The sequence below is a fragment of the Telmatherina bonti genome (assembly GCF_933228915.1).
Source record: "Telmatherina bonti genome assembly, chromosome: 15".
Classification (NCBI taxonomy): Eukaryota; Metazoa; Chordata; class Actinopteri; order Atheriniformes; family Telmatherinidae; genus Telmatherina; species Telmatherina bonti.
In genome coordinates this window covers 14,066,915-14,203,227 of record NC_136613.1, presented here as the reverse complement: position 1 = coordinate 14,203,227, position 136,313 = coordinate 14,066,915, and the positions used below count along the sequence as shown (strand labels likewise).

The 136,313-nt window shown below is 39.4% G+C and overlaps 5 protein-coding genes across 11 annotated transcripts; 2 read left to right on the top strand and 3 right to left on the bottom strand.

Moving 5' to 3' along the window:
* Positions 1-16,047: 16,047 nt before the first annotated feature.
* Positions 16,048-66,488, bottom strand: lmo7a (LIM domain 7a). 4 transcript variants are annotated; one of them, XM_079253874.1, is made up of 29 exons: positions 66,455-66,485; positions 66,147-66,265; positions 58,689-58,759; positions 55,858-55,927; positions 50,012-50,118; positions 40,329-40,359; positions 39,432-39,545; positions 38,269-38,488; positions 37,329-37,578; positions 33,043-33,072; positions 32,141-32,255; positions 31,206-31,345; positions 30,061-30,733; positions 29,364-29,615; positions 29,012-29,126; positions 28,109-28,270; positions 27,050-27,234; positions 26,872-26,935; positions 26,511-26,567; positions 25,429-25,454; positions 23,740-23,844; positions 22,833-22,919; positions 21,882-22,360; positions 19,707-19,759; positions 18,755-18,938; positions 18,211-18,522; positions 17,235-17,343; positions 16,756-16,858; positions 16,048-16,673 (listed from the first exon to the last, which is right to left on the bottom strand). In XM_079253874.1, the coding sequence occupies exons 2-29, from the start codon at positions 66,216-66,218 to the stop codon at positions 16,651-16,653; spliced, it is 4,209 nt and encodes a 1,402-aa protein (XP_079110000.1). In that variant the 5' UTR covers positions 66,219-66,265; positions 66,455-66,485; the 3' UTR covers positions 16,048-16,650. The 4 variants fall into 4 exon arrangements, 2 of the variants coding, with proteins under 2 accessions (XP_079110000.1, XP_079110001.1); XR_013771588.1 differs by having other exon boundaries at positions 16,627-16,673; positions 16,756-17,343; positions 66,455-66,488; XR_013771589.1 differs by having other exon boundaries at positions 16,627-16,673; positions 16,756-17,343; positions 27,050-27,150; positions 66,455-66,487.
* Positions 33,085-36,762, bottom strand: LOC306766233 (LIM domain only protein 7-like). The gene is made up of 3 exons (XM_079253876.1): positions 36,047-36,762; positions 35,499-35,699; positions 33,085-35,106 (listed from the first exon to the last, which is right to left on the bottom strand). The coding sequence occupies exons 1-3, from the start codon at positions 36,343-36,345 to the stop codon at positions 34,296-34,298; spliced, it is 1,311 nt and encodes a 436-aa protein (XP_079110002.1). The 5' UTR covers positions 36,346-36,762; the 3' UTR covers positions 33,085-34,295.
* A 2,625-nt stretch (positions 66,489-69,113) lies between the features above and the next one.
* On the bottom strand, positions 69,114-73,452 carry uchl3 (ubiquitin carboxyl-terminal esterase L3 (ubiquitin thiolesterase)). Of its 2 annotated transcripts, none has more exons than XM_079253860.1 (8): positions 73,307-73,452; positions 72,318-72,446; positions 71,960-72,116; positions 71,461-71,546; positions 70,521-70,568; positions 70,339-70,414; positions 70,188-70,246; positions 69,114-69,826 (listed from the first exon to the last, which is right to left on the bottom strand). In XM_079253860.1, the coding sequence occupies exons 1-8, from the start codon at positions 73,358-73,360 to the stop codon at positions 69,737-69,739; spliced, it is 699 nt and encodes a 232-aa protein (XP_079109986.1). In that variant the 5' UTR covers positions 73,361-73,452; the 3' UTR covers positions 69,114-69,736. The 2 variants fall into 2 exon arrangements, with proteins under 2 accessions (XP_079109986.1, XP_079109987.1); XM_079253861.1 differs by lacking the exon at positions 73,307-73,452 and adding an exon at positions 73,139-73,144.
* A 464-nt stretch (positions 73,453-73,916) lies between these two features.
* commd6 (COMM domain containing 6) lies at positions 73,917-77,331 on the top strand. Of its 2 annotated transcripts, none has more exons than XM_079254549.1 (7): positions 73,917-74,101; positions 74,878-74,936; positions 75,302-75,367; positions 75,480-75,556; positions 75,703-75,790; positions 75,958-76,110; positions 76,217-77,331. In XM_079254549.1, the coding sequence occupies exons 1-7, from the start codon at positions 74,077-74,079 to the stop codon at positions 76,265-76,267; spliced, it is 519 nt and encodes a 172-aa protein (XP_079110675.1). In that variant the 5' UTR covers positions 73,917-74,076; the 3' UTR covers positions 76,268-77,331. The 2 variants fall into 2 exon arrangements, with proteins under 2 accessions (XP_079110675.1, XP_079110674.1); XM_079254548.1 differs by having other exon boundaries at positions 75,703-75,871.
* A 4,587-nt stretch (positions 77,332-81,918) lies between these two features.
* tbc1d4 (TBC1 domain family, member 4) lies at positions 81,919-117,736 on the top strand (the record flags this gene model as incomplete). Of its 2 annotated transcripts, XM_079254606.1 has the most annotated exons (24): positions 81,919-82,305; positions 90,550-90,678; positions 90,869-91,100; positions 92,035-92,279; positions 93,282-93,371; positions 94,408-94,512; positions 94,599-94,731; positions 94,836-94,927; positions 95,104-95,214; positions 96,609-96,731; positions 97,335-97,394; positions 99,931-100,148; positions 100,588-100,740; positions 104,043-104,200; positions 105,009-105,221; positions 106,523-106,684; positions 106,825-106,983; positions 108,853-108,953; positions 109,050-109,193; positions 111,844-112,003; positions 112,149-112,318; positions 114,449-114,625; positions 115,242-115,474; positions 115,678-117,736. In XM_079254606.1, the coding sequence occupies 23 exons, from the start codon at positions 81,919-81,921 to the stop codon at positions 115,470-115,472; spliced, it is 3,753 nt and encodes a 1,250-aa protein (XP_079110732.1). In that variant the 3' UTR covers positions 115,473-115,474; positions 115,678-117,736. The 2 variants fall into 2 exon arrangements, with proteins under 2 accessions (XP_079110732.1, XP_079110733.1); XM_079254607.1 differs by lacking the exon at positions 100,588-100,740 and having other exon boundaries at positions 115,242-117,736.
* Positions 117,737-136,313: the final 18,577 nt, after the last annotated feature.

Sequence of the window (136,313 nt, the reverse complement as noted above, 5' to 3'; positions counted from 1 at the left end):
ACGTAACTGAAGAAAGGGAACAAATGCTCTCATAAATCAAAATCTTAAATTTGCTGCAAAATATTTTTCTTTCTGTTTTTTTTTTTTAAAGAGGTGCAAAAGCAAGAGTGCAGATTTTGGTAGCTAAAATATTCCAGTCCCAACAAATATTGCCTTTAAAGGAAAAATCTACCATGATAAAAGTCTTCATTTCCCATTTTGCTAATTTATTTTCATATAATTTATTTGATGTTTTTGTCCTTGTATGATTGTATTTGTCAGTTTTGTCATCATGAATAGACACAAATTGCCTCATTCTGAACAGTCACAAGCTCCTTCAGCTCCTTTAACCCCTATTGGGAATCAAACGTGTCTGTCTGCTGTCCCTGTTTACAGGGATGTTTGATCAATAAAACAACCCTAATGGAGCAGGTTTTTATATTCAACACCAGACAATCAATTACCTCAGAGGCACCATTACCTTCCCCTCCTTATCTTTTACATCTGGCCTCTCTTCTTGCCTTTGTTGTTCTATACCCTCTCAACTGGACCTTTAGGGGGTCTGATTTCACTCTCGGATCAAAAGCACCAGTCAAACACGTTGACGCAAATGTCCACTGCCTCCAAGGAGTCCTTTTTGACAGCTTACAGAAAAAAAACCCCACCAGGTCCTGCTAAAAGGTTGCATACAAAAATAATGCAGATTCAGACTCTCTGAAACATTGGCATGCTTAAGATTAAAGGAAAAACTCGCTTTCTCCACATTTCAGGCATCATGATACATAGACAGTATCCAACTTTAATGTAAGTGAGGCAGAGAATGTGAAGAGAATTTCTAAGCTTCGGAGATGTAGACAGAGTAATGGTTTAATGCTGAATTAAAGATGTAAAGCTGGGACAAAGGTATGCTTTGGTGCAAATACTCAGTGATTTGATTAGTGTGTTACCTGTGATGGAAACTTATGTATGAGCAAAAGTTAACAGTCATCTGAATTAACTTCCTTTCATAATTTTTTGTTACACCTTAACTTCTGGTTTTAAGCAACAAAAGTTTGATGCCTGTTGATGCTGTTTAATTTTCTGTTTATATCATGCTGTGCTTAAGGTGGTGGAATGCATTGGCCATTAAGCTCCTGGAGAAATAATTGTTTACCTATGGGAGACAGTAGGTGATTCAAATTAGATTTATACCCAATAGACTGACCAATGTGATGTGCTATGCAGCCCTTACAATTAATGTTTGCTCCAATGGGTGGGGAAGTCAATTGAATTTACTGAGACCTGATTACCGGGCTCTGTTTCCGAACGCAATTCTCTTAGAGTGTTGTAGATAATCATGTTGTGTCATTTTCCTGCTTTATTTATTTATTTCTTATTGTTTTCCTTTTTCCTTTTGAGCTGATTCCAGTTTTAATTTATTTCTGTTCTTTATTTTTCAAAAGACACATTTTTTGGTGCAAAGCTGCTGCAGTTACTAATCAGTTTAGCCTCTTTTTTTCTATTCACTGAGTGGTACGGAAATCTCAAAGCAATCCTAAGAAACTCAGCAAATTTCTAGTGCAAAAGCCCTTTTATAATGAATGGGAAAAAAATCCACATTTTCCCATTTGAATACATCTCAAAGCAGATCCTTTGGTAACTACAAGGAATCATTTCAGCTGGAGAAACTCTCGAGGCATCGTATATTCAAGCATGAAATATGCATTAAGAATGGTGTGCAGTGATAAGTCCAAGATCTGACACTGAAACGCGGAGGTGGATTAAGATTCAGTGAGTCATCGAGGAGCAAATCCTGCGGTAGTGACATGATTATCAGCAATGCACAACAATATCACATGTTCTGGAGCTGATCTCATCATTGGATCATGCTGGGATATATATATTGATTCGAATTACAGGTATAATCAGTGCTAACGGATACTTGGCTATTAACTTGGCTCCTCATATGAGGGAACAAGAACAATTATATAATAAATAAATTATGTAATGACCAAATACTAATGCCAACAAATTAAGGAAGTGATTGACACTCTCATTAAGACTAAGGGCAGTTGCATTGTCTATTGATCAGCATCACCTGCTTTGAACATCATTTAACAGGGTATTGATGCAATTTCGCATGCAACAACCACTTTGCAGATTAAATAAAACATTTTTTCTGACAGAACACATGTCAGCTTCAGATGCAGTACAGTGGAAAAAAAATCCCACCAGTGGGTAAAAGAGGATCTATTCTATCCAGTATTTTGTTCCATCTTTTTTCATTTGTACCAGGGAGCAGATGTGTCTGTACTCTTACGCTCCAGCTGTGCTCTATCCAAGGGTAGCAGGTTTTCCCATCAGTCTCCCACCAAGTCCATGCGGAGCTGAGGTAAGCTACCAACTTCACTGTGGATGACTCGCTTACTTTATCTTCTACACTTAAAGCCAACTAATCTCCCTCACCTGGGCATCCATTGACCCAATGGAAGACATTCTGTTGGCAGGGTAATGCCCGATGGGGCTGCATATTAGTGGTATCGATTACTTATTATATTAGACAGGGTTTGTCAGGAAGACAGAGGGTGACATTTTGCAGGAAATGCTGCCTACAGCAGCTGTGATCCAGCTGGTGAATCAGCAGAAAGCTGCTTTGGCAAGACCAACAGTTGGAAAAAATACAATCAACCCCCCTAAAATCCGTTACAGTTAAATCTGTCTCTGTAGTAGAGGTCAACAGCTGCCTCTCTTCAGTCAGGAAATCAGGCCAGCCGGGGAAGATTACTAAAGGGCACAAGAGGATTAATGAGCACACACAAAAAAGAAAGCTGCAAAACAGAAAGTTGACATAGTTTTACCTGCTCTGATTAGAAATATTCACACAATTATTACAAAGAAAATACATTTCCTGGCTTAGAAGTATATAACGGATATCAACTGTAACAATAAATATTAAAAACAGTCGGCTCTCAACATTGATGTTGAAATGTCTTCGAATGTAAACAAAATCTTTTCATTTTTTTCTGACAGATTTGCAAAAAGTACTTGGTTTGCAAGTCTGAACAACCCTGCTGCAGTAAAGCTTTGCAGCTGCATTTTTCAAGTGAAGGAGGAGTCCCACCTCTTAATGTTAAGACTAAATAGGATGACTTATCAAACCTTACTAAGCCATTTTCAGTGACTAACCCTGACCAAAACAGTACAAAACTAACTAATCCAATGACAATATGTACATAAAATGAGAAAGTAATGTCCAAAAAACATGAAAGACATGGCTTTTTTACCCATATAATTGTATTCTGATAAGTAAAAAAAAATGCCCTAATTTAACCAAGCAGCCACTTAAGATGGAAAGATGGCAGTGAAAAATAATTATTGCTTGAGGCAAATAAAAACCACAACTGTATGTCTTTGAACTGAAATCAAACCATTAAAAATAAAAGGCTGTACCTAAAGGAGAACAGTGATCCTACCTGCACCTGTGTTCTTGGTCAACTAACTAACTAAGTAACAAAGTAACTAAGTATCTAAGTAACTAAGTAACTAAGTATCTAACTAACTAACTAACTAACTAACTAACTAACTAACTAATACTGATGAGTTTTAACACCAGTACGACAAGACACCTTATACACATTTAAGATATGTTCAGCAGCAGTAGTCACTGACACCCTGGAAATGAGAACACATTTGGACTATTTTACTGTACTTTCAGGTGCTAACTGCTCATTGAGCTTGAAAGATGATAAAATATGATTACCCTCACCAACTAAGCTAACAGTTCAGTTCATAAATTTATAATCTACACCTGATAAAAGTCAAAGGTTGTTGTGCACAAAAGCAAACCATTTATACGGATTCAAAAGGAATTGAAAGCCATAAAGTGAAGCTGCACCCTGAACGTCTTTGAAACCAAAGATATTATGTGCTATTAAATTCAATTTAAATTTTTAAGTTTTGTTTTGCCCATTTATTTGTATTTGATATTTATTTAGATTCTTGATGCTTTCAGTAAAATTAAACTCTCATAATAAAAGCTTAGTCTTTAAGCTTTTAAGCTTTTAAAAATGTCCGAATACAAGAGCATTATGCTTGGTGGAAATAAAAGTCCAATTATGCCCACTACGAGAGATGTTTGAGCTTGGAATAGCCAGTATAATTCATGTGAAGCCGTAAAGAACCAAAGCCCTTGGAAATCAATCAGCGGTTTAGAGAAACATGCTCAGTCTTAAGGCCTCGAGTGGCTTGCAGTACAATGGCAGCTGGGTGTTTATCAAAAACTGCCAAGCTTAGTGGTGTTGTTAATTAACAAAGGGGATTATTCTCCTAAATAATTTGAAAGGAGCCTTGGGAATATCTCGCCACAGAAACTAATATCACAGGAAGAGAACCCATTTGTATTTGGAGGATGTTTTATTAATGCCTGCTGACTGTCACAAAGCTAAGGTTGTGAAAACTACAGGAAGTTTTGAGGGACCTGGCATTAAAACAACAAAACAGTTTAAAACTTAATGAAGATGGAAAATTTAAAAGTTACTCAAAACTGAAACATCTATGATGACTGTGGTGACAACAATATATGCAAGGACTATAAAGGACTGCAAAGATTTTTTAAAGTTGTGGGGTTTTGTAGTCACATGAAGTAGATGCACAATGATCTGTAGAAAAAATATAACCTAAAGATTACTTACTAAACTCATCAAATGACATCACATTAAAAAATTAGAGAACAGATATTGGCTGCATAACAAACAGCTACGTGAAACAATAAAAAGATCTAAATGAGGAGATGGCAATATTTGATGTGGTCGATTGTTTAGCAAAAGACAGAATTCACATTAAATTTCTCACGCTAACCATCTATTTTTATGACCTAAATCTCATCAACCAACTAAAAAGTAAAGATAAAGAGGTAGAAGAGAAAAAAATGATGAAGCTTGGATTTAGGTTGATTTTCCAGGTATTTAATGTACATGCCTTGGATGTCGTGGATATTAAAAGTAGCTAAATAATCCTGTGATGTTTTATACAGTGCAATAGATGTTAATGGCATAATCTAAAGAAAAAACTTATTTCCTGTAGATTTCTAATATTTTATAGTTTTGACATTTGACATGGTTTTACAACCTAAAAAGATTAATAGTAAAACCTGCACATTTTGAGCAAATGACCAGCATAAAGTCACCAATAATATTATTGAATTGAACTATTGAATTGGAGTAATGATTTTAGGGATCGTATACAACATGCTTAATTCCATTGCTTGTTGGTGTTATTTCAAAATATTACAATCCTACAGACCTGCTTTCAGCCATCAACTATTTGTTGCCTGATATGATATAAAGACTATGACTGGTTATGTATTTCATACTGTATAACGATACAATATGCACTTATGTTGATGTTAACTTATTTATAGATGAAGCAAAACTGTATTTACAATGCTAATGCAAGCTTTTTTATGTCTAACACAATTATGTTAATAACTAAAGATGAAATAACTTCGCTTGCTTGGACTGTAATTCGTAAATCAGGTTGTTTAAATCAAATGCTGCATGACACAAATATAAGATTACAGGGCAAAGCATTCATAATTTTGATCACAGATGAAAGATAATATTTATTATTTCCACCTGAAGTACCATGCCAAGAGATAGCAAGTCCAGCACATCATGTGTACAAGTCTGTCATTTCTAAATATAACCTGCCGCTGGTACACTGCACTCAATTCATACTGTAAGTTGACAGGCATGAAAAATCAAATTTGTACTGCAGCAGCAATGCCCTAACAGATATAAGAGCTTTAAAACCCTTTTTGCTTTTAGGTCAGAAGTCAGAAATATTTTCTTTTTCTAAACAGTGCACATACATATAGCACAGCACATAGCACAGAGATGATTCACTTGGCTCAGACCCTTGTATATTCACCACCTAAGGACATAAAGTATCAGTTCAGGAAAGCATGAAATTGAGTTTGGAGACAAATGGACATAAGTAATGTTTTTACATGAGCAAACACCCAGGCCATTAGCAAGTTAACAAGCCAAACACTTCTAATAAGCTCAGCTTGTCTCTTTGTTTTGTGTAAAAGGAAGCACACCCAGTATTTAGTGATGAAGTGAAGCAATGATTGAGCTGCAAATAAACAGTAAAAGAGGATAATGACATAGCCAGGGAGCAACTGGTGGCCAGAGTAACATTGTTTCCCAACTCTAATGTGGTCAAGTCAATCACCAAGAAGACATACTGAACGAGTTTGACAACCATATTTTCATATTTATTAATGAGCCCACCTGTGTTTAATATAATCACAACACCTTTATTTCAGGGACATTATTTAATCAGGAAGTGTTGCCTGCATATGGAAAGTGAGACTTTAATTGAGATAAATATGAGACAGGGCATGATTAAAGCTCAGGATTTACCTTTGCCCCTGAGGTAGAAAGTTGTTCATTTGGCTTTGTATATATTAGAACAGCTAAAGCTTTTGTATTTATGCTGAATAAGTTAGGATATGAGAAGGAAAGTTATTGGAATTTCATTTCCTATCTCTAGAAGGAGCCTTCAGAATGTGAATATGAATGATGAGCAATCATCCAAAACAAACAAGTTGTCAAAGATGTGATTTAGGAACCACAGCTCTGGAGGAATCCCTAAAGGGTGTCTTGTTCCAGCTTCAGCTTCATTTCCCCAGGGCATTCAGTCGAGTGTGAGGAAGATAGCAGCTGGCATATCAATGACCCATATGCCTGGGACTTCGGGGGAAAAGCCTTAGAAAGTTGAAATCACCCATGAACTTTCAAGTCTAATATAAATCTCTGAAACTCTGAACATAAAATATTGGATAAATAAAACAAACAATATATATTTCACTGGTAGGAGGGTGCATAGTATGCTGTACCATGCTCTACTACATTTTCCTCCTACCAGTGAGCCCAGCGATCAATATGCCAGTCTCAGTACTGACATTGTATTTGATGTTTTCTCCCTTTGTATACACACAGATTATGCACCAAGTCCCCAGTCAGTGTTGCTTCATGAAAACTGTTAACATCGATATATTGACAACAGCTCAGCAATTCTGTTGCAGCCTGAACAAAACAAGAAGCTTACGGTGCAGGAAATGATTGGTTCTGGAGGGCTATTCACCATACAGTAATTACATCTCTGCAAAAGAGATAATGATGTTGAATGGACCACAAACAAAAGACTGGACCGACAGCTTCACATGCTAGTGGTGGCTTTTAGATAAAGTATCGCCTGCTTGCTGCAGGGCTAACAATAAAGTCTCATCTTGAATGGCGGCTTGTCATTTCAGGAGTCCATTCACTTCACAGTCTCATGTTCCTTCAGTAAAGACACAAAGTCAGGGCAAAAAGCAAATTCAGCATGTTAGGGGATCATTTGAAATCCTGGAACTGATCACAGGATGAGAAGAGGCCTCTGCTTTTATCTGTGCAGAAAGTTTAATAAAAACTGAAAACAGTATTTTATCTCTACTTGAGAGATCAGAAACCATTCAGTGCCGTGACCATATGGCAACCTTGTTTTTCTTTCAGAGCAAGAAAAAGCTTTGCTCCTAAAGAGCAGCAACATGTATAGCTCAGAACAACAAGAAGTGACATTAAGCATGATAAATCCCAGATGAAAATATGCTATTTGAGTGCATCAGTATATGTTGATAAAATATTTTTGATGAGGCGTAAAGGCCTCACATCAGCCAAAATCATGTACTGTTGCATGGTAACTGGGGTTTAAAAACATAGATATCTGTGGAATACACAGCTCCTTTTTTTTCAAGCAGATAAAAATATGCTTCAAACTGATGTATCATCAGTCTGGTCTCTTTACAACATCAAAGAAATATGCCACAGTAGCTGGAAGCCAAAAAAATGCTTGCTATAGATTATCTAACAGCAGTTTGTCTAGATCTTTTACTGTGACTTTAGAAGCTTTTGACTCCAGCAGAGGAAGGACTATCCTTATTTTAGTTATCCTTTTGGAAACTGCATGTATGCGCTCTAAATTGAATGTCCTTTGTCATTTAGTTCTGTGATTGGCTTTTATTTTATCCTTTTTCCAAAGTTGTTAAATCCTGAACTATGTTCACCAGTTACAGTCACAAAGTGAGTCTGCCTGTTGCTTAGTGATGATCAGGTAGTGTGCAGAGAGCTTTTAGAACTTTTCAGCTGCATGCTGAGGTCTAAAATGGTGCTGACAGCAAGTAAATCAATAAAATCAAGTTACAGGAAAGGGGGACTAACAGTGAGTAAGAAACTGCCATGAAAAACTTGCCAAGGGGAGGAGAAAGACATCTGTCAATTGCTTTTAAAACTAAAAAGCACTGCCTCAGATTGTCATTTTGTAAAATGCAGCTGTTCAGATCAAAGTGCATCTACAGTCTATTAAAATTATTCCACACCTTTTGGGTGGGAAATTCGTAACTCTGCTGGCAGCTGTGACACATGGGGAAAAACTAGACTTAGTGAAAGACTGACTTGTGTTGAGTCCCAAGAGTCGAGGTGAAAATGGGTTAAATCCTCAAAGGATGTATTTCAGCACTATCAAGAAATGGGCTTATAAGGGAAGATGTGCTCCACCTCTTTTTTTTTTTTTTTTTTTAATGATTTTCATCCCTGTTTAATTCCAGCTCTTTTCAGGCAAACAATAACATTAATAACCTCATTTCTATGTTAAAGTGATGAGTTTATTTTTCAGACCTAAAACCTTTTACAGATTCCTCACAACCCCATTCAGAGACTCCGGTAACGACGACAGAAAGAGACCTGTAAACAGTCAGAGTTCACTACGTCTTGTTGCCATGACAATTTCTTTTACCTGGCAAGCACACTGTAATTATCTACATAAATGATATACGTATACTTCTTATACAGTTGATGTTATAATATATTTCTTGATTTTCATTTTACATGTTAAAGTCATTATATTTCATTAATAAGAGTTGATGTCAATAACTTAAAGATAAATAAAACCTTTTATCTTGTACACCTCTTATACAAATGTTAAATGTTAGCATTAGCATAAAACAAAATGGCTTAAGGAAGATCTTCTTAAAGCACACAGATAGTCAAATTTAAAAAAAAAAGTCAAGCCTCCTATCATGTATTTGTGAAGAGTTGTGCCAAATTTGCAAAGTTCACTAAAATACGGGGCGACATCACTTTCATCTGATAGTGAAACAATTAGACTGAAACACCATAACACCAAAAGCAAAAGAACAGAAACACGATTAATAAACACCTGCAGGTACACACTCAAAAATAGAGGTGCCAGCTTGTACCTAAAAAGGTACAAATGCTTGTCGCTGGGGGTGTACTCTTTTGAGAGACATTTCTGTACCCTTCAGTTCTGGTCTATTTTTGTACCTTATCAAGTTCAACCTCACCTTTTCAAGTTATGTTTTTTATGTTTTTCACAACATTAGGCCTGGTCCATTCCACTTAGCAATATTATCTTATCTTTAATCTAGAAATAATCTTCAAAAACTCAAAATACTGACCAGCCATACACTTAGTTTGCAGCATCTGACCTTCATTGTCTGGTGTAGTAAATGACTGTTAAGTAGTACTACTGTCATCACTCAACTCTGCTCTAGTTTGTAACATTACAGCCATTAACATTACATTTTTCAATGCTGCAGATACCCTTATGGTCAAAATGGTACAAATTTGTACTTTATGTCACTTTGAACCCTTTTTTGTACTCTGAAGGTGTGCTTCTGGTCTCTTAAAGACCAGTATTGTACTTTTGAGAGAACATTTCTTTAAAATGTACCTATAGGTACAGAAATGTCCTTATCTTGTACCTCTATTTTTGAGAGTGTATAAACTAAACAAAATGTTTCCTTATTTTTCTATCGATGCAAGAACTGCAAAAACTACAGAGATGCCAAACATATTTTTAATTTAAAATTTTACAGCAGGCAGGTTTGGAGAATTATGTGTATTTAAATATTCTTAATGGTGTGATGTAATGATTTTTTATTCCGAAACAACCCTTCTGCTAGATCATACAACACTACTTACAGTTAAAGTTCATGGAAATAAAAACACTGTCATATTGTTTTCACATAGTTATTATAGTCTACTGATATTAATCACAGACATTTCCAGATTGGAAAGAATACCTTTCTTATTCTCTTTATTTTCTGTGTTCGTTAATCTTTTCTTAAATTTTAAATTAAAAGATCTGTGAACAATAACCTTGTCTAAGCTGTCAAAGCCTGGGAAGCAAACTGTTCCATAAGCATTTACCATTACGTAATCTAACAGACTGCTCCATCTAAAGTGGTTACAGTTGCACAAAAATATTTTAGGCCAAAAGAATTAGAACAATGCAGATGTTTTAGGACCTGTTGTTCCTCTGGTTTCTTGCTGTACAGTTTTCAATACTGAAAACATGATGAGCATCTCTGTGTTTTGTTTTTTTTTTCCTTTTCAAATACATTTTCTAGCACATGTATGTCTAGGTTGATGGTGAGGGTGTTGATGACGATTACAGTGATGACGATGATGCATGTCATGATGACATCTGTTTGAATTTATTGACTGCTTCTGTTTATTGACATTGGGCTGTTCTGTTTCTATTGAATCTGTTTCATTCTTTTTCATTTCTGCAACCCTTCTGTAATGCTTTTAATATTTTATGTGAAGCACTTTTATTTGTCTTGATCATGAAATTTGCTGTACAAATATACCTGTCTTGGCTTGCAACCTCTCTGCTAGATATTCATAATCAGGTTGTAAAATGAACACACAGCACATAACTAAAGCTACATATTATAAAATTCAGTGTATGTCAACATTCATCTTTGTGTGTTGCATTATAATGTGCAACAAACATAATAAATTCTTTCCTGTCAGTGTGTATTAAACAGGGTTTTTCAGCCTCAGGTTGGCTTCAGGCTAAACGGCGGATTACTGAGTTGCCCACATGGCTACTCTGCCACAGGAGTGGCACAAAGCTGGGCCCTGGCCAGTGGTGAATCAGCAGCATTCACATTCACAAAAACTCGATGCAGTCTTGGACACCACACTTTTGGTTTTCTGTCATTGTAGTCAAACACATCTACATGCACAGCTCCACTCCAATTTATTGTTTACACTAGAAATTAGTCCAGTGTGCTTTTATTTCCTTTACCTATAACAGTAAAATTATATGGTGTGTGTGTATATGAATGAGGCAATTTTGATTGTGTAAAAGAGAGTCAATATGAACTGTCTGATTCAGAGCACCTCAAATACAGCCAGGTACATCTTTAACAGCCGACTTTGGCAGCTCAGCTATATTTGATGGAAAGAGCAAGATCTGCTTTACCAAGAATAAAAAAAAGCTAGCATAAATACAAAACCCCCCCCCCAAACATAAAAATAAATTAATAAATAAATGGAATAAATTTCATTGAAACAACAACAATGATAATTTATTTTCTTTTTTTCCCACTAATGGTTGACATAACATTTATTAGGAAAGTAACTATGGCTAAATGGCCCAAATTTGAAAAGGTAATGGAGTAATAAACACTTACTTTGGGTATTACCGGTACATATTACATATTACAAGTGGAAGAGATAGCTGAGAGACGTTTAATTCCACAAATTCTTTCACAAGAAACATTAGTCTGTTATTGAAAAATTAGCTCCACCAAACAGTAGAAAAGGCATTTAAAGTAGCACAAAGACTTTAAAGTGGAATAAACAGAAAGTTTTTTTTACAATTTCATGTTGAGCCTTCTGATTTGCTTCTTCTCTCTGTGCCATAGTTTCCTCAGGTTTTATTTCACTGCTTTCCTTAGTTGTAAAACCTAAGTCATTGTTAGACTCAAGTTCTGAAACTGCTTGGTTTGGCACAGGTGTTGAGATGATGTTATATAGTTCACATTTGATATTGATGTTGCACCCTGATACAATGAGCCAATAGGAATAAAAGCAATTAGCTTTATAATTTCTGTGGTGATTTTTTTTTTTTTTTTGTTTTTATTGGTGAGGCAAATTTATGAAGAAAAAAAGAGGTGTTTTCACATTTTGTTTTATATTTGTGAATACTTTCTTGTCTGAATGATAAAACAGAAAGTAGCACAAGCATGAACAGTTAAGAAAAGGATAGAAGCCTGTCAGTCTGCATCCAAAAGTAATAGAAATTGGAGGAGCTTTTGTAACTTTGGTTTTTGGGAAAGGCAATAAGTTTTTGGGACTGGAGGCCTAAATTTGATGGACTCAGGTTATTATTTCCACAAGCTAATTTAAGATGGAGCTGTATGGCTTTGTTAGCAAATGACATGGAGGTCTGATTTGAGTGTCCCCATTGAGTGTTTTGCCCACAGATATATATGCCACAAACTGGAGTCTTATGATATCCTTGTTTAAATCTGAAAACATGTCACCCAAGACCTATAGCTGTAAACAATGTTTAGCAAAATAATTGCTTTGTTAAAAGTATGCAATATAAAATTAGAGAACAAAGAACCCTGAAACACAAGCTTTCCTTCAATAAAATGTCTCATTAATTGCATATGAAAACAAAGCAGAGCTCTGATTGTAAATCCTAAACCAGCCTATATCTGCTCACTAAACATGGATAAGTGAATGACTGCTGACTTTGATAATTGTACCTTTTAAACTTGTATTTGCTTAGATCCATAAATCAAAATATGCCTCTTCATTTGTGATGGGAAAAGAAGCACTGACAGGATGCAGTAACTTTTGCATTGCTGGAGTTTGTTTTGGACTAATGGATTTATGTAGTACATAAAGATGAAACATCAGGATTTTTATGCATTGAAAATATGATTCCTGGACTGTCTTTGAAATAACATAAAAACTAATGTCTCATATTTAATTTTAGAACTGAAATTTTAAAAGACTTTGTGACATTAGTTGGTGGGGAGGGAAAAACAGACAACAAAGGCACACAAAGTGACACATTTATTGGTTGTGTCATGATATTTTCAGTGCAGCTGGTATAATTGCTTAAACAAACCACAATGATGATGACCTTTAAGTAGTTAAAAAAATATTTCTGTGTCAGCTAATGTAAATGTGATGGTGCATTGGCTGGTAAAACATGACTTCTATGCCACTGTGCACAGTTCAAACATCACAATACATCTTTGGACATGAAAAAAAGGGCAGATTTAAGTGCATGCCATCTTTTCTTTAAACTCTTCTTCTGATAAAATTCTAATTAACTTCAATCCAGTTCCCATGTGAAGATAAATTGAAGCGAACTGCGGAAAGGTGATGCACTGCAGACACTTCAACAACACATTAAAACAGATGCAGCCAGGTCTAAATAGAAGCTATGAGTCGAGTGTAATGGCTTACATGTGGATTAATTCAGTCCACATGTAGCTTTTCTCTATTCTTCTTTCCTTGCTCAAAACACACAAAAACACCAGATAAAGAGTAGAAAATCCTTAACTGTGAATCAGTATTCTAGCTCATGCTCAGCTATAGGACTGAGGCAGGATGAATTAATATGAGGACAGAAAACTTGGTCCCCTGTCACCTCAGGTATAATGCAGTCTCAAGCATATCAGGATGCCCCAGCTGTGACCATGCAGTCTTATCATTTTAGAGCCTTGTAACACTTTCCACACTCCTTTTCTCTTCGCTGCCACTGGGAAAGCAACTCAAATGCATCTTATCCCTGGTAATAGCTTGCCTTCCTCATACACAATGTTGAAGACATAAAAAATAAACCAGTGTTCACTAAAGTTACAGAGAGAAATCGCAGAATGTTCTTGTTCCTGATTTTACAATGCCTGCATGGTAGCATGGTGTTATGGTGTACAGGGAGGAAAGCAAGACAAAGTAGGGCTTTTCTTGTATAATTTCTCCGCTTCTATGAATAATTCTCTTGGTCGCGTCCATGCAGCCACAGTTCACTGGAAAAACTGCCTTATTTGTTAGAAGAGTAATAGTGGAGTGGAAGGAAACAGCACTCTGGTGAATATTTCATCCTGGCTTTCTTCTTGAGACCACGTACAAAGCCCTTTACCATCAAACAGATCCAGCCTTATTAAAGAAACAAACAAACCAACCTCCATTTTAAGGTCGAGTCTCTTTTGAATGAGCTTTGCCCTTTTGTCAGTCGGGGATTAGAGGCAGCATTTTTAATGAAGACAAGTAGGGATCTAAGCTGATCCTTTCCTCATTGCACAAAAGGTCACAGATCAATAATACCAATGAAAAGTTGAAAAAAAAAAAGCGGTTCAAACTTACCTATCCAACATTTAGCCCTCATGTGTGTAATTGCTGAAATAAGCACAGCTCACACAAATGCATTACAATAACTTAAAAACTTGTATTTTTGGAACTATTGACCACCTCTGAGCTCCTTCCAGAAATATTCATCAGTTTTTCAGACCTGGAACTTCAAACTATGCTACCTTGAATGAAAAATAAGTATCTTTTGGTGTGATGGGAATTGACTGATTTACCCAAGGTGCATTTTCTTTAATCCTTTTTGTTAACTGGATGAGTGACAGCACTTTGCAATGTACACATGATGCATGTCAGCTATAGCAACAGGTCTTTAGAGACTGTCTGTGCAATTACCTCACTAATTATAGCAGCAGCACAAGCTACAGGTCAATTAAGAGCCTGAAGTGTGAAAATGATTCCTTCTGTAGCTGGAGGTGAAGCTTGTCCCACAGATTTTTTTTTACATCATAATGTCTTACTGTAGGGGGGGGGGGGGGGGTGAGTTAATATTTTCAACTGTAGCCAACCAGCTAGTCGACTGACATTGAACTAAAAAGGTGACATTGATTTAAAACAGAAAAAGTTATATTACATACGGTAAAATTTCATGAACAGCATCTGCACTTCTTCTGAAATGTACCATGTTAAAAGACATGCAGTTGCACATGTGATGCAGGCAGCAGCAGTTTTCTTACTGCTTCTTTAACATCCTTCAGTCTTATATCACAGTGCCCCCTTCAGGTCAGTCTAAACTGCCTACAACATGTGACCTGAGTGTTCAAAAAAGGACTTTAGTGTTGAATGAATTGGTTTTATTGAATGCACTCATGTGCTCCGATAAATAAATCATATGCAACTGTTCTGGCAGAAATTCCTAAAAGCGTGAATCCCCACCACCACACACACACACACACACACACACTGGGGAACATGAAAAACAGACTAACATTGAGTTACTAAAGTAAGGAATTAGTTTCATAGAGGAAGCAGGCCTACCCAAGCCCCTTCCATGTGCCTGCCTACTCTCCTGAGTAGCCAAGCACCCAGTTTCAATGTGAATCCCAGCACAAGCTACTGGATTCTCCACACTTAAACGCAAGTCGCAAGCTTGACTTCGCAGGTAAAACTAAGTAACAAAAATGGGATATTTAATATTAAAGTTTTAGATTTTCTAGATGCTCGGCTGTGCTTGGCGCCATCCTGGTTATGCTTTTATTGGAGAGCATTCTGATAAAAATCTCTCAGCCTCAAGAATCCAAAGAAATATCTAAAAAAATAAAAAGGATTGTGAGAATTTGAGATACCAGCCTGTGCAGGCTGCTATTTCTTCACCTCAAGAATACAGAGCCAAATAACGGTTGAGTGTTTCCACAGAGTATATTGCATGAATTGACCTTATTTCCATAGGGGAAACAAGGACAATTTCTTCCCTTTCAGTTTAAATGCAACTGGTAGCTATAAACTGAACAATTAAGGATGCCTCCTAAGGAGGAACATTTAATCAATATTTATGAAGATCAGAATTTGTGAAACAGCTAGAATGACAGAACACATTTAGAAAACAGCCTATCAAAATGTAATCAAATGTAATGCAGGCGCACAGAATAAAATATGCATGACAAATTGGCTTTGGAGAACTCAGAGCAGGCAGGTCCTCTGAACCTTAGCACAAAAGCTCATTGAAATTCCTTTCATTATGACTGTGGCACTACAGAGAAACAGAGAATGAGACTGACAGACAGAGAAAGATGAGTATAATGGTTTGATTACAGAGGCAGATAAATCTTTGCATCATATGCTGGAATATCATGACACAAAATTATGTATTCCCAATGTTTTGAAAAAAATTGCACAAAAACACACAAGCATTTAGTAATTTATTTACAACATTACTCTGCCTTAATTTCATACAGTATGATGTATAGTCTTAACATGAGAAGCGCTGCCCAAGCAGATGTTTATTTGTCAAATATGTTACAGAGAGTTCTAACTATTTAATTACCTGCCCTTGTTACAAATGCAAAAGGCACATACATGGAGATAATACACAGTTTGAAACACATGAATACCACAAGACTCAGGAAAAAGAAGCAGGATACTGCAAGTGTGTCTCTTAACAAGTAAAATCTAAGTTAAGGTCAGAAGAACATTTTAAAGACAATTTCTTGCTTGACTAGTTTTCATTTTAAAATTCTTGTGCATGCAAATCCCCTCGCACAATTTTACAGCTGTAGTATTTCATACAATATAAACATACAAGTAGATGACTTCTCTGAAATCTTTACCCTCTTAAATCATACACAGTGAAAACAAATATGATTCTCATCAGGGAGTCAGCAGATTCCTGATGTGACTTAAACCATGTGTCCCTGTCTTTTTCTTTTGCAATGGTTTCAATCTTAACTTTAGAGTTCATGGGTTGTTGTCACAAGTTGTCTCCTCATCTATCTGCTGGAGCACTGTCACATCACATGACTGTTGGCTGGGTGGCTAAAAGACAATGAGCAGAACAATTAAGCATAAAAGGCATCAACACCTCCCCTGAGCTACATCAGCTGGATAAGTTACTCACTTTTGAATCGCATGTAGCACGAATTACAGAAGAGCTGTTTGTTTCGTATTCTGACTTCAGCCCCAGCTTCCGATCCTCCGAGGTCGGACTTGCAGTCGATACACTGTACAAATTTACAAAAAAAAATGGGAAGATGTCATTTGGACAAAACCTTAACTAAAGTGACCACAGGAGGTTTAATAGGGACGCACAAGAGAAAGGTCTTCATTTTGTGTACAGAAAGAAAGAAATGAAAGTTGAAAAGCTAAAGATTGTCAGAGCAGATCAACATTTAAATACAGTAGACCAAATAAAGAGCAAAGTTCCCTTATTTAAAAGAAAAAGTGATTAGTTTGATTTGCAGATTTTGGCACAGCGGTAAAAGAATCAGGAGTTTGAAACTCCCCCGTGTTAGAAGAACAAGAAAAAAAAAGTCTTGAGAGGATCAGCCAAGGTGGGCTTCCAAGTCTCTCCAGTGCTGACAGAAGCTCAACTCTCACCTTAAAACAGCCCAAATGATAACAGAGCCCGAGGGACTCGATGATCATGGCCGCTCCTTTTCCTAGCGGGCTGTCACAGAATGTACAGATTTTCTTGCCACTCACTGACCTGGATTGCAGAATGTACAGCTGTGATTTTTAGAGCCAAGCACACATACATGACGCATGTGTGAATGAAAGCACACACAGCCAAACTGGTATACACCGGACGGCAAGTTTTCAGTGAATGCATGTGTCAAATACTTGTCATTTTTATTCACTCATGTTTAGTCACCTAAAACAATTTTTCCAAAACAATGTATTATTTAGAATATAGCATCATGTCTGTCACTAAAATAATATTAAATACAATAACATATAGAATATATAATGATAACTAAATATAATGACATTACCTTCCCTTGTTGCGATAACGTGTTAGACCCCAGTATACCAGCAGGAAATTAGCGGCAGTTAGTCAACAGTCTTAATGGTCCCATATTATACATTTTTCATCAACTTCATATGGGTGTCAGAGGTGCAACAACATTGTTTTTCAGAATGTATTATCCTCAAATTTAGCTTTGGTCTTTAATTTAAGCCACTTCAAACATTGCTGTAGTGAGCGCTACAGAGAACGAGCAGTTTCTGTGTCTGAACCTTTAAATGTTCATGAGCGGTGCCTGTCCACGCCTCTGTCAGGTGTCAGGGAGAGGTTACAGGTTTCTCTGGCACCCGCTCGGTGAGTTTAGAGGGCACGCTCAGTGAGCCGGGGGCAGGTCAATGGCAGTATCTACTACCAGGGTGAGTGGTTATTTCCCTTTAAGAGGGAAAGATCGTAGATAAGCAAGTGAGAGAGGTGGCAGAATTTTCTCCTTTGTGGGCCTCAGACACAGGATGTGGAGACAGATATGAATATTAGAAAAAAAATCTTCAGAAGGTGATTTTTTTTTTGCCTAATATGGGATCTTTAAGTCAAGCAAGATTGTTAATTTACCTGCTCCGCTGCTCAGGTGGGGGTTCTGGAGAAGTGGCGGGTGATGGAGAAGATAGGGACGGGGAATGTGACTGCTGGGACCAAAGGGACGAGTGGGTTCCTGCCCCACCTCGAAGGGAGCCCATGGAATATGATGAAGGTAAAGTTGAGGAGATGGGCCGCTGGGCCCCCAACCCACCGATGAAATAGGAAGTGTTGCTAGATAGGCTAGATTGGGGTCGTGAATAGTTCTGGACAACAGAGTTGCTTCTGGGTGTCCACGATGCACGCCGGGAGTTGGAGGAAGAGTCCAAGTTGTCCAGAGATTCACCCCTGCAAAGCCGACCCGCGCCACACCCATGTTAGCGTGTTAGTCGTGGCAATAAAACCATCTGGCTACCAACTGTTTTTATGATCAAATATTTACTAATGATCCAATTAAATGTACCAAAGCAGTATCAGTGTGGTAGCCAGACTATGAAACGTCTTAGCTTCTGCAAATAACCTGACAGGATATTAGTAAGTGCAACAAGCCAAGTTCCAACTGAGGAGGGGATTTCTTTACCTACGCATGGACGGATTGCCACTTTCCTTGTTGGTGGCGGTGCTGGAGGAGCGCTGACGGATCCAGCTGCTGTCTGTTAGTAGTGGAGTCTTCTTCTTCATCTCATTCAGAATCTGCTGACGGTCCACTTCCACCTGGGACGCAGGCTGCTGACCTCTCTTTTCAGCCATTCCGCTTCCTGTCACTGCAGCCAGACAGAAGAAAATCACAAAGTGGTACCCAATAAAATGCAAAGTCTTCTTGGTGTTTGAGAAACAGATCCTGACTGGTAATGGGGTGGAGAAAAAGGTGAAAATAAATCAGAGTAAGATCAGGATGAAGAAGTGTAAATAGATGGAGTGGTTGCCCAGTCTGGCTAGATCAGACAAACTGGGATTTTAAATTACAGAGATCAGAGAGCAGGGATCTTTTTTTCTTGATTTAACATAAAAAAATAAATGAAAAACTAAATAAATAAATAGAGTGCAGTGATGTGAAAGAAATCAAAATGGATTCATCGGATGAATTGTATATTTTCCTAGTCAACCAACTAGTTGATTTGCTGTTTGGCTGTTTAGCTGCTAATGAAACAAATGTTATTCTGTTTTAGTGAAACTTCTCAGAATGATCATTAAGGTGTGCACGCATCTGATCCAGATCAAAACAGAGGCTTAAGGGGCGAACCCCACCTATCTCTTCCTCTCTGTTTGTCATAATATTCAGGTTGTTTTTCTGTTTCAGCTGCAACTCCGATGAAGGCCTTTTAAGCTGGGCTCGTTGTTCACGTGCGATCCTCAACTGCTCCTCCAGCAGCCACGGGGCTTTGCCCTTCGGCTGCATTTGTGCACCTATGGCAGGATACAATCCACACACAGACTGTATGTGCAACATCATGCCTATGTGGAGTTATTTGATAATAACCAGTATGAACGAGTACAAAAAACAAACAAACAAAAAAAAAAAACCCACTGACCTCTCTTCTGAGAATTATCTTCATCAAGCTGAGGAGTTGACTTGGATTTTGTCCTATGAAAACAAAAGACCAGGAAGAAAAAAAAACACCTTAAATTAATGAAAGGTCACAAAATGATCTTTTTCCATTTTACCACATATTGGAGGACAAATATTTGTACATTCACTCTCTTCCTGTGATCTGACAAAATTTATATCAAATTTCAACTTCATATTTTAATTATTGTAACCTAACACAATCATACTTCAGAGAAGTTGGAATTTGTGGGTGGAGGTGAGTGTGCTGCATCACATCTCCTAACATTTGTAAGCATCTCTGATCCATGAGACATAAATCACATATTTCCCCAGTTCCCCATGCAACAGTTTAAACTCAACAGTTTAAAGCCTCCTTTAGTAGTAGCTTTAAACTACGTGCAGACAAGGCACAGAATGTTATCTGGCATTGCCTTGCTGAATGAGCAGTGTTTTCTTAAAAAGATGTTGGAGGCTGATATCGCATCTAAGCGTTAATGGAACTTTCTCTGATGTGGAAGCTACTCAGGATAGATGGTCCAAACGTTTGGATTTTCAGGAAACACTTCAAATGTTTAGGAGCGAGCTCAGAGGATAATTTTCCATTTTTTCCATTATTAAGACATTATTCTAATTTTATTCTATTGTCATCTAGCTTTTATCAGACGCAGATGCTCAGATGAGTGAGAACAACACAAGCACGAAATCAAACAGTAGAGGACACCACAGGAAGGTGCTAGTGGACTGTCCAGTTGGACGCAGGTCCTTACGTGAAGTGGTACAGGCTTTTTTTCCTTTTTTGTTTACTCCCTTCCAACCCCATAATATCACCTGTGTTAAAATGCAAAGAATTAATACCATAATGTTTGTTGCAAAGAACTAGGTTCTCCAACTTTCTGACATTAGTAATAGATACTGGTAGGAGTCTTTGTGCAATAGGCTTGTTTCCCATCAGATTGGCATCAGAGGAGGTTGGAGGCTGGGTGAACACATCTCAGACTGGTGTGCCTCCTGCTCTCCTGCTGGTGCTTGCTGACAGGACTGGTTTGGTCTTGGAGGATTTTTGCTGATGTGTGCTTTTGTCTTTAAGGGGGTAAGGGATTGAACTTGCATTTGCGGACCTGAGGCGAACTGTTGCATCTATGCTGCCTCCTCACCACTGTCACAGGTTGTCTGAATTAATTAAACTAAGGACTGTCATAATTTATATTCCTAAAATTTTCAGCTTTATGCTCAGAAGAATAATTATTAAACTGTTTATCAATCTGTGTCTCACAGAGTGATGAACTGTTCCCAATCATTGGTCCTGGGAGACACAGCCTCTGTGGAATACTCATCCATCTTTTTTTGTTATATTTTTCTTTAAGTATCAACCTTTTTAGCCTTTTGCCCCTCAAGGTACTTATGAAGAAAATGTCCCTACATTTATCTTGATATCTTGCAGACATCAAATTCAAGACTAAATCAATTTTTCCAACATGAGCAAAAGAAAATATTGTGAGCCTCAATATTTGTTTAGTTGGTACTACTTAAAAAAAAGAGAGAGGTTTGCAAGATGCCATGCTAAGAAAAATGAGTGCCCACAGGAAGTGTTACAGCTGTGGGAATCTCATTTACTATCTACTCAGTCACTCTGTTATTCTTATAGCTATAATAACTGTTAAGCATTGATGTTAGTAAATTATGAGGCAAACAATTTTGGCTTGACATGATGTGTATGTTGATTCGTGTATGTAAAGTGCCCTGTGACAACATTGTTGTGAAGTGGCACTGTACAAATAAAGCTGAATTGAATTGAACAATAGGAAAGACTGTAGGTAAAGCAACTGTAAGTAATTATCAGACGACAGAAAGAGGTTGGGCAGGACAAACACAGAAGGGCCGCTGTACTGACCTGTCTGGAAAGGAAAGTGAAGGCTGAACAGTAGCAAAGCCATGGAAGCCACCAGTCCTTTAGTAAAAAGCAGTGTGTGCAGACAGGTGGGATGATGGTTACAACGGGAGGATAAAACACACACAAACACATTAGTTGCATTTATGTTAATGCATAAACAATAAAGCGGGTTAAATGTGTTATCAGCAGATGAGAAGACGGGAACACACAAGGAGGTGGGAGTTAAAGCACTGAAGACAGAACAGGAGGTGCAGCGACTCTACTGACCACTGCTGCTGCTCGGAGGCTCTCTCCCTGAGCTGCTGCTCTACAGCCTCTTGTCGTCTCCTCTCCTCCTCCCTCTCCTCCTCTCGCCTCCTTTGCCATCTCTGCTCCTCCTCCTCCCTGCTCTTCCTCTCCTCCTCTTCCTCCTTCCTCTTCCTCTCCTCCTCCTCCTGCATCTCTCTCCTCCTCCTGGCCTCCTCCTCCTGCATCTCTCTCCTCCTCCTGGCCTCCTCCTCCTGCATCTCCCTCCTTTTCCTTTCTTCCTCCTCCTGCACTTCTCTCCTCTTCCTCTCCTCCTGGAGACGGTGCAGCTCTCGTTCCTCCTCTTCTCTCCTCCTCCTCTCCTCCTCCTGCCTTTGGCGCTCCTGCTCCTCCTTCCTCTTTCTCTCTTCCTCTTCCCATGAATGAGGTGTGGGCTGTTGGAAAGGAGACAGGGGGGAGTGTGTGCTGATGCTGTGGCTGGTCACCTCCAGACTCCCAGGCTGCCAGAGAAAAGGGAGAACAGAAAGGAGGAAGCATTAAACGCATGAATGCATGTGATAACTTGCTCTTTATCGACATCCAGGAGTTGAGAAACTCTTTACATTTCTAACTTGACAAACTGGAAAATGTTTCGAAAGTCAAAATGAAGGAGAGTTTTTTTAGTTGCGAAACTATGAGATGGTGTGTGTTCTGTGTTAGTGTTATTGTGGAAAGACAATGATCTCTACTTGCTTTCACTCAATCCCCACCTGAAAAGGACTGATTAAAAAAAAAAAAACAACAACAAAAAAAAGAAAATAATTTGGCCACATTTTTAAAGCATAATTACTGTATTTCTGAGCATACAAGTGTTTGATGCATTGAAACAAATGAGTGCTTTCAGTCCCATCCGAATTGCCACATTTAAACTCTCTCCCGCTGATATTTCCAGTATTAGGCTGTTATTTGGCCAAATGAAAAGGCTTTTGTTACCTCTACTTGGCTCACGTTTTTGGCAACTTCCTGCTGAGCTTTGAGCCACTCCTCCTGCAGCTTCTCTTGATCACGTTTGTATTTCTCCTGAAAATGAAAGAAAAAACAAAATGCAATCTGTCTCACATGTTCTTTTTTTTTTTTATTATTCTAAAAGTACACAAAGATGTATAATACATAAAAAACAAGCAACCATCCTACTTAGATCAGGTTTGAAGCTTTGATAAGTACATTAGAAATGTGCTGTGCCCCATTGCTGGAGAAATGGGTTATAAGCTCACCTAGATGTTACACAATCATTCTGAAAAACCTGTGGAAGTCTGCCAGGGTGGGAAGCCTCCCTGGCAGATCATGAAATCAGGCTGTTTATCCAACAGGGAACAAGATCGGGGGAGTTAACCAGCCCTCTTGGCTACATTGGTATTCTGCTTAGCCACCTTTGATCTCCATCCAGAAATAAGCCTTCGGAAAAACGTTTTGACAGATTCTTTTACATTTAAGCTTGACATCTCCTACAGATACTTTTAGCTGCCTGAATGCTATCAGGAGCCAAGCCCACTGAGGACTTCCTTAACTATCAGTTCTTTGTAATGCATCTTCTCTAACGCGTTGCTCAAGTCTTCATTATGTTTTATTCAAGTGTATTTTTCTCTGCTGTTTTCATTTATGAATGATTACAGCCCTATTTCTTTTTTTTTAAATCATACTTTGCATAATGAATATGAATCACTTTTTATCCTAAGTGGAAAAAAAGCAACTGAAATTTGAAAGCTAAAACTATATATCCAAATATCTCAAGTTTTCTCATCATGTGGCTCCACACATGCTCACACATCATGTGCTGCCAAGCTGTTTTATGGACTGCATTAGAAGTAGTTTCAGCTCCTCACTTGAAGATGATGCATACCTGTAGAAGGCGCTCTTGTTCCTTTTGCCATTTCTCCTGTCGCCGGCGCTCTTCTCCTGTGTCCCAAGACCAGCGACTGGAAGTACTGATCGCTGGTACGGCAATCTGAAGACAGAAAGGCTGAGGTTACAACAAGCTTGTGCTTCTGAAGATAACTTTCAAGTGGAGCTAAAAGTTTAAAACTGCTCAGAAAGTTTACACACTTTTATAGTAGAGAACACATCAATAATCCAAGTTAAACTATATGATCAAAATCTAAAGGACCAAGTTAACTACATTCTCTTCTCTCCCTCTCACACCATCTGTAATGCTTTAAATGTTTCATGTAAAGCACTTTGAATTGTCTTGTACATGAAAGGGCCTACACAAAAACATTTCGACTACCTTAAATAAAGCCAAATTACTTGGAATGTCCTCCCAAATTATTCTGTTTTTTTTTTTTTTTTAAAATCTAAGTTGTGGGAATCTAGTAAGTAGCCATAACAAAGTAGTGTAATGCATTAAATTATATTATATATCTATAAAACTGCCATCATGAACTGAAACAATATGTAACATGGAAGGCTTTTAGGAATGCAAAATGCATGTAAGTAAAAATGTTAAACCCACAGGATTAAAAAAAGGGGTGAATGTCCAGCTTTGCTGCAGCAGCAGGAGAAAATGAAGTCATGGAATTTAATGACACTAGACTTTCATTTATTACATTGAAAATCAGCTGCCTTTATGTGAAGGTTTAAAAATACAAAGAAGGCCTTCAAACAGCTGGAGTTGAAGAAATCTGTAGAGAATACAAAGCAACCTCTAAGAAAAAAACAAAGCAAAACAAAAAACACTAAAATGCCTGTATTTCCATGTCATAGTTGTGTTTGTAAAAAAAGGTGAGATTTAATAGCCTCAGAGGTACCTCAAATAGAACATGAGTAAATATTACACTAGTTATTAAATTATAACCAGTATTTGTGATGTTGATGAAGAGCTCGTATGTGTTCGTTTTTGTTAAAAACTTAACAGAACATTTATGTAATTCAAGCCTTTATCATATTAAAGATCAATATATGGGATGGGAAATTCCTTCTAAATTCATCCACGAGTTCAACTCATGCTGTACCTTTGTGTTAACTTTATGCAAGAATGAGTTTAAAAACCTTCATTCAGAGTTAGTGTAGGGCATAACCATATTACAATATCCTCTCACATTATTAGAACCACTGCGTACTGAAAGAGAAACCACCGTATAACGCAATCAGAACAATGATTAATAAGACAAGCTGAAAGAAGGATGGTTGACTGGTTAAACTGGGTTTAACCAAAGGCATTAAAATGAAATAAACTACGGATTGGAAACAATCCAGCCTCCAGATGTAAAGACAAAGACATTAGTGTACTGGATATAAATACAAACCTTTTATTTTAACCTTAAACACATCAGAAATGTGCTTTTTTTTTTTTTTACTATTTGAGGTTATTTACTGGATTCAAAGAGCTGAAGTTTAAACAAAACCTGGAATAAGGAATGCTGTGTTCTAAACCTGGCTCTGATGTGGACAGACTGCTAGCAGTCTATGTGAGAGGTCAAACAGCTGGTCTGGGCTTTCTAACAACAGTATGTGGTATTGATGTTATGTTACAGAAGCAAAATGACATTAGATCATGTGAAAAAAAAATCCTCCTTGCAATGACGACACTTACATTTGGCATTGCAGATTCTGATCCTCCTAGGAAAGAAGGAGCATTTGGATATATTTAGACAATAATCATGGCATGCACAAGCACAGCAAAATGACATGTCTGGTTCCTACATAAACACAAAATTTCAAGATTAACTGAAGATTAAAATTTGATTTTTAAATAAATTGTCAAATCACAGCTAAAAACGAGGTTCAAAACAGTAATTCATGTTTACAAATAGCCTTATTAGAGACAACAAAAGGTCAAACACCACCCAAGAGAGCTTATTGATTTTTGCAATTCCAGATCAGAAACTTGTTGATATTGATACTTTCAGTCATCCTAATACTTCTGAACAGAAAAATCAATAAAATGATTGTAAGGACAACAAGATCAAACAAGCTGAAAACATGCATGCAGTGACGGCGCAGAGCAGCCAGTCAGAGAGGTAAACAAATGCTTCAACGCATGCGTGCCAAGAATGCTTTTAACCTCAAGTGCAACAAAGCGAGAAGTGTAACCGTGTGTTAAGCGTGGACATCATTCTAATATACCATAAATGCAACGGGATTCATCAGCTTGGCATTTGTGGCTGTTGTGGCTGGAGCAGTGTCACACTGTTCAGTTTTAGGAATATGAATTACAGCTTTCAATTTGTTTTTTCTTCCAATATCAGTGAGTTGTACAAAAATGTCTATTTGAGTTTGAACAGCATGCCACAATCCAAGTTTGTACAAAGACAAGGTGAGAAGGTCACTGAACACTCAACCTTGTTTACCACAGAGGAAAGCCAGCGCATTGACACTGGACCCTGAGGCACCTGAGGAAGGGAACGGGCACAGCACAGGGGTTAAGCTTTAGGGAAAAAGAAAGGGGAAAAAAAAACATGCCTCTGCAAATTGCACTTTAATCCCCTCAGCTTGTAATCAATTGATAAAAGGTTTACTTATCAATTAAAAACAGGGCTGAGACCAATAACGAGACATGCAAACTCTACTTCCTAGTTCAGGAACATGAAAGCAGACAACCAGCCATCAGAACACACACAAGTAACATCGACCCCCCCCAATCAACTCCCTCCAGTCGCTTCTTTTTCTTTTTACCTTGTTCAAAAAACTCTGATCTCCGTTTTAAGTTTTTCAATGATATTGGTTCTGACTCTACATGAGAAATGGAAAACAGGACACAGTGAGGTACAGGAGAAGAGTGAAATAAGTCTGACCTGAAGGGACTGAACTTTATATTACACATAATAGTATATTATGTCTACAATAAACACAGTGTGCATTATTTTGCAGAGTAAATGCCTGTTGTAGTCAGCCAAATAAAGACTTTTTCCACATCTGTCTCCCAAACTAAGTCAACAAATTTGACATCTACACTGATGTGTTTTTGTACTTTAGACCAGAAATAATCATCCAGATCAATTTCATGACCTTTATAACTGTGTGCACTGCTCTTTACCTTTGTTCCTCATGGTCACCGGTTCCTCTCTGAAAGCCCCATTAACTCCGTTTGAAGCAGCGTCCTGCGGGGAAACGTGGCAGGGTGTAAACTCATTACAGATTCCCTGGGCTGTGAACAATACCTGAATAAAAATCGATCAATCTGGAGTCGGTCAAGGTGATTGCGGGTCACTTACAATGATATGATGAGTGGGGGCCTCTTTGGCCGGCAGCGGTTCTGTGGAACTGTGTGAAGTGAAATTCAGGCTGGAGCTGACACTGTTTCTCTCAGGGGAACCTAGAAGCATCGGATGATCCGTACTGGTCAGATTGATGGTCTTATGGCTTTTATATGGCAGGGAAGGCTGATTTCTGTCCCAGTCTGCATGCGGTGGATGCAATGGCAAAAGATACTGTGTTTGCATATTAAACCATCTTTTGTTCAAGTGTGTTTGTGAGAGTAGTGTGTATACGTGAGCCCCAACATTTGACACATTTAACACTCACAACACTATGAAGCAGGGGATGAGAGGTGCTGTTATGGGTTATTGTAGAGAGCAGAGGGTGACAGAGAAACCACCTTCCTCAGCCATGCAGCCATTAAAGCCTTCATAATCCCAAAACAGGGTTTCTAACATTCTTATAACCACTGGGCTTTACAAAGCGATTCTATTCATTTGTGTTAGTTCAAGTGAGCAACGCAACACTTGAAGAGTTTATTACTTTTTCTAAGATGGTGAGGATGTTGTTGGAACAAGTATGAACACTAAAAAACAGCAGACTCGTGAGACCCGAGCAAAGTTAGTTCTCCTAAAGGACAAGGACTGCATAGGGAGAGTGAGTAATGCTGATGAGGCAGAAAAGTCCACTGAAAGGAAAAATAAAAATCCAACCAGTGGATATAAAAAGAAAGAACGCCAAGGAAAACATAGAAGGAAACTGGCACTGGAAACAAAGAAGAAATTTAAAAAAAGAAGAAAAAAGAAAGCAGCAGAGGTCAAAACAACACCCGTTTTCCCTGACTGGAGAGAAACAGAAAATTCACAGGTCCCTCATCATTAGGCTGTCATGAGATCATTCATGGATGACTTCACAGTAGTTTATGCTTCAATTTAAAGTGTCAAAACTGTTTAGCAACGCAGAAAGCTTAAGTGACACTGTCAGTCCAGGAATGTAGCTCGTAAATGTTTCATTCACTTTTAATCTCTTGTTCTCACACAACACACCCACACGCAGACGGTGTATAGGTGACTCACTGTTCTGGCCATGACGGCGTATATCCATGACCAGACTGCCTTCCTGCAAGGCTTCTTCCAGGTAGGACTTCCACTCTGTGTAGCTCATTTCTGCCACCTGCTGTTGGTTTACGGTCAGCACTTCATCCCCCACCTGAAGCTGGCACATCTCCGCTGGGCTACCTGAAAGACGCAGCGGTCAGGGGCGTTAAGAATAGAATTCAGTCACCAATTTCGTGAACATCCACAAAGTTTCTTAAACTCTAGTTTTTATAACAAACTAATATTCAAACCGCAATAAAAGAAAAAAAGAAGTATTTTCCAGGCAGAATATTACTAAACAATAAACATAGTCATCCATTGTTTTTCTTTTTTCTATTACTTTCCAAGATTTTATGTTCTTCTGTTGTGTTAAGAAATGATGCACAGTGAATGTAGTGCTTCTAAACAATGACATGAAAACTACATGAAACCTTGACAATTAACCATACGAATGACCAAAGTTACACTTTACAACAGGCTAAAACTGGTTTGACAAAGCTACAGTTTATGTATGACTGAGGTATGTCAGCATATTAAAGAATAAGTACATACAGTAAGGTGCTGGTGGGGAATCTCAGTAGAAAGAGGCTCAGGCCCAGCAGATATGACCCAGATAGAAGTTGCCCTACATAGGTCTAGCATCACCACTGCAATGGACTAAAAAAACCTGCTGACGGCTAACTGCATTTAGCGCCCAAATGCAAAATATAAAAACTAAAACTGTTTTTCAATCTTAATGCAAAACTATGACCAAAAAAGTTTAAGCATCAGTTGGTGATTTTTATTTATTTATTTTTTTACTTCTCTGCAGAGATGGTGCAGTTTAGCTGAAACATTATGCAGACGGTTTGGTAAAACACCACGAGGTAAAATTGTCGTTACCTGGTTGGACGGATGTGACACGAGCTCCTGTTGAATCCCAGGCTGCTTGGAAGCCAAAGTCTCTGCTGCTGTTGGGCTTCTGGTTTAGGCTGATCCGCATCTCACAGAAGTTCTCCTAGAAAAACACAAAAACAACATGAACTGGTAGGGCTTCACTTTTGATCTGAAATGTAGACCGCTCCTCTCCAGCTGAAGAGATGCATCAACGAGTCATGGTATGTGTACAAGCAAGCTATCTTTGGCAAGAAAGCATTTCATTAATTATTTACGGCTGTTGATTAAACACTAAATCTGTTGCTACAATTTTGTTTTTTCCACTTTTATTTCAACCAACTCGAGTTAAGATAAGTACCTGGCTTGTTTCTTTGGTTGGAGCGGGACTGACAGTTTCCTTCTCCACGTGAGAAGGAACAGATGCGATGCTCTGAGTGGAAGGGACATTTTTTGCTGTGGTCTCCTCCTCCTCCTCCTCTTCGGCACTGCTGTGTGCTGAGCTTGAGTGAGCTTCATCCTCGGATGTCATGAATTGGTGATACCGGCTTGGCACCGATGCCGTCTTAGGAACATCAGCGCTGCCATTGATCCGTTTTTGGGAGTAATCCATCTTTCCGGGAGGAGTACAGATAGAGAGGCAAATAATTAATTATAACAATGTATAATAAATATTTCTGGGCTTTTGATTACAAAATTCTTTTCAGTAAGTCAAAGATGGCAAAACAGCTGGGAAAGTGCTGACTTTTATTTAAGCTGTAGGTGTTGACAAGATTTGCCTGAGAAGTAAATGTAATTCAATGAAAACCTCAGTACCTCAAGGGGGCTGAAAATAGCAGTTCTGATAGTCGACTTGGGTCGAAAAAAACACTAACTTCATTCAATATTTACATTGTAATCAGATCAGATGCTTGGGTAATATTGATGTGCTCAAAACAAAACTACTTGGCCCACCTGACAAAGATCCCCCCCCCCCCGTCGGACAAATCCAGTCTCATCCTGCCCTCTAGTGCTGCACTGCTAGTTTGTGTTTAGCTGTAAAACTATCTAGTACTCACTGTAAAGGCTCTGGGAAGAGAGGTGATGCGGGAGGGCTGGGTCCCGAAGGGCCTTGGTGTGACAACTGAGCTTAGACGCGCGCTATCCGATCTCTGGTAGTTTCTGGGGAGGGAGGCAGAAACCCGAGACACCCCAGGAGGGTTGGGTTCCATTGAGCTGTGCTGCGCTTGTTTGTCCAGAGAACCAGAGGAGGGGGCCTCCGCTTTAGTTTGCGTGTCCAACAATTGGTGTCTTGGCTCCGGCACCTCCTGTGGGGAGCTGGAAGAAGAGACGCCGTCTGTGGACTCCTCTTCCTCGGTCGTGCTGGTGTAATCTACAGCTTGACTCTTCTGTAAAGGTGGAGGTTCTGGAGAGTTAGAGCTGTGGTTGGCTGGAGTGGTGCTGGTGGTTGTGCTCGAGATGCTGCGTGCAGGACTGTCTACAATTTTGACTTCCTGTGAAGTGGGAGGGGAAGGAGCCCTAATAGTAGGTGGAGAAGCTGCTGGGGGTTCTTCTGCTTTCAGGGAGGGCTCGGGTGAATCAGAGGAATAGTATGGAGTGTCAATAGTATAACTTCTGGGAGGGAGGGTTTGGGAACGTGAGGAAATGGGAGGTTTATTAAATACGTCGTCGTCGTCAAGGAAAGAGAGAGATCCGAGACGGCTGCCGATGCTGTTCTGTCTCTTATTTTCTCTGCAGATGGGAAAAAGGAGAAGGTGGAAAGGAATAAATGACAAAAAGTTCAAACTGGGCAGTGATGGATAACATCACAGATGAAGATGACTTGGGGATGTGTATGGGGGTGGTTGGAGGTGAAAGATGTGGAGCAAGAAATGGGGTTATGCTATGATTAAATCACACTTTCAGACAATAGTGAAAAAATAACTTGTCGTCCACTCCTGCTGACATGATCATTTCTGTACAACACAGAAAACATCTCTCTCTCACACACACACACACACACACACACACACACACACACACACACACACACACACACACACACACACACACACACACCTTTTTCTTTCATTACCTTAGCAAACGATCCCCCTCTGATGGTTCAAAAGGTGCACAAGAGAGACATGTTCAGTGTGCAGTACCACACTATAATGCAGCATTCCTGCACTGTTTCAAGTACCTGATCAGGTGTGCTTTTCCTCACCTCTCTTCTTGCATCTCCTTGAAGGTCTTGGACTTTCTATTGCCACTGTATGTAATTTGCTCTATCTTCTCCCTTTCTTCTTTCTTCTGCACAATACTAGAATTGACGCTCCTGCGGCGGTTCTTCCATTTGGTCAGGTCCTGCAGCAAAAGCAAGCTTAGATCACCTCATGCACCACAGCTTTTACAGTAAAATGCTGCTTGAATCCAGAAAACAAATCCCAGTTTGGTTGCTAAGTATGCAACTGATGGGAAAGAAGTTGAGAAGGGCAAAAAAAAAAAAAAGGAGGGCTACGTTTGAAGGTGTTCTATTTGTGAGCTTTAGGCTCCTCCCGGCCCATTTCCCCTGTGTATGGGGGACTGTGTGACCTAAATGCTGCTTTAAGACTATTATTTCACAATGACACCAATCAGACCACTAGCAGACTTCATAACTAGTCCTGCATATGTAAAAAACATTCCCTTTTATTTATTAGTATCTAATTTATTCTAACTTCAAATTTGGGTTTAAAAATGGTACATCATTCATTTTGGGTGATAAAGTGTAGTTATTTTCATCATTTTGTGAATATCGTCCTGTTACATCATTCCATCTGTATCAAATTATAACATAATTTCATATCACTTCCATTATTTGTGAAGGATGCACCAATTTCTGACAAACAGTGATTTGGAAATGAGGACAGTCCATAGCCAGAGGGCAGTGCTTCACCACTTCTTGTTTTCACCCTGCAGACATCTACAACACCAAAACACCTGCCACCATCTTACAGATCATGTGCTCATCTTTCACTTCAACCTTACTGTGTGTGAGCTGTAGCCTTTTTTTATTTTTTTATTTTCATGCCCAGCGCGGTCATTTTTTACTCTTATACAACTGTGGTCAGATGGGGCCCTTGGGTATTTGTGTACGGTATAAATATCAGACATACTCACATCCTGCCACTTATCTTCGCTTTCCTTAATCTGCTCGCGATACTTTTGGATCTCTTCATAACGGATCTGCCTCAGAAGTGTAGGGTCCGCCTGGATATCGCTTGTAGATTTACTCCTGTGGAAAAAGCAGAAACCATCGTTGCTTTTAAATCATCATTAAAGATTAAGCAGCTCAGTTGGAAGCCTGAGTCAAACTTCACTGGATTCAGTCACAGTGACAATATTTTAAAGTGAAAATATTTGCTGCAAATATCCATGCACCAACCCTGGTTTCAAATAAGCCCTGACAACAAACACTGTCAATATTTAAATAAATTACAGAGTACCTACATTAGAAGATTTGGCATCAATGCTGAAAACAAATGGCGTTTTTTTTTTTTTTTTTAACTATGTGATGAAGTGTTAGTTTGTTTACACAGCACACTGGTCAACCACACCAAACTGTAAAGGAAAGGAAGCCCAGCAGGTTAGTAACATGATATTATCCTCCTCCCCTTCATGCAAAACAGCCAAGTCTCCCGAACCTTCACAGCTTATGGGAAAAATAAAATAAAAAAAATACCTACCTGGAAAACTTAATGTTTTATCATGCAAAAAGTGATCACACCACTGCTTGGTCCCAACTCCCACTGGGACACACTGCAGTTTAGTTACATGACCCAGCATATTACTGTTGCATCAGTCGTTTCACTTTGTTGCTTTTTAGAGGAGCTTTGTGCAACAACCCTAACGCCTCACCCTGAACTTGGCCCTGGACCATACAATACCCAATGTTATGTGTCAGCATTCAGCAGCTAGAGTGTGAGAACAGCAGCACAAAAGCAGGAGGCAGCAGGGTGCGACTGGAAGAGGCCAAAACAAATGCAAACGTGCCACATTCCTGGGAAACCTATTCAACTCACCCATCGATACCCTCTTCTGTGTGGTGCTGTCTAAGGGAAGCGGAGAGAACCACAGACAACAAAGTCACATTTCTGCAAGATGGTTTCTGAGAGTGGGGTCAAGAGCTTTGCGGCCACATGAGCCGGTGGGCTTCGGTTGTATCTGAACCCGGCTTAAGCAGGAATTTGCTCATCTTTACCATACTGGATATGGAAATAAATCAGATGTAAATGTGTGTATGTATGTGTTTGGTAGGCCTATACCACACCATAATATTTCCTCATTTTGACATTCAGATTGGTGGATGTATGTTGACATACATCTTTCATAAACAACAGCACCTTTGAATTCAACATGTTAGTGGAAACGTTATTTTACATGTGGGATTGCAGTACATTCAGATAGGCCGAAGCCGGGTTAAATGGTTTCTTTGGGTGCAGTTTTGTTCGTCTGGTCATGTTCAAAACGTGTTCAGGTTGCTGTGGAGTCCACATGCCACATGTACTCTGAGCTGTAGGGAATTTCTACAGTTTCTGATGCTTAAACATTAAGTTACTCTGCTTGATACAGTCAGAATATTCAGCATGTTATGTTAGGATAGACTTCAGCCTTTCCACACTCTCCTGTAGCTGCCATCTGAATTTCACATGATGGTGTAAAGTCCCTTTTGCTGAGGAAAACAACACTTGAACTTGCACTTGGGTTAGATCCATGTTTCTGCAGATGTGAAGGTGGGGTTAAAGAAATTCAATGCAACTCTCTGCATTATGATTATGATGTAGCTTATTTTCCTTTATTAGACAGGAATATTTACTTTTCAATCATAAGCAAACTCTTGCAAGAAAAAAAACCAAACATTTTGGGTATGGTCTTTGCATAATCTACCAAATCATTTGGTCAAAGAAAAACTTCTGCTCGGTTCAGAAATCACACGACACACAAGAGCAGATTTATTTTACAATCTAGGACCACTCTGCATGTACAAACCATCCATTTAATAAATTAAATATTGACCACTGTAGAATTTCTGAGGTACCAGAACACCAGTAACAAAGCTTCTAGCTCATGACTGATCTAGTAAATGCAAGTGCTGCCTGTAAACTTTAATTGCTGACTGTGAGGACTTTAGATAATTAAATTGATTCTTAGTCATCCAAGTGTGATCACTTGACATGTCATACCCTGAAACTACAAACAGTGAAAAAAAGAGGACAAATAGGAAAAACGCTCCACAGAGTCAGAAGAAACTAACAGGCACTCTGGCACCAATCTGCTACAGCTTCAGTGCAGCGAGCCTTTCCACCAAAAGCTTTTTCTTATATCTTAATTGACTTGCTTCTCTTATTGCCTGCCACCTCTGCAGGTCCTCTTCGCTACAGGAGGAAGGGACTGACGGTGCCATGTGATCAGATGATTGGCCTCTTAGTGACGTCTGACTCTGATCAGCATAATTTCCAAGCTTCCGAATTAGCATGTCATCCGTTTTAGGATGCATTTGATCATCAGCTTTGCTCTGGTTAGCTGATCCTGCTCCCGGAGTCAAAGGACATGGAGGGCAGAGAAGTCTGGCTTTAAGTTTAGGAGGAAGAGCCCAAGGTTCAGGGATGGGCATAGGAGCATAATTGTCAGGGGCTCCTGATAATGGTCGTTGCTGCTGAGCCTGCTGAGCCTTCTCCTTACGATTAACCACATCGTCCTCCTCGATGTTGGGAAAATCCGTTTCCTCAGTGTCTCCAGTATGACGTTGCTGGGTAACAATATTGATTTGTGGCTCAGATGTGTAGAGTCGGAGGTTTGCACACAGCTGAGTCTTCATCATGGCCAGGTCTGTGTTGGATCTAAACATCAGGGTTCGCCTGGTAAACATGTCATCGTTCTCCAAATCGGGGCAAATACTTTCATAATCAATGGGATCCACTGGCTCCCGGGGGTCTTGGCGCCCCAGCAGTGGCCATCTCTCACATTTGACCAGTCTGGGACCTGATGTTGGGTCCACGGGGGCAAACACCAGTGGAGGAGTGGTCTCTAACAAAGGGAACTGTATCTTGGGGAGCTGTGGGGAAGTGTGTGGTTGGACATGAGAACTGCAGGGTAGGCAGAAGGAGAGAAAAAGGACAGAGGTGATGAGCGCATGCATGTGAACTAGCTTAAAGGTGCAAGAGAAGGAAGAAAAGATTCAACAAGCAGCCAATAAAAGGTGATTTTTGATCCAAACAGATGTTGATCAAAAGGAGATTTAAAGTCACACTGAACTAAAACTGTGATGATAGCGGTTATAAAAGCTATGCAAGGGGAGACTAATCCAATAAGTTTATTTACTGAAGACAGCCTTTTATTTTTCCTCCAACAAAAGTAAAATAAAACAGCTTTTAAAAGCTTGTTAGGGCAACTCCAGTAGCTTGGGAGCACAATTTATTAGTTTATTAGAAAGCAATCCATCAGAACTTCTAGCTGGAGCAACTTAGAATTTTCCTACACAATCTGATGCTTGAACAATCCTGCATCATCACAGTCATGCAGCTGTATCAACCTTTTCCCGACAACAAGGGTGGTTTGAGCCGAGGCCTCGTGTGTGTGGGAGTGACAGGGAGGTGGGCCAGAACGAGAGGGGGCAGAGGAGAGCCAAGGACTGATGTCGCACTCTGAATCCTCTGATGAAGAGCCCGACCTCTGACGGCTGCAGCCGAGAACAACAGGACAGACGAGGGGAAAAGAGAGGAGGTGATGGGAAAAAACAGAGGGGGGGGGAGTGGTAAGAAAAAGAGAAATGAAGGTAAGTGGGGTAGAAAACGCAGTGGATCATAGCATCCAAAGTTTAAAATGTTTATAAAAGGTTAGACTGGCATGCAATTGTATGAAGACTATAAGGTAAAGTAATAAAGGGAGGAAGTAAGAGAGGAGTGAGCAAAACTACACATGTAAACTTAGTTGTTATAGGTTTGGAAAACAAGGGATAATTGTTTACTTTGGTCAGAAAGAAAGTATTTGTTTTAACTTTTTGATGCTACAAATGCCCTAACACACCTGAAACCTTGCATCTTCTTGTACCAGGGTCTCCTCTGAGAGCCCTGCTTGATCATCTGCACATGAACGTCTTCTTCGGGTGACCAGAACTTTGGTAAAAACTTGTCGTAAGACGCGCTGCTTGCGGGCTGGGGCTTGATGCCCATCTTACGGGCATAGAGATCATCTTGGACTGGGTCAGCATAGCCCACCTCATCGTCTTCGTCCTCTGAGTCATCATAAATGTCCCTGAACAGGCTGTTAGTGTGCACGGCTCGGCGGTGGTCCACCCTGACGGAGCCGTGCTTGGGTGGCGGCATTTTCCCGCTTTTGCTGCTCAAAAGAGACAGCCAACCACAAGTGTCAACAATATTTTCAGAGCACAGCAGTCAGGCAAAAAGGAGCACGGCAACCTCAAATGAAATGACGCAAGGTTTAGCAAACCAAAGCAAGCTCAAAAGCAAACTGTAAGGGAAAAAAACAAACAAACCATATTTGAGGAGTCATGGCAACTCAAATCCCTCCTCAAAGTAAGAACAATTCAGAAAAAGCAAAAACAGGACAATTGCAACTTAAAATTTTGAACTGATCTTTATAAAAACCAGTAAACCAAAGCAGCATTAGAGGCAGCACACTTTCACCAAATGGGTCGCTCATGGTTACAATTAACCATGCAAAATGATGGTAAGAGAAGCGTCCAAGTTGGCTCTCATCACACTTGCACATCACACTGCAGCTTTGTGTGTTCTGACCTGTAGCAGGTCACATTTTCTTGAAGGGGAACACTGGGAGACATAGTGACCTTGGGCCAGGGGCCTTCTTTAGCCTCATGCAGCCTTCCCTTTGCCATGGGACTGATGGGCACAGCAAAGTTGGTGGGAGGAGCTGGGGCGGGGCTGTGGAAGCGTCTGCTCGCCAGATCGTCAAGGACAAGATCGGGATCTGGTCGATCTGCATCCGAGTCGCTGCCACTTTCATAATCACGGGTCCACTGCAATTCTGCTGCTGACAAGGAACTCTGGGAGACTTTGTTGTTGCCATAGGAGTCAGTGGAAATCCTCGTTTTACTGACATTGTCATCCCACAGCAACGTCATGGAGCGTTCAGACAGCACAGTGGTGAGAGGAAAAAGGCAACAAAACAGCCAGCATTTAAATGTCTGGCATCTGAAGCACAAGCCAGGACTTTAGCAATGGAACTTCATCACTGCATTTCTTTACAGCAAGAAATGTAAAGAATGGCAGCTTTTTAACAGTCAGAGGTAAAAAAGGATCAATAATTAAACAAATCTTAGTTCTGGTACCTGGTGAGCGTGCCGTCATCCTCTGCAGTACTGCTGTGGGCCCAGCTGCGCCGGCTGTCGTCGTTACGTTCAGCTCGCTTCTTCCTCAGCGGAGCTGGCACGTAGCCAGACTGCTTGTCTTTAGTGGGCAGGAACTGGTTAAATGGGGTGCTGGATTTCGGCGTAATGACCGCAGACCGGCGATAACCGAAAATGTCCTTGTTGTCAGCCATCCTGAAGACTGAATCTGCCTCCGTGTCGCTACAACAACCTGGACCGGGAATGAGAAAAGGAACAGAAAGTGAGAGAAAGAACAACAGAAGCAAATGAAAGGAAGACAAACTAAACAATTTAAAAAAAAAAAAAAAGTGTGAAGGGAGAGTGCTGTGTACTCGAGTGTGACTTTGGAGAAGCAACAGGGGTGTAGTGGTGGGGAGCAGAGGCCTCCTCATTTACAAGCTAGTGTAGACAGCTGTGGAATGTCTCACTTCTCACTGGCAGCGTGAAAAGAAAAATAAACTGCTCTGCGATTACTAATCCTTACTTTCCTTTATTAAAAACACAAAACTAATCAATTTACCATTGATTTGTCTTCATTTTCTTATGAAAATTATATTTTCATTGAAAATATTTTGCGAAAACATACCACTAGATGGCAATATATATGTATACATACACATTTGTTTTCACAAATGGGAGTAAACTTTTTGAACTGAATTCATCCTGAATTTCTAGACAGATGAAATAGATTAGAAATATTTGTGCTCAGCCGCAAGATGAAAAGGTTCAGACAAGCAAATGACCATCTCCTCTTCAGTGTTAGAGACAGTCTGGAATGACAAAACAGGCTGCCCAACATCCAACAGAACCTTATAAAGGGATTTTCATGAAGGCATTTAAGGGCAGCAATACATTTTAATAACTGTATATCTTAAAGTGTTATTATCTCGACATCTCCTACCCTCGCTGCTGCCTTTCAGAGTGATGTCAGATGAGATGCTATGGGGTCGGGAGCCTAAAGAGTCTAAGCTGTCCAAAGAGTCGTCTCTTCTGTGTCTGCCAACGTCTCCTCCTCCTCCTCCTCTTGGATGATAGAGCTCTTCTCGCTCTGGGTACCAACCGTCTCCGAAACCGCTGTCTCTGACGTTACTGCTTGTCTGACCGGTTGATTCCTGCAGAGACTTTCACACAAATGATCAATCATACATTTAGATAGCAGGGCGCCAAATATCAGATTGAGCTCTAATGTATGTGTGTGTGTACTGGGGGTGTAAGATCTTTAAGGTACATTAAAGTATGTGCTCTCTGGCTTATCATTTTACCATACATAATTTTTATCATTTGTCTAATAAGTTTAAGATCCATACCACATGGTACAATTTGCATGGACTAAATCCTACCATGTTCTCGTCTCAGCCATGTCTGCCAAAACAAATGATGCCACGATTGCCACACCCTTAATGACTGTGTTTACAATAAGAAAAGAATGCCACTATACATAAACACTAAAAGCCCCAGAGTCTCTTTGAACAGAACAGCTACAGACAAGTAAATACTTGTCAGCGACTTTCAAAAGAAAACAATTTTCAAATCTATAATCTTCTCAATCCCGCCAGACAATGCAGGTCCCAGAATTAAACCCAACCAAACCCTGTGCCACTAAAATACATTTTGCATGGTTAAACATGCAATAATGTGCTCTAACCAAATGCTATTACTGAAAATCCCTTTAGCTGGTTGAATTAAAGCGGCATTACTTACCACCTATAAATCCATGTGAATGCAAAGTGCCAAGTTTCAGACTGGCTACGGGAAGAAATGGGCTTCGCATTTCACGAAAAGAAGCAGCTATTTTAGCATGTAAACTATGTGAACAGTGTTCCACGCAGTAAACATTAAAAATAGCTGAGTCAAGGGATCAGCTCATTTATGACTTGCCGTATCTTTGGTTTTAGTGGCCAGCAAACAGCAAGCCCTTGACTTATTGCAATCATTCTACACCACATTGTCTTCATACCAACAGGATTTCAGCCTGTGCTAAAATTAAGTCTTTGGTTCATGAAGGAACAGATAAAACAATTCAAAGATCCCAATGACATAATTACTCATTTAAAAAGAATTTACCTTGTAGAGTGCTGTGCCCAGTAATCCCTCAAATGCCTTAAAATTTAGGTAAGGTCCATCATAGAAACGGTCACATTGAGCTCTTCTACCAAGCCAGTAGGTAGTGATTAAAACCTGTACAGAAGAAAAAGCAAAGGTTTATCATACATATACCTATAAATCTAAATTAATTATTACCAACTAAATTGATCAGGCTATCGCTGTATCATCACCCTCAGTGATGATGCAGTACTAAAGCCAGCATTTGTTATGATAGCTGGAAACCTGCTTTCAGTGCCATGCTCTTGTTTCCAGGCTCATCCAGAAAACTCTGCTGCTGTTTGTGTGCATCATTAGGCTGAACAGGTAAATATAGTGCACTGCAGCAAATAAACATAATAAAACACCATACCAGCGGGACTAACGCTTTTATTATTATTATTGTCATTTAAACGAGCATGCCATGTGTGTATTGGGTCTAGAACAAGCAAAAATGTTGGAGGACAATGTGCTGAAGCTTTGATGTGAGATGTTATGATCATTCACACACATTTTAAAATAGATCTTTAAAATATTTAACTTTGTCTGCCCTTTTTCTTGTAATAAAGCCATTTAAACTCATGAATGTTTACAATGTGAACCTTCTTCAATATAATTTGAACAAAATATTAAGTAGAAAATATTTTTCAATGCTAAATTTAATATTAGTGTGTACTTATTTTGCTGCTATACATGTAAATGCATTTCATGTGCAGTGGTACAGACTGCAAAATTGACAAGACAAAAAAAAAAAAACAGTTTACGATGAAATTAAGGAATTTTCTTGGTCGCTGTCAAGACTGCAACTAAAATAAATCATGATTAGTGCATTTTACTAAATGACAGACCAGTGAATTAATATCTGAGGCAAAAACTCACATTTTTCAGCCTCCTGTCGGTCTCTTGGTGCCTGAGAGGGAAAAAAAGAGAAAGAGGTGTGTATAAGGGAAAATAACACCACAAGAACAGAGGGTATCGTTGTTAGGTCTATGTGCTGGGCAGTGAAAGAGCTGGAAAGTGAGAGTACAATCCAGACTACTGCCAGCCCTTCTAACAACCGCAACACAAAAGGCAGTGAGAAAAATAAACACATTTGTGAAAAGAAAGGAGAAGGGGAAACAAAAATCACAGGTTGTCATTAAAACGTGTTCCACTTTCACATAACTGCCTTTTATCTAAAAAAAAACAAAAAAAAAAAAAAAAAAAAAAACTGTGGGGGGTTTAAACATATAAGTAATGATAACTGTTCATTTAACATCAAATAAGGCTTTGCTGTGAATGGATGAAATCCCCAGCAGCTATCAAAGGTCAGACACATTTCCAGCAGATTTCCAGGGTTTGACAGCTGACATGGCTCCTTCGTAAATCACTTTACAGGAAATACTCAGTTCCTGTGGAAACAAACAAAATCTGCAGCCTCAACCTGCTAGCCTAATAACCTGCCGTTTAGCAGTCACCCAGGGTGACTAATATCTACTAGAGATGTCAGTGAAGAGTGGCAGATTGCCACAATGCATGTAACGAAGACAGAAGATTTACGATCTGGTTTACATCTCTGGTGCATGTTACAAATTCCTGTTTTCATGTGGTAATATGATAAATACACATACCTCCTCTCTCTAGAGTACTGTACTCAGATTTCTCACAGCACACAATGTGACCAAAAGGACCAGCTAACATAGTGGTGCACGTAGGTGGTAACACCTGAGTGTCAGTGCTTATCAATCAAATGTTCATATAGCCTGCTTGGTTCAGGGGAAGTAAACATTGGGAGGTATATTTAACCATCCTTCTTTAACAGGGACACTGCCAGGGGCACCTAAAAATATTGTGTTTTTACTGGGCTGTATGATGGTGTGGTGGTTACCACTGAGAAGGCGGCCACTTGTTATTTCTTGGTACTCTGGCTTTCACCCACTGTCCAAAGACATGCATGTTAGATTAATTGGTCACTCTAAATTCTTCCTGGGAATGATTGTGAAAGATTGATTGTCTCTGCTTTGGCCCTGAAATGTACCCTGCCTCTCGGCTGCTAATTGCTGGGACAGAATCCAGCATCCCTGCGATTCTGAATTGGAGTAAGTGCAATGGAAATGAACTTGAAACAGCAGAAGGTGGCAAAAGGGTTTCCAAGTTACATTTTTTTGTGGAGCTTCTCAATTATACTGGTCATGGTAAATCTTACAGAGATGGCAACTGGACTCCTTCATTAGCTCTTGAGAATATTTCACTCTTAAACTAAACTAAAGGCTTTCCACCAGCTGATGGAGAATTGCAGATTCATACTGCTGAGAGGACAGTCACACTTTAAGAGACATTGAGATTTATGTTATGTTTTAGGTCTTTGAACTTTAGAAATGAGCAGTATCAGATGCAGTGGAATAAAGTTAATGTTTGAAAAAGCAAAAATTAAAGATGAAAAATGAATCAAAACCAATGTGACTGCATAGCACCTTCATGAAGAACTCATAACAGGAGTGGTGCTGGGCTGCTCTAATGTGCAACCACACCTGCACAGATATGATGTTTATGGAAGAATCAAATAAACATTTAAAAGAATTTTTTGGTTGCAGAAACACCACTCAAACATGCTTATGCACAGCAGCTAAAACATGTTTTGGGTTTGTCTTACAGCCAATGAAGATCATTAAATTAGAAAATTTGAAGAGGAAACACTAACAACAGGAGAATGCACGTAACCACACATGCAAACATATATCTTAAGAGCTTAGATCTTAGAAAGGCACTGATGAAACGTTTGGGGGTACTATCTTAATTTTAATAGCATGCAGAGTCTGTGGACAGTCCTCAACAGAGGAATGCTTGCATGACAAATTTTTACCAACCTGAAATACTTTTGCAGGTCAAAAATACCTTCAAAATTTATTAGAATGTTCTTAGCTGGTTACAAAAAGCATTTCCAAGTAGTCTTACGTCTCAGAGAGGCCATTATTGACCACGGCAAGTAGACAACAGTTTGCTTCAGCTTTTTTCCTTTTTATATATATTCAAACAGTAAAACTCTGAAATAAATCTTGTAATCCTTTGCCTAAATAAGACAATCTCTTAATCAGAACAGAAATTTTGACCCGGGGTTCCACATCTTTTCTGTGCAGCTGAGATCAGTCTCTCCACCGAACGCATCGGAGCGTCACTTCAATAACCATAAATTACACAAGGAAGACAATAATGAACAGAGATTTAGCCAAAAAAATTAATGAGAACAAAGAACTTAAAACCGTATTTAGACAACCACTACTGACCAGCAGCACAATTCATTTAGAGCTGTGTCATTTTTACCACCTGTTAATGCAACTCTTGCACGTTAACATCCACCCTGCCTACCCTGTTTTTTTTTAGTTCTGCCAAATCCTAGAGGGAATATGTGTCTTTTAAGGTGAAATTTGCCAAGTATTTGGCAACTGTGTGTCTGCTGTGCAGTGGCTTTCTGGTGTTTTTTTTTTTTTTCCTGCTGAGGCTGAAAATATGTAGTGAGAAATGGTGAAAAGATATTATTTATATACTGGAGTGGTTTTCTGGATTTGTTAACCACTTAAAGCACTGTTGCATTAGAAGCCACATACACACAGCTTAGTCTTAGTCACTAGTCTAAAGCCCTGCAGACAATGCAGTTCTTTCTTTATCAAACAAACACACATTGATGAACCAGTAGTATACGTTTAAAGCACCATATACCAGAGAAATCACCTTTGTTGACAACTTATGCTGCCGTACACAGGTTGTAGTGCTGACTTGTACTGAAATGTGTGTAATAGGATCTGAAAATAACTTCAACCACTGGCAGCACTGGACAGGATGGGAAGCAGATCAGCTTTCCCACTATAATACGTCATATCACACCAGGAGTTTCCAACATGCTAACGCCTCAATCGTGAAAACTGAAGTGGATTTTTTCCAGTTTGGCAGGGCATGAATTTATGAGTCCAATGAAAAAGACATGGCTTGGAAGATGGTAATAAAGTCTTTGATTATAGTGATAGCCAAGCCCCTCAAAGTTAAAAAAAAAAAAAAAAAAGGTTGCAAACAAAGATTACCCAACGCTCCTCCATGAGTAATGGGAACAGTTGAACTGGGGAGAAGACAGGGGGAAAAAAAGCTATTTTCAGTCCTGCAGTGCCTCAGGACTTGCTGTAGCCTGCAAGGATCAGCTGAGTACTCATATGATTGAACACAATCATTGACAAAACATCCCTGGAGTCTGACACATACAAGATATGAACAGAATGTACAACTTTAAAGCAGATTCTCTGAAAAAGTCTTATCAGTTTCATACATATGAGTAACAAGAGAACTAAAAACTGAGAAGCAGACTTTCAAACTGCATACATGCAAAATAAATGACATGGAAAAAATGTAGTCTTGCCTTTTTGTCCTGTGAGTTTACTAAACCTTTGAAGGCATCTCTAACTCAGTTTCTCACGTTGCTGGTTAAAAACCTTACTGAAGAGTTAAAATAGCTTTCAAAATGGCTGACTGGACAATACTGTGCATATGTAAACAAAACAGATAGGAAAAAGTCCACGTTGACATGTATATTGGAGGCGCTCATTTCCACAAGCAATTAATTTCAAGCCTCGGGCAGAAGCGCCGCATGACTGCACACTTTCACACCACTGCACTCCTGATGAGGTCAAAAAGTGAGACAAGACCATACCAGTTCTTTACAAAAAAAATACAAAAAAACAAAACAAACAAACAAATGTAAAACAAAGGGTGAAAGTAAATACAAACAAGAGACAATAAACTTACACTAATTGAAAAAAATATAAGCCACAATTCAAAATTAAAACAAGTAGTTTCCTAACACACCAGTTTAAGATGATCTGTTTCTAATTTTTCCTTGTCGTGTAACTAATGTAAATATTAAGACTAGCAGCGGGATTAAAAATCTGCAGGTGAAAGCTGCACGTGGACTGAACTGAAACCGACTCCAACAACAAACCTGCTCGACCTCTTTCACACAATAACATGAAAAAGATGAAACAAAGTACCCACCACCAAAGCCTTAAATTAATGGGTGTGCACAGACAATCAGAAGTGTACCTTTGTAATGTGGATCTTTTGCTCTGTCACGATCGCCACATTATCTTCATCTGTACTTTGTTTTTCAGCCGGTCATAAAACTCTAGGGATTTAAAAGGCATCCAGGCAATCACAGCAGCTTTGACGAACTTAAGCACAGCCCGAGCAGGCGAATCGTGGTTTAGACAGTGATGGACATCATTGTGTTGCGCTTATCTGAGACACTACAGTCTCTGTGAACAAGGCGACAGGGTGAGGCTGTCATTTCTCTCTCCAGTTAACTACAGAGCACAAACATAACCCTTGTGCAACTCTTTTACAGCCAGGGCTGTGTCACTGGTGTAGAGAACTGTACTGGTTGCTCAGCATCGTTGCTCATCTGGTCTTACAATCTACCCCAAGTACACACAATGTAATGGCAGAGCCATATACATATAAAACCATGAAACTATAGCTGGGTCAGCAATGGAAACCACACCTGCTAATGCTAACACACAAGATTTATGCTCTTTAATAAAACCTCACACACATTATTTTACATTTACTTTGGAGCTGATAAATTCTGATAAGAAGCTGTGAAACTTGAGCAAATTTGTGCGGGAAACAATAAATTCCATAAGGTTGTTTTCACATTTAGTTTGATCTGCAGCCAGAGATACTGTTGCATAATCTAAATCATGCAAAGAGCCACTCCTTATCTATTGTCTAAAATGAGTTCTTTGACATCTTTTTTTTTTTTTTTCTTCTTCTTAAAAGGACAATAAAAAGTAACTGCAGTTTCCTTTTTAGGTTTAGAATCACTGTCGGCCCTTGTCAATAATTTGCTTAAACAAACAATGGAAAAAGAATGAGACTTTGGAACCCAACTCTGTGGGGGATTTGTTATGTCACTGGAGGTCATCCAGCAGAAACAGGACTTATATTCTGTAGGACTGCATCAGAAAAAGTCAAATCAATGTAAACAACAAAAAGCTCTGCTGTCAAAAATGTGCAAAAAGTACAGATATACAACTATCAGCAAAATATTAATGCAGCTCCAAGTTTTTGAGGTAATAAGCCATAAGATCAGACATTTTTATATAGTCTGTAAATATTATTCTTGAGCAACTATAAGAGATTTATGAGCCACTGGGTTGGAAATGCAAAGCCAATGCAGAGGTGCTTCAGTATAGGCCGAGTGTTAATCTGTTAGCAGAAATGCAAAATGGTGTGGCGGCTTTACAGCTAAAGAAGAACACAGCACCTCATGTACAGGGACAGGTCAGGTTTTATTTCTGACCTTTTAAGCCATTTACTGTAACAGATGACGCAAAGTTCTAAACAGCAGACTTTAATTCTATGTAGCTGAAAATGGTTGCATGCTGAGTCAAAAACCTTAGCTGGGCCAGCAAAACCTTGCGGGCAACAGACTTCAACTATTCATGACATAACTAAATTACTAATTTATTATGATTTTTTCTCCTGCTCGTCATTATGCTGTCATTTGCGTAATTTTGACCAGGGAGCTGGTGGAAGTAATAACATAATTGGACAGCCAATTAGACATAAAAAAAAAAGGAGGATAGACAAGTCAGGAGTTTCACTGGCAGCAGGTCACAAGCTAATTATTTCGATCCATTACAGAGATTCGTTTGTTATTAGGAAAATACATTTTTAAATATTGATTTTAATGTTGAAAAAGATGATTTCTTATTACAATAGCAGACCTTCAAAACACAATACCTTTTTTTTGGCGAGCAATGTTTTTTATTCATTGTTTTAAACTTTAACATGCTTCTTTTCAAAATACCAATTTATCCTTAACACTACCATTAACAATGCATATTCTGTGTTTCCACAGTAAGTTTGCACTGCCTAACCTGATGACTTGGCAAACCTCCTGCTCCTTCAATGTAGTGTATTCCAATTCACAAACCTACAATATGCTTGAGAAAGATTCAGTTTTAAATATATGTGCAATGCATATTTTGTGCTTTACTGTGTGTTTGCTCCAGGTTTTGGTCTCTATCAATTTTTCAGAGAAATATCAGTTTTTGTGTGATATAATTGATAAACTGAATTCATCAGACAAGTTCTGCAGGATAAAAATCCTTTATTCCCATCAGATATGATGTAGTTTCTCTTATATTTAAGCCTTACAGCAGGAGGATAAGACTTATGGTCCTGTCACTGACTCACTGGAAAGAAAAAAGTGTGAGAGTTCCTCAGCAGCTATACCAGTGCAGCGTTTTATGTCACAGTAATGTGACAAAGCATCTGTGTATTTTATTATATCATATGTACCCTTTAATATTTAACTCTGTTGCAAATTTACTTGTTAAAGCATTCACAAGTCAGGTGTTAGGTACTCAGGTAACAGTAAAAAGTTTTCTAGACTTTTTCCATTCGTGTCAGCTGATGTTTATGATCCTAGTTTTAAGAAGACTTCTTGATGAACAGCTCGGGGTCCAAAAGAGCCGGGTGATGTGAGAAAGCACTTTTATATGTAGTTACTCATCTGTAGCACTTGAATGCTGTCATTTCCTGGGCAGCGTTGGTTTAAATTAGTTATGAATCATAATCCCAACTGATGAATCAGATCCAACATGGCCATTATTTCACCGAAAGAAGTAAAACTAGCCGTTTGTTAGAATTCATTACGTGGTTGATGCTGAACTCACCAGCACACTGCCCTTTCTTATCAGTCAGTTGCTCTATCACAGCACATTGTCGTGCTATAATACAATTTTGATATTGAATGTGTTTGTGACTGATAAAAGGTGTTTATCAGAGCGAAGGTTGCACGGCACAATGCAATCCCACGCTGAAAAAGTGGTGGCGAAGCCAATACTACAACAGCTCAATGGCTCAAAGGTCAGAAAAAGACATTTATGACTGTCGTAAGAGTCAAGTATGAATTAAGTTGTGCTCTCAGCACATATTGCATCAGCCGATATCTCACTCCAGATTCATATCAGGGGACATGAGCCTTGCCCACAGCTGAGCAAGACAAATCAATCCCAAGTCAATGAGGATTTTTTGTCCCTGTAAAACTGCTGAATCAGTTCATAGGAAAAACAAGGCTGCTGTTTTGTGGCCAATGTGTCCACTATTATTTCATCCTCCAACTGAAAAGTTAAACAAATAAGAAGTCAGAAACAAAACCAAACAAAAACTAAAAACTTTTCATAAAGCTCAAGTTGTTTGTTTTGTTAAATAATAATCCAACTTATTCACATCTGAGTCTTTGGAAGTTTACAATTTAAGATTAAGTGATCATATCGGATGACTGAGTTTAAGTAAATATTAAATAAGTAAACTTTATTGTCTCACAAAGGGAAATTTTTCTTGGGACACAGTACTGGTACTGCTGCATAACAAAACAACAGGACAAATAATCAAACAGGACAAATAGTGCGATATGACATAATCAGTGCAAGTTATACATAATAAAGTAATAAAAAACTGTCACTTATTTACATCGTCTATAAGTGACTACAGTGAAATCACTTGGATTGGGGCCATTTTAAACATCAACCAGGTAACATTTGGTGTGTCTTACCCACATGAAGGTTGATGTAAAGCTACAAAACTATTTAGGAAGCAAACATTCAGAAATTCCCATTTGACTGAAATGACCAGGTGTATAAAAAGAAACACAAAAAGCAGGTGACCTCATACTAACAGTAGAACTCTAGTGAAAAACAACATACAGCACCAAGACCCTGGTATCCTGCTGAAACAGTAAACAGCAAAGCTGAGCAAAGCACCTGTCAGACTGGGTTTAAGGGAGTGGAGGTTGGACAAACACCGAGGCTAAAGACAGCTGATAGACAACTTTCTCTCTCTCTCGCCGAGGTTCATTTGCCTAGACTCTGATAAGCTACAGTGCAATAAAGTCACTGGCTGCATGTCTGCTGCCTTGTTTGGGATGTTCTACTCATATTACTCTTTGTGGCCATCCCTTGCTGTAAGAGTAAAAACCTGCAGCTAGTGAATTACACAACTGAGCCCAGGGACACAACTGTGTTGTCTTCTGTCAAACCAGCTAAAGACAAGACCAGGTATGCTGTTATCCAGAGTGACACATACATCAAAAACTACAAGAAGCTACTGACCATGACGGAACATGTTCCAGTATCACATATAGTGACAAAATCAAGTGTTTACCACAATCAAAATGTTGAATCTCCCAAACAAAAACACGTATGGGTGTACTTTAAACAGCACATGCAGGAGGAGAACGTACTGATAAGAGCCTACAAACTATTAAAAGCTTCTCCAACATTGAGCCCTGATACCATTCCAATCAATCCAGCTTGTCAAAGTGACCCCAAGTGCTAAAAATAGGACAGCGCGAGCCATCTGAGCAGAACGCAAATGTAGATTGAGATGGTGGCAAAAAGCTGTCCAATAGAAGAGTCAAAGAGCACTTTCTTTTTGTTACGTCATGTATTAAGTTAGTTTCAGTTGGATGTCATGAAAATAACGACATTTTTCCGTGGTTTAAACGTCATTTTGAAACAAGTAATTAACTGTCAATCTCCTCTGGAAGAGTTGCACAAGAGAGGGGTTGTCTGTTAACACAAAGGGCACAAGATTCTTATCTTAGATTTATGAGAATGAATCAGACATTCAGTAAATGATAACCTGAGGCTCAGTATCATCTGCTGTGGGCATTGGTTGCATCTTCATAAAAGGCTGGCAGTCATACACACGGCCATCCCTGTGAGAATGACCTTGTGTATGAAGAATGTAGTTTCAGCAGGATGTCTGATGATGGAGAATGGCAGTCGAGGGTGGATCAATGGAAAGAAAAAAGGCTCCAAGAGTTGTGTTATCATAAAATACTTCAAATGAATTCTAATTTCACAACTATGTGAGTGCATTAGGTGAGATATTTGCAAGAACAGCACTAGTGTGCAGCATAAGGAAATATTTTGTCAGGTGAATGGCTTGATCAGTTATGAAGGGTTCATTTAATGTCAGTAAAGTAGGACAACAAGTAGGTGCTGCTAAAACAGCAGAGTATTACAGTGAATGTACACAGTCTGTACCTCCAGAAGGTGTGAAAACTGAACAGGTTGTTCAGCATGCCTCTCTGGCAACCAAAACAAACAGTCAAAAAACTGCAAAAAGCACAAGGGCAGTGTCACGAACTCAAGCACAACTTCTTCCCAATAAAACTCACAAAAGGTGCTTCTTTAAAAATGCACAGCCTGAGAGTTTTGCGAGTTCTCACCCGTTATATCTCCAACAAAAAGGCACAACACTGCACTTCAGCAGATGTACACTAGAGGAGAACATGCATACTGAAAATAGCCCTGACCTTTTTTTAACGACAGCTTGAATCATCTCTCACATGAGGACATGTGTTCTACACCGCTGTACAGTATGGAAGTTAGTTTTGACACAACAGAGAGCATTAGAAGAGGAATAGATGGAGAGTTGTGAGCAGGATCTGGACTCTGTATGGTTGGACAGGGCATCAAGGTTTATGTGTACCATTTTAACAAGGCTCATAAAAATCCAAAACTTACTTGACCGTAACTCTCGTAGACAAGTCTTGAAGATCTCCTGGGTGAAAGAGCTGTGCCTCCTTTAGTCCCAGCTTCCCGCAGGCCTTGAGGAAGACGTTAAGGTTGTCCTGGATAAAACAACAAAGCAGGGATGAGGGCTGTCCACCTTCAGAGACTAAGAATAATCACTTAAGAATTCTCTGGCAGGGACGCAGCATACAACTGATTGCTTCCAAAGTTCATGTCACTAGGGAACAGAAGTGGACAGGGAGGAGCATGTGTGCAGCAAATAAGAAGCGGCCCAGAGCCGAACACACACAAACGCGCATGTAGGAGAGGAAAGGAGGGGAAAGAGGCTGCATGACATGAGCTGAGTGACACAAGCATAGCCACCTGTGGGCTGGGCTAGGGCTGGGACAAAACTAAACCAGGAAGAATGACATCAGAGTCCCACCCAACCGGCCATGCAAGTGCAAAAAGTGACGCACACAGGGAGCGCACTGCCTGCTGCTGCTCTGCACTCTTCTTCTCATACCCTGAAACTGTGCCCTCCCTGCCAAGCCTTTTACTCGAGAATACCTGTGGAATCTGTGGGGTGGTGGATTATTTTGGAGACATTTGGTTGCTATGAAACATGAGGTTGGGTGACAGAGACTGACAAGTATTTCCCTGAAGCACCTGAAAGAGAAAATGGGAGTGGAGGGACAGTTTCTCTTCCAACACCCTTTCAGTCAGTCATTCTGCATGACATAAAGTTTACATCTGTGCACATGAGTTACACAGATGTTTGAGTTACACAGAATAAGCCACGTTTTGCTTTATAAAAACGTACAAAGCTCTTTTACAATTAAAGCAAATATCCAACCACAAAAGCCTCATTCCATTTTTGGTGCAGTGATTTTTCCAGTTGTAATCCCAACCTTGTTTGCAAAGCTCCACTTCCCATCGGGACGCTGCTCCTTAAAAAGGGTTTTCATTCAATCACACATGGTTTCAACATGGGATGGAATAATTAAAGGGGTAGATGTTTCTAAATTTAAATGGAAAACATGCTTATTAGCAAATGGTAAAAGGAAGCTGACCTCTTGATCCCTTGCTGACAGCGTTGTTTGTCCTTCAGCTCCACTAAAAGTTCTAGGGCACCGTACGTCCCAGAGACCTGCTATACAAGAGCTATGATGGTGTCCTTGATGTATTATGAAACGGAGATTTTCTCATCTTTTTGGTTTAGATAGTATGAGATACATTTTGTTTGTTGATTCAGATGACTCAGTTTGACTCTGTTTTCTCAGACTCTTTGTCCTCAGAGCACGGCTCTCATGTACATTTCTATGGCACAAAATTTATGACTGTCATTGAGTACAGCATGTACGCAGTCAGAAATAAAGCACACATGACATTTTGGTTACTTTACATCACCAGCATGTTCACAAGCAGGGCATAATAAAAATTCCAAACTTTCCATGAGCAATTTAAACACAGAATAGCTTAATGTAAATGATAAATTCACAGAGTGAGACACTTTAACATCGATGCATTTTTCTGAAGGAAACACTTTGGCCATGATTATTTTATTTTTTACATCATATGGAAATATGACAATTATGATTTAAAAAGTGTTTATAAGGAACATTTCTTTTCTACCAAAACATCTGGCCTTGCCACAGAAAATCTGCTCCTAATGACTACAACTTTTACAAGACTTAAGGAAATTTTGGTAAAAGGTTAGAGAATTATTAGGGTCTCGTTTTATTATGGAAACATTCTTCAGTGAAACCATAAACCACATGTTCATTGGTATATAATCCAAAATTATGCAAGATATCAGCCTAAACCTTTGTGTTTAGGGGAAACAAATGAAACAAAAAAAATAATGAACATAGCCAAAATATCTGTCATTAAAATTTATTATTCTAATTGTGGAATTATTGAACACCAAGGCACATGGAAATAAAAAAAATGGATGAAATCTTTAAGAATAATTTAAAATTGAAGTTTAAAAAACAAAAAAGGGAAAATTAATTGCTCACGTCAGAGGAGGTTTTTTTTTAAGCATTAAATTTCAAAAACATGCCATAGGATGGAAACAGATTTTTCACCTCTGTGTTGCCAGACTTCTACATTTATTAGAACCAAGTGTTGCTAAACTAGGCAGACAGTTTGCTATATTAAAAAAGCAAATCAAAGAAAAAAAAAAAGAAAGAAAATTACATCTTTTTGTTTGATTACACAATTCCAGTGGCTAGTTCTAAGATCCCTTCCCCATATTTTTCTTTTCATAGTACACCACATGTATACGGCAGGATATATCTGAAATCATTTAGCATTTGTGGTTTTCCAGACATTTCACTATTTTTTTTATATCTCAACGTTTGTCATTTGGAAACAGGACAGTGGAAATGTGAGTCAGTTACGTTGGGCAGTAATGTTATGATGCAAAACAGATGTTCTTCAGTTGATTAAATAGTGAAAAAACAACTGTGATGCAAAAATGGATATTACTCTCAAATGAATCAACATACCATTCTCCACACTATGAAATCCGAGGCTGAGGTTCTTTAGATCAGAAGTGTGTACAGTCGGTTCTCTGGGCCACTGTCCTGCAGGTTCTCAGTGTTTCACTGCTTCAACACACCTGACTAACGAAATGGATCCAACAGCTTATGAAGTTCTGTATGACTCATTGAGTCAGGTGTATTAGAGCAGGGAATCACTGGAAACCTACAAGACAGGGGCCCAGAGAACCGACTGGGCACACTTCTGATCTAAAGAACCTCACCCTCGGCCCTCAAGAACTAGAGCTGGACACCCTGCTTTAGATGGTCATGATTTGCTCATTTGTGCCCCTATTTTATCATTTGTTAGCAGCTTCTCAGAAATCATCCGCAATTGTCCAAACTGAAAGATCTGCAGACAAGTCCACATCAACACTGACATGCATCTGGAAACTGGACATTTTTATTAAGCATTGGTGGAGGTCAGACTCTTCTTGAGTTAGTGGTACAGAATACCATCCCTTATGTCCGTTTCAGTTTTCCATATATTGCCTGTGTCGTACTTGCAAAAAGATTTAAAGATTTGAATTGAAAGGATCCTAGGAGTGAGTGTGAATGTGTGTGACCGTGTCTCTGTGTTGGCCCCGTAACGGACAAGCAACCTCAGGGTGTACCAGGGCTCTGGTGGTTTGTCACATCCTAATTTTGTTGTTTGAATTTCAATGAAACTCTTATAATCACCCACTTTTGACCTTGGTATGACACATGCGCACAAAAATTATAATTAATATCATTAGGCATGAACGGCATTTAACCACAGAGCATTAAAAGACCACCCACCTGCCCCCCCTTACAGTCAAACCCAGAACTTGCAGAGATAATGATGTTAAAAGAATGTTATGCTGACTTGTGCCTGCACATAATCCTGCTAAATATGCTGTACCCATCCAGCAGCCTCTAATCCTCCCATGCAGATTTGAGGACCCCGATTAAAAGTACTTCACACCACCACCAATAGAAAGATTGGCCTTTTAAGGTAAACCTGATGCATGTAGACAAATATATTCATCCCCATTTGATAACATTGTCGTCACTTTTTCTTTCATAGCATTCATTCTCTATGATGGGCAAACTCTACAATTACCCTCATGTGACCCCTTGAAGTGACTCAAAGAACATGCAAAGCTATGGTTAAAATATCAGGCTACATATTATCAAATCTTGTGACAATAAACCAAGAGGAGATGGGATACTTGAAATGAGGCCTCTCCTCAAACAGACTCAATAAAGGGTCTTAGTGTCCCATAAGTCTGATCCAGTCATAACACGCACCCATACAACATAAACACTGTAACAAAACACGGTCAAATGCCTGTCGTTGCACAGATGATTACACAGACATTTAGACGAGTAAAGACACCCTCAGGGCCATTCAAAACTGCCTGTTTATCTCCTCCCCTCGGTACCTCAACTCACAGAGGAGTTAGTGTATGCAGAACCATACCAATTACTGGGTATTTATAGTGGGCAGAGGCTGATGGAGACTGGACCTGCCCAGCACCGCCAAAAGCGGAACCAGGCCCAAGCAAGGGTGCCATGAACCAAACCCACAGCTCTGCAACAGGCAGAGAAGTGTGCTGACACAAGAAAAAAAAATTCCCTTGGACCCAACTGAAACCAAAGAATAGGCCTGGGTCTGGAGCCAGTGTTGCTATACTCTGCAAAACCAGAGATTTATGTCCAACCCCCCCCATCTCTGACTAGGATGCATATTCTTCTAGAGCTGGAAGCTGGTATCAATTTAAAGCACTGAAAATCTTTGATAACTTGATAGCTAAAACAACACATATAAGTACAATGGCAGAAAATGTTCATATCTGAATTGTAATGGGGCATGTCAGCGGAAAGCCTTTAATTCAGCAGAGATTTAAGTCATTCTACCCTGCATGACAGGATGAAAAAGCACTTAAACTCTACTCTTGCTCTTTATCCACGTCATTTTGCTCACTCATTGCTTGACCATGCACTCAAAGAACATCATTTCCCAACATTTGTTCTCCCACAGCGTCCAGCAGAGAGGGACACCATGTGTTCAGACAAACCATATGTAACATTCGTGGCACAAGGACACAGATGCAGAAACATATCTGCTAAATGTTAAATCACATTTTTGGATGACACTGTTTCATATCAAACACTTGATTCCAGCACTTAAAGACAAACACTTATTGCTATTTACATGGGAGGGAGATGGGAGGAAAGAACAAGACTACTTGACCACATTTTGTGAGAAAAACTATTCTAGCTGCAGAGTGAAGGTGAGTAATGTTTGTTGGGACATACTTCCACTTCTCTGCATGTGCTTGGCAGTAACTGATAGCCTCAAGCAAACCAAAAGCCTTCACGTTTGCGGGAGAATTTACGATCAAGTAGTTTCAGGTTTGTGTCCAAGTCTCGGAAATACCACACAAGTGCTACTGATGGGGGATATACTCATTACCTCAGCAGGTGCTGAGCCAGTTATGAGTAACGGTGCAAAACAAATGGCAGGATTTTTGGTGTATATCATCTCGCATATGTGTTTAGTGTTTACCATGTGTTTGTCTTGCTGTCAACTTGTCATTGTTCCCTTAAAACATATTCAGGTTGTGCTGACACAGACAAGACTGCTTGGGTTAGGGTTCTCTGTAATTCCTCCAAACAGCTGGACTCAATTACTCCCACTAAAAAGTGAGGGATGGGTTTAAGGTAGATTTTCAAACCTCTCCTTCCCAAGAATTTGTTTGGAGGCACTCCCAAAACATCATCATCACAAGAGCACAGTGACTCAAAAAGCTTCGATTGAAAGTAAAACTGTGGAGACACAAGCACGCTGGAAAAAAAGAATGCTTAGAAGACTGATCGACACCAATTCAGTAACAGGTTTTTCAGTAACTGAGCTTTTCCTATATCTGACAGCCCATCACTTGATAAAAAAAAAAAATCAAGTTATATTAGCACAAAGCCTTTTGTTTTACAAGGTTTGGATTGAATGCAGCCTCAAGAATGAAGTACATGACATTGTGGAGGTACTCAAATGCCGCTAGCCCTCTTTCAAGCAGCTCCTCATTCACTGAACTTATTAGTGTGGATGAATATGAGCAGCGACAAGTCACTGAGGCAAACACTTCCCTCTCACTGGCAACCAGACCTGTCACCATTCAGCTCAGCTGCTCCTCAAACAGCTTCTTCTCACATTAAAACGCACAAAATTAAAGCAAAAACAGGTGTCAAATATGATTACAAGCCAAGATAAGCTCTTGCAGATATCTGTAACAGCAGGTTTGAAATGCAGTTGCAGTCAGGCTGACTAAAGCAGAGAAAACAACTTACCAGTCCAGCGATAGGTGTTGGCAGCCTGTTGACCCTTTTAATGATACCTGGCTTGATCTTGTTTATCAGACTGTGAGAAAAAGAGAAGAGATGGAGAACATCAGAGGATATGAGAGGCTAGGCAAGTGAAAGCACTCGGTCAACCTACGAAGGAATGAGCAGGACTTGTTGTGAAGTCCTGGTGTTGTGCGTTTATGACATGGTTTAATGGTGGCCACCTGGCTTTGGTTTAGTAAATCACCAGTGCTGCAACAAGCTGTAAACAAAATGGGCATACTGCTTCCAAAACATGCCCGCTACTACTGACACAACCTCAAACGAACCTTGTATGACCACATCTAAGCTTCGAAAGCAGTAATGGTTTTTAGGTAGAAGGTGATGATTTTTTTTTGGTGATATTCAAAAAAGGGCAGCAGTGCTTTTATCTAAAATTGCTTACAAGATCCTAACAATATTCAAGTTTCTTTGCAGTAAAAAAAACAAAACAAAAAAAAAACCCTCAGGTCCATATAGTTGGTGTTCTTGCAACTCAAAATGACATGTACATGTAAGGTAGATACAACTGTACAAGGAGCACGTTAGAGATGTTAAAAGAAGAGATGTCCTTGGAAGATATGAGTTTAAGTGAGTTCTGAAGGTAGAAAGGGACAAAAAACCTCTGAAGGCATTCGCTTTGTTCTCACCATCATGGAACAAAAAATGAGAACAGTCTGGATTGACGGCTTTATGCATTAAGATACCAATACCACGCAGCATTCCTCAGAGGACTCCAGCAGCTGAAGGAGCATCAACTTGTGTGACTGAATTTTTAAAAAAAAAAAGCAGTTCCTCTAGTGTGTCTGTAGGCCGTTATTAGTTATTTGATTATACTTTGTGCAGGTGTGTGTAGCTTGTGAAGCTTAATGTTTAATGAAGTAACATGTGACCATATTGGTTAATCAAACACCAGATGGTCCACTGTGGTTTGCCCCACTGTGGTCTGGCCCATCTGTTGGAGTGTCACTGAGCTTATTGGGAGGACTTACAGGATTCATACCAAGCCAGATACTTCCAAATTTATCTTATATTGCAAGGTGCGAAGTTACATGGCAGGGAAACTGATAAAAAAAAAAACACCACCAAGGTTTCTTACAAGCTTTGTTGGGTAACATTTGGAGGGAGACTTGATATAGTTGTGTTAAATGGAGTGATAGGTTGGGAAGACATAACCGAGTCTTCGGGAGATTTAGTTGAAAATGGTGTGAGGTCATTCACATTGATCTCTGAGAAACATGTTGAGATTTGTACTGAAATCATGGAGTTATGTAGCAGGATGATCAGTTAGGTATTATCTGCAGAGCCGGAACACAATTAGCTCTTTTAGCAATTAGCTAAAAGACATTTTCTTTTAGTTTTATTTTATTTTAGTAAAAAACAAACCATCACATATATTTTATTTTTTCTGATTGTACATTCTAAAAGATGTCTAACTTGTTGGATGAAAGAGAAATGGTTGGGGGAAAAAAGGAAAAACAAAGTTAAAAAAAAAAAATCCACCTTTGTCTTAAAGTGGTTTATCATTAACACACCAGTTGCTAATTAAACTTTTAATGAGCCCATTGTTTAATCAACTGATCAAAGCAGAACAAACTCAAATCAAAGCATAAATACCCCTGACAGTGTGTGATATTTTCAAGTTGGTGAATTGCTTTTAGATGTAAAAGCTCCAGATTGGTTAAGAAATATAGTGCAACAATTTTAAAAAATGGCTCAACATGAGGGAAAACAATGTTTTAAGGCTGCATGCTGTAGGTGGAGGGGATGGGCTGACAATAGATGTAAAGAAAGAATTTAAAGGGCACTTGGGTTCATGTTAGTCATTTAACAGTGAAACAATAGGGTTTAATAAGATAACACACACACACACTTAATGCCAAGTAGGATATAATCATGTGTGTGACCGACACTAAACATTCCTTTCCAAACAAGAAGCTGTGATAACCACAACACAATGGCAACCAAGGCTGAGTTTCTAGGTGAAGGTGATTTAATCTGGCTTCCTCTTCCTCAGGCTGAGAAAACATGGACTCTGAATGAAAGCGACTGTTTTGTCCTTCGAGATGGAAGTAAACACTGGAGTCAGGTCCAAATAAGCAGAGCGAAGAGCTTCTTCTTTGAGCAGATGCCAGCAGAGGTTTGGAAGAATCTGCATCGACTGCTGGTAATTACAGCCTCCTGCTGATATGTGCAAATCACACAACTGTGTCCATCTAGCAATTTCCCCACACACTCATCCTTAACTTACTCACACACATCCCTGATGAGAGATAAAGCTACAACTTCACAACTCTTAAAAGACTCCACTTGATTGAGTAGATAAGCAAATCTTGCACAGATAAATTTGTTCCTCCAGTTCATCAAATCTCTTGATGCGTTCATGCTAATGAGAAAGCAGCATGCTGTGACTCTTCACTGTGGTTTTAGCTGGTAGTTTACCATTCACGACGCGGCTTGTCATTAAAAGTAAGGATGGCACTCTGCCATCCTGCAAATCCGTAACATCTGTCAAACAGACAACACACTGCCTCTTAAAATAGATCACACCACTCAAACTAAACACTATAGGGAAGATATGACAATGATAACACCAAAGAACTACATAACACAGACTCTATTGTGCTGTCTGGAAAAACACTGGGTCACTTTAGGTGGCTAACAAACAAACTGAAATGGCAGGGGGTCTGCCTGGGAAATATCAGCAACACATAAGAGTGCAGACCTAAAGGAGAGCACAAGGATTCCTTATGAATGAGTGGTTTAGGAGAGATGCCTGGGAAAAGCAGAGTACTTACTCACAAAACAGAACGCCATTCTCCAGCGCTGATCGGAAGTCGTTGCTCCCAAATTTTTTCTTAGTTACTGCCTGGGAAAAAAAAAAAAAAAAAAGGGGACACATGAACAGTGAGCAAAACAGCAAGAAGGGTTGGGTGAGGAAAAGAGGCGTGTGGGCTGAGAGTGAAGAGGGGTGGGGAGGCTAAGAGAAGAAAGGTAGGATGTTGAGAACAGTAGCAGAGGAAGTCAGAGGTATTTCCTCCAGAGTTCCTACGTCGTCTCTGCGGGGCAGAGTCGAGAGAAATTCTTCAGGTACAGGATCTCTGAAGTGGCTTAGTTCTTCTCGCTTAAATGCTTAAAGCTGCTGATAAACAGGAGAGCTGTGTTAAAAACTGCTGGAGCCAGGCTGCACAAGCCGCAAGGCTATGGGAGCATCTGGAAGAGCACAGCACTGTATTACTGCCTCATGCCTTTCCCATGATTTCAAACCACCACTGCAGAAACACCAAGAGCCATTATGTAAGCAAAAACGCACACACTGCATGCATGACCCGCAGCCTTAAAACACATGCACATATACACTTCATCCACAGAAATAACAAAACAAAAGCCACAACTTTTAGGATGGCAGATGTCCTATATTCTTTTAGCTCATTTATGCACCCTGTACTCAACAGGGAAAACATCACTGTCATTGTTACGTTATAGATTGAAACTGCCAGTTTGTTATCAGATATGAGATCATGCAGATAGCCACTCCTCAACTCAACTTCCTGCACTGTTAAATGTTTCTGCATCAAATACTTGGCCTACCAGCACCTAAAGGTGCAAAATACAAGATAGTGCTTTAAAAATGACCAGGTGCACAGTACTAGATCTGAACATGAGATAAGAAATATGCAGTTAAACTGAAAATAACATATACAAAAATAACGTATAAAGTTAGAAGTGGAAAAGCTATGAAATAAATTGCTAAGTATTTCCTGAAAGGTAAGTGATTAGGATGAATATTTTCAGGCAGAGGTTATAATTACACTGACAGTCCCGTTGTCACATTCTGCTGCCCAACAAATTCTGCTTCTGCACCAATTCAAGTCCAGTATGTGGGACAAGGGTTTTATTTAGATGTTCATTATAAACTAAAATTCTTCATGACAAAGATATTCCACTGGTACAAATAATGGAGTTACTAGCCATGTTCACAGAGCAATGTTCACAATATCTGATCTGGCTTTTTAGAAAAGCTTCCCAATCCTTGTTATATTTTTGGAGTTCTGTTGTCAATGCCTGCTCGGAAAATCCCAGAAATTTTTGAAGGGATTAAGATGAGGAATTTGTGCACATCAAGGAGGAAGGTTAATATTGTTCATTGCAAGATCTTGCAGACCTGAGCCACATGTGGCCTCAGTGTTGTCATGCTGGAAACTTGACTGATGCACTGGGATGAAAGGTTAAACTGGTTGCAGTATTTCATCGCAATGAGCATTAATGATATTCTCAAATTTAAAAAAAAAAAAAAAAAAGAAAATCAAGGGTCAAAGGAGTGTACAAAGCAGTAGTAACACTAGTTTTATGAGAACACAAAAATAGGCCAAAGGTCCCAACACTTCCATCTGGGAAGTCTGAGTCTGAGCTGTGAGTTCAGAATCAGTGTTTCTAAGATTTGAGTCACATCCCAGAACCACCATGTTCCCAACTGGTCTTCCAGTCGCAGGTCTGTTGTTCCTTTCAATCAGAGAAACAGGTCGTGACACTGACTGAAACTGCATTGCAAGTTTATATGTTGAACCTGATGGACAGATACATGTGACCAAGACAACTGTTACGAGTCTCAGTAACTTTCTCAAGTGTGGACTAAATTTCATTTTTCTCCAAACCTTTGTTCTGCAGGCAAACGGCTCTGTCGCTCTGTGGTCTGGTCTGCTGTGGCACTGCACAGTCATGTGAGAAAGATCTCATTTTTGGTCCTTTTATAGCTTAAACCGCAGAATATTTATGGATAGTAGAGAGGTTTGTCATCTCATTGCACAACTATGAACAAAGAAAATTGAAAGTTTTCAATGTCTTTGAGAAATAAAAACTGGCATGGATTTGTATTAATCCTGCAAGAGTCACAAGTTTACATCTAAATAAGGATGATTTGCTCAGATATTACAGTGCAAGCTTGAAAATGACAGTTTAATTGTTAATACAGTCAAACATATAAAAGCAGCAGAAAGAAGAACAACCACCTCATACGATCCCCTCTTTTTTTTTTCCACATGGATAGTCATACATGTTTTTTTAAGCAAGCAAATTTTAAGCAAACAAAAAGAAAACCAAAATGGACAAGCCTAAAATAACGTTAATAGTGCATCTCACCTCTAAATGATAAAATTTGCATCACTGTCATCAGCAACACAGAAGCATCAGTAACATATTTGCATCATTTACACAGATACAAGTTATGTAGATGACATGAAATTTATATATTTATATGTGTACACACACACATACCAAATAGACCACGTGCCTTGTTTCAAGCCTTTTATCCAATGTCTTAGTTGAAAAAGAAAAGGGAACCAAAGATGATCTGTTAAACTGTGGCAAGAAGTTAAATACAGGGCATCATTATGAAGCAGACAGGATAAATTACAACAATTAGATTGATTGACTGAAATCCACTATTATTATTTTCTAACAATTCATTTTACACCTCAGAACACACCCTGGGTAACCTGAGATGGCAAAGCCTCAAATGCTCGTCATTCCAATGAAATTAGACCACACTGTAATAAACGGATCAGATTTAAGTTCTCACACGCTTGTTGCCAGTAGTATTTGCACAGTGAGATCAGGTTATTACTGGGAAACACTTGTTTTGTTTGCAGAACACACCGAGGTCTTGGCCTATTCCTTTCTCATTGACAAAAAAAAATGAAACGATAACCAAGCACAAATAGCCAAACAGAAATGCAGAAAGACACTCATCATATTCACACAACAGGAAAACATCACAGTTGTAGTGCAATCAGTCGATTCCTGCTGCTGGCAGATGAAATCCTGACCCCTGCTGTTCTATAGATGTGGGGCAACAACTGGGATTCACACGCTTGCAAATAAAAAGCAGGAAAAAGTACATCTAGTATAATTCAATCTTTGATCTCGCCATAGGGATGTTATGCTTATGCCTTTTTCTTCTCACATTTTCTTATCAAAGTTGCATCAGCCAATTAGAATGAATAAGATAATTAAGATATTATCTCCAAGCTTTGGCACTGCCCCGAAGCTGGATGTAAAAACCCATTCTCCTCAGCTGTCTTCATTAGAGGCATTAACTCCACCAAGATCCAGCCTGCCGTGCCCTCTCCGTCCTGCTGAACCTGCCATGTGGGATCACAGCTCTGATCTGAAGCAACGTTACTGCCACTCTGATTTAACAGGGAGATTTAAGGCAGGAGGAGAGATTTTCAAAAACACTTTGCCTTCCTGCAAAAACCCCACATTTACTCCCCCTCAAGAATGTGTTACTGATGTGTAAGACCTTAGTTCCAGGAAAAGTTTGAAGAAAAGAAAAAAAAAATCTGGTCCTCTGAGTCCATTTCGGGTTATAAAAGAGCTCTGATACTTGTGTGAAATGAAATTATTATTACTGTTTCAAAACAAGTATGGTGTCATGGTAGAGCCTAAATAATCAGGAGTTTCTGGTTCCATGACCACAGATATGGTTCACTCATGCAGGGGGCTCGGGTAAAGCTGCGTTAACGCCACTAGATGTTTCAAGAATCCTTTGTCCTTATTGCATCGGACTGAAGTATGGCTCACCACAGGGCAAATGGGACATTATCCAAATATTTCAGGCTTCTGACGCAAGGAAAATATACAACTGTGAAAGCCATCAGTGTTGCCTCCATTGACATGTTACAATAATAGTATTTTAAGTGAAAAGCCTCTTTTATGAAGGCCTGTTTCATGTCAGTGCATCTGAATGCATGTCGCCTCAGCTCTAATTGCTTTCTGTCAAAACAGTCAAAAGACCCCGAGTGGTGCTATGCAGAGCTGACCAATGATAGGTCTATTCTCTTAGCTTCTAGTACGGCAAACAATACAGCAGTCTCAGAAGGCAAGGGTGCTGACTGCAGAACCACCAGAAAGAAAACTTATAAAAAATAGATTCCCAAAAATTCAGTAACAACATAAATAACTGGAGTGAGTTATTATCACTAGGAAAACATTAACAGAATATTCTGATAGACAATGATATTCCAGGAAATTTGTTCCAGATGAAATCCTAAATTATAAATGTCTTTTGTTTCCACTCCAATAATCCTCATCAGGGACCAAAAAGATGATGCATGGATAACTTTTACTGAATGACTTGAGCTAAAAACATTGAAAAACAACCATACTGTGAAGACGTTCAGGTTTTAAATAGGACCCTCATACTTTTTAACATATCATACCACAGGGGTGGGTCTCATTTAGGACAACACCCAGTCCTACAGAGAGGAGGTGAAGCATCTGGAGCCTTGTGCCCTGAGAACAGCCTGATCTGCATGTTGAGAAGACCAAGGAAATGATCATCAACTTCAGGCTAAAACAGCAAACTCATTGTTGACAATAAAGCTCTGGAGGTGGTCAGGAGCACTAAATTTCAACAGCGCACACAATGACAGGCTGGACTGGTCACAATATGCTCCAATGCTGGTCAAATGGCTTCAGAAATTTGCATTTCCTGCACCAGATGAGAAGAGCACAGCTGTCTCCTCCCTTTCTAAACACTCGCTATCAGAGGCACCGTAGAGGGCGTGCTGACCAGCTGCATGGCCATCTGGTTTGGCAGCTCCAGGGCCATAGAAAGGAAGTTGCAGCTGAGGGTAGTGGGACCAGTACAGAAAATTATTTTGACTTCTGTTCTATCTATACAGGACACTGCACACAAACACTGTTTCAAAGCCCAAAACATCAGAGAAAACATCAATACACTGATATGTTGCTGTCATTGTGCACTAACTGGTGTAGGTTCTCAATAACAAAGTTGTTTATCCATTCAACAAAAAGAAAGAATGACTGAAGCAAACTTCATAGCATAAAACTAAAATTGGTGCATTCATGTTTCCTCAACACAGACACCAAAACAAACGTGGAACTGGTTGGGTATTGCATGACGGCAACAACAGGGTTTGTAACAAAACCTGCAGAAATTCACAGGTTTGTGTTACCTTTGAACATGTACTTTCTTCCTGAAAACATGGAACACAATATGGTGCCTTTCAACCCTCCCATCACATAACACACACACACACAAAGCTGTAACATCAAAACAACAGTTGACATCTTATACAGATTATAGTCTGTCTCTATAGCTGACCTCAAATCAGAGCGGTGTGTATTGAAGCTCAACTTTAAGCCTGTTTAAGGGATTTCAAGATATCTGGAGGGAGACATGAAGACCCAAGGAGAAAAAAAAAAAAAGTAATTTAAACCCCCCCCCCGTCTAAACAAAACAGAACATGTTAAAATTGGCATGTGTTTGAAACGGCCACTGTGTGGTTTTTTTTTTTGCCTTCTTCTCCCTCCCCCAACTTCTTAACTCTCAATATGGTCAGTATTTAGTAACTACCTCTTTAGCAAGTACCACAGGTTAAAAATACCCTTTATGTATCCCAGTAACACTCCTTCAGTTCCTGTCCAGAGAAATTTCTTTTTAACATTCAATGCAATCGCATCATGGACACAATGACGTCTACGTTATGATGTAACAGGGTTTGTGTCTCGTAGCTTCTACTACTATCCTGTAGCAGAAGCTACAATCTCCTCAGTTCCAACTTCCATGTACTCTGCTCCCTTTACTTGGAGTGGGATTTAATAAAACAAAACATAAACAGTAAAGCTTCAGGACGTTGTAAGCCTCCCTCACTTTGAAACTGCTGCCATCAACACTGATGGGAGATTTGGGATTGTGCAGGTCCTTTGCTGTGGCTTGGTGAGTTTTCTTTGTTTAAATAGTTTAATGTGCATTATTATACTAGAAGCGCTGCTGTTATATTCATGGCTCTCTTTACAGCCTGATCCTCTGACCTGTTCCTTGCATAAACAATGTCACTTGTTCTTGATTGTCATAACAGTCACACTTGGCAGTTACAAGGAGCTCTATTATTCCAGCAGGCCCTGTGGTTGGAGGACTCGGCACCCTGTGCTGACAGCCGACCAGCTCTGAGGGGGGCTATGTTCACAGCCATGGCAGCTAATGCAGGAATGTGTCCATGTGACAGGCTCCAGACCATTTAGTCTAGTTTTTACCACCACCACCTACCTCGCCATGCACACATGCCTCTGTTTAAAGCGCTGTGAAACCAAGCAGCTTGTTAATCATTCAGTGGCGGCGTTTAATAACCACAAAACTTTCTCTTTGAAGGGGAATGGCTCCCCTTGTGCCACAGTTTGGTTTTCTTATTGCTCTTTTATTTCACCTACATCAAACTTCGCATACATACAACACCTCCATGACTTATACACCATCTTGTTCAGCTTTCTGCTTGCTCGTCTTGTCCCTGCCTGCTTGATATCATGCCCCCCCACCTCAACCAAGAGCTGAGCCACTACAATGGGCTAGTGTGCAACTGTGAGAGACACTGATGTCACATCGAAAGCATTCAGATTCACCCCTCATGAAATTAGAACAATATTTGTTTAGTTACTGCCATGCAGCTACACACCACCATGCTGGGAAGAGAATTAGTGCAATGAAGAGAAAAAAATTTTTCCTATTTGTTGAGAGAAAAGAATTAGAGTTTGGCTGGAGGCTGGGTGGAAACTTCACATGACATTTCTAAATTAAATGAGTCTGCTGTTGAAACTTCTAGCTTTTCTAGCCCTTTGAAAAATAAAGTGGGTGCATTATGAAGACAAACGGTGGGGAAAAAAAAAAAAAAAAAAAAACCCAAAAAGAAAACCACCAAACTCAAGTCAACTCCCTGAATCGGTCTGAACTTAGATTTGCTTTAAACAGAGTTATACTGTGAATAATGTACTTACATTATTATTAAATTGCTTTTTTTTTTATCTGTAACTTGAACCTCAAAGCTCTAGGAACATAAATAAAGCCAATGATGAGCAAGTCTCTGCATGACCTGACAAAAGCAGCAGCAGGCAAGAATAATGATGTATAACTTTTAAGCAATTTACTCTGAGGAGATATGAAAGTGGCATGGAGAAGTCACTTTATTTCCAGTTTCTAAACTAAGAGATTGATCCAACCAGTTACCAGAGACATTTGGTCAAGAGGTGACAGATGCCTCGATAAATCTGTGAAGTGATTGAAACTTTTAGACATAAAACTCACAGTCAGGGTTTTTTTTTCCCCACCAAAGATGATGTTTAACCAATCCTTTCAGAAGCCCCCCCCCCTCTCTCCCCACACACACATTAAAACTTTTTTTTTTTTAAAGAAAGTAATTTTCTGTAATTCTTAAAGATTTGAGATAGTATTGACTCACCTCAATCCATCTCTGTGCCTCTATGTAAGCTTCATTGCAGCTGACAGAGGACTGCTCACGCCACTCCATCATAAAAACGTTTATGTCCGCGCTGCACCAAGTCGGTGGCCAGTGGTCTGCTTCAAAGACGCAAACACAACGATCTAACATTAAAAACTCCGCTCTTAGGCAGGGAACAGGTGAGCCTGTAATCACACCACTCATTCATCAAATATGCTTCCTTTTGTTCTTTTTCACCAACTCATCAGCGGCTGAATGCAAGGTGTTAACAGTAAAGCATTCCGTTGCATCACCTTGCAGCTGCTTACCTGTTCTTTCATCCGACACACCTGCAGCTCGCTTCTGTTCAGCAGTTTCACACTCCACCTTTCTAAAGCGCCGACCAAACGAGTCTTCGGAGTCGGACAAGACAAAAGTTTACCTCATCTGAAGAGGAGGAATTCTGTGTCTTAAAAGAACAGGAGTGACAGAGAGGTGGAGTGAGTGTGTGTGTGTGTGTGGGGGGGGGTCTCAAATGTGAGGCCAGGGGACCATCCACAAGCCCGTTACGTCTTTTAAGGTAAACAAACGGAGAGCTGTGATGTCCTTTACAAAAAAAAAAAAAAAAAAAAAAAAAAAACTTCAGCTGCCAAGTTTTTGTTAGCACAACAGCTGAGATGACCGGCAGTGTTATGTAACAGCGAATCATGCAATAAATGCTCCTCAAAGACGAATTTACCAACTACATCTATAAAAATGTGAGGTCTGAAGACTGGGGCTGGGGTTGAAACACAAAAATATTTCCAAAGTTTGAGCACCTGAGAAAACTTTTCTCCTAGAGGGAGGTCTGCTGCTCGTGATGGACCAACTGCTTTCTCACAGCGCCACCCAATGGCAACATGTGGATATTGCAATATATAAAAACAAGCAAGCAATTTTCATACGTTTTTCAGTTTTCAGGAGAAACTGGTCTGATCGAGAAGATTGTCGAGGAAAGGCCAGAGGGGACACAAATTAGAAATTGTGGAACATGTAAAAAAAGACTATTTAAGGGTCAATATTTTAGGATTTTTAAAAAAAATTAAAGTTGTCATGTAAATTACAAAGTGGAAAAAAAAATCAGTCTTTTTTTTTTTTTCTTTTAAAATCAATGTTTCTTTGGTACGATTGACCATTTAACATACAGTTGTCACATCTGCTGATATAACTTTTATTCTCTTCATAAACTATAAACAATTGTAGAAAGTAAATACTAACACCAAGATAATTTTGTATTTGGTATGATGTGATCATGAACATGTATGTAGAAGCACATATTGTTGCATGGACAACTAAGCTTTACTAAGATAGAGGTCTGTTTGCACAAAAAAATTGTTCAAATTTGGCTGTTCTTGGGGCAGCACTTGGAAGGTCCAATAAATCTACCCCTCAGGCTTTGCCTTTTACAGTAAAAATAAAAAATAAATTAGATAAAACACTTCATTAAGGTTAAAAAAAAAACAAATTCTGAATAAATTGCTGCAGGATTTATTAAATTGCTGTTTAATCAAGTATAATCTCGTAGTTTAGGTTGTCATTGAAACATTAGATTGGCACCCTGCTTTAGAATAAAATTTGGGACATAGTTTAAACAAACAACTGATACTTAAAGGAAAAAAACAGAACTCTATTGACACAGTCCTTTCCTTGACACTTTAGCTTTGGCGTTTGTTTTTGTGGTGCACCAAATATTAACCCAAAAAAAGTTGGTTCATATTTTTCTTTTTTAAAACAAAGAAAAAAACAGGTCTAATTTTGTGTTAGACTATCGTGAAAATGGTGTTTTTTCTATTATTTAAAAGCCTCAGAGAAAAAACTACGGATGTGGGAAAGTTCTCATTTTTTCCATCTTTTTAAAATTCTTTTTATTAAATGTCAAAACGAGTCAAGCTTTAAGCATTCCATCCATTGATTTTGAATGGGAATTTTTGTAAATCATAAATAATTATTTTGTACAACTGACATCGAAGGAAGAGTGTAGCAATTGCAGGTCCTCAATTTAGGTCTTCACACCTTCTTCCTTCTGGGTTTCCTAATTCATAATGTTGTGTAATGAGACAACAAAAAAGTACCTTTAGAAAATATTGTAGCTACTGTTAAGTTAGGCTTATTAGCAAAAGCTAAAAGCATTTTGCCTTTAGGTCAACATGCATAATTGACAATCCCTCACACCCTCTCCACAACACAGCGTAGCAACAATGAAGTGCTTTCAGTGAGAGGCTTCTTCAGGTTAGCTCTGACAAAGAATTGCTCCAGTGGTCATTCCTGCCTTCAGCCAGAGCCATGCATTATATGACATGACCAAATAATTCTAAAACACTTTTAATGGATAACTAAAACATTTGAATGTTATGTTTAATTATTTTTATTAAGCAACTTGAAATGTGTGTGTGCCATTGTACATGAGTAGATTCTTAACACTAAGTTATGCCCAAAAAATGTAATTAAACAGACTCTGAAGGCAATTAAAATGACGAAGTTAACTTTTTAACAACATAAACTGCTGGAGTTGAGAAAAAAGGTCAGTGGGATAGATTTTGTGTCACTTGAGAAAATAATTGATTTCCATAGTTATTTGGCTTATCTAAGATGACTGATCAAATTCAATTCAAAACCAAGTTACTGGTAGTTGTCACTTTCACACGAGAGGGGTGTAAAAAAAACCAGATGTAGATTTTTAGCTTTTTTTCCCCCAATAAAAAAAATTGTTGGGAAGAATAATTTAGCAGGTTTTAGAGTTCATTCCTTGTTTCCCTTTGTTTTCCAGATAAGTTGTATTATTTCCATTATGTGTGGAAAAAAAAAAAAAAAAAAAAAAAAGACACCCATATTTACGACAATTTAAATGGTCATCAGACACTATTAACTCATATATATATAAAATGACAACACTGGAAAACTGACAAAGTAATGTGTTGAAAGACAAACTGATAAAAACAAAAAGAGAAATGTTTTATAAATTTGCCCTTTATTTAGCAGAAGTTCAAATTACAAAAACATAGGCACCTTCCACTTGGATTTACAGTCTACATGTTTAATTAACCTCACTTACAGTAAAGGAGATGCATTTTAAATATGCTTTTTACAACACAATTGCAGCATCCAATATTGGGTTTCCAAAGCTAAAAATGAGATTAAAGCCTTGCAAACATGGTCAGCTCACCTAGACCTTCTGGTTGGACAGATCATCAAAAACAAATCACTACAGCAACTTTTTACTATAAAACATCATGTACCATAGGTGAAGTACCCCCCCTGTGATGTGAAATGTCCTTCTTAATTTAGAATCAGCCCAATTTGCAAGCTAATCATTGTACAATTTATAGGTAATACACCTGACATTTGTGTTGCAGTGACAGACATTCCAGAAGGAAGCAGCTCTTAACAAAACATATTGGTAATTCAGCAGTGGCGCCTGGATTCCTTCAGAATGAATTCATAATACCCTACCCCTATTTTTTGCAGCTCATTTGATGTAGTGTTTGGAGAAAAAAAAAATCCAATAAAATCAGCACTTAAGAATGTTTGGCAGTAATCTTTCCTTTACTTTCTGGGATCACAAAGTAGTTTTCTCAGTATGAATCTTTGGAGAGGGCAATAATGGTGAAACGAACCTCCTGAGGATCACGAGCCATGAAGATCTTACAAACCTCTACAGCATCCTGGAAGACAGAAGTACAGTAATTAACTACAACTCAGCAAAAAGGGAACATTCACACTCCCAAATCAAGTATCATTTAGGTTTTGTTCTTTTAATTCAATTTGAGTATTTCTGTGATGGTTTCTGAGTTCTTGAACGATAATGTATTTATGTCTCAGAAGCAAATTTGTTACAAAGTTTGTGGGTGTTCTTGAGTTAATGTCTTTTAGACAGATCTAAAAGCTGTCTAGTTCCATTACATTCCAGAGGGAAGACTTCAAAAGCTTGCAAGAAAATAATAGAGGACAGATGAAACCCATGAATAATTGACTTGGAAGACAGACTATTTTGTGAACAATTTTAGGTGTTTTATGATGACCAACCTCAAGGAAAGTATCTTGTGAAGTTTTTCCATGGACAATAGGGAAAGGCTTCCGGCCATCTAGAAAAAAAAGTTTAATTCAAATTTGTGACTTCTTAATATTTTAAATAGATTACAATTTTAAATAGCTAATGTTTTGAGATATAACTCACCCAGTTCATACAAGTGTCCTCCAACATTTACAAAAGCTATAAAATGCAGATTCACTTTCTCATCTAAACCTGGAGCCTGTCCCAGACGACAAGAAACATTACTGTTTGACACTTTACTTGTAAGCATATCAAGTTGAACACAAATCATGACGTTACTGAAATAAATAAAATTTAAGACAAACCTCAGTCTGACCCTCCTGCGCACTGGATTCATGCGTCACACGTATACTCTGAAAGAAAAAAAAAAAAAAAGTTTTCTTTGGGCGAATTTGAATTTATCCCTGAACATGTTTTATTAGTTATTTTTTCCCCGTTTTATTTATTGTTTTGTTCCTCTTGTAAGGAGGATACATGTTCAGTTTCTCTGTTTTTCTGTTAGTTGGTATTAGATGCGCGCGCACAAACAAAAGATCTGAAGGATGGCTTTTGTCATGGTTGTGCTGCTTCATTCAAGCTGTTTGTATTTACATTAAGAACTTATCTGGATCATCACCTGACTGCACTCCAAAAAAAGAAAAACAAAAACAAGAAAAAAAACATGCCACTGGTAATAACCACAAGTATACAGTTTAGAGCAATTTGAGGTTTATATGATTTGAGAGATAAAGACTTAGTTGCAATATTGTTCTTACGGAGTCAACACATTGATCAGAAAATATTTTAGTGTGCATTTAGGTAAGAAGTTTTTCTCTGAAGTGGTAACATTCATTACCATGCCAATATTCCACATATCTTGCCCTTGCAGATGGGCTTAAGCTATGGCTGAAAGTTGCATCTTATGCAGTTTGTGTGGATGCCCTAAAAGGCCATCCCATTCCTTGTAAATACACTATGCTTCACATATGAACCCAGCATAAGACATCCACACTTCTGGTGAGACATAGTCTCTGATCCATTGTTTTGGTTTGAAATGTAACACTGTGGGAGGACTGTCTTCTAAAATCCTGTACTGGGATGCTTGCTGCCAAGCTCTAGATAAAAATTTAACTTCTATATTTTTCTGGTCACACAACTATATTTACTATACAAATCAAGACGTAAGCATAATCCATCATCCATCTCCTTCTTCCATCACTTTTTCAACATATTCTTGATCAAGGTTGCTCAACATCACCATATTACCTCATCTTTTTCCAGGAAGGTGGCCCTTTCTTCTGGGGTCATTTTGGATGTTTGTTCAAGAAACTTCCTTAGAGGAGAATCATGCTCTGGGACAAAGAATGGCATGCGATAAAGTTCAATAAAACAAAACTCTTCTGTAAACCCAGAGGATAGTTGTTACATTTAAAAGTTAAACTGGAAATATTTGACACTCAAATTACTTTCCTTTGAGTATGTTCCCTTCATGCAAATAAAAAATGGCATCTCTGTGCAACTGAGCACCAGTAAAGGCAGAACAACTATTGACCAGCAATTCTAAAAGTTTTAAAAACGTCCAATGAATCAGTCCACCTCTACACCACCCCCGTACCTTAGCGGTATTGCTTGGTAATCAATATCGCAATACACTGGTACTGTCAAATGTCAATGTCAATGAAAAAAGAAAAAGACAAAATAAAATTAGATTTTCTGTCATTTTTATCTTTTAGTCCAACATGATGCAAACACTGCAAATACGCACCAAATTCCAAGTGTGCCTGGTTGTTTGCCACTGCATGAATTAATCCTATTGTTCCACAAGCATTTCCGATAGTCTGCTTGATGAAGTAGACATCAGGGGAGACATCCTGTGGCTGGTGTTTGAGTCTCTCTTCCTCTTCCTGCTTGAATGCTTCATACTGGACAAAAGTAGCACATGATTAATGTTTTCTGAAGAATGCTTCTTAGGGTACAGGCATGATACTTTTAAACAACAACTATAAAAATCTGAACCTTATATATATATATATATATATATATATATATATATATACACACACACACACATATATAGGTGAAGATATTTATTGTGATAACTGATAAGTTGCATGAATAAGTACCTTCTCTGTGACTGGAAAGAGAAGCAGCACTGCGCACACAGGCCTTGGTACTAAGCTGAGGAGCTCTGGGTCCAATCCATACACATCCCCAAACTGCCAGGTTGACTTCATCCCTAAACAACTGACAAACTACACACAGGTTAACAGTTATTAGGTGTTCACAACTAGATAACTTGCCAAGTTTAAAGAATAAATTGCACAAAGCTACCGAACCATGAGTCATTTCATATCAATTTGTACTGAAAAAGAGGTAGGTGGGTAGGTAAATAAATAAATAAGACATTAATTAGATGAAAACTTAACCTGAACTCTCACGACAGAAATTTTGAAAACATGGCAGTGGAGGTCCATCATTTCTAAATTAGTTTCATAAAGTATTTCCTTAAAAAGTTGCATGATCAAAATTCAGTTAATTTACAAATAGTTAGAACTATTATCCACCATATGTCATCTATGAGACACAGGAGCCTTTCTATATTGTATTATAATAAAGCTGGTATCACTCAAGGGTTGGAGTTGAGTTTATAACATAGACTGTGGTTTATAATTTCTACTGGTTGCAAACCTTCACTATTAGTCAAATATTTTATTGTTACATAAATATAACTTCACATGAAAATGGTAAAGCATTTATTTAGGATTGCAAGTCAGCAGCCATGCAAATTTCTTCTATGTAGTTACATATTCGTAGGATTTTTATTTGTAATGTTATGCTACATTGGGCGTAGCATCGCTTATGAATAGGCCTTTTGCCTCTCCGCACCATTTAAAGCCTTTTTGATAGTCTGTTAAGTTTAAAACAGGTAAAAGAAAACGCTTACCTTAGTCATAACCTGTAATAAAAAGACAAAAATTAACATATTAATAAAACTGTTGTTAAATTAGCAAAGCAGCCATACCGGCTACAGCTTTTGTTCAGTGCTAGCTACAAGTTAGCCAGACCTCACATGCTTGCGAATGAATGACTTCTATAAATGTGGGTTAAAAACAAGAATACATACTTCTGGGTTCGACTCCAGAGGTAACCAGCGTGGACAGTCCATTTTAATGTAATGCTGGATAACTCAAATTTTCAAAAAATCTGTTTGACAGCTGGAAATTGCTTCCGTCTCTTGTAAGTCCACCGTGACATGAAGCTAACACACAGGGGTGACATGCCAGTTTAACAAAGAAATGACAACCTATACCCAGATTATTATGAACGTATCAAAATCTATGCATATATTTTATGTTACATCGTTGCTTAGTTTACTCTTAGTAATATATTTAAAATAATTTGTAAACAAAAATAAATGTTTATTTTCTATTAAAATACTACCTTTTAGCCAAACATGGAACATTCCATAATTGTGGGCGTGGTTAACACGCTGGTAGTTGTATTGACTGTAAGCTGCACTTTCTCAGATGAAACTCTTTTGTTATTAACTAGCTACATAGTTATACATCAATACATTAACATTGTATATTAATACTTATTCGTTCTTTATTTTACGGGCAAATTTAGAAGAATAAAATCAAACAAAACATGAGAAATGCAATCGTTTTAAACTCCGGTACACCAGGGGGCAGTACAGGAGGGTCACCAGCATACGTTGCTGAATGAACTTATTACTGAGGCTTTGGAGAACTAGATTTTTTAAGACGGACTTTATGCTTTTTGTAAATTTACAATCCTATATGTAGAAAGTTGGTAAAGGGGATCATAAAGTTCATATTCTGCTAGACAGGCAGTTATTTGCCTCCCTATATCCAGTCAAAGATGCCAGCAGCGGGAGAACCACACGGTAGGCTACATCAGATCAAGTGGCGTTTATTTATGAAGTGTTTCGATCATATGAATAGAAAGCAAGAATATGCCAGTTATATCGCAGAGGACTGTCTTGGTTTATTTCAGTCTCTGGCGTTAGCTAACCTTGGACTTTCTTGTGTGTCAACGTGTTTGTCTTCAGTACTAAACTAATACCAGTGTGAAACTAGTGATGTTGTCATCTTGATTCTTGATTCCACTGCTGTAAAATCAATTTACAGACGATATTTTCCATGAAGCGCGTTCAGTCGCGCGAATGAAATAAAAAAATATATGATTAAATCGCACCTCAAAAATCCCATTAAGTATTTTTTAAATTAATGTTGGTACTAATAACCATACATGTATATGTGGAATCCGGATGGGGAAAAGCCCAGCATCACCCCAAAGTGTCTTCGTTGTGGATTAAAGCCTTCTAAAAAACATAGCCAACAACTACATTTTAGGGAAAAAAAAAAGAAAATCAACCCACAAGTAATGATTAAATGTCTCAATGCTCCTTTTTATATTAAGCTAAAATTAGTTACATATTCAGTTCAGTTGTGTTTTCTTTATTTGGTCTTTGCTAGTAAGTAACATCTCTAATGCTTTGGTAACTAGTTGGCTTCTCTAAAGATGAGAGCAAGAACATACCATAATTACCACAGTAACGCTCACATGACAATGATTACTAAGCGTTTTGAAAGCAGGGATTCGGTATTTGAAGTATGGAAAGTCCTGTGATGAATGAACTTCTTCACTTCTATGTTTCAGGCATTAACACTATTGTGGACAACATCTGTGGGCTCCCTCCAGATCTATTAGCTGAGACAGTAAGGGCTTTATCTGTTTGAAGCACAAAAGACATAAATATACTGCATTGACTGGACTATTGAAGCGAGTCCTGTTTCAGAAGCCCAGTAATGGACATTTTCATTGTTGCTGGTATTACTGGCTTTGTATCATGAATTTCCACTTGCTAACATACATTTATTTGTGAAATAGAAAAAAAGAAACCGATTGTTTAATGTGGCCATTTTAGAGATGTGCTACATTAGGCCAGATTATCCATAACATATAAAATATAATTCCTTAGCACCAAGTTTTGAGTCCTAAAGCTTCCATTCCCAGCACAAGTCACTCAGGATGCAGTGAGGGTGAACGGCATGTTTGATAACTAATCTTATGTTCTCCACAGTGTCAGCATATTCTAAGTTATCTTCAAGGGCAGACGAGTGGAGTCGATACAGATGAAACCTTTCAAGTGAGTTAGTATCTTCCTATGTCTTTTAAAAAATTTTTTCTCATTCTAACACATCCATCTGCCTCGTCGCGGTTCCTTGTTTGTGACTTTGTTTTGCTTTTCATCTGTTCAGAGATTGCAGAGAGCTGGAGTAAGACTAGATCATGCAGCTCTAGAGGAGATAATCAGATTTCTTATGGTGACTTTCAGGTATTGTATGCTTTTTTTAACTGCTGAGTTTTAACTCAATAATTTGTGTGTTTATCATTCAGCTGATCAAAATGCCAAGTCACAATGGACACAAAGAATTAAACTGCTTTGCTGTGATTGTTATCAGTAATAATTTATATCCCCAGGTCAAGTGGAAAGAGCAACCTCTCTGCAGATGATCTTGTGAAAAAACTGGAAGAAGGCAGTGCCAAGTGGTCCAAAGCTTCACTTGAGGTGCTGCACAAGTTATGGGGTGAACACGGTACATTAGTCCATGCCCAGCAAGAAGCCCACGCCATGCTCAGCATCGGGCAGGCATGTTCGCATTTAATGCTTTAAAGCACTTACTTTCAGATGGTTGCAGTAAAATTGTTGAACTCATGTTGCTGCTTTTGCCGTAGCTGGTGGACATGGAGTGGAAGCTGGGGATGTCGGTGAGCTCGGACAGCTGTCGATCTCTCAACTCACCATATGTAACTCTGCGACTAAAGATTGTTGAGCCCTCAGGACAGATTTGTCAGAGGTCTTTCGAGATGACCATTCCACAGTTTCAGGTTTGTATTTGTAGACATGAATGTTGCTTTAATTTATTTTTGGCTTTATTTAGACCTTCCTTTGATTTATGTATTTATTTATTTATTTATTTGTTTTCTCTTGCAGAATTTTCACAAACAGTTCAAAGAAATTGCAGCTGTTATGGAGACTCTATAATGGTCAGCATGCCTAAATGCTCATCACCATTATACACAAGGTTGTTGGAAATTGACAGAGGGAACAGCTTGACACAAGTTTGTGCAGCGTGTTTTGAAATGTCAGTGTGACTTGCTTCAAATGTCAACGCTCAGCTTGTATTTTTCTGTAAATTACATAAGCTCTTACATGGTTTACTTGCAAGACTGCATGCTGTTAAAATAGTTTCTAAAAAGGCTGCCATCCTTTTCCAAACCATGAATAAAGTATTACATATTAACATTTTGTGGAAGGTATGTACACAAACAACACAGTAGGATACTGATTAAAGTGCTTAATTTGTCCAAAATTATTAGAAAATTTCTGTAATTGTAGTTGGATGAAGTATTTTTTGTGTTCATTTTCCGTTTGATTTTGCTTTTGGAATTTTACAGAATGAAAATGAACATTTTTCAGAGAGGGATTAAAAAACTGTGGCAAGTCCATGATGTAACACGCTGCTTATTCATAGCTTTACAAGAATATGTTTGGAAAAACGTGCTCAGAAAAATGGTCCATGAGAACTTTTTGAGTTTGTTACTTGGTTATTCATCATAAATAAAAACAATTTCATTTGTTATTGAAATTGTACATAATACATTTTTGTGCAGTTTTCTTACAGTAAACATTTATTTTGGTTTTGAGATGTTTTGCTTTTAGTCCACTAAAGCTCAGGAATGTGTTTTTTCACTTGATTGCTTTTAATAATTACAACAGGCTAATTTTCTCAAAAGTTTTACTAAATGATAACATATTTTAAAAACCCATCCATTTTCCCAGCTGCTGTCAGATGAGAGGCAAGGTAAACCCTGGGTAGGTTCCCTATCTAACAACGAACAAACGTGCACCATGTTGTTATTTTCCACTTTTATTCTCAAATTCACCTTTGAAACTGTGCTGTGTAAGTGAATATATCCCTGTGAAATTGCTCTTGTACTATTTTAAAATGATTTTGGTTCAATGAAAGCATCAATTTTAGGATTAAATTTAGCAGGAGCTGTTTTGTTGTATTTAAAATATTTTGATGGCTGCAGCCAACTGTGCTTATGTTTTCTTGTTTTACTGTTCTTTGCATTAAAATAAAGTCAAATTCTTCCACCTAGCTCTGGAGATTGGATGTAATCTTGGCATATTCTGAGATATTCAGGATGGTATCAATGCCTTTTTCATTAATTTAGTCAGACTACTTTACACTTCCTCCTCTGTTTTCTACAGTCATCACTGTGAGGGTCTTGGCCAAAAAAAAACAACAAAAAAAACATGCTGGACTCTATCCAAGCCAGAAATGTGTATCATAGGATCATCTGTCATTGTGTTCTAACAGTTTATGCTGCGATGATTAGTTTCTTTTTAGGAAATAATATTGGAGCGTTGTGCTAAATTAAAGGCTTTTTTAAAAGGACTTCTGTCCTTTTATTCATTTCAAATCTACTACCTTTGCATAAGGCATGCAATGTTGTTCACATTGTCTGAGTAGCAACAAAAACTTAAATTACTCCTGACAAACCCTGTTCAACATCAGATACACTCACATTTCCAAGCTTGTGAAGACTCACAAAAAGGTTTGGTTTTCACTTCCTCTGGCAGTTCTGTGTGCAGAACCAATATGCACATACTGCAAATAGGTCAACTTAGACAATTTTGGTACATGATTTATAACCATTATAAAGCAAATAGGCTTGAAAATGACATTCTTTTATTTTAGTAATGCAGACTAGACAACAAGCCAAGCTAAAACTAAACAATGACTTGCACATTAACATATCCGCATGAACAATTTGTTGATTTCTTTACATGTTTAACAATCTTTGTTTTGAAACTTACACCAAATATACAATATAGTTCCCTATGTTTTCTTCTTTACTTTTACTTAAAAATGATTTAAAACATAGTAACATGTTGGATCATCGTACCAAGACCTACTTTGACATAGGAAACAGAACTTAAGTCCCCACCACTGCAGTGATTCAGTAAGGGTAAACTTTAATTACATTTCCATTTGATCTGTGTTTTACAGCTCTGACAATTACTTGGATGTAGATTTAATTAGTAAAATCTTATTAAATTAGTAGGAGTACTCACAAAGAATCAATTAGAACCTAATCCTAGATATTTCTATAGCATTCAGTAGTATTATGTAATTTATTGTCAGTGAAAACATTCAACTGAAGGTCCATTATTTAAGTAAAGCTTTAAACACTCAGTTATGTCAGTTATAACCACAGATTTAGACTATACCAGTTTTTTTTTTGTCTTGTGTAATTTAATCTGTCAGGTTATACTGAAACACACCACACACAAGATTCTATCAAATGAATATCTACTGTTTGTCTGTCAAGTGACCATCTTGCAGTATTAATTCTTTACACTCAAAAGAAATATGCAACAGTACTATGGGGACATTTGGTCTGCAGGGCCTCGGGATCTACTGACTCAGTGATGAGGTTATATATGGCAAGGGTACTATTTTTGGGATAGGCAGAGTTCTAGGAATCATGGTGTTTAGTGGGAACTTCCCTGATACATAGAGCATCAGGTGTGATTACAGCTAATACTGTCATCTAATACTGTGATAGTCTGTTTGTAAACAGAAGTGAAGTGCCCAAGGGACGAAACGAACATGAGCCTATAACACATATTTTCAAAAAAGCGATCTTCACCTCACATGCCCCTATAGAGAGTTAGAATTACCAACCATTACCAACCAACTGAGTTATGAGCTCAGAGATGTGGTTGTATGGAAGCCCGTTCATGCCAGTGTCATAATAAGACATTTTGGGGAATTTATAACTCAAAATTCATATTTTGAATCTCAAAATTTTGGAATTTGTTGCATTGTTTTATGCATTCTTGCCATTCTATGATTTTGTTTAGTGATTGTAGGATATTTTATTTCATGTTTATGTGCATTGTTTATTGTCTTTGAAACTTTCTGTCATTTTTGTGCTGTCACCCCTGGTACAATTTTTTTCTATAATGCCCTTATTGGTTACTTGCTTATTGCAGCTTGTAAGTTTCTATGAATGTATACAAATGACGCTCCAATCAAATACATGAGGCAGCGATAATAACTGTGGGTAAAGGAGAATGGGACAGATGGCAGGTATAGATTACTGATTGGATTATTACAATTCCTTATTTTTGGGGTATCCCAAATATGCCATGAAAAGTCTCCATTTGATCCAAAATGCTGCAGCGAGGGTTCTGAGAAGAATTAGCGGAAGAGATCATATTTAGCCAGTTTTAGCTTCTCTTCATCAGCTCCCAGTTAAATCCAGGGTAGAGTTCAAAATTCTTCTCCTAAAGCTCTCCATGACCAAGTTCCATTGTACATCAAAGATAGCTCCATACGTTCCAAATAGAGCACTTTGCTCTCAGACTGCTGGTTTACTTGTGGTTCCCAGAGTCTCTAAGAGTATAATGAGAGGAAAAGCCTTTTGGCTTTTGGGGTCCTGTCTTACGGAACCAGCTCCAACTTTGGGTTCAGGAGGCAGATTCTCTCTATACGTTTTAGATCAAGCTGAAGACCTTCCTTTTTAACAAATCTTATATTTAGGAGATGAGCATCCCCTGAGTTGGAGTCTGCGTGTATGGGGCCCAGCTGTCCAGGTTATGCTCTTACAGTTAGGGGTAGTCTAACAATCCATTACTTATGCAGCCATGGGGACATCACATTATGCACTGAGTAGTACTTTGCTCCTTTTCCTTCATGTATAAATATATGACAGTACTGTCATTATTAACATATTTCTCCTTTTTCCGCAGGTCTTCTAGAATACAAACTGCTGTACATGTTGATCTGTGTTTCCCATCCTCTCCACGCCAACCAGTCGAGGCAGATGGCTGCCCTCCCTGAGCTTGAGTTCTATTGGAGGTTTTGTCTGCCTGCTAAAAGGGAGTTTTCCATCCCACTGGCGCCTCATACATGCTCGAGAAGAAGGATTGGATCGAAATCAAGATTTGATACAATTGGTTGGATTCTATTAGCTAGGCTATTTAGGAATTGGCTTGAATTGTTGTGTCTGTAAAGCGCCCTGAGACAACATTGTTTTGAAGTGGGGCTACACAAATGAGCTGAATTGAATTGAATATAGATTATAAAAATGATATGCCCTTCTGTCCTACCCTTCTTCTTTACTGGGAGGAGTTTATGTGGGTTCATTGGGAAGCTTTATTTAGCTGTTTGTAACTGTGATCTTAATCATTCCGTCATTACCCAAATCTTGTGACTGTAGGTGGGGACTTGAATGTAGATGGCTGAAGTTCTCCCTGATCATAAAGGGACCTGTAAGTACTCTGGTTGAAAACAAACTGCATTGCATTGTCAGTAGTACAAAATAAGCACCCACTAAAGCTTTTGTACAAATAGTCCAATTTTTCCAAAGTTTTTACATTTTCTTTTTCTTCTTCTTCTTTTTTTTTTTTTTTTTTTTTTTACAACTTCATTAACTCACAAATGCAGGTAAAAAGAAAGTAGCCTATTCTCATCCTAAGATGGCTATAGTTAAAAATATCCAGTTTGACTCTGGACCAATTCTGAAATAAATTCTAACCAATGAACTCACTGTTCTGAAAACAGTAAATTCTGACAAAATCCTTGGAATCTGTGTATAAATATGACATTATTGGACATATTCGGTTAGAAGTGTGGGATAACTAGTGGCTTTATGAACAAAGATTTGAAGTCAGACCAGAGAGCTTTCTATCTGATTTATTTGTCACAGTGGTTGCAGTGGACTTCAATACAGGGGGAGTTGTGCATCAGAGGATCTAAACGCTTTCCCCACTGTCATGGGAAACACTTTCTGTTGAGGCGGGGCTTTTTCCTGTCACGCACCCCGCCCGTTCCTCAGCACATGGGATGGCTGGGCGGTTCGTCAGCGCGCACAGCCGCTCCGCCTCCAAGGCGTTGTGGAAGAAAGGATCACAAATGTGAGATTGCACTTAAAGACGATAAACCAGCATTTATGCATGCAGCCTACAGTTTGTCTGGACAGGAAAAAACACCACCGTGCCAGAGAAGCTTCTTTGTTTTTTCGGGATTTCGGGATTGGGACGGTGTAAATGAGCTCCGCTGTGTGCGCTTTGGAGCGACGTTCAGCGCGTCAAAGAAATCAGATCTCTTTGGGTGACTTGTGTTTACACAGGAACCATCCAAAGCCACGTTTTAGCAGGCAACCTTGGTGTGGACAGTAGCTTACTGTGCAGGAGTGTGTAGCTGTTAAGACTCAGTGGTGCTTGCAAACACAGACCCAGAGCAGGGAATCTGGCTGCATACATGGCTATGAATGTAAATTCACTTTAATACCCTTGAAGGGGGGAAAAAAAAAACATCCATCGGAGACATTTTTTAGACTGGATATCATGGAGAGTTGAAGCTGAACGACAGGGTGAGCACATGTTGTGCATGTAGCTTTGAGCGTCGTTGTTTGAGCTTTTTTTTTTAAAAAGTGTGGATGCGGACATGAAAACTGTTTCAAAGTAACCAACAACTACACCTGGCCTTGGGTGCAGGGAATGGTACATAGACAGTATATATATATATATATATTTTATTTATTTTATTTTTTTTAAAGAAGTGTTTAGTCTGAGTTCGCTGTCAAGGGTGACAGGCGAAAGTCTGCTGGGTCAACATGGAGAGTCAGAATGAGAAGGAGAGAACCGACAAGGGGTTCGCCCTGACTTACATCGGCTGGTGCTCCCTGGACAGCCGGACCACCGTGCCCATGCTGCCGTGGCTCGTGGCTGAGATCCGCAGGAGGAGCGAGAAATGCGACTGCGGCCCAGTGATGCAGCCCAGAGAAGTTCAGCTGTTGTTCAACCCCCCCTTCGTCCGATGTGTCCCCACGAACAGCAGCAACTCGTCGGTTTTCATATTCGAGCACAAAGCACAGCTCATCTCTCGCTTCATCCACAACAGCAATGACCTCACTTATTTTGCATATCTGCTGCGGGGCCAGCCGGACAACCCGGAGTCCGAGATGTCCTGTCACGTCTTTAAGGCCTCCGACCCCAACCAGGTAGGCCTGTTCCAAGTACAACCACACTTTATGCCTCACAGGTGCCGAAAAAGTCCATGCCAAATGTGTAACCAGGGGAATCAGCTGTGTACTAACGCCTAATATGTTATTTCTTTCACAGTTTACAGGCATGAAATGAGGCTTCAGACCTGCAGTGTGCTTTCCAACAATTGTTAGTGTTTGTAAGGTTTTGCAATGAAGCACATCTGTTTAAAATTTATGATGGAATGAGTCTAGCTTTAAATGTGAACACAAGACAAAGGATTATGGGATTTCCTTGGGGTGACAGTCATGTCATTTAATCTCTATCACACACACACACACACACACACACACACACACACACACACACACACACACACACACACACACACATGAATTAGCACTGTCCTACACAGTGTTGTTTTAATCAATAGTCCAAACATGTTTGCTTTGGTATTAAGTATTTAGGCCACTGGTTGGTGTGGATGAAAAACTGAGCATGCTGGATTTTTGGGACAGAGTTAATCCACCTGTGTATTTCTCTTAAGGGGATCAGTATAGTGGTGTTGAAGGTCAACACGGTTGACTTTAAGAAGATCTGTGCAGTTCTATCAGGACCACAACACAGTCGACAAATACAAAAAAACACCATTCCAAATTTGGCAATGGTGTCAAAATCAGTATATACAAATACATATGTGCACCTTTTTGTTACAAATTCTAAAACACAAGCTTAACGACACTGTTATGTAGGTTCTGTAACTTTATCTGGGTTATTGATTACCATTTTAAAGCAGATGGTGCCAAAAAGCACAATGGAAGAAGGGGGTGCACATGGCCAGAGTGATGGGAATATTAATGTTGCTGACAGGCATGTTTCACTTACTCTTTTAGGCTTCGGTGACTTTGCTTCTGCTGTTGTGGGTGAATTGTGTGCTTCTGAATAGAAATGTGGCTCACTGGCATTGCTTTTCTGGCATTGCCTTTGGTGGAAAGTTGAACTTTCAGTCAGCAACACAAGGGTTGGCCAATTGAATTGATTAGTATCAGATACGCCCACTGTCAAGTTTTAACATCTGTATGAATCCCATTTCATTTTAGTATAGTAAATTAAAATAACGGTTTCACATAATGATAGATTGCTTAATAGAGTTATTTGCAGTGTTGATAACACCTTAGAAGATTTAATTTCCATTTTGCAGAAGTGTTTTCTTTTAAAAAAATAGATTAGACATTTTTCTTGTGACTGTACTGTGACAATTCATTTGCCATGTTAGCACATTCACATGCTGATCAGCACACCAGTCTTGAGTAATAAAAGAAAATGTGGTAAATGACCAAAAATAGGAACGCAGGGGTCAGGGTTTGACAGAATAATACAGTCTTACTTTGGGAATTTTGCAAAAAGGAACTGTGCCACAAGTCCTTACTTGAGCTGAAGAACTCGCTTGAGCCCTGATGAATCTCTGAATCTCTTTTATTTGTATATCATATAAAAATGCAATAAGTACAGACATATATATATATATATATTTTTTTTTTGCTGTAACCTATTTTGAAGTCCTGCACTTGCTCATGTTTTTGTGTTCCTGTGACCCAGGAAACCTCAACAAACTATATTCATATACACATATGCTCACATTTTGCAATGATCAAAAGTACACCTGTGTTGTATTATGTTTCCTGTGGTATCCACTCAACTTAAGCACACAATTTGTTTGATACTGACAGCTGAGAGTAGGAGAGGTAACAAGTGTTGAGGTCCTGTTGAGGCCCCACAACTGAAGTCCAAACATTTGCAACAGTCAGAGAGGCATCTTGAACATACTTCAGTCACTGTTATTATGCAGCAAGAACTGGTTTGGCAGCTAGCAACATGTGAAAGGTGGACCATGCGGCGTGCAAGGACTATTCCACCAGTGCTTGTACTGTTATGTGGAGTACAACACCCTGTTGAAGTCTTTGTTAGGTTTTTTTTATTTGCCAGGTATATCCTGTTTTTAGCTTTGCGAATGTTTATTGTGGTCTTCTGTTTGTCCTATCTGAGTTAAAAGAACCCATGAATATTGCTTCTTATTTTTAGCTGACAGGCTTGCAAATCTATTTTTAGTTGAAGACCTGACAGGGGCACATTGTGGAAAGCATGAGGAAGGAGTCCTGGTTTGTATCAGGATTATGTGAAAGGGTATTGTGGAAAAGCTTGCTGGATTTTGCTTCAATGGAAAAAGAAATGAAGCCAACTTGAAAAAATGCTAAGAAGGCACAAGTTTGTCTACAAACATGGCGTTTCTCAATGCGTGTATTCAAAAGGTTAGGTGCTTAAAGCAGGTTTGACCTCCTTACCTTGAAATACAGCTTCAGCCCTCATGCATTGTATGTACATTTAAAGCTTTTAATCTGGCCGTAATTAGTTATAATCACTTATCTGGTATAAATAACATGAAATGCATTCATCCAGAAAACCATCATTTAGAGTTTACTTGTAACCTGTTACCTGCCCAGAGTCTAGAATAGTACGTGAAGCTCTTGTAGCAGCAGGTGCCAATTTAGCAGAGACTCTGTAATACCATAGTGTCAATATCAAGTCAACAATACACAGTGTAGTGTGAGCCTGTCTAGCACAAACCACATGTTCTTTTTATTTTCAACCTCTGCTCTGACTTGGAGCAGGGCCACTGTGGAATCTCTTGCTGGGTGACCCTGGATGTCAGCTCTGATCCTCATTCATTGATAATAATGCAGAGTTTTTAAGCCACATCACATCAGAGTGATGCATTTTTCAATAAAAATGGATCCAGATGTTACTTTTCATTTACATGCTGTTGAGCAATGCTGAAAAGCTTGTTCTTTATCATACTTTTCTTTTTTTGCATATGTCAGCCAGAGGAGGTGAAATGGCCCAATCACTGTCTTTCAACCTGATCGGATTCCTTGCAAAGCAGGAAACTAAATACCACATATTCTTATCTGGTTTCGTTGCTCCGTTAACGCATGCATTTATATATGTCACATTCAATCTTTGTGGGCTTGTTAATACCAATTAAACTTGCTTTTAAAATTGAGCACAAGCACACAGCTTTCTTTTATTAGCTACATGCTAAATGAGTTTAATGATGCAATGAAAAATGGGTAGAAAGTAAACTTTCCCTATCTGTTACTTTGGCACCTAATTGTAACTCATTACTTAAACCTACTCGTGATTTGATGCTAAATTTGTGTACAAACGTGTTAGGATGCAGGAGCTATCCTAACACATTATGATGAAACCCCCCCATCTCATCTTTGTCCAATATACATACATAAATGTTGTTAGTTTGAGCTTCAAAGTTTCTCCTCTGAGGTAAGAGCTGAACTTATATCTAACAAGCTTCTGTTTCTTACTCTCTTATGGAAAGTAAACTTTCATAAAGTGTTTCCCACTGCAGTTTAGAAAATTTTGCCCCATTGAGTTAAACATTACATCAGCCTGGAGCGGCCCTGAAGATAGCTTATTTTTTACCACATTCAGCAGCCAATACAGGCTTCCTTTATTTAAACTTATTTTATTTGCTCATTGCTTGCAATTTTGTTAGCTTGCTTTTCACATGAGATCAGACCACATCGACAGATCCGGCACAACAGGCCTTTTATTTTATCTTGATGCTGTGGTTCATGTTCACAGAGCCTTAATAAGACACAACATGAAAGCATCATTTGAGAAGTTTTCATGGATAAATTGTTAAATCTCCAACAACCTCCACGACATGTATTTTTCTTCCACAACTTCTTACCGGCTCTGCAAAGATGGACTATTTTTCCAGTGTCCTGAATCGATTGCTTTTATCTTGAGAGGCACGTCACATTCAATTGCTCATGGTCCAATATGCAGGATTATCTTCCATGTCTCTTTCCATTCTTATCTAGTATTGACTCAGTGATAACCTGTGCCTTTAAATGAAGACTAACTAGCCTGCTTGCAGATGCTTTGGGCCAGTGTGGCGGTCCCCACTGGTTTGCCATGTTTTAGCTTAATGGTGCCAACACAATGCTGAGTGATCTAATATAATAAGGGCTTACTGTAGGAAGCTGGGACATTATGTGAGCCCTGAATAGAGAGTACTCATGACTCCACCATCTCAGAGAGGAAGATCCTAATGTTTACTTTCCCTCTGAGCTCTAAAGCTGTGCTTGGCTGCTGGCGTTTATGTGGGCAAGGCCAGCTCACACCCAGTGTCACTGATTATATTTGATAAATCCGGGATGAGATGGATGAGAATTCAACCAGTTTGAAGAGCGGTTTTAGTGGGGGTTATATGTTTGAATAGGTTTTGAATCAAGCAGCCATTAGCTTTCCTCTGCTGCCTAATAGCTCTCCCCGCCTGTCTGTGCTCGTCTCCTCCCAAAGAGAAAGCCCCTCCACTGGCTCTGCATTGAGTGACAACAAATAATTAATCATCAGACCGAATGGTGCTGTAGGGTCATCTTACTCATCCATAATAAAGCAGTTCCTTAAAATGTTAAGATGGCTCAGTCATTTTTTCTCTCCCCTCTGTGTTAACCAGATGGTGCAGCTGTGGTTCTTCATCACCAAGGCCTTTGTATTACCTTGATCTTGTGGTGTCAACACTGTCTGGCAAAACAGGGCTGCTTCTTCTTGACAAAGGTTGCCAGTTTAAATTAATGTCATATGTAGGTTTTCATCTCGCTGGATCTGCAGTCACATGAAAAAGGAAGTGCATTATCATTAAATTGCCCTTATTATGTTATAAAAGAGTAAATATGACTTAAAGTACATAACAACACAATGTATAACACCTTGTTATTATTTATTTAAGATAAACTTAGTTTATATGATAAGCAGTGTGAAAAAAATACACATTATGATTGATTAGAACCACTTTTAGCAGCAATAAGTTGGAATATTTGCTTTCTTTATGATGCTATTTGACTTTCGCAATGTTATGAATGGATTTTTGCCCACTCTTTTTTTCAGTTGTTGCTTCAGTACAGCAATGTTTGTGGCCATTTGTGTGCAGATGCACAGCTCTTTACCCAGGTAGGGTCTGAACTTTAACTGCACTTTTGCAACACCTTGATTCTTCCTTTTAAAATATTTTTAAAGAGAGTCAGGTTGGAGATTTACAGCTGTGTTTGTCCAGTTCCGTGACCCAGTTTCAGCCAAGCTTAAACTGTCAGACAAATACCATGATTTGTGCAACAATTGACATTCGTAGTTTACTGAGTGACTGCAATAAGCCCAGTTTCTGTGGCTGCAGTACAAGCCCAGATCATTATCCCTCCACTATTGTGCTTGGCAGTTTATGCATTTGCGTTCATATATATTTGTTTTTCTCCCAGCAGTTTGTGACACATCATGGCCAAACATAGTCTGGTCTTGTCTGTCTAAAGGACACTTTTCTTGTGCCTTTTGGTTTTCTCACACACAGCCTAATCTCTGCCATCATGTTATTCTTAATAGAGAAAAGAAGCTTTCTACTGGCAACAATTCCAGACCAGCCATACTTTTTAAGTCTGTCTGCAGTTTTATTCTTGTAACTAGTCATAAAATTGACCTTTATTAAAACTATTTTTGGTAGCCTTTATTCAGCAGTATCTGAAGGAATGAGAGTTAGAGAGAGCGTAGGGAATGACATTCAGCAAAGGGCTCCCAGGGTGGAAATCAAACCTGGACCTGCTGCACCTCAGACCTGTAGCCTCTGTACATGAGGCAACTACTTAACCAGTTGAGCTGCACGTTTTGCCATTTAATGTGATGATTGCAGTCTGTCGAGTCTGAGGTGACCAGTTTGGTTTTTCTGCTGTTTCCTCATGAAACATGCTGTGTTGAATAATCTGAGCCAGTCCAGATTGTTTATAAACAACCTCATAATTCATTCCAGATTGATTTTGAAGAACAGTTGCGTGATGTCTTTCGTACTTGGTATTGGGTTATTACTTACCTGAGGTTGGATTGGCCCAGTAAGGACAGATGGTTCATAAAAACACATCTTTTGGAATAACTCTGCATTTGTCGTTTTTACAGCTTAAATTTTCATCTCAGAGTTATTAAAATTTTTTACGTATGTCCTGGAAATAAAACATCAATGGGAAAAACATCAATGAATGAACATGTCTGACTGATTGCCTTCAGCTCCCACCTCTTGTGCTCTTCCTCATCCCAGTAAATATGCACGGACCATTCTTATAAAGCATTTTTCTAGTCTGGTTGACTGCTCCAAGCACTTTCACACCATATGTCACATTCACCCACACACTCATACAGCATTTCTGTTGTTATATACTAAGTCTTTATCTATCCCACACATTCGTACCCCAATAAACACATTGGGAGGCAACTTGGGATTGACATGTTGTCAGGAGAAGCTTGGATACTATCAACAGACCGTCCGGTTGGGAGAGGAGCGCGCTTCCCTCATTACAGATCTCACCAGTTTCCAGTTAGACAAATTCCATCCATTAGAAAGGCAAGCTCCTCGAACATGGGACTTTAAAATAGCTCAGTGTTTGTTTGATCTCTGTATGTAAACCAGTTTGACTTTGACAGGATGTTTTATTGTACTCATAACCATCCTCTTCCTGTTTTCCATCTGTGGTGTTTATTTGCTGTTTTTCTGGTCACACCTCTGTGCTTCATTACATAACTCTTCCCCCCAGTGTACACAATAAATAATTATCTTCACTGGTCCACATGCAGCTCTTATCTGTAGATGGTAAGCATGCTCAGTGTATGGAATCAGTGTTTGTTTTAGCATTCATCGTCTTAAACGCAAGGCTTTGCTGTGGTTGTGGGTCAAAATTTCAAGGAGGATGGAACATTATGGCTGTTGGCCAGTTGTATTTGGCAAAGTTTTACCACAACAGTAATTCATTGTTTATTGATTTTAGGACTCTGCTGTCGGTTTCAGTTGTGAAAGGGCTCCAAGCTTGAAACATGCTCTGGTTTCACATTATTAAGTATTTCTTGGAAGGTTTGTATTTTCTGTCTTGCATACATCGTTTTTCTGCCTGGTACTCGCAGCCAAAACATACTGTCTATAATAAATGCACAGGTTATTCCTGCAGCAGTTAAGCACAGAGCTCAGTGTAGATCAGATAGATTCGCCTCCAAGTATCTGATTTTTTTAGTCCGAGAAGGAGTAGGTGATTCTTGGCTTCTTCTGACTTCTGACACCACCGTTGCATTTTTTTTTTCAGCCTGTTGTTGACTCACTTTTCTTCAGACTTTTTTCTGTCTCATCACGTTGATTTGTTAAAGGTACAACATGCTGTCAGGTCAGGTTATTTGCTAGTTAAACGAATTTCCTGGGTAGGCAATCGCACAATAAGAAAAAATGCACGCAATAAGTTGGCCGGACTCAATAATTTTATTTTCTTTCTTTTCTCTCTCGCTCACTCTGAGTAGGCGCCGCATTTGTTTTAAGACAATATTAACTAAACACGACAAAACTACAAGATTACGTCTGCACTTAAAACAAAATCATCAACTGCATTTTTCCCAGCTGGGTAAAAAAGACATTAACAATCTGCCTGGATGAACAACTGTTACAAACGGCAAATCCACAACTTTACAATGACATGAAAAATGACATATTGAAGGCGATCAAAGACACTCAGTTTTACCCTTCCACCTCTGGTCAAGTCCAAACATGTACCCCCATATAAGCTTGACCATGTAACTGTGTTACATAGTGTTTAGAGACTATATGTTCCAGTTAACCATGTTGCCAAAACCGCAGGAGAAATCCTGATCTGTTTAAGCAGACTGGGGACTGAATGAGCATAAACTAGTCAGTACATCATGCTAATTGTTCTTTAGAAATTAAAGTATGTTTATGAAAGGGTGTACTTGCCTTATTGTGGCATTATTGTCATTTTAGTTGAAAATGGTCTCAGAATTACAATAATCGCTTTGTGCAATATTATCATCTATCGCAATAATTTCTGAGACAATTAATCACATGGCAAAATTTGTTACCGTGACAGGCCTGATCCTGGGTTGTCTTTATGTAGTTTTGTTGGTTTAAACAGAACCTGTTCTGGGCAAAGTTATGTCCTAAACAACTTTATTGCTGTTTTTTTTTTTTTAATGGTTCATCAAATAAAAGCTGCAGTATGTGTTTACTTTGTTGGATGTTGTGTCCAAACCTTGTATTTTTACTGTGTATTTATTTTTTTATTTCACTGACTGCATCCATTTTCATCATGCTTATGTTGTTTATTTATCGACTGGCTTCTCTGTTATCTCGATTATCTGTCTCACAGGTTCCAGAGGTGATCAGCAGTATTCGCCAGCTGTCCAAGTCTGCCCTAAAGGAAGAAGCCAAACCAAAACAGGAAGCCGACGAACCGTTCTATAACTCACAGAAGTTTGAAGTGCTATACTGTGGAAAGGTACATATCAGTTCATATATATATATATATATATATATATATATATATATATATATATATATATATATATATATATATATATATATATATATATATGTATATGTATGTATGTATGTATGTGTGTGTGTGTATTGTCAGGCTGAATCTTTAAATGAATGTTGCTGGGTTTATTGTCCTTTTAAAAATCTAGGTGACAGTTGGCCACAAGAAGGCTCCGGTAACCCTCATCGATGACTGCATTGATAAATTTCGACAGCATGAGGTTGAGCGCAAGCGCCTGCGACTGCTCAATGGTCAGCGGGGGTCCACAGAGAGTGCACCTGTTGAGTTCTTGTCAGGGGTGGAGGGAGACCCGCTCTCATCTGCTGTAAATAAGAGTGTGGAAGACCCTGAAGGTGTTGGAACAGAGGACATGAGCTCTGGTGAGAGTGAAAGCCTGAAGTAATCAGTGTCATGTTGAATTGTTTAGCTTGCAGTTTTTTCCTTTTCTCTGTTCAAATCAAATCAAAATCAAATCAAGATTTATTTATTCAGCACTTTTCATGCCACAGGCAACACAAAGTGCTTTACAAGATAACCAAGTCATAAGGATTAAAACAAAAAGTTAATAACAAGACACTTAAAAACAATAAAGATGCAAGCTCTTTCCCAAGAACAAACAAGCAGAGCCCCCAACAATAAAAACAAACAAAAAAAAAACATATAAAAGGACTTTCCAATAATGTGCTAAAAAGAAGAGGTTAAATAACATAAAATGAAAATAAGTAAAAAATAGATAAATAAATAAAGTAAAATAAGTAAATAAAATAAAGTAAAATACAGTTAAATGCTAAACTAAAAAAGATGGGTCTTGAGCCTCTTCTTAAACACATGTTGCCTTGTGTTCTGTAACAACGCTCTTTTAGTTTTTGTCTTTTTTCAGAGCTGCTCATAACAACCTGACCCTCTTGAGTTGGACCAGTTGTGTGGATTGGACTCTTTTGAATAAAAGTCATCTTAAATGAATTCTAATACAGACTTGAATAACAGTCTGAATGTAACCCACTGAAAACTTTGCTCAAAATCCTGTGGAACACAACCAGATTTATGTCTTCTGCCCCTAATTGGACTTATCTTACCATATTTTCATGGGTTGGGTCTTTTAATGGGTTAAAAAGAAAATTGATAATAAGACAATATTGTACATCTCAAAAGGATTGTTAGAATAAAAATATAGAATTTAATGAAATAAAGATAAGGAGATTTAGTAAATTTGAATGTGGCAGCCTTAAGTGGTAAAGCAAGGAATTCTTTGACAATGATCAATGGTCAGACCAGCATGGTGTGGGTAAAATGTCTTTGTTGTGTCTGGCTTAGTTAAAGGTCTGTCCAGCAGCACCAGTCAAAACAGCCTGCGAGGAGCTTTTCCAGAGTGCATCCTCGAAGATTCTGGATTTGAGGAGCCTCATGAATTCCGCACACGTTGCAGCAGCTTGGCAGGAAGTCTGCAGAGAAAGCCGGGTGAAGGTGGCATCATTGGTCCCACACGCCGCAGACATGCTAGCGCACCTAACAATGTTCAGCCGTCCGATTCAGAGAAGAACCGAACTATGCTCTTCCAGGTAGAGGTTATTTAACAAAGAAAATTGATGTGGATGTCTTAGGGCAGTGCTGATGTGTCTCCAGCTCAGTGTGTTAGCTCAACGCTAGAATGCCCAAAACAGCAATATTTCTCCACGACTGAAACATTGCTTTTACTCAAAATTAATTATATTAATATTATATTATATTATATTATATTATATTATATTATATTATATTATATTATATTATATTATATTATATTATATTATATTATATTATATTATAAATAACTTCAGTCATTATAATGTAATTACAGTTATTCACAAACTAAACAGAGCATCTACAATAGTCAATTGTTGTAAAGTTGATAAACCTGCAGCACACATATATTCTGAGTGGCAGTAATGTATTTCTTTGGGTGCACTCCAATCTAAATATACATCCTTTGACAATGAGAGGGCAAGTGTGTCCTGATGAGGTTGTCTTGAACATGATTCCACGCGCCTGACCAAATGCTCACCTGTTTCATTGCCATTTGTCATTGAAGCTCTATCTGCACTGAAGCAGTTTCTCTTTACCTTTGAGCAAATCATTTTTATGAGCCCGTAACTGGCAGTTGTTATGTGTGGACACGTTCGATGTTCCATAGCTGCTGCAGAAATTGAAGGCAGTTACTTGTGTAGAATCTCAGACCACAGTCACTCCACCTGCGAACACATAAAGCCGATGCTTTATGAGAAACATTCAGGCTGCAGCATGAACCCGCCGCCATTCCTTGCACACCGTGCCCATTTCCTCATGAGGCTAATTTTAAAAACTAGAGCACAACATTCAATATGATACTCTGCACAGCAGTCAATTATGGGAAAAATCATTGGTGTGCACTTGTTGGCCTTGATTTGTAACATGCACGAGTATGCCTGTGGAAGAGCAGGTCCTTCTCATGACACACTGTCCTGGTAAAAAAGATTCTCCAAAAAGGAGGACATTTTGTGTTTGTATGCACACCCCTTAGTTTATCTGCGTCTTTTGTGTTCCAGGTTGGACGTTTTGAGGTAAACCTTATAAGTCCTGACAGTAAAACAGTGGTGCTGGAAAAGAACTTCAAAGACATATCATCATGCTGCCAGGTTGGTTTATTTTTACACTGTGTTTGCAGTGAAAGCCTCTGGCTGCTCAAGACCCAGCCAGAGGATGAACTCAGACTAACTTTATGATTTTGAGATATGTAATGCATCATTGTCAATCTTTACAGTTTAGCATGATTTTGCATTTAAATTAATATGAAATTACATCTTTTTATGTGGAGAGAAAATAGACTCAGTATCATTGTGTGTGTGTGTGTGTGTAAAACATGATTTTCAAACGATGAAAACTAACTTTAGGTAGTTGTATGTGTAAGACATGACTTGGAAATTATATAAAATCATTTTATGTGCAACTTCGAGTTGCAAATGTATGTTTAAATGTACACATAAAACACACAAGATGTCTACAAATGACAGTCGCACAAAAAGTACACACGTGCAAATTACCAAAATGCACAAAAATCAATATTTTACACTTAATTTTTTACCTTCAGACTCACAAACCCTTGGTGTTCAAAAAGGCCCCTAAGAATACTAATATGTGTGCACAAATCGTCTGGTACGCACAGACAAAACTGCAATTACACACAGATCCTCTTAAAAGTGCTCAGAGGCTTTTCAGACTCTTTTCACCCGTCTGGGACACTCGCAGCTTCGTGCATAGATGGTGTGTTTTTGGATTTTCATCCGATTTCCTTTCTTTCAAAGTGGGAAAGACAATGTCTATGACAGAATAGTTCAACATTTACACAATAGTTTTTACAGTTTACAAATCATGCATTACACACACACAATGACACTGACTCTATTTTTTCTCCATATTTTTATCAGTGATATATAAATCTGTAAGCAGATTCTACATCAGGATAATGCCCTGTCTCGTGGTTGTCTTGGTTGTTTGGAGATCAAGTGAAAAAAGGGAAATGTGAGGAGCCATCACGGTGTCATGCGCTGCCCTCAGCTGCAGTTGTATTATTATCGATTTGTAATTCTAATCTGAGCGTGAAGATCTAAAATTATTCTCACCATCGTCTCTGCTCACGCTGCTTTTCTGTTTCTCTTGTGTTTCACTTCACAGGGTATTAAGCAGACTGACCATTTTGGTTTCATCTGTCGGGACCAATCAGAGCCCGGTCCCAGTCAGTATAAGTGCTACGTGTTTCAGTGCGCCAGTGAATCCCTGGTGAGTTGCACAGATGATGCAAGTGAAAAATGACTGGTAACTCAAAGTGCGAGAGATCAAAGAGCTCGTCTGTCGATGTGCATCAGGTTGACGAGGTGATGCTGACCCTGAAGCAGGCCTTTTCTACCGCAGCAGCCTTACAAAGCAATAAGACCCCGATCCAGCTCTGCGAAGCCTGTCCCATGCATGACCTGCACAAGCTCTGCGAGAGGATTGAGGGTAAGCCACGTGAACAGTCACACACACCCAGTGCCTCTCTCTGACTTTACTTATGAATATACAGATGCATGGTCTGTTTCTCAAAGTGTCTCCTCTGTTTACAGGTCTTTACCCACCTAGAGCTAAACTAACCATCCAAAAATATCTCTCTCAGTTGACTGACAATGAGCAAGCAGAGATTTTTGAGCGAGTTCAAGTAAGATTTGGTATTTTTTAAAGAGAAGTTTTTTTGTTTTTTTGTTTTTTTTGGTGGTAATATAAGTGACATATTAACAGTTTTATTGGTGATTGATTGTTATGAGCTGTTGTTTTTTGCAGTTGGAGTTGCTCCATATTGATTTTTTTAAGCTCTTTGCATGTGTTTTTCTGCAGAGACTAAAGCCTGGGTCAGACCAAGAAGAGAACGAGCTGGTGATACTTCATCTAAGACAGCTTTGTGAAACCAAACAAAAATCCCATCTCCATATTGGAGAAGCCCCTCAGGTAGCTTCTATACTCTACAGCAGATGAAAAAGGAATCCATATCCCCAAAAAAAAGAGTAGTTGCCACAAGAACAAAGACCTAATATTCTTTTTAACCAATATCTACGATTTACCTTTATGATAAAACTAAAGATACAAGCATTTCCAGTGAAGTATGAGTGTCTTAGAAGTTTTCAAGGGTTTTTATCAACCTTGAAAAAACAAGCATTCACACCTTGAAGGTTTGTGAAAATCTGTGGCTTTTTTCTGTAAAATAGTTCAAAAGTTACCCTTCTCTTTTAGTAAGATATTGTACTGAGGCTTTCATTGATTTTTCGTGCTGAAATGGGCGCATTTTAAAGAACAAAGTTCACTGAAAAGAAACAAAATCAGTTAGAAATAAGACAGCGAGTCCTCCAGTTTCTCTTTGTACTTTCTATAAAACCTGCATTTCTGGCAGTTGCTAGGAAATATTTTTTATTCATAAAAGCTGCTGATGCCACACTTTAAAAATACCCAACACTTCAACTGATGAACTAAAGGCTTCTTTGTATGCAGTTGTAGATATTTTTACAGTTAAAATAGCCTGTTAACCTTTTTTGTGAAGATTAAGCAAACTAGTCAACTGACCCCTTTCCCTGTTTTTATGGATCTGTGATGGGAGCATTTCTGAGCTGTTACGTACAGATAGGACATGACGTGATGTGGATTGTTTTGAGATTTAGTAACTTTTTATTTGTTCAATAGAAGCTAACCTCTTTTTTTCTCAATTTCTCTGGTTATTTCTCATTATATCGACTTATTCTCTTAATTTCTTCTGACCTTGGACAATCAATGAACCCTACACTTCCTCTGATGTGCACAGGTTAGTGGGGAACTTTGTAGGACTAGAAACTAAATGTTTATCTCTGCAAGTCTCATCTACAATATACCAAATTTCCCCTTAGATTTAATTTAGCCTCTGTAATGAAAATGTAAGGAGTCAGGTAAAACAAGCCTGCAAATATCCCTTGTCCCTGCGGAAGTTTCCAGTGATCAACCTCTCTTTTAGCTTCAGTGGTTGAATTAAAATTCATCACTCATCACCTGAATGTGTAACGTTTGTTGACCAGTTGCCTCAAATAAACTACTGTTTCTTTTTTAAAGCTACACAGGGGACACATGACATTTAAAGTATGATAGGTTTGTGGATTATTACTCTGTGGAATGAGCTACTCTGAGGGATTATATGTTACATATTATCACTCAAATGGCAGAACTCCAACAGCAGTTCTTCTGTTTAAGCAGCCGGTACTAAAGAGCTTTTCCTTACAGATTTGGGAGTGTGTTCTTTTGATTTTCTTTGTGTTGTTTATTGCACTTTCATTTACTATTAATGTACTTTCTGTCTTATGTCCATTGTTGTTTTTGGACAGAATGCTGCAAATTGCTCATCAGCAGGAGATGGCACAACCACCAGCAGTCGCTTCAAACTTGATATTTTCAAGAATAAAGCTCGCACATCTCTTACCAGCTCTTTGGAGAACATCTTCGCAAGGGTGGGTCTGAGCAGGGAGGATTTTATTCTCTTTTGTCTCAGTGTTTTCTTGTACGTTACCTAATCTCACACACTGCTTTATCTTTGTTAAACGTCCTGCTGTTACATCATCATGACTATTTTTCTTTTTGAGTTTATCCTTTGCTCATATTTCTGGACTCCTGACTGGAAGAAGCCGCCACGCTGTGTACCTTTTATTTGTCTCCCTGCTCAGCTTTTGTATCGCTTGCTGTTTCTGTGTCGGTATGATCCGAGGGATTTGGATTGACCCATATCTACCAGTGAGACAGCAGAATAATTCCTTAGTGGAAGGATCCAGGCAATCTGAGCTCCCCGCTGCCATCTGTTACCATCTCAGCGACTTAGCTGAACAATGATACTGTGAATCTTGTCGATTCTGAAAGCATCTGTCCCTTTTTATATTTTGACACTTAAGATTTTTTTATTTGTTGTCAATCTCTTATGACTATACCATACCAATACCACCTGTTCTTTTCTTTTTGTGGCCAAGAACAGATATATTTATGTAAAATTGCTTCAGTCACGTTTTTAATTGTGTGTTTTCACAACCTATTTCACATTGTATTATTACCTCTGTCACCAGGGTGCCAGCCGAATGCGTGGCCGCTTGGGAAGCATGGGAAGCATCAGCAGTTTTGAAAGAGTAAGTATCCTTGAGGAAGAACATGAGAATTCCCAGAGCTTCGATCATGGGATTCTGGGAATTCTCACTTATTGCCCAGCAGCTTTTCGTGCCATATTATGTTCCAGCTCTGCCCTCAGCAAAACAAGAATAGGATAGACATATTTTCACTCTGATCGGTGTTGGTGGTTGTGTGCTGCCAGCGGGGCTTCTCTCACATAGACATAAATCTGTGCTCCATTGTTCCCACATAGTTTTATGATGAAGCTGTTTTGGCCAAAAGGCTAAACTGTATCACAGGGAATGTGTTTCCAGAGTTGTTAGTGGGCCGTTTGGGACTGTGGGCTTCAGTTTGTTACTGCTGTGCAAAATGCAGAGTGAATATGTGAAGCAGTTTTTCTTTCCATCAGTACTAACGGTCATTAGATGACTCGATGTTACATGAACTACTTTTGTTTTTTAACTGAAATAAAAGATAAACGTTGAACAGCACAGGAATTTTTGACGAATCTTAAAATCTTAAAATGAAGTTTTTACTGATGAAAACTGATTTGGCAGAGGATAAAAAGACAAAATTATGCTAACAAACTACAAGTTAAACATCAGCTGATTGTTGTTAAAAGTCTGTTGCTGCTAGTGTTACAACAGATGTACCGGTTGGAAAACAAAACAAACAGATATCTTAGTACTATGTGCAAAATTGGACTGGGAGTGTCAGCACTGTTGGACAGATTTTTAGCCAGGTCAGCAGCAAATAGGTGAAATTCAGGGTACACACTGAACAGGCCGGCAGTCCAATGCAGGGCCAACAGAGACAAAAAACACTCATACTCACGCTTACACCTTTAGAAATTTAGAAACTCCAATCCACCTACTGTATCATGGATGTTTTCGGTCTGTGAACACGCAAATCGCTGTGCAATTCCAAACTCAAAGTTGTCCAATTCCAAAATTACCAAATCAATTACTGAATCTAAAGTTTTGCCCTCTCGTCAAAACCTTCCACCTACATTTCCTGGCAAGTAATTTGCCTGTTTGGTTGCAGATGAATTTGTTTTATGCAATCAGGAGCCTTGGGGCATTTAGCTCAAGTGTTGACATGCAGAGTACAAAATTCTTTAGCATTCCGCTTTCCAATTTTATTTTTCCTTTTTAAAGAAATTCAACCCACACTGCCTGAAATGGCACCACCTGATGTAATTAAATGGTTTTTGTGTTGGTGCTTCTGGAGCTTCAAACTTTCTGGGCTTATAAAGTTGCACTTCCCGACACAAATAAACATATTGACATCTGAAGTTGGTGGAGTTTCCCTCTAAAGAGTTTTTTATAAAGCCGAAAAACCTGATCAACTTATTATATTGCAACGGGTCCCGGCATCTAAACATTGTTCCAGCTCAAGCTCCCCATTTGTAGTGCCCTCCTTTAATGGGATATAGTGCCTGCAAAATCCACTCATCCATGTCTGGAGGGGCTCAAAAGAAATCCTTTGTGTAGAGTCTCCTCAAAACTGTAAAAAGATGTACTTTCCATACAGCTTCTCATATTAGATGTACTGCAAACATGAGCTGCCAATGAGGAAAGTTATTCATGTCACCCAGAAAGTGATTGGGGATTTTAAGAAGCTGCTATATCTGCTATTTTCCACCAGTAAATGCTGCTGCAAATTTGTGACGTGCAAGCAATCAATCACAGTAAAATTCAACACACACAGTCTTACTTTATAAAGTTCAACTAAGAGTTATTATCAAAGTAGAGATTTCTATTAAAAAAATGACATTTTTTGACATAAAAATTAAGCCTCCGTCATCTTAGATTTTCAATAGTTAGAGAAACTTGTTTGCATTGTAATTGGGTGAAAAAAACAACCCAATCTGGTGAGGATTCTGTCCGGATGTGATGTCCCAGTGCGCAGGAAACCCCACTCAGGATGTCCAGATATGTGCCTGCGGAGCTGTGTGTCTGTCATAAGACACATGGGGGTCTGATCTGCACCACTAACAAGTTTTCAGAGAACAACATTTGCATGTGTACTGCAGACAAACAGGCCTTTCACAGTGTGACGGGCAATACACTCCTATCCAGAATGGGGGACAGAGTGACAAAGCTTGTTTTTATGTGTACGTGCGTGTGTGTGAGCGATCATTGGAAAAAGTGTAACCAATATCACTGCATGCTTAGAATCATGTCAGAACATAAAGAGGGAGGTCTGTGGAAGCACGATGGGAGGGGATTGGAGGATTTTCATGCAGCGATGCACCAGTGAGGTCCTCCCCACCAATAATGTGTGATACTGTGAGTCATAGGGCATTGTCTATTAGAATACAATAGATGTGGGAGTTGTACCACCCGTGCATGAAGCAACACTCAGTCCAAGAGTGTAGAGTACAAAGTTGAGGCTCGATTGAGTCTTACTTGATTGAATGAGGTGAGTTGATTTGTGCTTGGATTGCCGTTGTTCACCTTTCTGTATTTGCTTCTGTTACCACCCATGTGTGCTTAAATCTAAAAGGATTTTTACAAATTACCTGACATCTTTCCTCCTTTCTGTCTACCTCAGCAGGATGAGGAATCCCCCGGCCACTCCCCTCCAGGTTCCCCTCCTGCTTTACCTGATAATGACCTGGAAACTGGGATCCAATTCCGCCGGCGTGCCCACACCTTTAGCCATCCACCAGTGAGGAAGCGTATCTCTTTCGAGAGCCAGTCAACCAGCCAGAGCAAACAAGCTCCTCTTCGCAGACAGCAGTCTGTTAATCCGGAGCTGCTGCAGAACAGGTAACTTAAACCGAGCTAAATAATTAGTCACTGCATTTTTAGATTAGGACAAAGGAACGTTCAGTGAATCACTTTAGTGTTGTCGCAGGAGATGCAGGGGTTAATTCTGTGTTCGGTTTGCAATTTTAATTCTTTTGTGGAGTGAGCTTTTTAGTTTAAAGATACGGCTAATGCTAACTGTTGCTTTTTTCTCAATCATTTTAACACTAACCAAAAATGTAGTTGACCTTTTGATTTGCAGCATTTTGATCACTTTAGAATCCCTTCACCTCCTGCTCGACTGTCCCTGAACAATAGCATCAGAAGTTTCCTGCCACTGTTTCGATCCCTCGTGGGTTCCACAGTGGATTTTTTTTTTCTGTACTCGCAGCAGAAAGCTTTTTTCCTTTGTGTAATGTTTGTTTTTATTTTGTGGGCGTTACATGTTTGGCCCGCCCAGTCCCGTGCCAGTTTCAAGAACGCGCAGTGTTTCGGAGAGCGAGTCCTCCTTCAGCCTCCCCTCCTCCTTCTCTGCTCCCACTTTCCTGAAAAGCTTTTACCAGGGCTCACTGGGCTCCCTGAGCTCCCTGGCAGACAGTGGGAACCTCAAGAGGTGAGAGGGGGTTCTCAGACAACCCCCCTTGCATTAGTCTCAAATGCACCAGCCAGAGACTTGACAAAAACGGGATGAGATGAGTGGGAGGGACCAAATGATCGTCCTGGGGATTCGTGTGGGCTGTCAAAACCTTTTTAACACCCCGCTTTATTGTCCTGTTCCTTCCTATCTTTTCCTGCCTATCACAAACAACAATTTATTTGTAAAAAAAAAACAACAAAAAAAAAACTTTCCAGCTATTTATTTTTCCCATGTCAGCTTTGCAGTTGGAACTACCCTTTTCCTGATATGCACAGAAGTAGAAGGGGATGCTTATATTACCCTTCTCTTGTACATTTGCATGTGCATTTGAAGCTTTTTTGCACGACAAACTCCTGCATATTTTATCTGCATTGAAAGTTTTTTTTATAAACTATATTTAACCTCTGTTTTACAACTTTTTTTCTACCTGGCAGTTCATGCTCTCAGTTCATGCCATTCTAACATGAATAATTTCTGTGATGAGTTTAAAATCAAATGTTGCTGTGGATGTTCAGCTGCACAGCAACATTATTTCCACAGGATGTTTCTATTACTTTGACAGCAGCCAGACTTCTTAGTGCCTCTACTAATGATAAAAGAAGCAAGATGGTTATTTTAGCTCCAGCTGCCCTGATTATGAGCTCGGCATTTAGACTAGTTGATGGAAAATCCTTGACCAGCTAAGAACTGAAGTCTGAATACTTCAGCGTGTTTAGTGACAACAAGTTTCGGCAAGTGTTATTTTTATGACTTCTGTAACAGGAAAACATTAGAGAATATGTCAAGGGAGAGCAGCTGCAAGAGCCAAATCGTTCTCTGTGACATTTATCTTAATCCAAGGTCACTTCCTGTTTGTCTTTGCCCACATGATCCAGCATCCTCTGCTGTGCTGGTCATTCCTACTAACTGCTGTCGCTATGAAGAGATCTCCAGTGAGATAGACTTGTTTACTTAGTAGAGAAAAATGTATAATGTACGCCTTAAAAGTGGGACTTTTATATAACTTGTTTGGTTTTTTTGTGTGTAAAAAAGGGCAAAATGTGTAAAAAATGCAAATGTGTATTTAGTGGTGGGAAAATCGAATCGAAAAAATGGAAATCTGGATTTTTTTTCTTCACAATTTTAAAATTGATTTTTTTGTTTAAAAAAAATCGATTTTTTTTAAAAATAAATAACATGAATGCGCTATAGAATTTTTGTCATTTTTATTGTTTTTTTTTTCATTGATCTTTTAACTTGTCTTCTGAGGCGTTATAATAGCAGAATGACTCGAGCTGTTGTGTTGGTTTTTTCTCATTGAAATGAAGGAAAATAACGAAGAAAAAAAAGTTTTTTTTAAAAAAAATTTTTTGTTTTTAATCTGTAAAAATCAGCAATATTAAAGAAATGTGAGAATCGCAATTAAAATCGAATCGGCACCCAAAAAATCGGAATCAAATCAAATCGGGAAAAAAGCATTTTTTCACAGCCCTAGTCTATTTACATTTCAGGTTGGTAGGTTTATCATATCTATGGTCTGATGCTGCCAATTAGCCTCAGACATGGTGGCAGTATAATGCTTTGTTTGGTGTTTCTGTTTTGTTTTTTCATCAGTAGGGTCTGTAAATTTAGTCAAAGTGGAAGGAAAGGTTTTGAAGTGCTAAATATAGTCAAGTGCATAAATAAAGGCAGTGTTTCCCAACATAGGGTTCCTCCTCTGATCAGGGACATTCATCTTTTTTTAAGCAGAGGTTGTCAGAAGTTGACAACCAGATGCACAAAAACACATTTTACTGGATACCATGTGTGATTATGGAGTGTTTTAGATGCGAGAGGTAGATGCGAGGTCCCGAATCACACATGCAGTGTAAAGTTGCTCTTCATGTGAAAACAAATATTACACTGTTCGAAGTGTCCATCTGGGAACCACAGCCATGTCCACTGCATATTTATGCAACAGTTCATACACCCGTTTACATGGCCGAAGAACATGCTTCAAGATGTTGATGCATATGTATCAAATGAATCATTAGCATCGGACCTCTGCTTTATAGCCTCAAGAACGTGGAAAACGGCTGCTGTGAAGATAAGCTGGCTAAGCTTCAAGCTGATTCAGTGCCGGATAAATATTTCCAGGCGAATGCATGCAAAATGTTTGGATTGTCAAAGGAAACATTGTTGACCTCAGAATAGTCCAAGCCATCAGAAACAGCTTCCAGCACTTTGTAACGAAAACAAGAGCCAGATACAGGCTATTACAAGAATTATGTTCTATCTTTCATCCCATTGCAAATGGTCAGAGGTATGTGAGATCAGGCGGCTGTTTGCTTTAAAAGGGATTAGGATGAGTGATTGTTTATGGAAAGGGTGCAAATAAAGCTTCGGAGATTATTCTTTTCATATGCATGCATATGTGCCCATTCAGAAGGACCTTTGTTGATCAAATAATACAAACCAAACAAACATTTTAACTTCAAATTATTAGTAAAAGGAAGCCACGAATAAATAAAAAACAAATTGGGCAAATACTTCTCCAAGTGCACTGTGTGCTCTTACTAAATAAATGCATGGGTATATTTTTGACATTTTTAAACATTCATTCATTCATTATCCTAACCGCTTAGTCCGATGAAGGGTCGCGGGGAAGCTGGAGCCTATCCCAGCAGTATTTGGATGAGAGGCGGGGTACACCCTGGACATCTTGCCAGTCCATCACAGATAATGTTAAAAATGCTTGACATTTAAAAAGTAATGTATTAGGTTTTATTGTTTGGTCTGAGTCTCATTTACAATTAAATCTTATCTAAATGGAACCTATTGGGTAAGAAAAAAACATTTCCCTGAATTGTACACTCATAATGTTGCACTATACTGTGGTTAATTGCATCTTATGAAAGATTTACAGACATGTTTGTTAGATTCTTTGGCATGAAATGTTACTGCTGGACTGTGCATGAAACATTAAAGTCAGTTTTCCATCAGCACTAATAACTGATTTATCTTGCTCCACCAGCAAGTACATTTTTTTCTCAGGAATAACAGGGATGCATGTGACTCAGCTTGTCTACACACTGACTGAGCTGATGCTTTATTAACAAGGACTCTGGGATTCTCCGGATGCCTGCTTTCTGATTTCTTCTTCATTAACATTTTGTCATTGGTCCGTAGTTTTGTTGCATGAGGTCTGAATGTGTGTGTGATAAAGAATTTGTGTGTGTGCAAGAGTGCTGAAAGAGTGTCTGTAATTTGACACCTGTGTCCTTTTCAAGGTTTCTTTGACTTGGTGTTTTCTCTTGTAGCAATGGGGAAGGCAGGAAAAGGACCCTGTCTAGTTGCAGCAACGACTCATTAAGTGGAGGGCTCCCTCCGACCCCACGCAGGGTCTCCTGGAGACAGAAGATCTTCCTGAGGGTCGCATCTCCCATGAATAAGCCACCTGCATCCATGCAACAGACAGGTGTGGTAACACGAGCCTTGTAGAAGGTCTGGGACGGTACAGCCTAATGCTTGATAAATAATCCACAAGTACGCAGGGCAGGAGTTCAAGACAGGAATCGTCTTGTAGAAAATGATGTCACTGGAGCCGATTTTGGATGGATACATGCAAAGAGCAGCAAGGATTGAAAGGAAACTAAAATGGCTTTACTTCTCAGATAATCGCTCTTCCCAAACTGTAGGGAGTTTATATGCAGGCAGTAATAGCATGTAGCGCTACAAGAATTAGCCTCTGATAACTGTTGTCTTTTCCAACAAATACTCTGCATGAGTTTCAGAGGTCAGCCAGTACTGTAAAACCATCTGAGAGAGAATTCTATGAGGGTTGGATGCCCAGTTTTACTCGAGTCTGTGAGGTTTAAAGGCAAGGTCAGTGCTTGGCCTCTATTATTTTATCAAGCTGTTCTGGAGCTCATCTGCATTTTTCTGACTCAGAAGTTCCGTGTTTACACAAATATGTTTCGTTAGCTACAAAATTCTTTGCGTAAGTCATCAGAGAGCCACTAGTTTTTCCTCAGACAGTGTATGCTGCAGCTGTGAGCTGCAAGCTTGATAAGAGTAGTGAGACTTAAATCTAGTGGAAATATGCCATAAAACCACAACAAAGGATAGATTTGAAATAAAGAAGTCATGCAGTTGGGTGATAATACTTTTTAGACTTACCACAACAGAAAAAAACCCTTTTCATTGCTACATTAATTATAACCAGTATGACTAGAAAATGTTTTTCCTACATGAATTCACCTTTGGATCTTTTGCTTTTTCTTTAGACCACTGTGATGCCACTGAGCTGCTGCCTCTGTCTCCTCATGCCGTGGACACAAGCCTGGACCCTTTGAGCCATCTTTTGCCTCTTGCACATAATCAGCTGTCTGACCAGAGACCTAAGAGGACAGGAGCTGACTACCGGGCTCTCTGGAAGACTGCCATCCACCAGCAGATCCTACTGCTGCGCATGGAAAAGGAGAATCAAAGACTTGAGGGTGAGTTGAAGTCAACACTGGGCTGCAGATGACGTGTTATTCCAGTTATGGAGCAAATCCTTTCTTGGATGACACATACATTAGAGAACATGATAGTTACAGTCTTGTGGCATGAAGTATGCTGTGATATGTTGTGTAGCTATCGCCAAAGGAAGTACGTAGATAATTGCACATGACTTATTGAGTTTTACTCACACAGGGGCTTATAGTTTCAAGCTGAACTGCCAGTTAAGATATTTATTACAGTAATAACGGAAATACTCTCCACTTTTCTTCACCGTTTGGGGAAGTTTTATATTCAGACGTGCATGAACGTTAAAAACCTTGTTATTCCTTACTGAAGCTTTATGAGCGTGGACCACGATTGAGGCCCTGAAGGCAGATGCTTGTTAAGCTGTCATTTCTGTTTATTTTGAACGGTTACATGTTGATATATTGGTTTGAGGTTTTAAAGCACAGCTATATGAGTTTTGCTTGAGCAGCATATGCAGAACAAGCCATTTGAAGTACATAGAGGTAATTTCCTCTCATTAGGAATGAACAGTAGCAGCAGTAAGGTGCAGTTTTTACCTTACATGGAGCGTGTTGTTGAGTTTATGCCCCAAAGCCTTTCAGTACACTTATTTGTTCCATCTATTTAATAATCAAATAAGATCCATTTTCAGAATGTAGAAAATGTTTTTTATGCTTGCAAATCTGAAATCATGGACAGGACAAGTTGACTTTTGTGCTGGAGAAAGTTCAAAATGATCCTTTAGCAAACACATGCGATACACCAACACATCTCTTCTCCTTTGTTTGCTACGATGGCGTCAATGCTGGTCTGAGGACCTAACTGTGAATAACTATTTTCAATAGAAGGTAAGCAATGAAAATGGAACCTTTGGGGATCAAGGTCGAGGTTTTGCATGATTTTGCTGCTTCTCGATTTAGTTTAGCTTCTTGTTTCGCATGTTAACAGAACACTTCACTGTGTTTGTGCTTCTTTTATCCTTCTGTGAACCTTTCACCACTATGTTGATGTGGCTTCTCCATTTCTTCAGCATAATAAGGTTGGATCTTTGGTGTCATTGTGGGGTATTGTGTGTTTTGTTTACATGGTAAGCTATCTGTGGTAACTAGTGTGCTCAGGTGAAAGGTTTAAGGGTCTGTTTCCACACTTGCTCTCAAATCAGATGTCTTTTATTTATTTATAGTCCTGTTTTGCTGGTCTTGATTTTGTGGCGTTACAGGAGAGTTTTACTTGATAGAACATGTTTGATTTCTTCTCTCATCTGTTTTCTCTTGTGACTATGTTGCAGCAAGCAGAGATCAGCTGCACATTCGCAAGATGAAGCTCGACTATCAGGAAGTCAGCCCGTGCTCCAAAGAAGCACAGGCATTGTGGGAGAGAAAACTGACGGCTCCGGGCAGGATGACGAACCTGCAAGACAAGGAGGATATAAATCGTGCACTCTGCCAAGGTGAGGGATGTGTATGTGAGGAAAGAAACATACAAAAACAAGAATTAAAAGAACTAAGTGTATCATCTAGAGGTTAAAATATTTAACATAACTTATATTTGTTGTTGTTCTGATGAAAACTGCTTGATCTTTGTGTCCAGGAGTTCCAAAGAGCAGGCGGGGCGAGGTCTGGTTGCTTCTTTCGCATCAGCACAGACTGCAGCACAGACTGCCCCAGTGTCAGCATGCCCCCGACACCCCCTACCATGACCTGCTCAAGCAGCTCACAGCACAGCAGCATGCCATTCTGGTAGACTTAGGTGGGCACATTTGACTTATTATTGGTTTAATCTGGAGGGTCTCATTGAGATTAGAGTCTCACAAACAGTTTGTTGAATATGATGAGCCATGTTTCAGTTTGTGACTCTGAGACGGTAATGTGACTGCCAATTAACAGTTTGACAGCAGGATAGTCAATCAATCAATCTAAATTGGATTTATTGCACTTCTCATACAAAAAGCAGCACAAAGTGTTTTACATAACAAAAATGAAAGCAAATATTGACCAAATTTAAAAACAAGCCTTTAAATACAAAAAAATAGGACTCATTTAAAATATGATCCCCCCCCACCCCATCCCCCAATAGGGAAATAGTGTTATTATCTGTGGATTTTGATTATGTTTTTGGTTTAGTCATGTTTGTGTTACAATATAGAAATAGAACCCAGTACTCAGCCAAAAAAAAATATACAGATTTATTAAAATGCTGGTGTGGTGTTGAAGGTCAGGCTCAATCTGGTTGTTTGGGGTCGCAAACACAAAAAGTAGATGTGAGCCAAAAAACAAGGATGAGATGAAGGAGGGAAAAGAAAAGTATTTACCAGAGGCTGGGGAATAGGATTTCTGCTTTGTCCTCCAGAAAAGGGAACCGGTTCCACAATCCTCAATACTCAGGTTCCAAAGGCAGTCCAGGGTCATACACAGGTCTCCGAAGAGGGAAGGGATCCAGAGAGCAAAGACTAGAGGCAGGGTCAGGAACAGGCAAGGTTCGGCAACAGGAGGTCAATTCTCATACCAGAAGGAAGAAGCAGAGGCAGTAGTTGGGGACAGGCGGGGTCAAAACCTGGTAATCTTCTAGAAACAGGGCACATGAAACAAGGCTTGAAAGTTGCAGAAAGACAGACGATCTCGCACTGAGCAGGTCTGGAGCAGGTGTTTAAATAATGAGCAGCACAGATAAGGTCAATAATGAAATCAGGCAGAGGGAGTGTGCAGCTCCCTCACTGCAGATCAGAAACCATGACAATTTGAGTTCTGATCTGGGTTTTTTTTTTTTCTTTCTTTTATGTTTTCTTCAGGTTAAGTCTTTTTGTTTTTATTCTACTTCCTATTTTACATTCTAGAGTTATTTTAGATTAGATAAAATATCTTACCTATCTTTTCCCCATTTTCTGTATTTGTTGTGTTTACTCCCTGTTTCTTTGTTTCACCTGCTTCATAGTTCACCTGCTCTTTGTTTATTCTTTAGCTCCATCAGCAGCATATAAACTCCATAGTTTTCTTTGCTTATTGTTAGATTCTCATCCATCCTGCTATGGATTGCCATTATTTCACTTTAGCTTTTCTTTATCTATTAGTCTGTTATTAGTTTTGTTATTTTGCTTTACTTTGCCAATCTTGCCTGTGCAGCTCTTTTAGTTTCTGTAAATCCTGTTTCTCCATCTGGCAGCACAGTTAGTCGTAGTCACAGTTGGACTGCAGTGTTTATCTGGTCTGTTCTGCATTTAAACGTAGTTTGGAATTAAGGAATGTAAACTGGAAAGTCTTCAAGGCAAACTAAAGACTAGTCAGAGTCTGAGCTGGGGTGGAGCCTGGGAATATTTAACTGCGCTGTCAGCAAAAAACAAACAATGAAGCAGTGATTTGAAAGCATTATGTTGTTCATGTGCATTGTGAACGGCAGCACACTAATCATAAACTCTTGTTACAGACCGTCTTTGATTGTCTTTGACTTATTATCTTCTGTAACAACATTGTGGCTTTTGCCCATAACTGTAGAAAGGAGTCAGTTAACCTTGTGTTTAACTAGAGATAAAGAGCTTAAGTCAATACAGTCACAAAGCCCTTCCTTAATGCTGCCTCTTTTCATGAAGAAAGCTCACAGATATGAATTTGTGTACCTCCTTAGGCCGGACTTTTCCCACCCACCAGTACTTCTCAGCCCAGCTCGGTGCAGGGCAGCTTTCCCTCTACAACCTCCTGAAGGCCTACTCTCTGCTGGACACAGAGGTACATACTGTAATCCTCTTCATGAAGCTATTCTGTGATGATAAGTAAAAGAAATGTGCTGTGTACATGGTGTGTGATCTCTTTTGTGTTATGTAGGTGGGCTACTGCCAGGGTATCAGCTTTGTGGCTGGGGTGCTGCTGCTCCACATGAGCGAAGAACAGGCTTTTGACATGCTGAAATTCCTGATGTACGACCTTGGCATCAGGAGGCAGTACAGACCTGACATGATCTCTTTGCAGGTCAGTGCATGCATGAATTAGACTCTTTAACATGTTAGTTGAATATAAAGTTTCTTACTACTAATCCAAAACAACAAACCCCAATAAGGGTTCCAATTCAGACATTAGTTCATATTAGACCAACGTTGACTTTAGATGAGTTCAATTAGAAACAAATAAATTTGGCTGAACTCATGAATTATTAAATAAATATATATTTTATATGCAGTTGACAGCACTACATGACGTGTTCCCACATTAGCAATGTGTGTTCTTTGCCATTCATGGTGACATGAATGGGCCGTTATGCAATAAATAAATACAAGTGGTTTAAAAGAGTTTGCATTTTTTTATATCTCTCTGCCAGTAAGATCTATTTCTAGTTGTTTGACCTTTCAATGATACATTTTTTTTCCAATTCTTGCAAATGCATGCACGTTTTATATCAGGAATTTCCCGTGCCCTGTATCGTAGAGGAACCCAAATCAAAGCTGTGGGTGGTGTGCCAGATGTGGGCTTTTGCACCAACATGTGGAATGTGCACATAGAGGATGTGTGGCATTGTCAGAGTTAATAAAATAATAAAAATTATATTAATTATATTACAAACATTTACTATATTAATTTCAGAAGCAGCGCTACACTGAGAGAAGTTTGTGAACTGTGTAAAATATGAATCTAAACTGAATAATCTGAGTTGAAAGTCATTTAAACTCTGTAATTATTTGAAAAAAAATCAAAGAAAGAACATAAAATATGGAAACCAGGCAGTTTAAGATATGAAAAACATGCAAAACATATCTAAGTTGGAATTAGCCACACATTTCTATAGTGTTGAGATGGATTTCTGTCAACACTGAAAGATTCCATGTGCTACAACTTAATAATAACAAATAAGTAATAATTCTGCAATTGTAATTATTTGAGATAACTGTCATATAATCTGATTCACTTTTAATAAATATCAAACTTTAAAGGGGGCATTGCAATAAGTCAAATTTTAAAGTACCTTAAAAGTACCAAATTATTTTTGCAGAAATCACCATAAAATACATGTGACCACCTTGTAGCAAATACCGACACTGAACCTTCATGGGCTTCAGGACAACATTGCATGAAAAGAGCATGTTAACATGAGGTGGAAATCACAGCAGGAGCTCAGGAACCCAGGAAAACCAGCACACTAAGTTTATATTCTATGATGCAATGAGAGTTTATATAAACTATTTCCAAAATCTCAGCAACCCTTTGTGCTGAAGGGAAAAACTGTCCAGGCTCTAGATACGCTAGAATACAATCTTTCTTCGGAAGTGGCAGATCCTGTGTCTTTCTCATAAAAGAAGACAGTGCAGTTTGTTATCAGCACAGAGTTCAAAATCCACATTCTGCACTCATCACAGCATCAGAGAGGAAAACTTCATGTCCTAAACTAGAATTCCTGCTGCCCAGACATGTTTTTCCGAGAAAATATGATCTCGTGCATCATGATTAACCCTACAACACTAAGGATAGGAGACTTTTACTCATGCTACATTGATTTTGACAAGCAACTCATGCTATGCTAGTGTTCTAAGGTTAAACACACACACACACACACACACACACACACACACACACACACACACACACACACAAGAAAGAAGGCTCTAAACTGTTTTCATTCTATTTTTGAGCAGAAAAGAGAACACTTTCACTTTAAGAACTGCACACTTGTTCCCCATAGTTCCTCCAACCTTTGTGATGTTACAAGACAAGATGATTAAACACACTTCGCAACATCTGCATTTATTTATTTCTTTTTTCACAGGATTTCAGTAATTTAAATTATTATTGTCAGTAATGATTGTGCACAACTTCCCAACATCTTCAGCATTGCAACAGCATTTTCTTGATAGTAACAGATTCAGATACTGCTCTGCACAGAGCACTTGAATCATAAGTCAGCAGCACACGTTCAGCCTGTTAAAATCAGTGTATAAGTAACAAACATATAAGTTTTAACATTTGCCTTTTAGCGCTCAAATACCTGCTGCAGGATACTTCCCTGGTTTTATTTTTGAAGGAAACAGCAAACATTAGTGTAGTTTCTCCACCTCTTAGTCAGACCACACCTGCTCTGTTAGCTTCAGTTAAACATCAGCTGACCTTATTGGAGTGAGAGCATCAGCAGGCGTGGTAATGTTTAATCTACATACATCAGGTAGCCATCCAGCCTTGCAGCTTCCTCCTATTTCTCTCCTCACTGCCGCTATGTTCCGATTAGACTGATCCAAAGTTTGAACCTATGAGAGTATTTGTGCCTTTTTCATTGTGGTTCATGACAAGGTAAAGACATTACTTGTTTTCTTTTTAACAGTCAGGAAACTGTAAGAGCAATAGCAGTCTAATTTTAGCCCGAGCTAACTTCTACTTCTCTTTTCTGCCTGCTCTGCTCTTCTCTGTCATATATCGTTGTTAACACAGCTCAACAAAAGCTTGCTGGAACACGTCCCTAAAATAACACTTGGAAAACATTAGGAGCTTTGTTCTGGAATAAAGATTCATCTGTCAGTAACTCTTAGATTATTCTGAGATTTGCTGTCCTTTACAGATCCAGCTTTACCAGTTGGTTTGACATGTTTTGACCTGAGTGTGTTTTTTTTTTTTTTTTTGTTTTTTATTGTTTTCCCAGATTCAGATGTACCAGCTTTCCAGGCTGTTGCACGACTACCACCGTGACTTGTACAATCACTTCGAGGAGCACGAGATCTGCCCGAGCCTCTACGCAGCACCGTGGTTCCTCACTCTGTTCGCCTCACAATTCCCCCTCGGATTTGTGTCCCGCATCTTTGGTATATTTTCAGAATAAAAACCTCTGCATGCCCTCACAGCCATGTGCTTTAATAGATACTTCTGCTTTCAAAGATGATGGTGTGGAATTGATTGCAGCTTCCAGGATTAACTTGTGTAATCCTGTTCTCTTTTCTGTTGTTCTAGATCTTGTGTTTGTCCAGGGGACTGAGGTGATCTTTAAGGTGGCCCTCTGTCTGCTCGGCAGCCATGAGGGGGAGATAGTTGAGTGTGACAGCTTTGAGAGCATTGTAGACTATCTGAAAACTACACTTCCCACACTCACACAAGCGCAGATGGAGCAAACCATTGCCAAGGTACAGAAAGGGGAGTCATGTGAAATACAGTCACAGGCTTCCAGATTATTGATGACATGATAAAAATCTTTTTTAATTAAAGACTTCAAACTACATATTTAGCTTTCATATTACTAACAGGTATGATTTTGACCATTACTTATAACTTTATCCAACCTCTTTTATCGCATAAGGACCTTTATCCAACTTCTTGTACTAGACTGGACTCCTGATCAAAGCATTTTTGCGATGATATGTGTAAAGGGAAACAGAGTATGCTTAAATTCCAGATCACATTTTTATTCTGTACTTCAGCCTCCCTCCAGCGTATGTGATTAGCACATGGCAGATAAGCATGTCCTGCAAATCCAGATATACAATTTGGAGGTTATTTCATAATATTTCATTGATGCATTCCATGAATAAAGCAGCTGCAACTTAGTAATATTACTAAACCAGTGAAAGACAAAAGAAAATTGTCAGACAGCAACAGAGCAGCATGCTGCAGTGGAGTGTGTAACAGTGGCCCCGAAATACACTCATTATCATTTAATATCCCCACTCAGCAGTTATCAGTTGATGTTTTATGCTTATTTAAATGTAGATTTTCTGTTTTCCTACCTGCTTAATCCAATTCAGGGTCGCGGGGAAGCTGGGGCCTATCCCAGCAGTCTTAGGGCGAAAGGCAGGTTACACCCTGGACAGCTCACCAGTTCATCACAGGGCCACACACACAGTATTGCAGATATGATGTGCAATATTGAAACTGAACATTCACACATAAGTTTAAATCCCATGGCAATAATGTTTTATACTCCTATGTTTTATTTATTTATTTAGTTGAAATGGGGCAATGGAAGACAGGAAAATTATATAATGATGAAACATCTTTATAAACATAAAAATGATTCATTTTCAATTAACAACAGATGACTAAAATCATTCTGAAACAAATCCATTTAAAAAGTAGTTGAAAGTACTTACTGAAGTTTATTTTCCACTGAAAGATTACATGGAAAATTTTTTGACAATTAATCTTTTTTTCCCTTGAAATTCATTGTTGGAAACACGGCTGCTGTGTCCCGAGAACACCCAGCTTCTCATCAGTGTTCGCACAAGTGTGCCTTAGTCCATCAGTGGAATGGCTGTATTCATTCATTCATTCATTCATTCATTCATCCATTCATTCATTCATTATCCTAACCGCTTAATCTGATGAAGTGTCGTGGGGAAGCTGGAGCCTATCCCAGCAGTCTTTGGGCGAAAGGCAGGGTACACCCTGGACAGCTCACCAGTTCATCACAGGGTGCCATGGCTATATGCAGACCATTTTTTGGTTTTAGTAATGGCTCTTATTGCATCAGAAATACTTAACCATATTGTGCATGTATCTGAAATAAAGGCAATATCATGTTGCCTCCACATTTTAAAATTAAATAGGGGTTTAAATGAATTGCAAATTATTGTTTTAACCAAGATATTTTTCTTTGTGGCCCAACTTTTTTAGTTTGTCAGTCAACAAGTATGTGATTAAAGTAAATGATCAAAAGTAAATAAATTGTTTTTCATCTCACATAGAAGAGGTTGACCTAAATAATTGTCAAGGTTTTAAAAAGAAAACCTAAAAGTTTAGATCTCTGGAACTCAGTAAAGTTAAATGTACCTAAAAAACCCAAAATCTAAAAGGAGTCCATTTACCTACTTCTAAGTAATTGCAGGGTGTGATACTCGCACAGATTGTGCTTAATTTCTGTAATGTGTTATTTTTTTAAGTAACAAATGATAATATACAATATTAGTTAATAAAGTCTTAAAAAAATATAAAACAGCCAAACAAATTTCTGAACTATGGTATGAACAAACTTTACTATTATATAATATTTGTACAATTACAGTTTAGCGACCAGTGTTCATGTTATTGCAGGAGCTTGTCATCCTCTGCAACATTATAGCTTAATCATGCATCTCTAATAATAGTAAAACAGTGGAATTTTGGCGCATGCTATTTTAACATTTTTTAAATAGTACCAAGAAGTCCTTGTGTAGAAATTGGTGTTGCAATGACTTGATGCGGTCGCAATATAAATATATTATTATTGTGTAATAACATGTAATTTGATAATATTATTAATGGCACTTGTTGATCCCCAGGTAATGGAGATGGACTTATCGAAGCAGCTGCATGCGTATGAAGTGGAGTACCATGTCCTCCAGGACGAGATGCTGGATGCTGGACCGCTGCCTGATGACTCTGACCGCCTTGACAAATTAGAGAAGACAAACACTCAGCTGAAAAAACAGAACATCGATCTGCTGGAAAAACTTCAAGTAAGGAACAAAAGGGGCACACACACACAATTTGATTGACTTTGATTACTGTAAGTGCTTTTAAGATATCACAACAAATGTTGCGTATGAGTTATGTTACTGTCCTTCATTTTTTAAACAATGATAATGATGGACCAAGGAGAGATTATGGAATTTCAAGTTTGTCCCCAGTTATTTGTCAGTGGCAGTGTCTTAGTCTGTCTATAGATGGCACTAAAACACCAGATAACATCCCAATGGGGGGGGAAAAGGAAATGTAAAACTAAACAAAAGCTGTATGTTCTCCACATACTTTTATGCTTTTATTGGGGTGTGAATCTTTGGAGGAGGATTGCTAAAGTCACACCTGATCAGGCATATTTTAGTGGAGGTTTAAAAGTTACTGGGACAAACAAAAAATCACAGCAGTTCTCCCATTAAGAGATTCACACAAAATCTGGATTGTGTATGAAATGTGGTCATATTTGATCACACATGGTGCAAAGTCATACTGTCAAGAGTTCTGTTATCTCACTTTACAACTCGTGTTTTTATCATCTACCTTCTGTCCAAATGCCAGTGTGTGTTTCAGTATGTGTATTTACTTGGGGGGGGGGTTGATATGTGTGTACTCCAGGCTGCACGGCAGAAGATTCAGACGCTGGAGACGAGTGTGGAGAACTTCCTCTCTCGGGAGAGCAAAATGAAGCACATGATTCGCTCCCTGGAGCAGGAAAGGGCATCTTACCAGAGGACCATTGAACGCATGCGCTCGTGCCTTCCCCCTGACGCCCTGACAGATGTGGAGATGACCCAGATCAAAACAGGACCCAATGGGAAAGCCAAAACTACAGCCAAGAAGCCTTGATGGTAAACAGAGGGGCTGGCTGCAGCGGGCAGACGCATGGGCAGATACTAAAGTTGACAAATGCAGACTGCTGAGAAGAGGCTGCTGAGCTCCACTGCCTTTCCGTGATGCTGTGCAGGAGCATTTTGTAAATTGTGTGATGTTGTGGGAGAGAGAGAGAGAGAGACTGTATGGAAAACATCTAATGTGATATTTTCTTTTTTAGCAGAGAATCGAGCAGTGGGAGGATGGTGTCAGTTATATTAGACAGCAGAGCATTTCCATTGTGCATAGAGGCTCCTGTCTCATCTGTATCACTGCCAGTTTAAAGGCTGGATCAAGATGCACATCATCCTTTACTATGTGGATCACTTTTGCCAGTCAAAGGGGATTTTTTCTTCTTCTTTTTTTTCCAAATTGACTCAAGTATGTCTGAGAAATACGCCTGCCTTTGCAAATATTTTACAGCACTGCCTTAATGTGGTTATTGCCTATCTAAAGCATCACGAAAACATCAGTAAAGAGAAGATGCCTGTTGGTAGATAATCCTTTGGAGCTCAGGGTCAGACACACATTTGTCTGTACGCTGTTTAATATCTTGTCTCAGCATCACGCCACCGTGTCGACATGAAAGATCTTCAGCATTTGCTGCTCTTTGGAAAGGAAGTGTTTCTTCCGAAGCTCTGGCAGGATGTGAGGTTGTCTGCCTCTTCAGTTTCCTGTGTGACTATCCGTGTGGTCGCCTTGTTTTTAGAACCACCTTCAGACTTCGAGGGAGCAGCTCGCAATCCCCAGGAGGTGCAGAATGCACCAACTGAAGGTGGAGAAGTGACCTGAAAGTACACGCTTCTGTCCAAAAAAAAAAAAAAAGAAAAAAGGTTTTTGTTAGGTTTTGCAGAGTTACCAACATCTCCTGAAGTTTTTTTTTTAAAAATACAAATATGTGTTTTCTGGCTTTAAATTTAAAGATATTTAGGTGAGTAGAGAGAGAGAGAGAAAATCAGAGCTTTAAAACTCCTTTCAGTGATGATGATGACTCTCTTGATGTTGGGAGTTTGAAAACACCGCATGTACACACACATTGCAGTGAGCTGGCTGACTGTATGGACAGACAGTTTATATGACTTCAAAGAGTATTCCTGGCTCCCTCCCCAGTTATGTTTTATCCCACCTCCATGTCTGACTCACCCTCGTCGCTTTTTATTGAAGGCAAAACAGTCCCAGCCTTCTCTCCTCTTTCAGAAAACACATGAGAAAAGTAACATTGTTTATCAATCTTCCTGCCCTCAGTGACAAGTCAGCGACACATTTTTGTCTGTTTTATTGGGATTTTTTTTTATTCAGAAGCTTCAGTCCTATAAGAAAATATCTTATCCAGCCAATGCAGTAGGCTGTTTGTTTAGCAATCACATGCATCATTGCACACTCCCAACTGTATTTGTCTGCATAAGTAAGAGCAATTAATTAACAGCTTGATATTCCCCATCGAGGTGAATCAGCTTTTTCTTCTTTTTTTGGTCATAAAGGCGTCTTTTTGTTTAAGTGTGCGTCAAACTTTTTATACACAATCAAAAAAGGGTCACATCTGAGCGGTCTGAATTCAGCAATGCCAATCATATCAAATGGCTCATTTTAAATTGCACTGAAAGACGCGGGATGCAGTAAAAATGCAGCATTTACCTGTATTTTAATTCATGGCAACAAGTGTGCATCAGGACTGGCAACCTGGTCCAGGTGTACCCTGTCTCTCCACCAATGATTGCTGGGATTGACTCCAGCTTCCCTGCGACCCTTAATCAGACTAAGCGGTTCGGAGAATGAATGAATAAACGTGTGCATCAGGTCAAGCCAAGGTGCGTTTTCCTCCTGAAAATTGAGTAATGAATTCACCAAAATAACGTGTTGTGTTATTAATGTTGGAATGTTTTTTTTTCCACTACATATTTTCAGCATTATTTAGGTTTCTGCAAAGACAAAAAGAAAACTTGAAGAGATACCAAATACTGGTTGTAAAGACACTATAAAAATAAGACTATTCTTTTCATTATCATTGCTATTTTTTTTTTTTTCTTGTGCCAAATGTCTAAAATGGCCTTTTTTCTCTATAAACCTGAGTTGTAAGTCCATTTTGTCTGAAGCACATTGTCAGCTATTTTACATGAGGTGCTCTGAGTCCTGACTACTAAGTAGAGCTTGTATCACTGTGTTACAAATGTTAACATGAGGGCTACACAAAAGCAAAGAAACTGTCATGAATGCTTCAATAAACCTCACCTTGCCTTGTTTTCTGTCTACTCATGTCCAGATGTCTTTCCAGCGCAGTGTACTCTCATAAAGAAATCATATTTCTTTAGCTCTCCAAGTGTAGGATGCAGCCTCAAGCTGAGATGTTCTGTGTGTAGACATATTGCGTAAAAGGCCAAGGTAAGCTTAGACGGTTTTAGAGAGTCTATTTAAAGGCCTTTAAAACATTGTTCATTTGTTAACGCCTTGGGCAAAGTGAACTACATGTCTCTATTGGACAAAATATAAAATCCTTTACTGAAATTGTTGCATTGCAAAGAAACATACAACCTTGACTACATTTCTGAATCACCCAGAACGCAGTGAATGGAATGAAGAATTTTCCTAAAAACTTGTATTAAAGGGCAGAAAAATGCAGGAGTTAATTGAAATATTGCTACTGCAAACAGTTAAGGTTGTTTGGTAAAAACATTTTTATATAGCTTACTGGTGACTCATTCCACAGTAAATTCCAAGTTTAATCTATGAAATATAAAAAGGTAAAATATCTGTATAAATACTGTCACATGAAAAGGAAAGAATACTCTCCCATCAATTCTAAAGCTATACATAGCAGAACAAAAGTAAAAATCATTGGTCTTTGTCAGTTCTATTACCTGGTAAATATAACCTCAGATGAACAACAATGCTTGACATAGTACACCGTGCTATCATTTATTAACAACTACTAAGCCAACAATGCATAAGCAGGGTGTTGAAAACTACGGCAGACTTTAAGTGCTGCAAATATGCTTGAAGAACTGATCATTGTATGGTATGAGCACCTCTGTAAAAGCAGAGGTTAACGAAATGCCTAAGTGGAAAGACATCAGCTGCTCATCTGGGTTTAAATGTTATGTCTAAACGAATGGAAGTCCATCGTTCAACCGTGAAAAAGATTATTCACAAGTGGAAAAACTCAAGTTATGCTGCCAATCTTTCCAGAAATGGACATCCCAGCATTTTTACCCCAAAGTTAGTAAGTTAAAATGTCATAATAGTTGTGTAGCACAGTGGCAGGAGGGAGATGATTTGAGCTTTTGCAGCCACAGTTGCTTCTTGACTTGAAGTAGTTAAATCGACCATGATCTCCTCTGTATGTAAAAATATGCAACGGTCCGTGTGAAGCTGTCTGTCAGATAGATAAAGCTTTACCACGAATGGGTTATGAAGAAAGAATGCAATCCCAAGAAGGTTGTGCTAGCAAATCTACAACACAATGACTAAAAAGTAAAGTGTAGTCCAGGTTTATAGCAGTAATTTCCCTAATCTGGGATTAGGGAAATTGAAATGATAGATTTTATTCAGACTATTGGATGAGTATATTAGTCCACCTACCAAAATAGTGGATTCATTGTTAAAATGACAAGCACCCAGAGAGCCCATGGATCTGCCAAGCCATTGTATTTTTTATTTTTTGCCAAATATTGTGGGCGTGATTATTTGGTTCAAAGTGCTAATGGTAAAAGTATCCCCATCTCACCACAGTTAAAAATACTTTGAAAAAATTACTGGTCCCAGATGGTGACCTGGACCACCCCTAAAATGTATTCACTTGTTCCTTAATTACACTTTTCAGTTTTCCTAGAAATTTCGTCAAAGTCCATTCATCACTATTTGAGATATGCTGCTCTCAGACAGACAGACGGACAAATCACCACAGTGGAAAACATAACCTCTGCCTTGGTGGGACGAAAAGATGGTGATACAGTAAATACAACTGATTTAAATGAATTTCTGGATGGTGTAAAGAAAATGTCTCTTCATCTGACTGGACTTATGAGATGCTATTAATTAGAAAAGAGAAAAAAAAAGATGAGCACTAATTTTGGATTCCTCCTCAAGCCTTTACTAAATGTGTAGTTTATAAAGAAGAAGCACATGGTGGGGGAGGTGAGTGTGTATGTGAGGGGGGGTTCGGCAAGTGTTTCATAGGTCCAAGGAGGAGCTTTGAAAGATAGCAGCCATACGCTCAGTCACTGTTTTCCTAGGGGGGTCTTACCCATAAAGGACTGTTGAGTCTTGCTCTGATCAGCCTCTGCCAAGCCTGGAGCTTGTCACACATAAGACACACAAATGACCGCCAACCAGGAGCCTATCACACACTAAACAAAAGGGGCCACATTCCTTGTGTATTCCCACACAAGGACACATCCTGCAGCAGGGGAAGAGTGGGATACTGGGTGTCCACAGGGAATTGGCCCAGAACAACACTTCCTCTGCTGAAGGTCTTATCAGCTCCGTTTGTGTTGTTTTTGCTCTCCATCTTTGCTATCTTCATCCTTCAACCCATCTCTACCTCCCACTCTGCTTCCCACTCTCCTCATCCCTCCCATTGCATATGGGAGGTTGGATCAGATGCTTTGGTAGTATGATTACTGTACTGTGTGACTTCCAGAGGAAAATGATGAAATGCTGATGTCTAGACAGATATTTTACTTAATGGCAAACACAAAATGAGCACTCAACCACTTATTACTTTGCATAGACTAATGCATTTCATATCCCACTGGGCTTTAAATAGGCATATGAACGAAGTCAGGACTGAATGTCAGCTAGATTTGATGGAAATTTGTGGTTGTTACACTGTTGGAACACCAAAATTGAAATGCCTTATGACTGTCTTGAAGATGCAATGTTACATTAATATACGCTTTAGGTGAGCTTTAAGATGTTGACCATCTAGCGGGAGCTTCTTTCTTGGGCAGTGGCTACTCAGTTCTTAGTAGACTTGCTTCCTGAGTTGTTCCTGGCTATGGGAACCAATTTTCTCAGAGCTAAACAGTATGGATCTTCCTAGATCTTCATCCAGAGTTTCTACATCTCTGAATAAATTGTATATCCATGTAAATGTTTGGAACTGATGATCTGGAAGTCTGTAGTTATGTTGTCATATACTTTTTACTGCTGTTCATGTTTTTCTCAGTTTGTCCTGTTATAGGTGCTTCTGATGATTCTCTTTGCTTTGTTTTCTTACAGAGGCCACAAGATGTTTTCCATTTTGTGTCCTTGCAGGTGTTGCAGCAAGTTGTCAGTTTTTTTCTGTTTTGATTTTAATTGTATAGTTGTTGCTTTTGTTTTCTATCTTTTGTATCTTTGTCTTCTTTTTCCCTCCACTTTTTCTTGCATCTCCTCACTCACTTTATTCCTGTTATCATGTCCAGCGTTAATATGTAAATCAGCAATAACCAAATAAAAATAAAGAAAAAATAAAAGGAGCCTTATATCCACAAAGTTTAATTCTTCCTTTATCCATAAAGCTCACCCTTCGTGGCTGGGCCTTTGCCCGTGGGGCCCACTCGGGCTTAGCCCAAAAGGGTTACATGGGCCCCACCTCCCGTGGGCTCACCATCTGCAGGAGGAGCCGTGAGGGTTGGATGCAATGTGAGCTGGATGGCGACAAGAGGCGGGGACCCTAGCGGTATGATCCTCGGTTGCAGAAACTGGCTCTGGGGACGTGAAAAGTCATCTCTCTGGCGGGGAAGGAGCCTGAGCTTGTGCGTTGGGGTGAGACGTTCCGGCTAGATACAGTTGGACTCATCTCGATGCCTGGCTTGGTCTCTGGAACCAGTTCCCTCCAGAGGAGCTGGACCTTCTTCCACTCTGGAGTTGTTCACGGTGAGAGGCTCCGAGCGTTTGTGGGCATTGTTGACTTTGTAATCGTATTGTCGGAGCTGCAGCCACATGCCTTGGACACTCGGGTAAAGAGGGTGGTGGAGCTGTCAAATGATCACCACCTGGTGGTGAGTTCACTCAGATGGTGGGGAAGGAAGCCAGTCAGGCCTGGCAGGCCCAAAAGTGTTGTGAGGGTCTGCTGGGAACATCTGGCAGAGTGCCCTGTCAGAGCAAGTTTCAACTCCCACATTCTGTATAGCTTCAACCATGTCCCAAGTGAGGTAGGGGACATTGAGTCTGAATGGGCTGTCTTCCTTGCCACTATTGTTGAGGCTGCCAGCCAGAGCTGTGGCCATAAGGTCGTTAGTGCCTGTCGTGGAAGTAATCCCAGAACTCGTTGGTGGACACCGGCAGTGAGGGAGAAGAAGAATTCCTTTCAGGCCTTCTTGACCTGTGGGACTCTTAAAGCAGCTGATAGGTATCGACAGGCTAAGCAGGATGGGGCTTAAGCCGTCACCAAGGCAAAAACTGAGGCATGGGAGGAGTTTGGCGAGGCCATGGAGAACGACTTCCGGGCGGCCTCGAGGCGATTCTGGTCCACCATCCGGCAACTCAGGAGGGGGAAACAGTACTCCATCAATGCTGTGTACAGTGGAGATAGGGAGCTGCTGACCTCAACTTGGGATGTTGTGGGTCGATGGAGGGAATACTTCAAAGACCTCATCAATCCTACCAACGCAACTTCCGATGAGGAAGCAGAGCTGGGGTACTCAGGGTTGAACGCTCCTATCTCTGGGACTGAGGTAGCTGAGGTGGTTAAAAAGCTCCTTGGTGTGAAGGTGTTGGATGAGATCCACCCGGACTTCCTTGAGGCTCTGGATGCTGTGGGGCTGTCCTGACTGACACGTCTCTGCAGCATTGCGTGGACATCGGGGACAGTGCCTCTGGACTGGCAGACTGGGGTGGTGGTGCCCTTTTCAAGAAGGGGGACCGGTGGAGGTGCTCCAACTCCAGGGTGGATCACACTCCTCAGCCTCCCTGGAAAGGTCTATTCAGGGGTTCTGGAGAGGAGGGTCCGTCAGATAGTTGAATCTCTAATCGAGGAGGAGCAGTGCGGTTTTCGTCCTTGTCGCGGAATAGTGGACCAGCTCTATACTCTCTTTGGGGTCCTGGAGGGGGCATTGGAGTTTGCCCAACCAGTCTACATGTGCTTTGTGGACTTGGAGGAGGGGTTCAACCTTGTTCTCCGGGGGCTCCTGTGGGGGGTACTTAGGGAGTATGGGGTACTGGACCTCCTTGTATGAGCTGTTCGGTCCATGTACAACAGGTGTCAGAACTTGATCTGCATTGCCGCCAATAAGTCGGATTCGTTTCCAGTGAGGGTTAGACTCTGCCAAGGCTGCCCTGGGTGCAGCCGAGGTGTTAAGGGGATCCAGTTTGGTGGCGTCAGGATTGCATCTCTGCTTTTTTGCGGATGACGTGGTCCTGTTGGACCATCTGGCTGTGACCTCCAGCTCTCGCTTGAGCAATTCGCAGCAGGCTGGGATGAGAATCAGTGCCTCCAAATCTGTAACCATGGTCCACAGTTGGAATAGGGTGGATTGCCCTCTCTGGGTCAGGATTGAAGTCCTGAATCAAGTGTTCACGAGTGAGGGAAGGATGGAGCGTGAAATTGACAGGTGGATTGGTGCGGCGTCTGCAACGATCTGTCGTAGTAAAGAAGGAGCTGAGCCAGAAGGCAAAGCTCTCGATTTACCGGTCGATCTGTGCTCATCCTCTCACTTATGGTCATGAGCTGTGGGTCATGACCGAAAGAACAAGATCTCGCATACAGGCGGCTAAACTGGGTTTCCTCCGCAGCGTGGCCGGGCTTTCCCTTAGAGATAAGGTGAGAAGCTCGGTCTTCTAGGAGGGGCTCAGAGTAGAGCCACAGCTCCTCCACATCAAGAGGAGCCAGTTGAGGTGGCTCGGGCATCTGGTCAGGATGCCTCCTGGACGCCTCCCTGGTGAAGTGTTCTGAGCATGTCTCTGCGGGAGGAGACCCCGGGGAAGACCCAGGACACGCTGGAGAAATTATATCTCTTGGCTGGCCTGGGAACGGCTTGGGATCCTCCCCCCACAGAGTTGGCAGAAGTGGCTGGGGAGAGGGATGTCTGGGCTTCCCTGCTTAGGCTGCTGCCTTTAAAGACAATAGAAACATTACATAAAAACATTTGAGTACTTAAACCTTTGTCTTGAATTTGCATGTTTCTGTACTATAATGAACAAATTCATCAATTCATGAAATACAAAGTTGTTACTTGGCAGCTCTTTATAAGTATGCGTGTATGTTGGGCTGTGAGTGCGTCTTTGGGCCTCGGAACACAATCTCAGATAAATGAGAAGAGGGAGCTGACATTATAAGCTAGTTGCAATAAAGGAGTAAAAGACTAGCAGAGAGAAAAAGAGAGGGAGAGAGGGAGAGAGAGAGAGAGAGAGAGAGAGAGAGAGAGAGAGAGAGAGAGGAGTAGGAGGAAGAAGAAGGAGGTTAGAAAGGGTCCTCCTGCCTTATATGGGAATTTATACTGCTGTGCTTGTGGTGCAGTCTCAAAGCTGGAGTCAATTCAGTTGAAAACACACGGTCACAGCTGTCAGCGCAAAGTATTACAGGTCACAGAATACTTTGCTGCGATTCAATTTGAACTTTCCAACATGTTTATCCATAATTCAAATCAATAATGTGGCTCTCAGGCAAAAGGGTAAACATTTCAACACTGAAGAAACTCGCTTCTCTGTGGTACCAGCCTTGCAGATTTAGAGATCCAAAGTGAATTTGGAGAATGGCGAATCGAGTAAATTTCAAAGGTAGTTAGTGAGGGAAACAGCTGGAGGGGTGGGACTAAGAGACTCAGGTGGCCTCAGTTGAATCCATGGAGACAGCTCACTCCCATGAGGACAGGAACTCACTCACACACACTCACACAGACTTACACACATTTCACAGAATCTCAGAGTTCAGCTGTGCTTTGATTTCTCTCCCTATCTTTCCTCCTTATTCCCGACTCTGCAGATATACTCGCTGCTCCAACTCTTTCAAATCCCCTTCATTGTCTCCTCCTCCTCTGAAGCTGAGAAATAAACACTACTGTAACAGCCTGAATTCCAATCAGCTATCCGCACCGCAGAGGTACGGCCGCACTTAGACACACAGACATGTTTTAGTTAGCACAGTGACAGATTTGCTTCCCACAGAGTGTTTTTCTTTGTCTGTACCTGTCATGGATGTAGCTGCCAGAGGGGGTGATGGTACATGGCCACAGTCAGGAATGACAGAGGGAATAGAGCAGTAATGAAGCCACAGAAGGAACAGAGACCTAAAAGTACATGCACTACTCCTATTCCCATGTTCAGTCCAGGCCATTGAGAGCAGGTAGGTCCACATATATTGCCTGGAGAGCCTTGCTTTTAATTACATGCCTGTCATGTCTAAAACCTCCTCATCTTTTTCTGGCGAGAGCCACTCTTCCACTCTTCACCTTCTCCCCCAGTGGTCTGGCACACACATTATCAAAAAATTCCCTTGGGCTAGCTGCAGCACATACTGAGAAACAGAGCTTGGCTTACCTGATCAAATGCTTCAACATCTGTGTAGCCTCTGGAGGCCTAAAGAACACAGTTAGTATCCTTTTACTCAGGGGAATCACTGATTTATATGTAGATACATACACGTCCAATGTGAGCTGTAAACAGAAATGATGTCCACACCCAACCCCCCGTTCCCTTTTTGCCCCCTGCGCTGGCTGACATCTCAAACCGAGCTGGTACAGATATACTGACATGCTCAAAAAACAAGGTTAAAGGGAGGTGAAACTCACACACCATAAGTAACATGTCTGAAGATCTAATCGAGGCTTTTTCCACCTGGGGATCCCCAACAAATGTGACCAAAGTCCCAAGTGACTGAAATGATCAGAATGGAGACTCTGCGCCTGAGCCCCTTCTAATCGCATTATCCAGTGGCTATATGCCTGGCCTACATCACCTCAGCAATGAGTAAGAAAAACACAGGCTAAGAGGAGGAGAAACTATGAAAGTGTTAGCTGGACTGGATGGAGGGGGTGGTCAGACAGACATGGAGTGAGTCAGGCAAGCAGATATCCTCCTACATGTGGGTCCATCAAATACAAGTGCAGATTACATGTAAAGATCAAGTACAGTACAGACAATCCTTGAGCTGACTTTATCTGTTTGTATGTTCAGGGTCAAGCCCTGTAAGATCTGGGCGTATGGCGTCAATGATAAGGGACTGGGTGTGACATTAGGATGGAGTGTCTGACATCATGTTTTGCAAGTACGTTCTACCTTTTCACAAGGCCACAAAGGACATAAACACAAAGAGGACGGTGGTGGGCAGAGCCTGGATATGAGTGACTCAGTGCACTCTGGACACACGCTGATGTCAGCTTGTGGAAACTCTATGAAAGCAAAGAGATTTGTCCAGGGTAGAGTCTGCCAGAAATTAAAGTGTCCACCACCACTAATTCTTGTACAAACAATGGTTTCTCTGGGCATAACATGGATTTGTTCAAGAAACTCAACAAGTTCAATAAAGCAATGATAAAACTTGGTTTTGCAGAGTTCTCATTCTCCATCTCCATTTTCTTTTTGTTTTTTCCTTCAGCCAAACTGCCCAGCTGTTCCTGCAAGCACAGACTGGCACATTGGGGTTTTATTATGCCAATCTAACATTGCTGAAGTTGGGAGGGGAGACAGCTGTACTTGTGTGGCCCTGGGCGCACCCATCATTACTGCCAGCCTCACTGATCCTTTCCTGCATCCATCCCTTGTTCCAGATCTCTGTGCCTCTTTCCCTCCCTCCCACCTACATTGTTTCTAAAACAACACCACACCCTTTATAATATTTTCTGACCTCATTTCACTGCAAGTCCTCCCACCTGTCCTTCCATCTTAACAAGACACTCTCGTACTTCTTCACCTCCCCATTGCCTGCCAGTGAGAAAGCAGAAAACAACCTGTATTGCTTTGGTAAAAAAGGCTGAGTGCTTGCCACTCAAGGTTTTCTTGAATAGATAATTTCCAAATTGATTCAAGCTGGGCTCGAGTCTAATGGTCTGTGTGGGCTCTAATGTGAACAGGGGATAATCAACACTCTGTGATTTTGAGCTTTTTTTTTTTTTTTTTTATCAGTCATTTATGTTTTCTGCATGTCCTACAGCCAATCCTACCTTTCATTTTTTTTGTTTTGTTTTTCACACATCTCACAAAGCCTGTTCCAGCCCATTCTCCTCCACACCTATACCTCTCTATCCATTTACTGTGATGTTATATCTGTGACACTTACAGGTTGATTTCCCACTGTGCATCATTAACCTTTTCTCTGTTCTCTTGGTTAAACCCACTGAGTACATTCTGCTGTTTGATACAGATGAGACTTGGGGAGTATACTTTGTTCATTCGAGTGGCATGGAGGTTTCACCTACATTCCTATTAGTCAATGAATTGACAACATCTCTAATATCAAATAGAGAGATTTAGCCAAATGCAACAGAACTTGATTTGTGTGTCTCTGCAATGAAAAGATACTTTGGAGATATCGATGAAAATTTTTGGCACATGACAGCAGCATCACCTCCTTGAATCCACCATGTGACACAAATGGTAGACAAGCCTGCTCATGCCGGATGCAGTCAGATGATGCGACCCAGTACCGGGCTTGGTAAAATGCTTCATGGCTGCAGGCTAGAGAAAGATCATCCTTGTGCATACAATAAAGTCTGTCATCTTCCTCTAAAAGTGTGTCTAATCACAATGAGTGAGGTGTAATTAATGTTTCACTGGTGCTGCGTGTATGTGCTGTCGAGGACCGTGGGTGAGAGGATGTAGTGTGCGGTCTCTCTAACAAGCTCCCACTCACCCCAGCGGAGGCAGGCAGGGAAGGCTGGAGTGACTGCGAGGCTGTTAGAGCAAGTGGGTTGCGTTGGACGTGTCCATGTCTGTGTGTTTGAGTGCGTGAGTGATTCTGTGTGAGTGTGCTTGTCAGTCAGTGTGAGTTACTGTGTGAAAAGAGTGCATGTGGGTCCTTTTGTGTGTGCTGTACTGGGATGTGGAAATTGAATGGAGCCTTTCAGTTCTACTGCTCGTCTCCCCGGGGGTGAGAGACTGGTTGCCATGGTTATCCTGGAATCCTGCCGCTAATGGGTGGGAGTTTGTGTAGCTCTGGCAACCTGGCCTGTCTAGGTTGGAGTACGTGTACGTTTGTGAGAGTGTGTGTGTGTGTGTGTGTGTGTGTATGTGTGTGTGTGCACCGTGGGGGTGTGGTTGGGTGGAGGCAACATTCTAGGACACAGGAGGTCACACATTTGAGAACACAAGCACCCATTCCTTGACGCTCCTGCTTGTACGGTCATCTATCCTGTAATGGATACTTGTACTTTATTCAATACTGTACATATTAAAAATTAAATCACCATGTCCACTAGCAAATCTCTTTCTAAGTGATAGTTACAGTGCTGACTGCTGTGTCTCTCAGTAGCTGTCCACCACTTCATTCTTAATCTTTTATTTTCTCACCCTACAAAGTTAAACTTCAAGCACGACAGACATCATAATCATGCAGTGATGAAATTATCCTCTTCTTTTACAGCAGTATTGCAAGTGTAAAACATAATGCAGTGAAACAGTTAAGCCCTGCTCTCTTGTCATCCCCATCACCATCCTTTTACCCTGAGGCGAGTGGGTCTCTCAACTGAGCACAGAGACCCCACTGAACAGGAACACAGTGGATAGTGGATAATGAGAACCTCCACACAGAGTATATTAGGACAGTATAGAGGAAGACACTCTGTTGCTGAGCACTCTTTTTTTCCTGTGCAGCTCCAGTTATTATTATTATAAAAGCCTGTTAACAATAAGTTCCACCTCACAAACACATGTGCGCATATCTAACAGTGCATGCTTATTTGGTTATATTACTCAAATTGCATTATGAATTTGACACAGTGTACTTGGATAGCAGTGAAGCAGGGCATGCACAATTGCACAGAGGATACATGCCCACGATGTGCAACGTGACCAGATAATCCTGGTTTTCCTATTCCCAGTGTTCTGGTTGAAGGGATCAGTCCCTGCTAGTCACACAGATGTCTTGGCTCCTTTTCCCTTTTGGAGGACTGATCCATACGCTGCACAAACCCCTGTGGATTTAAAGGAACTTGGCTAAGGAATTTTCTCTCCTCTCTTCCAGTCATTATATATAGCCAATTCACTGCAGCCTGGAAACATTAGGAAAAATGTTTCTTTTGTACAGCATCCAATGAGCATAAAATTAGAAAATAAAAGCTAGAGCAATATTATGATTATGATCACGCATGATACTTTCAGTGTGTGTCCTGGGGATGAAATCATATGTCAGGAAACTTGCTGCTGACAGGGTCGACATGGTTTGATTCATATCTCAATGTTTTGTGAAAAGTACACAGATCTCCTCAAAACACAGTGAGCAGAGGCTCAAGAATGTGGGCTGGACATGTGGTCAAACTCAACGCGTCATGGGGGGTAACGGGACCTTATGGATCCACCCCGTGCTCCTTAGCCCAGGTTTATGCTGAACAGTTACATAATTCAACAAACACTTCCAACTCTGTTGCTGAAACATAGCCTGAGGCCACCCTAACACTCAGCAAACAAAGTGATCAGCATTTTTTGTTGTATTACTACCAACTAATTATAGAGCCACTGGAAAAAGTTAAGCAGCTGTTGCATTTTTTGGCTCACAGATCTTGTTTTGAAGATCTGGGAACCTAATATGTGCACATTTAGAAGAGCAAACTTTTTTTTTTGTTTGCCTTGCCGAGTGGTTGTCTTATCATCTTATGTAATGCATTCCTGTCCAGTGTGCTGCAACAGAAACAGGCAATGAACAGTGACAGTAAATGTTATAGCTTCACTATTGAATACTCCCATATCTACGTTGTAGTTTTTCCTCAACAGAAACTTTTTAATCGGGACACTATAACTGTTTCCTCTGCTCCTTCAGTTTGCATGTTCCTGTCTCCCCTCCTCAATCCTTTGCTTTTTTTTTCCTTTTTTTTTTATATAATTCCACTTACTAGCCCAGACAGCCTCAGCCTTGACTCGGGGCCACCCCATGCTCTCACTGTCCAACTATTTAACTAACCACAGTGAAACAGCTTTAATTTCAGCTTGCTGCTCAGCCTGGCTGAATTTGTAAGATCGCTTGGGGGTCTTTCTGGAAAGCCGTGGTATGGGGTCCAACAGGCCATGCAGGCAGACAAGGGAGAGCAGCAGCCCTGTGCAGTTAAATCTCCGAGGCCTCAGAGACACATAACGTCAGTCAGAGCAGCCTCCTCTGGGAGTCATTCAGTTAGTTGTGGTCTTTTAAAATGCTTCTCTCCACCTCTGCCATGGAGGTGAGAGTTACTGGATAGCCAATAGTTCTTTATTGGAAAAAAAAAAAAAACATTAAAGACACTTTTTAAATGAGTTGGATCTTTTGCCCACTGTCTTACTATACAGGGTTACTAGCAGATAAAATTTGGTTATTAAAGTTTTAAAAGCTATTAAAGAAAACCCTGATCTGTTTTCAAAGACATGGCTTCCTTTCTTCTTTATCTATCAAAACAGATTACATAGAAAAGACAAAAAAATTCCCATTTTCTAAGATTTAAGATAAACTTACTCTCAGAAAACGTCCCCCCCCCCTCAAAGCTACATTTTCAAACAATTATTTCACTTTACTTACAAAGATTCCACATGAGCCTAAAATACAATGAATGGTGCGAAAAGATTGTTGTTATCTTTTTGAGGAAAAAAAAAATCACTTGCATTAAGTTACCAACAGAGAAAGAGAAAACCTCTGCCAACAGTACACAAACATCTTCGAACATTGCATTACCATCTATGTTTTTAATTACTTGCATTGTAATCATTTTCATATGTACCATGAGGTAATACTTTAAAAGCCGCCAGCTCTGCTGCACTGACCTGAAAACACACTAACCAACACCCAGACGTGATTTATTTGTTTTTGTCGAATTGCCCTAATGGTTCCCCCTGTGTGTTGTTGTCTCAGCATTACAGCATTAAAGCTACAACTACAAGTTGTGTTTTACTCCTAGTTATTACATTTTTGTTAGAAGAGGTGGTTTCAATTACATAAAAAGAGCATGTTTCAAATAAGACCAGAGTATGTATGAAATTATATCTAATTTATTATTTCATATTTGTAGGTTTGCAAGCCAAGTATGTGATGTGGGTCTGCAGTGCTGCTGTAAACAGTCATATTCCAAAGAAGGACATCAGATAACTCGTTCACATGGTGTTGTCTTGTTAATTTATACAGATGATATTAAATGTGTTCATGTTTATATTAGAAAATGTTGCTTCGTTTCCAAAATTGGTCATCTAAAAAATTAAATATAAAGGCTAAATGTTGAGTTGCTCCTTTTTTCTCATGGTTATCTTCATGCACTCATATTATTCCATACCTTATTCTTATCATTGGTATTACGCCACTTCACAACAATGTTGTCTCAGGACACTTTACAGACACATTATTTCAAGCCAATTCATAAATAACCTAGCAAATAGACCTGATTACGTCGAATCTTGACTTCAATTCAGTCCCCCATCCTGAGCATGCATAAGGCGACAGTGGGAAGGAAAACTCTTATTTAACAGGAAGACAAAATCTCCAGCAGAACCCGGCTCAGGGAGGGCAGTCATCTGCTTCAAATGATTGGGGTCAGAGGACAGGAAAGACAAACCAACATGTACAGCAGCTTTTATTCAGGAAGATCTGCGTAAAAAGGAAAAATATCTTATGCAAACGTTCTAACTAACTTGAGTCATGTGGCTCCAAAAACCTGTGAAATCAAAATATTTTTCTTTTTAAAGGATGAACCAAAACATTCTGTTCTAAAAGGGATAATAAAGGATGTTCCCTTTTTGACTATTTAGAGGACATTAAGTGTTGTTATCATGAAGACACTCTTAGACACTTTAATTTAATTTATGCTCGTTTTGCTGTATTCCAAGGGAAAAACACAGAGATCTCCACTTAAAAAAAGAGTGAAAATCTATAGCTGAATGAATATATTTCAATGTATGAAATTGGAAATTTCTGTTTTTCACATGAATTTCTGGCATTATTAAAAATTTCAAGAGTTACATATGTACCTGGATATAATAAGAATCACCAATGCAGAGCTAATTTAATTCTACAATATGACTTTTATGCAAATGTTTTACATGCTGTCATGAAAGTTGTACAACAAATGAATCATTTCAGGAAATTGTTCTGTTTTCATTCTTTGCAAAACAGTGACTCACTTTGATAAAAACTATGGGTTGTAACTTTGCAGACCTATCCCATGAACAAAAAAGCTAAATAACAAACTTAGCGTGCCCTCTTTAAAATAGTTATGGGATGTGTTACTTTCTTGCGGAGAGTGAACTTAGAAAAATATAGTATCAGTAAATATATATGCAGCTGGAACCAGCAGTAATTTAGTTTAGCTTAACAAAAAGACATGAAATTGGGAAAAAGAAGCTCTAGTTTCTTTTAAAAAAGGTAGCTAAATTTGCCTACCAGCACCAGCTATGTTTTTTTTTCGCAGGTCTAGGAACTTTCTGAAGTGTCTGCTGGTTGCTTAGCAACTAGTTTTGGACAAGAAAAGGCTTGGCACCAGAATATAAAATGTTGAGTTGTTTTTTTTAGGCTTTTGTGCAAAATAGACAAATAGATACAACATGTAAGTGAGCTTTAGGTATGTTACCTTGGAAGTGAACTTTGTCCTTACTACATAACAGCTTGCTGCTGTTGCTCTGTTCCTTCTACAAACTTCGTTGTATTCAGTGAGTTTTCGCTCATCTTACTCCCAGCAGGAGAGAAATAAGTGAAATTTTCTAAAAGTGTACTTATTTCTTGCTTCATTGCTCTCTATGACAATGAAACAAAGAGGACAGGGCGCCTGCAGAGAAAAGGAAGAAGAAAAAAAAACAAGCGGGCGTGGCTCTCTTTTGGAGTAACACATTTTGTGATGACTTACTTGCAAAAGCCTGGCCACTGTGAAGTCATATCGCGGTTCAGTTATTGAGTAACATGTTATTGTTTTATCTGCCAGCCTGAGAGCTCAAACTGAAAGAAAAAAATTACCCACAAGCTGCGAATGTTTTCCTAATTCATTTATTTAATTTTTAAATTTGTTTAAAAGAGTAAGAAGAACCAGAGAGCTACTGTTCCTGTAAAGGTGCATGTGTGTGTGTGTATATTTCTGCTGACGCAGTAGACTTCGGATTTGTCTGGATGAAGGGGAATACATTTATAGTCTTTGAGGAGAGAGGGCCCTCACCAGCCACCCTAGGGTCTTGTTATCCTCTCCTATGCCTGTGCTCTTGGGGCAACTTTAATGAACACTCCTGTTCCAGGCCTCTTCTGGCTCCAGTCAGGCTATCTACGGGGCTTAGCCCCCGCCACCCCCCTCCACCACCTCCCTGACTGCCTGTACAATGCAGCAGGTCCCTCTACAGCATGGAGAAACATTGACATGGAGACTGCAAGGAAGATAGGTGATCGAACTGAATAATTGATGCGCATGCACGGTTCACCTGGGAACACCTCAAGAGTTTGTCAGAATACATACAGGCCATCATACGTGCGCTTGTCCCTTCACAGACAAGAAGTATGAACATATCAAATTATTGTGTTGTTATATTCTAACCATATAGACCAACAAAAGTTTGCTTTTGTAAATTCTAAATAATACCTGAATGTGAATCCTCTTTTAGTTCCTACGAGAATATAAATGAAAGTAAAGAGCATGTCTTTAATTTTCACCATCTGGATCGATAGCAGACTTTAGTATCTTGCTTATGATAGGGATAAGAAATAAGTGCTGGTAGAACTCATGATTTATGAGAGCTGACAGTGTGAAACTGCTAAGATATACGAGGCAGTAACCTGAAGTGAAGATCTTTTTAAACTGTGTTTCTCCTGTGATCAAAAATAAGAGAGCGAGACAGAGAGGGAGCGGGATAGAGAGAACACTCACTAACATTCTCAATCAAAGTTTGGCTAAGCTGAGTCAAGGAAACAGGCTCTTTTTGTTAAGTCAAGTGCGAGGTAAAGCAACAGCTTTCAGGACATCGGATGTTTTTATTTTTTGGTCAGATTCTTTGATACGTTGAGGAATGAAAGAAATCTAGTGAAAAGGAATTTTATACTCATCCAACTGATGCTGGTATAGCCTCAGCAGGGTGATGTTGAAGAACCACTCAGATGATGTTGATTGTTTTCAGGCTTATTCACTTTTTAATGACAAATCAGTTCTGAAGCACAACATAGAACAGAAAAAATTCACAAAATGTACCAGAATCTGTAATAGCAGCTAAATCACCGTCTGGAATGCCACCTTGCTTGTTGGAAATCAGTTTCTTTAAATACTGACAGGAAATTATGTGCCTATACTTCAAGAAGTTTTTTCCCTTTAAAGTTACCGGTAAATCTAAATTTTTAGCTGATGGAATATTTTGGTCATAAATAACAAACCACATCTGCATTATAGCCAAACACAATTCATCAGTCGATTATGAAAAGTGAAGAATCACAGTGTGTAGCAGCTCGTGGTGACAGTAGTTTAAACTTGATACTGTATATGTACAGGTCCTTGTGTTTCCTTGCTGAATCAGTCATGGTACAAATTCAAAGCAGCAAGTGTGTTTATATTCATCTGTTAGTGTGCGATGTGGCATTGTAAAGCAATGGATGGCGTGTTGCGATTCTCCATGCTGTAACACAAAGTTGTGAGGTTTCTCAGCCTCGAGACACTGCGGTGCAAAGATGGCCCCATGTGGATAAGAAATGTCACTGGGGGGCACCACAGTCAGAAAATCTGCTAGAATTCATTTGTGGGCCTTGAAGGTCAGAAATGCTTTAAAAGTAAACTAAACAAGATGAAAGAATCCAATAATTCAATGAGAACTTATGAACCTGTTCTGAATCTGACAGCATTAAAACGAAACTAACCGTCAAACTTTTGCTCATGTTTCAAACACGTAACATTTAGAAAGCACAGGTCACCTATATGACCAAAGCAGATGTAGCCCCTAGAACATAATTTCTGAAACAAGTTTAGCAGATCTGCGGACATGAGACTTTGTAAAGCCGGTTCCATAACATCAGTATGTCTAAATCTTTGCTATTCAGTGGTTATTCACTGTCTTATTTAGAGTTTTAAATAAAGACAACTCCTAGTTGCATGATTGTTCTGTATTTAAGTGTGCTTTCCATGGTCCACAGAGCCCAAGCAGTTTAATTTATTCTGAAAGTAGTTAAACTGTCCCAGACTGATTCTAAAGATTTAGTTTTAGATAATATTTTTTTTACATTAACTTCACCAATTAAACTTTAAAAATTGCGTTATATTATGAAAACAGCTTATTATGCTATTCACTGTGTCAATCTTTCATTCAAAAGGTACTCATGTTTAAAACTTTCCAGCACATGTAATGCAAAAAAATTTAATATTTCTCCCTCTTGAGGTGAAGCTTAAGGAATAAAATGGATATGAAAGAACAAGTTAAGGTCAAACCATTCAAATGGAAGAACTAAAGAAACTCTCCCTGGTTATTTTCCACAACTGAATGGTAATATGTGGGGAATCCTTGAATGAAAAATCATAAATTTTTTCCTCCAGAATGGGGATGCATATAGCTACACTTTAGTGCAGGTGATGTATGAATAAGAGAAACTCACATGAAGAAGTCTTTTCCTTTTTTTTTTTTTTTTTTAACTAAAATGAGCCAATTTACTTCACAAATGTCCAACTTTCTCATCAGGAACATATGGACACATTCATAATTCGTCTCCACCTAAGGTATTTGTCATATTTTACTTGAGAAATTAATAATAAATTAACTGAATTTGAGCCGTTTCAATTGTTGTTACATGACCTGTTGCAGATATATAAGCAAAAATGAGTTTTGGGTTTCCTATTTTAAGGGCAAGGGCAACACGGCAGTGTGTCTGAATGTAATGTTTATGTGCATGAATGGCTGTGGATGTGGAGAAAGGCTCAGAAAACTAACACTTCTGGAATGCCCCCTGCAGAGTGAGGACTCCAGGGTTAGATGTGTGTTTATGGGAGGGTTTTGGCAGGAAAAGGCAAGGACCCTGGCCAGAATAACGGAACAACAGTGGAATGTGGTGCAGCGGGGAATATCCTGAATCAAACACAAGGCAGTCCTGGGGTCTGAGGAGGAGAACTTCATAGTGAGATTTCCATAAACTGTGCTTTTATATTAAGTCAGATAACACCAAGCACATCCTGCAAGTTGTGTGGCTGACAACACGACATGGATGCCTGCAATCAGCATTCATTCGACTCTTTTTATTTCACACCACAACTAAATTAGAAGACCATGTCCCATGGAATAGCTTTCAAACCTGTGACTCATTCACTGAAAATCTCTATCCAAATGTGAGAGCCTCAACTGTGGCGGTGTTGAAGTCACAGTGAATATGAAGTGTTAGTATTTCTCTCCAGGCTGTGCATTAGGCCGGATGCCACGCACCTTCGCCCACATGCCTCCCACAACCCGGCACCCGTATATACAGGGCAGAATCTGAGCCCAAGCTGCAAGCAGGCAGATAAAGACAATCTCATTGATGTAGGAGCAGCTCACTGGTAAAAAGAGACATCTCTAACACAACCCTGCCTGTGTTACCCTTGCTACAGAATCAGATTAACTACCGCAAAAATATTGTGCAAAAGCTCGAAGGCGTAGAGTCAGCTTTTACATACATTTTAAGCATTTGCAGTGTTCTGGATATCTGAATATGTGCATGTGCATAACCATAAACCTTATGATTGGACCAAAATACCTTTAACTGAAACAATGACAATCCATCAATTCCTCCAGGAGCCCTGCCTATGCATGTAAGTG

Bases quoted from the DNA above. Each gene is read 5' to 3' on its own strand.
- LOC306766233 (XM_079253876.1), bottom strand. From the start codon at position 36,345: ATGCCGCCACCCAAGCACGGCTCCGTCAGGGTGGACCACCGCCGAGCC. The intron at 35,700-36,046 runs GTGTGTTAGGGC...TCTCGGCTGCAG, and splicing joins AAGAAGATGCAAGGTTTCAG to CCGTCAGAGGTCGGGCTCTT. The intron at 35,107-35,498 runs GTAGGAAAATTC...CCTACCCTGCAG, and splicing joins TTGTTCAAGCATCAGATTGT to TTCTCATGTCCAACCACACA.
- lmo7a (XM_079253874.1), bottom strand. From the start codon at position 66,218: ATGATGGAGTGGCGTGAGCAGTCCTCTGTCAGCTGCAATGAAGCTTAC. The intron at 26,936-27,049 runs GTAAGTGACCCG...GTTTCCCCGCAG, and splicing joins CCCCCACTCATCATATCATT to GACGCTGCTTCAAACGGAGT. The intron at 19,760-21,881 runs GTCAGTAGAGTC...TTGTTTTCATAG, and splicing joins GCCTCCGAGCAGCAGCAGTG to GACAAAATCCAAGTCAACTC.
- uchl3 (XM_079253860.1), bottom strand. From the start codon at position 73,360: ATGGACTGTCCACGCTGGTTACCTCTGGAGTCGAACCCAGAAGTATGT. The intron at 72,447-73,306 runs GTTTTTAACCCA...ACCTGTGTGTAG, and splicing joins ACCCAGAAGTATGTATTCTT to TTTGTCAGTTGTTTAGGGAT. The intron at 70,247-70,338 runs GTGAGTTATATC...TTTTTTTTCTAG, and splicing joins AGGACACTTGTATGAACTGG to ATGGCCGGAAGCCTTTCCCT.
- commd6 (XM_079254548.1), top strand. From the start codon at position 74,077: ATGCCAGCAGCGGGAGAACCACACG. The intron at 74,102-74,877 runs GTAGGCTACATC...TCTATGTTTCAG, and splicing joins AGCAGCGGGAGAACCACACG to GCATTAACACTATTGTGGAC. The intron at 75,368-75,479 runs GTGAGTTAGTAT...TCATCTGTTCAG, and splicing joins ATACAGATGAAACCTTTCAA to AGATTGCAGAGAGCTGGAGT.